This window comes from Lotus japonicus, chromosome 5 (genome assembly GCF_012489685.1).
Source record: "Lotus japonicus ecotype B-129 chromosome 5, LjGifu_v1.2".
In the NCBI taxonomy this organism is placed as follows: domain Eukaryota; kingdom Viridiplantae; phylum Streptophyta; class Magnoliopsida; order Fabales; family Fabaceae; genus Lotus; species Lotus japonicus.
This window is the reverse complement of record NC_080045.1, coordinates 11,972,516-12,116,694: the sequence shown is the minus strand read 5'-3', so window position 1 is coordinate 12,116,694 and position 144,179 is coordinate 11,972,516. Positions and strand designations below refer to the sequence as shown.

The 144,179-nt window shown below is 37.2% G+C and overlaps 8 protein-coding genes across 21 annotated transcripts; 3 read left to right on the top strand and 5 right to left on the bottom strand.

Annotated features, from left to right (window-relative positions):
* Positions 1–32,676: 32,676 nt before the first annotated feature.
* On the bottom strand, positions 32,677–34,374 carry LOC130720048 (copper transport protein ATX1-like). The gene is made up of 3 exons (XM_057570631.1): positions 34,219–34,374; positions 33,494–33,569; positions 32,677–33,228 (listed from the first exon to the last, which is right to left on the bottom strand). Exons 1-3 carry the CDS (start codon positions 34,228–34,230, stop codon positions 32,906–32,908), a joined length of 411 nt encoding a protein of 136 aa, XP_057426614.1. The 5' UTR covers positions 34,231–34,374; the 3' UTR covers positions 32,677–32,905.
* Positions 34,375–36,460: 2,086 nt separating this feature from the next.
* On the bottom strand, positions 36,461–41,168 carry LOC130717853 (zinc finger CCCH domain-containing protein 11). The gene is made up of 8 exons (XM_057568230.1): positions 40,793–41,168; positions 40,515–40,599; positions 40,267–40,410; positions 40,093–40,181; positions 39,698–39,886; positions 39,488–39,618; positions 39,183–39,276; positions 36,461–36,924 (listed from the first exon to the last, which is right to left on the bottom strand). The coding sequence occupies exons 1-8, from the start codon at positions 40,955–40,957 to the stop codon at positions 36,775–36,777; spliced, it is 1,047 nt and encodes a 348-aa protein (XP_057424213.1). The 5' UTR covers positions 40,958–41,168; the 3' UTR covers positions 36,461–36,774.
* A 16,122-nt stretch (positions 41,169–57,290) lies between these two features.
* On the bottom strand, positions 57,291–58,936 carry LOC130720790 (DNA topoisomerase 6 subunit A-like). The gene is made up of 2 exons (XM_057571488.1): positions 58,330–58,936; positions 57,291–58,208 (listed from the first exon to the last, which is right to left on the bottom strand). The coding sequence occupies exons 1-2, from the start codon at positions 58,849–58,851 to the stop codon at positions 57,462–57,464; spliced, it is 1,269 nt and encodes a 422-aa protein (XP_057427471.1). The 5' UTR covers positions 58,852–58,936; the 3' UTR covers positions 57,291–57,461.
* Positions 58,937–60,324: 1,388 nt separating this feature from the next.
* Positions 60,325–61,724, top strand: LOC130719077 (protein MAIN-LIKE 1-like). Its single transcript, XM_057569720.1, has 4 exons — positions 60,325–60,777; positions 60,870–61,376; positions 61,464–61,557; positions 61,702–61,724. Exons 1-4 carry the CDS (start codon positions 60,325–60,327, stop codon positions 61,722–61,724), a joined length of 1,077 nt encoding a protein of 358 aa, XP_057425703.1.
* Positions 61,725–62,598: 874 nt separating this feature from the next.
* On the bottom strand, positions 62,599–64,281 carry LOC130719076 (uncharacterized). Its single transcript, XM_057569719.1, has 3 exons — positions 64,259–64,281; positions 62,857–64,174; positions 62,599–62,775 (listed from the first exon to the last, which is right to left on the bottom strand). Exons 1-3 carry the CDS (start codon positions 64,279–64,281, stop codon positions 62,599–62,601), a joined length of 1,518 nt encoding a protein of 505 aa, XP_057425702.1.
* Positions 64,282–71,602: 7,321 nt separating this feature from the next.
* LOC130717247 (probable adenylate kinase 1, chloroplastic) lies at positions 71,603–75,238 on the top strand. Its single transcript, XM_057567411.1, has 4 exons — positions 71,603–72,005; positions 73,391–73,531; positions 74,428–74,700; positions 74,919–75,238. The coding sequence occupies exons 1-4, from the start codon at positions 71,706–71,708 to the stop codon at positions 75,060–75,062; spliced, it is 858 nt and encodes a 285-aa protein (XP_057423394.1). The 5' UTR covers positions 71,603–71,705; the 3' UTR covers positions 75,063–75,238.
* A 3,647-nt stretch (positions 75,239–78,885) lies between these two features.
* LOC130717246 (two-component response regulator-like APRR7) lies at positions 78,886–88,224 on the top strand. Of its 9 annotated transcripts, none has more exons than XM_057567410.1 (10): positions 78,886–79,137; positions 79,233–79,357; positions 79,524–79,989; positions 81,546–81,707; positions 81,818–81,951; positions 82,453–82,632; positions 85,042–85,222; positions 86,035–86,389; positions 86,482–87,286; positions 87,883–88,224. In XM_057567410.1, the coding sequence occupies exons 3-10, from the start codon at positions 79,641–79,643 to the stop codon at positions 87,988–87,990; spliced, it is 2,274 nt and encodes a 757-aa protein (XP_057423393.1). In that variant the 5' UTR covers positions 78,886–79,137; positions 79,233–79,357; positions 79,524–79,640; the 3' UTR covers positions 87,991–88,224. The 9 variants fall into 9 exon arrangements, with proteins under 9 accessions (XP_057423393.1, XP_057423392.1, XP_057423390.1 ...); XM_057567409.1 differs by having other exon boundaries at positions 78,889–79,137; positions 79,239–79,301; positions 79,573–79,989; positions 86,023–86,389; XM_057567407.1 differs by having other exon boundaries at positions 78,889–79,137; positions 79,239–79,357; positions 79,573–79,989; positions 86,023–86,389.
* Positions 88,225–88,972: 748 nt separating this feature from the next.
* Positions 88,973–98,629, bottom strand: LOC130717245 (uncharacterized). 6 transcript variants are annotated; one of them, XM_057567399.1, is made up of 18 exons: positions 98,211–98,625; positions 97,875–97,944; positions 96,819–97,616; positions 96,579–96,725; positions 96,353–96,466; positions 95,917–95,975; positions 95,239–95,305; positions 95,039–95,090; positions 94,852–94,944; positions 94,664–94,747; positions 94,127–94,545; positions 93,102–93,163; positions 92,613–92,682; positions 91,706–91,786; positions 91,471–91,572; positions 90,422–90,546; positions 89,691–89,754; positions 88,973–89,379 (listed from the first exon to the last, which is right to left on the bottom strand). In XM_057567399.1, exons 1-18 carry the CDS (start codon positions 98,255–98,257, stop codon positions 89,290–89,292), a joined length of 2,544 nt encoding a protein of 847 aa, XP_057423382.1. In that variant the 5' UTR covers positions 98,258–98,625; the 3' UTR covers positions 88,973–89,289. The 6 variants fall into 6 exon arrangements, 2 of the variants coding, with proteins under 2 accessions (XP_057423382.1, XP_057423383.1); XM_057567400.1 differs by lacking the exons at positions 88,973–89,379; positions 89,691–89,754 and having other exon boundaries at positions 90,431–90,562; positions 98,211–98,628; XR_009012280.1 differs by lacking the exons at positions 88,973–89,379; positions 89,691–89,754 and having other exon boundaries at positions 90,509–90,546; positions 91,668–91,786; positions 98,211–98,628.
* Between the last annotated feature and the right edge of the window lie 45,550 nt (positions 98,630–144,179).

Genomic DNA, 144,179 nt, shown 5'->3' with positions numbered 1-144,179 from the left:
GTAGAGTTGTAAACCAAATCATCGCCGATTTCTTAAAAGTTGATGGCAACATTTTGCACTTCAACGCGTCTGATGCGCCTACAATGACCATTTTCGTGTTGAAATACACTAAATGGTCCTTTGGATCTGAATCGCCATAGTAAGAGTCGAGTTTCAATGTCTTTAAATTGTCTGGGACGGCAGTGTTCGCTATTTCCTCTGTAAAAGGTTGAAAGTCCACCACCGTCTCAGCCATTCTTCGATCGCCCTCTCGTAAACCCTGAGTCTGATTGATATCAGTAAGTTGATTCTGTAACTGTTGATTATGTTGACGAAGTTCATTGAGATCGTCCATGATCCGCTGAAGAACATCGGGAGGAACATCATTTTGTTGAACATGATTCCTCTCTCCGTTCGCCCCGGATCGAGTCACCATTGCGGTGAAAATTGAAGCCTAGGAAAGTATCCAGGGCCCCACGGTGGGCGTCAATGTTCCGGTATGGAACCGCAGACTAAGGCTAACCAATATCGAGAGTAAGCGAGAGTAAACAAAGCGAATAAAATGCGTGAAAAATGATAGGCCCTGCCGCTTGGGCGGTCCTTCTTTATTTATAGTTGGGTTTTGATCCGGCTGGATCATGGGTTACCCGGCCCATTTAATACATGATTCGGTCAGCCTAAGTAATATACATATTGATCAGCCCATACCAGACCAGTTATGGCAACGATGGCTAAGATACATTTCCTTGTGATCGTAGAACTATAGAATGATGGCGATGCAATATGTGACTTGCTAGCACTGGTGGGCTTTGGGGGTTGGCAAAATCTGAGTAGTGTTTTGGAAGAGTGTGAGTTAGGATTTACATTTTTACTCTTTTTTATATTAATTCAATCCTAACCACTCATCTAAAGAATATTTCCAAACTAATACATCTAATAATTTTTTTTAATACATTAAAAAGTTAAATTGTACCCTCAGGAACATTCCCCTTTTCAACTCATAATCTTCAGCTCTTGCCACTTAAGCTATTTTTCAAGTACAATATGGTTTTGATAGTTATGATTTGATTCGCAAATAAAATATTTTGTCAACTAGCATTTAAATTTCTTAAAATTTTTTTCTTTTCAAAAAGAACAATTTGGGGATGCACTTTGTAATGGAGGCTGGATGTGATAGAGCGCGTTGTAGAGAAATCACAGACGGAGCATATGGTGACGGAGGAGAAAAGTAGAGGGTCCACGTGGTTCGGCAATTCCTCCGGTCCACTAGTTTTGGGAACCACCACGACACGCCGTTGTTCCTGTTTGTGGTCAGCATTAAGATACTTCTTATTTTTCTGTTATCCATTTTCTAAGCCATTTTTTGTCTCCTAAACAGAAGGCCACGTGGAACCATGCCCATCCACTTGTGAATTTTGATACTCATGGACCTAATTTGGTTGGGTTGCTGACTTTTTTTCTTTTATATCCACTATATACCTCCAAATTGCTTCAATAAAGTAAGAATATACGAGGTAAAGTAAAGTAAATTATTATTAATAGTGATTACTTTTTTTTATAAGCCAATTAATTTTAACATTTTAAAAAAATAACTCAATTAATTGTGTGAGGATTTATTTTATTTAATAAAGAGCAAAATTCTTAATATAGGTCCTTTACCGACATTTATGCTTTGTTTATTAGAGAAGAGAGAGATAGAAAAGAGAAAGTAGAGAAAAGAGAAGATGAGTAGAGAGATAAAGTATATTTATATGTTGTTTGATATGATAAAAAGAGATAAAGACGAGAAAAAATGAGATGTATAATAAATAAAAGAAAAAGAGAATATTATTTTTTATGAAAAAACAATTTTATTAAGTGTAATCGATTTATGGCGGTTAGCTAACCACATAACTGGCGATTTATAGCCACCAATAATAAGGATAAGTTAGTAAAAAAAAGCAAGTTAGTGCCCTATCTCTTCGCGATTTGAGGAGACTACTAAAACTAAAAGTGTGTCTGCCCCACACTTCCAAACTCTCTTTGCGTTATATTATTTTGTTCTAAACGTGAGTGGTTGGGTATTTCTCCACAAATTCTCTCTTCGACATCTCTCCCTCCCCAAACAATTTTGTACCAAACGAGTTGTTAAAGTTTTCAAAATTTTAAATAGGCCCCTTGATTGTGAGGCCTTTCCACCGAAAACCTATCGTCACCACCGAATTCGTCTCCTATCATCGTTTCAACTATCGTCGAGGCCCATCTTATCCCTTCCACTTCCAGCCACTGCATCTCCAATGGTGATTGTGGATTTGTTTCGATGGGGGTGGTAGTAGAGTTGGCGAATATGCTTTGATGGTGGTACGACGATTCACGTTGATGCAAGTACGTTTGGGTGTGGAGATTGGTTTTGAGACCAAGGTTTGAATGATGCCTTGGGGGTGGGTTTGAGATCTCTACGACATTCTCTTTGCCCTTTCACCTCGCTTTAAACCCTATTGAACCATGTCTTATCGTGAAATCACTCTACAATGACCTAAATCCCAAAAGCAATATAATTTTTCCTCCCCAAAATTCAAATATGCAACTAGAGGGAGAGAAAAAATTACTAGATAGAAAGATGAGATTATGAGAGGGAGAATGAAACACAATAGAAGATGAGTAACACGAATTAAGAGGTTGATTCGATCACCCCCAATTGTTGACGTGACATCATGGACGCAATTCTAGTCCGCAATGGTGTGATGATTTGGAGCCCTCCTACTGTGACAGTAAGTTCTAGGCTTAGGTTTGATGGTCGAGAAGCTTAGAGATGGAGAAGGAAAAATTGAGGCTTAAAGGGTGTCTCAATGGAGGAAATGAAATAAATATGGTGAAGAGGTTACGTAGTGATTGTTGGTTGGTTGAAGATTAGGTTCCTGCGGTAAATGGATTGAGGTTTCGTGGCTGAAACAATGGAGGTGGTCAACAAAGAATATCACTACTATGTAAACAAATAATTTTAAAGTAAGCATTCAAAATCTCCAAGATAATTAAAAAAAAGACCTCCATATTCCGCTCACTCGTTTTCAGTTCGAAAATGGGTTTAAGTGAATGATACTTCTTATTCCTTCCCGCCTAGCCTGGTATGTCCTGGATGCCCTACCAGGGAATCCTGGGGATTCATGATAGTGCGGATAAAATGCCTCTTAGGTGCGATGGTATGTAAGAGATGAATAACGAAGGTCAAGGTCTTATCATGGATGTTATTAGGTGAAGGAGACAAATAATGAGTGGCTGAAGGTAGTGCTGGTTATGGCGACACGGGTGGAGGTGGTAGTGATTATGGAGACACGTGTGAAGGCGCCACAAGGAACTCATCTAAAATTTTGAAAACTTTTAAATGGATGCTAAAGCCGTAAATTAACCCCCGAGTGTACGCTAGTATAGCGTAAAACACTTATCCGAGTGCTTCACATGACTCTCCTCAAATAGAATGAACAAACTATTGCATCTCACAAAAGGAACAAACTATTATAAAGTTAGGGACGACCTTTTCCATTTGAAACTTCTCAAAGTATTGATGGTATTAGTCGTCTGAAATTTCAAACGGTTGGAAATGTCAGTACGTCATAAACGAGCACAACTGTTGAAATTTTTTTCTAGCGAGCCCATTACTGACAGATCATGAGTGGGTTGTAAATAGTCGATAGCAACGATTTTTTATCATTACCGGAGGTTGTTAATCGTTGGTAAATTACGAATTTCTTGTAGTGCCCATGTCCACCATGTTTCTCGTGAATCTTGGCCTCCTCCAACATCAATCATCAGAAGCTCTAGTTTGAACCTCGTAACCACGAAAGTGTGCGTCGTATCGTCTCCTCCTTCATCGACCAAACACAACACCTTCACCTTTAGAACCATCGTCAGAAGCTCTCGCCACCACCGTTGCGAGATTCGCTACAAAAACTTCCCCTTTTCCAATTCTCTTTCCTCTTCTTTCTTCTTTCCCCTCTTTCTTGTGCGTTGTTTCACTCATTGTTCTCTTAAACTGACTTCTTTCTATTTTCGTTATTCTAGAAGTTTCATTAGGATTAGGTCTTAGTTTTTTAATGTTATTGCAACTACTTTATCCACCCTCTATATATTAAATTTGAGTACTCAAGATTTTATAAAGTCACATCATCACCTATTTCTCATGAAGTCACGTGACATAAACTTTCATGTTAAATAAAATTCAAATCAATATCAATTTTTATTTAAATATATTCAATCAAAGCATATCAATAAATTTTTAATAAACATTAAATTTTTCTCTCAAGGTATCCCAATGACCGACAATCATGAGACTAATGTCGTCGAGACTCGGGGATCACATTTAGTAGGTAGATCTCTCCCAACAAATTTTTCTCCATACACGCTGTCAAACGCAGTGTCACGGGTGCGTGTCAAAGTATTTTGCTTTGAATGCAGTACAAGGTGTTGAGCACTAGGATCGATCTTAGAGGACTTGATCGAGTATTAATTGAGATTAGAGTAAAAAAAAATCAAATAAAAAGGGGATTGGTTGATTTGATTGCAAGTAAACAACAGATAAAAGAAAAGCGTTAACCCTCAGATTATAACATTCAAGTGCAACAAACCTTCATCGTTTATAAAAGATTAATTCAGCTTTTCAACAAGCCTTTGAGTTGAACCCAAACTTTCAAGCCTTTGAGTTCTGATTCTCGAACTGTTCTTAACATGATAGTTGTAGGGCTTCACGTTAACTTTCCAGAGACATATTATTCGCCCTATTCGGATCACTCTAGCTCTAGGTTTAACATGTTCTAGCAAAAGAGTCATAGAAGCTAAAAAGAAAGAATTAAGCACTTTTCTATGAATAATCCAAAGTAAGCACTAATGGTCAAAACATGGATAAGTCATAATAATTAAGCACAAAAATTTATATAATGAAGTTTAGAAAGGCACACATAAAGTGCATCAATCATGCGCTTATCACACGCCGCCCAACTATCTACAAATTGTGTTGGACCTTGTTGGTCAACATTTAAGTTTATTCAATTAATCTAAATGATTGTTCAAAAAAAATAATCTAACTGATTAGTATTAATTATATTTTTAAATAATTATTAAATTTCATATTTAAATTTCTTCCATTGATTAACATTAAACAAAATAAGATATTTATAAATGATTATTAAACTAAATCTCTATCAGTAACATTAATTTTTAAATAACTCAAATAAAATGTGAAATTATTTATATATTATGATTCAATTTTTATATCAAAAACTTAAAATACTTGTACTTACTAGTTTTGTTAAAAAAAAGTAAAAGGAAACATAATAAATGATCCTTTTTTTGGACAACGATCCTCGTGCCACCATTTTTTTCTCTTCCGGTCTGGGCTCTTTAGCCCACTTTATTTTAAGTAGTATATGATGCAATCAAAAGAATAGATTCTGGATTGAAAAAAAAAAAGGTTGGTTCCTGTGAATAATTTTGTAATGGACATATATGTTGTTTGTCTCAGTTAGGAAAAGCTGAGTTTTCTCGGTGAGGTTAGCTCCTGTCTCTTTAATGCTACCCTAATCATCTTGTAAGTATAAATCGGGAAATGTAGTCTAACCTTTGTATCTGGCCTTGGGCCTCTCTTTGGGTTTTAGCCCTACTGCTGAATGACATTTGATCCGTTGACAAAAAAAAAAAACGTTGTTAACTCTCATTTAGGGCACCCAAGTTCTATAACATGACATGTTGACGAACACACTGTCGCGGGTGCGTGTCAAAGTATTTTTGCTTTGAATGCAGTACAAGGTGTTGAACACCAGGATCGTTCTCACAAGGACTTGATGAATTATTAATTGATATTAGAGTAAAACAAAAGCAAATAAAAGGGGGTTTTGATTGATTTTATAGAAGGTAACAAAACAATAATTAAAGAGATAGACAGAATAAAGAAAACGTTAGTCATCGGATTATAACATTCAAGTGCAACAAACCTTCATTGGTTACAAAAGATTAATTCTTCCTTATTGTTTCCCTAATTCGTGAGAGTTGATTAACTAAGCAAAAATCAATTCACAGTTTCCTAAACTAAGCGATTAAGAAACAGTTACGAACTAACATGAACTAAGCGAACATGCATCAACTCTTATTTCTAAAACTACGGAATTAAGCAAACCCTAGATCAGAAATAGAGATGAAGAGAATTAATAAAGAAGAAATTTGCATTAAGAACAGAACCTCAAGTTTGCAAACACAAGAATATTAAAAATCCTAAGACTAACTATGGAGTTTAGCAACTCATACTAGAAAAGATGGAGAGAGATATTAGGAGAAGGTGGAGGAGGTGATGGTGAGATGTGGTGAGGTGGTGTGGTGGTGGTGGTGGTCTAACAAAAGCCTAAACTCACTTATTTATACTAATAAATAAACTTGTTAATCAAGTAACAATCTTTGTTATCTAAATCTTTTCTAAATCTTCACAAAATCGGGCCCACATAAAGGAGTAAGTTGCTGAACAATCAGGCATTCGCGGGTCCTACAAGAAGTCTGAATCTTCAATTGAGGTAAACATGAGAGTTGTAGCTCTTTAAGTCAGCTTCGCGGGCCTTCAATCGGTTCTAATTCGAAGTTCTGTAGCCCAAGATATGATCATTTTAGTGCTGACTGTTCCAGACTCGCAGGATTAGCGACAGCAACTTTGCAAGGCCATTTTGACCATGTTAGAGGCTTGTTCTTCAATTGTGCTGAACATGAAAGTTGTAGGGCTTCGCGTTAGCTTTCCAACGACATATTATGGGCCTTATTTCGATATTGCTAGCTCCATATTCAATCTGTTCTAGCAAAACAGTCATAGAAACTAAAAGTGTAGAATTAAGCTCTTTTCCATGAATAATCCAAATAAACACTAATGGTCAAAACATGACTAAGTCATAACAATTAAGCACAAAAATGTATATAATGAAGCTTCGAAAGACACACGTAAAGTTTATCAATTATGCGCTTATCAAATACCCCCACACTTAACCTTTTGCACTCCTGGGCAAAACTTAACTTCAAAGAAGATTCAGAAAATCAATTATGATAACAAGTACTTCTTAAAACATAAAAACTTAGCTCACACTTATCTTTGAGAGGTAGAAATTCAGATTTATGAGCAAGAAAACAACCACTTCATTTTCCACAAAGATTAGACAAATTAGATTTCATCACCTACATTCCAAGCCAACAAGAAATTTCAAATTGAACATCAAAGTTGGATGCAAGTGTTATACTCTCTACTCTCAAGTGTTTGGGCTTGTGTTTAATCATGCTTAAGCAACTCTCATCATCTCATGAAAACATGCATCTATCATAGGCTTGACAAGATTCTAACACACCAATTAAATTGAACAAATGCATACAAAGATCAAAGGACTTTTGAAGGTTGTAATGAGGCTAAGGTCAAGGAAGGATTTATGAAAGATATTCAGAGTTAAAACATTAGGAAAAATAAGAGCAATGGGGAAAAATTCAAATTAAACTTACTCACAACCCCAAGAATTAACACATTCTTTCTTTTACAACTTCATTTTTTCAACTTCCGCTTCCTTTTCTTTCTTTAGTACCTTCCTTCACTTTGTAACTTCTCTTTTTTTCTTTCTTTTTCTTTTTTGACATTTGCATATTTTTCTTTTTTTTTCTTTCAACTTCTTTTCAGCTTGCTTACAATTTATCCTCAAGGAAGACACCTCTTTTGAGCAACTTAGACCATGCATTCAAATAAATCACCCCCGCACTTGTTGAATACTCATTCCCAAGTCAATTCCAAAGCTCTTACATTTCCTAAGGTAAGGTATCATCATTGTTTTTCACTTAGGCTTGTAATGAGCTACAAAAGAATGGAGATATTAGGCTCAAAGGGGCTAAAACAAAGGTTAAAACATGCAAGGTCAGCTTTTTAGGCCAATAGCTTATTGAAAAAGAATGCCTAATCACTTCAAAGTATGAAAATGAACAACAATTTGAGTCAGAATCAAGTCAAGTTCTGCAGTGCATATAAACATGAAGAAATCACACAAGATAAAAAAGAGCATCATGGCATAGATATTACCATTCAAGTGTTTGGTCCAAATCTCACAAGGTAGTCTCACATGGCAAGCATATAACACAATGAATCCAACAAATCAATTTTCAATGCAATTAATGATGGACTCAAAATGCAAGCAACTTCATCCAAAAGAGACATGAAACTTAACAGAAAAGTGGTTACATTGCTCACAAACTCAGCATCTCTAAAACTCATTGAAAAAGTGTGAACTCTTTTATTGAAAACAATAAAAACAAAGCAAGTAAATTGAAATTGCAAACTATCCTAACTGAGGTTCTACTACTCCTAAATAAGATTCCCACCCCCACACTTAAATCACACATTGTCCTCAATGTGAGGCACAAATAATCAAATAAATTAGACAAGTGTAATAAAAGAGAAAGGTTAGGAAAAACCAGGGATCAAGGGAGCTGGCGAGGCATGAAACCTGGTAATGCTCTGAATCTGCTATCACCTGGGTCCGGTGGAGGCCTTGCATTAAGAGGAAGCTCATAGTCTTGAGGCACAACAGCAACAATCCACAAGTCAGGTGGCTTTGGAGGGATCTCATCTGCAACAATCTTAACAAACTCAAACTGTTCTCTAGCACCTTCAGCATGACTCATGACAATGTTCAGTTTGAGTGAAAACTTTGTTTGAGCATGTGTACCACCTGAAATAAGAGTAAATGAAAAATCAGTGCATTCAACAATCAACTCTTTATCTGGAGGCTTCGGTAGAGGTTTCAAAAAGTATTCCTCCATGGAAATTGGCTCCTTGCAATCAACAGATTCTCCAATAAACACAACTTTTTCAAAAATGTCTAGATTAATTAAAAGCGGCTTGTGTGGAAAAATTGCTAATTTAGATCCACATTCTACATCCATCTTCTTAACTTCATCCCTTGCAAAACACTTCTTGAAATCATCCAACAACTTATTTTCTTCTTCACCAGGGTACATCTTCTCACTCTCATAAGTTCTATGTGGAAGAGGGAGATGTATTTCTTGTTGGTTGGCTTCATCATTAGAATCTGCAAAATCAAAACATGTTGGACTATCAACACTAGTATCAAAAGAAACATTGACTTCAAGCTCACTAACATCACTAGAACCATTAGTGTTAGCATCAAGATGAGTATCAACACAAGGATTAACTTCATCATCAATCTCCGCATCAACTTCATGTTGCAATGTGGGAGCGTGTGCAACTAGCTCGTTAACTGGAGCTTGTGAATTCGCAATATCTTGCAGGTGTTGATTAGCATTTGCATTGAGATTTGCAGACATTTGGTTCAACATGTCTTGAATTTCTTGCAATATGGAAGGTTCCTCGTGTCGAGGTTGTTGAAACTGGGCTTGGTTTGCTTCATATTGCTTTGAAAGGTCTTCCAAAAATTGGGGTGGATCATTCCAAGGTTGATGGAATTCCTCTTGTGAATGATGTGGATTATGAAAAGGATATTGAAATTCCTCTTGCTGGTAGTAGCATGGTGGTGCATAAATAGGCTGTTGGAATTGCCCTTGTGGATGATAGCAAGGTGGGTCACACCAAATATTTTCAAAATTCTCTTGTGGATAACATTGAGGTGACTCAAACTGTTGTTGATGGCTCTTGAGCAACATTTGTATAACAGAAAATTGTATCTCGTCGAGTTTGGCTTCTAGCTCATCAAGTTTAGCTTCCATCACTGCAAAAGCTCCACAAACCAACACTTGGTTCAGTTTTTTTTTTCACCACAACGGAAAAAAAAACAAAAAAAAAGTTAGTGGAAAAGAAAAACAAACAAAAAAAACGTTAGTAAAAAAAAAGAATAATAAAAGAAAAAAAAGAGTTAGTGAAAAAAAAACGTTTGAACGAAACCTGAAACAATAAAAAAAAAGTTAGTAAAAAAAATCTAGTAATAATAAGAAGAAGAATAATAAAGAAGGGAAAGAAGATAGAAAAATAGCAAAATAAAATAAAAGAGAGAAAAGATAGAGATATAAGAATAGAAGATACTGATATAAAAATAGAAGATAGGAAAGAGAATTAGAAGATATGAGATAGAGATAAAAGATATGAGATAGATATATAAGATATAGATACAAAATAAAAACACAAGCTTCAATCTAATAAATCAAATCAAATCTAATCTAATCTACTAGTATATACGGTCTTTTTTTCTGTTTTTTATTTTTTCAATAGAAACAAAAATTAATAGAATAAAAAAAATACTCTAAAAACAATCAATAATCATCGAAGTCCCCGGCAACAGCGCCAATTTGACGAACGCACTGTCGCGGGTGCGTGTCAAAGTATTTTTGCTTTGAATGCAGTACAAGGTGTTGAACACCAGGATCGTTCTCACAAGGACTTGATGAATTATTAATTGATATTAGAGTAAAACAAAAGCAAATAAAAGGGGGTTTTGATTGATTTTATAGAAGGTAACAAAACAATAATTAAAGAGATAGACAGAATAGAGAAAACGTTAGTCATCGGATTATAACATTCAAGTGCAACAAACCTTCATTGGTTACAAAAGATTAATTCTTCCTTATTGTTTCCCTAATTCGTGAGAGTTGATTAACTAAGCAAAAATCAATTCACAGTTTCCTAAACTAAGCGATTAAGAAACAGTTACGAACTAACATGAACTAAGCGAACATGCATCAACTCTTATTTCTAAAACTACGGAATTAAGCAAACCCTAGATCAGAAATAGAGATGAAGAGAATTAATAAAGAAGAAATTTGCATTAAGAACAGAACCTCAAGTTTGCAAACACAAGAATATTAAAAATCCTAAGACTAACTATGGAGTTTAGCAACTCATACTAGAAAAGATGGAGAGAGATATTAGGAGAAGGTGGAGGAGGTGATGGTGAGATGTGGTGAGGTGGTGTGGTGGTGGTGGTGGTCTAACAAAAGCCTAAACTCACTTATTTATACTAATAAATAAACTTGTTAATCAAGTAACAATCTTTGTTATCTAAATCTTTTCTAAATCTTCACAAAATCGGGCCCACATAAAGGAGTAAGTTGCTGAACAATCAGACATTCGCGGGTCCCATAAGAAGTCTGAATCTTCAATTGAGGTAAACATGAGAGTTGTAGCTCTTTAGGTCAGCTTCGCGGGCCTTCAATCGGATCCTAATTCGAAGTTCTGTAGCCCAAGATATGATCATTTTAGTGCAGACTGTTCCAGACTCGCAGGATTAGCGACAGCAACTTTGCAAGGCCATTTTGACCATGTTAGAGGCTTGTTCTTCAATTGTGCTGAACATGAAAGTTGTAGGGCTTCGCGTTAGCTTTCCAACGACATATTATGGGCCTTATTTCGATATTGCTAGCTCCATATTCAATCTGTTCTAGCAAAACAGTCATAGAAACTAAAAGTGTAGAATTAAGCTCTTTTCCATGAATAATCCAAATAAACACTAATGGTCAAAACATGGCTAAGTCATAACAATTAAGCACAAAAATGTATATAATGAAGCTTCGAAAGACACACGTAAAGTTTATCAATTATGCGCTTATCACATGTTCTAAATTCTTTAAAAATGAATTTCTTTAGACAAGATTAATTTTTAAAATTACTCCTTTGAAGGTTTAATTTGGGTGTAAACCCTTCTTAATTGAAGTTGTACACCGGTAAAGTGCACATGGGCTAGGTAGATTCAACGAACTCGTCCGATCCAATCCAATTCAATGGAAAAATTCGGGATCGATCTTATTACAATACAAATCATCTTCGGACCGGATATTGGTTTTAATAATAATTCACTCAACTCAACCCGAAATTCAAACATATAATAATAATAGATTATTTAATATATATATTTAATAATTTTACCTAACCTACATGTAAAATTCAAAACCGTAATTTTATTTTACTGTTTTACTTTTCACTTCTTTACTCTTTCTTCAATCACAATATTCCTTCTTCTCCAAGTCCAACAACGTCGCCCCTCACTTCTGTTGTCGTACTTGTTTTTCATGGTATTTGACTATTTGTCATTTATGTGGTACTCTTTTATGCTGTCCAGTATAAATTTTTGTGTCTTTTTAATACTATTTGGTACCTTAACATATTTACCAAATTTTTTCTTATTTTTTTGTGAATTTTCAATATTTTTTTTCATCATTTCAGATTTATTATTATTTTAATATTGCGAACCAATCAACCCGCCCAAACCAACTTGAACATCGTCGGATTGGGTTGGTTCGGGTCCAAAGGTGAAAATTCGCAAAATTCAAATCAACACAACCCAAACAGTTTTAATTAGCCTGGATCATGATTAGGGTAAAAATCCACCCAATCGAACATGTGCGCAGGTACACCACGACATATCATAAACTCTTTAAAATTAAATATTTTCAATAAAATTTAAATCTTGATTTACTAAGAGCCCTCAAATGAGGTTGCTTAGAGTGAGTTCTTATTTTAAGAACAATTGTTTAATTTGTGTGCTTATTGGAGGATGCCTGCAGGGGTTGTCTGTTGCTTAAATTTAAGCAACGATTGCTTCTGCAAACAACCTTCTTTAACCTGGTTCTTAAATAAAAAATAGAACTTTCTCATTCATGTTACAGCTAGTTCATTAAGTATATGTGGTATTGTGAGACTCAACCAAAAATAAAATAAGAACCTTAGTTGGAACAAGATCAACATCAATAACTCATGAATCGCTTATATCCTATGTGACATCTTAGACCAACAAAATAGTGATAACTAACTTATATGAATTATGCATTGGAGATGTTCGACTTTTTTACAAGGCTAGTGTAGTTTTAAATTTTTTTTACCAAACTAGTGCAACTTTTCATTTAATCACCAAAATAGTGTAAATCGCCACTTCAAGTGGCGATATCTCTCTTTTTTTTTATGAAATCGTCACTAACAGTGGCGACACCTTATTTATATTTTTTTTTTACTTTCTTTATTAGTGACGGAATCGTATCCGTCACAAAATCCTAATATTTAATATAAAAGGTATTAGTGACGGAATGTGAAGAAAGATAGCATCCGTCAAAACGTTTCTAGCGACGGAATTCGTTTTACGACGAAATATATTTCGTCTCAAAATCTTAGTGAATAATGAAAAAGAATTTAGCGGCGGAAATTGAAGTGTACATACTTCCGTCACAAAATTTTTAGCGACGGATTTTGTGACGGACAACTTTCCGTCACTAATAAACAAAGTCAAAAAAAAATATGGTGTCGCCACTGCTAGTGACGATTTCATAAAAAAAAAAGATATCGCCACTTCAAGTGGCGATTTACACTATTTTAGTAATTAAATCAAAAGTTGCACTAGTTTGGTAAATTTATTTAAAACTTGCACTAGTCATGTAAAAAAGTCGAGATGTTCATAAGGGGTTTAATTTGGGTTTCACACCCTTTCTTAATCCAATTTTGGCCACCCAAGTAAAAATTAAAATAATTCAAAATATCTTTTCTCAAAGATTAAAAATTTAACAACACATTTTTTTCACGACTATATGACTTTGATTTGGGCAAGACTCGTGACTTGTGGCATTTTCTAACTACTACACCTTACAAAAATATAATTCATTTATATACGCGCAACTTGTGAGTTGTGATGGTTTGAGATACAAATAATTTTAAACCGCCACAATTATGTTTTAATTACACTTTTCTTTTAACCTACACAATTTATGGAGGTGAAAAGATCTCCAAATTAAACTGTGTATCGCCGAATATGGTCAACCGGCGCAACCCATATGTTAATTGCTTATGATGTTGATACAAAAAAGACAGAAAATCTAATCTAAATAGTATATAAAAGAGAACCTAAAAGATGGCAAGTTTTAACACTTGGCAAGCATTGAAGGAGGTTTCAGCAATTTTTGCATGATTAAAAAAAATCAAAAAGAAAATCTTATTACCACTTTTGGAAACTTGGGAGTGGCATCTTTGTTAATTGTTTTTTTTATCTAAGGGTAACCATGTAATAGCACCTGCAATTTATTTTATTTTAGAAATATTTTTATCCTTAAATTTGACTAACATTCATTATTGATTCACATTAATTATCCACTACCTACTTCTAAACCAATCACTATTTAACAACTTAAACCATTTAAAAAATTTGTTCAAAGATTTAAACAACCTTTATAGCTCACCTAATTTATTCATATTTCATTTATTCATATTTCATTTTCTTTAATCAATTTTATACCTTACATTAATAACTACTTAAATTTTGCTCCCACTACCAATTTCTTGACCAATCATATTTTTTCTTAAAAACAATTTAAATCATTATTATCTTCCTTTTATAAACCACCTCCTTCATTCACCAAAGAAAATTAAACATCATTTCTCTTTTTAAAATCATTATTTAAAACACAATTTATCTCTCTTTTCAAAGTTTCATTTAAAACACAATTGATCTAAGTCCACCCTGCATTATACCTTTTGTGTATGACCTTTCACTTTTTCGAGACCATTGTTTTGTTTTTGGTAAAATTTGAGACCATCCTTTTTTTATTGAAATGTTGAGACCATCCTTTAACATATTGATTTATTTAAAAAAATATTGGAAGTCTTAAACGACCAAAGCATGGGAAATAGGAGATTAATTAAGGCTTTAGACTATCAAAACATGCTTCCATTATTCTTCTTGAAAAATATTGGGAACCCACAAGCCTTTAACAAATCCAATTTCCCAACTACCCACTAATTTTTCTTGCATCAGGGATTCAGGTTTGAATCTATGCTTATATCTACTATATAATTGTGAAATCTAGGGCACCAACATAGGCGTGGAATCTGTGCTTATCCATTGCGAATACTGAGGTATCCTTTTGTTGTTTTTTCTCTTATTATTCCGCTGAATTTTTGTATTTAATTTGGATGATAGGAATTAACTCGGTGATGATGGGGTTGTTGACATATAATTTTTTTTTCTTCAATTGGTGTGTTTGCTTGATGATAATTTGAGGAATGGTTTATCTTTTTCTAAATTTAACAATCACTATGCGCCAATTTGTGTTTGATTGATTATGGGGTTGTTCATGTAGGTCAAAGTCGCTAGAAAAATTCCAAACACTAGCAAGTTTCATGGAAAGTTCGAAAGCATCAAAGCCCAAAGGAGACCTCCAAACCTGTTGTACCCAAGGTTGTTAATACAACATGCTATTCTCCATTTCTTTTTAGATTTCTGATATGAAGATGCCCCTACACTACGTTGGTGGATTTATTTACTTTTTAGTTTGCTAATGATAATAGTTTTTATTAGCTTTTTTTTATAATTGTATGACTCTTATGAAGAAGATTTTTTATACCAGGAAGGAAAATTGTGTGTCTTTCACTTTATCTGGCTGATTTTCACTGTTTTTTTTTATCATTCTTCAATTGATACTACTATCTTCCTGAAAGCTGAAGGGTTCTCTATTCTTTGATTGTATTTTCAATTCCTCTGTTTTGCGATACAGGAACTAAGTCCCAGTGGTTGATGGGATGAAAGATGATCGCCGGTGCCCATTGGTTTTACAAACTGAATCCCTAATCTCTGAGGTTAGTTCATTCTCAAGATAGAAACAATTATTCAATCTATTATTCGTAAATAAAGGATGTTTATTGTTCTCCATATATTAAACTTGCTGCTATTAATCTGGAATAATATATTTTCCTTAATTTTAGCTTGCTGACTTTTTCTAATTTCTTTTTTATTATCAATGAAGATTTTCTGTTGATCTCCCTGCACATAACAATGCCCATGAAGTCAATCCTGCAAATGGTGCTAAGGTTAACCCAAATGATCAAAATAAGAGTGATGAAGAATAGTGGAAATGCTCTCACAAATAATTTAGAAGTAGTCTTCAAATTAAGAATAATCTTATGTTTAATCAGATCCTTTTGTACTTCTTTTTCCATTGAGTGATGAGTTTTTTTTATATGATAAGTTTTTTTTATTTGAGTGAATAATAATGAAAGTCATTTTTATCTCATGGCAGGTTTTACTATTTGCAAGAAGTTTATTCATATTTGTATTGTACTTGAAAGGGCTTACTTGATTAATGTAATTTTATTTAAGGGTAAGCAAGTAATAGCTCACCTAATTTATTTTAGTTTTGAATTATTTTATGCATTAAAAAACTATTATTAATGACTAATTCAAATTGGACTCCCACTAATATTTTGTTGGTCAATCATATTTTTTCAGCTGATTATTTTCAACCATGTATTTATCTATAATTAAAACCACCTCATCAATACCCAATCATACTTAAGCATTGTGAGTGCTCTTTTAAACCTCATAAATTCCTTTATGATTCTTTTTTTCTTTTTACTTCCATTCCCTTGACTACCTCCCTATCTTCTAATTTCCTATTGTTGAAAAACAAATACAAAAATATTGCCTCCCAATCTGACCAGTTAAAAAAAGGAGAAATAAATAGCTTATCATTTTGTAATGTTTCATGTGCACAATTGCCTTGAAATAAATCCGGAGGCATTAATTCTCTATATTCTCAAAACGTATTTAATTATAAGTATTTAATTTTTTTGGATAATTTTTTATTCCCAAAATTCAGAGACATTAATTCACCTATTATATTTGATTGGTTAATTTTGCCACCCCTCTTATAGCATTCTCCTATAAATAACTCAAGAATTTTTAGGTTCTATTACCATTGAAAGAGAAGATGATCTTGAATATTAGAGCTTTTGAAAGCTGAGAATTTTTCTGTTGGAAGTAGAGATCATGCAATCCGGCATGCTATTAAAAGAAATATGACATAAAGGCTATAAATAACTTAATTTCTATAGGTATAGCTCCTTAAAAGTATGACATAAAGGGAATAGAAAATGTTAACATGATATAGACTATACTTATTTTTAGGGGCTCATTGACGTTATTAATGTGTATTATAAATTTTTAATTGAGCAGTCGAATTTATGAATTGGAAATGTTGAAAGATTAAATTGTTCATTTTCAAGGATGTTTATGTTTTGACCAGAAAGAACTTTTAATCATTATTATTGCTGTCAAGAATTTATAAGGATATATCTTCTTTTGCTAATTCAGATGGTGGAGTTATAATCTAAATACAATATAAAAGAGAACCTATAAGAAGGAAACTTTTGACACATGTCAAGCATTGGAGCACCTTTCACCTATTTTCTCAAGAATTAAATAAATCAAAAAGAAAAACTTATTTCTACTTATGGAAACTTCAAAGTGGTACTTTTGATAATTGGAATTAAGTTGAGGGTAGCCAGGTAATAAGCCATCTTATTTATTTATATTTTGAATTATTTTAATCAGTTTAATTGCTCCTATTAATGACTACCTAAAATTTGATTCCCACTACCCATTTATTGACCAATCAAATTTTTTCTGAAAAACAATTTAAACTATTATTTTGACTAAAAAAAAACCACCTCAATGATGCCCAACCAAATTTAAATGTGATCAAGTCCTATTTGAATGTTTCAAAAAAAAAGTTCCATTTTCTACTTAATTCAATGTATCAGATTCAAATGAAATTAAACTAGCCAATGAAATTCAATGTATCCTTCAACTTGAATTTATGTGGCACGTTTAAAAGTAATAGACTAAAAAATTGAATGTATTCATCATTGGAAAGACAAAGCATAATAAATACCCACTTTTGATATTCTCAAGCTCATCTAGCATCTTACTTCCATCCCAATTCTACTATATAATTGCGAAATCTGAAGGCAATCTTCACACCATTCTTATCCCAACCCTTTACTCATGATTTTTTGTTCACATGGTGATGCTTATCATGATTGTTTTTTTTCTTCTTTTCAGAGTGAGGCTTAACAACCAAGGGCGAGGCCACGAGGATTCATATATATGATAATGAACCTGAATGTTTGCATGCGTTTTTACTTGCTTCTGGTTGTATATCGTAGCATTTCTCTTATTTTTCTTATTTATGTTACTCCTTCTCATCCTTATACTCCCTCCGGTCCTATTTATAAGCATGAAAGAGAAGAAAAATCTTGGTCCTTTTTATAAGAACCAAATGAAAGTTTGAGCTATATTAATTATTTTTTTCCAATGATGCCCTTATTAATTCTAACTTGTAAAATGTGTCTCATTAATTATTCTCTCTCTTTCTCACTTTCCAACACTAATAACAAAGGGTAATTTTGGAAGTTTATTTTGATTCAAGACAAATTTAATGCATTTTATCTAGTTTAACTACATTTCTTAAACTATGTGAATTTTTTTTTGTTGCTTATAAATAGGACCGGAGGGAGTATCTGATTAGTTGCAATTTACTGAGAAATTCCTTGATTCGTTTGGCTATAGAAGTTGAGACGTTAGTAAGATACTATTGTGTTCTACTCCTGTAATTCTCTTTAGTTTTGATGATCATTCTCAATTTTGCATTTAGCATAATGATGGCAGGGTGATAAAGAAAAAAGCAAGGTGATACTGTAGTATTAGAAGTTTTAAACTGAAAAATATTATTAAGAGTAGTGCATTAAGTGATCCAACTTTAGTTTGCTTCTTTTCTACAGATTAATAATGCCAGAGTTGAAAGGAAGCAATTTTTTTAACACTTTTCTGCTAGACTTTTTCCAAACATTGTCACAAAAAGAAGGGTTTCAATAGGTTGAAGGTTGAAGGTTGACGGGATGAAAGATGATCGCCGGTGCCCAGTGGTTTTACAAACTGAATCCATCATCTTTAAGGTTAGTTCATTCTCAAGATAGAAACAATCATTCAATCTGCTATTCGTAAATTAAGGGTGTTTATTGTTTTCCATATATTAAGCTTGCTGCTATTAATCTGGAATAATATCTTCTCCTTAATTTTAGCTTGCTGATCTTTTTCTAATTTCTTTTTGATTATCAATGTAGATTGTCTGCTAATCTCCCTGCACATAACAATGCCCATGAAGTCAATCCTGCAAATGCTGCTAAGGACAACCCAAATGATCAAAATAAGAGTGATGAAGAATAGTGGAAATGATCTCACAAATAATTTAGAAGTAGTCTTCAAATTAAGAATAAACCTATGTTTAATAAGAGCCTTTTTTATTTCTTTTTTCATTGAGTGATGAGTTTTTTTTATATGATAAGTTTTTTTTTTATTTGAATGAATAATAATGAAAGTCATTTTTATCTCATGACACGTTACCTATTTGCCTGAAGTTGTGTTCTTATTTGTATTGTACTTGAAAGTGACTCACTTGATAATTGTACGTAATTTTAGTTAAGGGTAAGCAAGTAATAGCTCACCTAATTTATTTTAATTTTAATTTATTTTATGCACTAAAAAAACAACTATTAATGACTAATTCAAATTGGAATCCCACTAATATTTTGTTGGCCAATCATATTTTTTTCAGTTGATTATTTTCAACCATGTATTTATCTATAATTAAAACCACTTCATCAATAGTCAATCATATTTAGGCATTGTGAGTGCTCTTTTAAACCTCATAAATTCCTTTTTGATTCTTTTTTGTTTTTACTTCCATTCCCTTGACTACCTCCCTATCTTCTAATTTCCTATTGTTGAAAAACAAATACAAAAATATTGCCTCCCAATCTGACCAGTTAAAAAAAGGAGAAATAAATAGCTTATCATTTTGTAATGTTTCATGTGCACAGTTGCCTTGAAAAAAAATTCCAGAGGCATTAATTCTTTATATTCCAAAACGTATTTAATTTTTTGTATTCAATTTTTTTTGGATAATTTTGTATTTCCATAATCCAGAGGCATTAATTCACCTATTATATTTGATTGGTTAATTTTGTCACCCCCTCTTATAGCATTCTCCTATAAATAACTCAAGAACTTTTAGGTGCTATTACCATTGAAAGAGAAGATGATCTTGAATTATAGAGCTTTTAAAATATGAGAACTTTTCTGTTGGAGGTAGAGATCATGCAGTTCGGCAGGCTATTAAAAGAAATATTTTTATCCTAATAAACTTTTTGTACCTTTCTATGGGTATGGCTCCTTAAAAGTATGTCATATGGAGAATAGAAAATGTTAACATAATATAGACTATACTTATTTTTAGGGGCTTATTGAAGTTATTAATGGGTAGTAGATATTTTTAATTAAGTAGTCGAATTTATGAATTTGAAATGTTGAAAGATTAAATTGTTTATTTTCAAGAATGTTCCTATTTTGACCAGAAAGAAATTTTAATTATTATTATTGCTGTCAAGAATTTATAAGGAAATATCTCCTTTTGCTAATTCAGATTGTAAAGTTATAATTAAATATGTTTAGAAGTAAAAATATATAAAACTATGATAAATATGTCGTACTATTTTCCACGGTATCTATCAGTCATTTTCGATAAAATTGTCTACATAAGTTTATGCCATTTTTAGACCTTTTAAATGATTTTAAGAGAATATATATAGAAGCAATCTAAATCTAAATACAATATAAAAGATAACCTGTAAGAAGGAAACTTTTGACACTTGGCAAGCAATGAAGTACCTTTCAGCCTATTTTCCAAGATTAAAATAAATCAAAAATAAAATATTATTTCTACTTATGGAAACTTGAGAGTGGCTCACTTGAAAATTGTAATTTTAGTTAAGGGTAAGCAAGTAATAGCTCATCTAATTTATTTTAGTTTTGAATTATTTTATGCACTAAAAAAATCTACTATTCATGACTAATTCAAATTTGTCTCCCACTACCAAAATATGAACCAATCATATTTTTCTTAAAAACAAATTAAATTATTATTATCTTCCTTTTAGAAACCACCTCCTTGATTCACTAATTAAAACTAAATGTAAATTACTCTTTTCAAATCATTATTTAAAACCCAATTTATCTCTCTCTCTTTTTCAAAATCTCATTTAAAACTTAATTTATCTAATTTCACGCTGCACTATACCTTTTGTACCTGACCTTTCAATTCTTCGAGACTATTGTTGAACATATTGAATTTTTTTTTAAAAAAAATTGGAAGTTTTAAAAGGGCCAAGCATTGGTAATATAGGAGATTAATTAGTCAAGGCTTTGCTAATAATTATTTTTGATCATTTGTTTTTAAAATTTTAATAATAATAGTAGAAATTATGATAGTTGCTCTAGAAGATGGGAATTAGGGTCATAACTCATAGGGAAGTGGGAAAGAGAGGTACATGATAGTGAATGTAATTAGATTTTCACTTGGATGAACCATTAAACAGGAAAAAATTATTTGACTAGAGAAGATAGAAAAGGGAGGAGAGGACTGCAATTGTATTTTACTTAAAAATTGTGCATAGCTCCAGGCTGTTTCTTTGGCTAAATGTAATTAGATTTTTATTTGCATTTAATACTTCTATTTTCCCTAGGTAATGCGCACAGCTTGGACAGGTTTGACATGATTTGATAACGTGAAGAGCTGCTTTGAAACTACATCAAGGAAACTCGATGATTTCTTCAACGAAATAGTAGAAGGAAGGAAGAGCTTTTGGACATATGCAGTCATAGGGAGAAATAATTTTGGATAAAGAAAATGAACTAGAAAAAAAATGTTAAAAAATGAAGCATTGTCATCTCTATTTTAATGCATTAATCTTCAATGATGCATGTTTTTTGTTAAGGCTTTCTTTAAGTGTTTTATATAAACTTGAGAAAGAAATTTTAAGAGTTCTCTTGCTTTAAAGAAAACATGAATATGTAGAGGTTGGTGACTTCAATAAAAAGAAACATCTTTCTATCCGAAGGGAAGCATTCTCTATCTACCAGTTTTTGAAACATGATAAAGAAGGATGACAAAACATACAAAGAATACTATGTAGTATTTGGTTAAGGTGCTGCTTTGTCAATCATTTATATTTAGAGGCTAAAACATGCCTTTTCATTATTCCTATGTATCAGAAAATTAATATAATATATCTCAGTTCATTAAGAATAGGGTTAAGGGTCATATTAGTTCCTGTATTTGTAAAAGTGTTTAATTTTGGTACCTTAGTAAAAAAATAACGATTAGTGGCAGTTTTTTTTACAGTTACTGGCGGTTTTTTTACTGAGGGACCAAAATCGATCGTTTTTACAAACACATAGACTAATATGGCCTTTAACCCTTAAAAATATATCCATGTAGAGAATTGGTGCATTTATCATGATTCAGTTAGTTCTACATATCTATAAGTTACATAGTAAATAAAATATATATAAAAATATGAATTTTTGATACTAAATATTTTTTTAAGAATAAAATGATGTATTAATCACATCTATCTTTGAGAACAAAGATTAAAAAAGTTACAAAGTTTTTCAATTAAATTATATTAATAGAATATTGTTTGTATACGAATGTATTGATACATTAATCAGCTGGCAAAATATTTATGGTAACCTAAATACTAACTTTTTTATTAATTTCAAATAAACTTCTTAAAAATTAAAATTTGATAGTTTTGTAACTATTTCAGCATAAAAAATTAGGAATAATTATTTTGATTTTTAAATATTATTATATTATTATATAATATTCTAATCTTATTAATTTTCACTTTTTAAAATTTCTTCCAGTTTTGACCGGAAAGAACTTTTAATTATTATTGCTACCAAGAATTTATAAATAAATATCTTCTTTTTCTAATTCAGATGGTGGAGTTCTAATTAAATATTTTTAGAAGTAAAAAATATATAAATCTATGATAAATATGTCGTGCTATTTTCCACAGTATCTATCAGCCATTTCCGATAAAATTTTCTGCATAAGTTTATGTTATATGCTATTTTTAGAATCTTTAAATCATTTTAAGGGAATATATAATTTAATTGTGAAAATTGGGAAGACAGTGGGAAGAATATTTTCAGTTATATTATTTATGTTTAAGTTACATATTAAAAAACTCATACGGGGAGAAACATTTTGCATCAAAATGATTTCAAGTTGAAACTTAGAAAATGTTTTGTTATAATTTTAGTACTTTTCTCATAACTTTTAAATAATTTAAGAGTAGATATACATAAGAGTTATAATTTGATTGTGAATATAGGGCTCCCACGGGGATATAGAGAAAAATAAACATATTTACTATATATTTATTAATTATATAGTAAAAAGCTCCTACATGAGGAACATTTTGCATGAAAGTACTTTCAAGTTGAAACTAATAGAAAATGTTTTGTTATAATTTAGTAATTTTCTCATACTTTTTAAATAATTTAAGAGTAAATATACATAAGTATTTTTATTTGATTGGGAATATAGGGCTCCCACGAAGAATTAGAGAAGAATAAACATATTTAGTCTATATTTATTAATTATATAGTAAAAAGCTCCCGCATGAGGATCAATTTGCATGGAAATACTTTTAAGTTGAAACTAATATAAAATGTTTTAATACAATTTTAGTAAATTTTCCATACTTTTTAAATAATTTAGGAGTATATATACAGAAGCATTATAATTTGACTGTGGTAAAAGGGCTCCCACGAGGGATTAGAGAAGAATTAACATATTTAGTCTATATTTATTAATTATATAGTACAAAGTTCCTACATGATGAACATTTTGCATGAAAATACTTTAAATTGAAACTAATAGAAAATGTTTTAATAAAATTTTAGTACTTTTTACGAAACCATTTTAATTTGATTGTGAAAACATAAATTCCACGGGAAAGAACATTTATTTTAAAATATTTTCAAGTTGAAAATAACAAACAATATAATTTTATAATTTTTTTCATAAGTTTAGATGTTTAGAATAAATGAACATATATAGCTTATATTTTTTATGTTTAAGTTTTATGATGAGAAAGTAAAATAAATTATTGACTCGCTAAATTCAAGTTTTCTAAGCATCAAATCAGCATAAAAATCTTACAACATAGATTAATACAGCACAAGTTGGTTGTTGGAATAACTTATACATGAGAGAGAGAGAGAGAGAGAGAGAGAGAGAGAGAGAGAGAGAGAGAGAGAGAGAGAGAGAGAGAGAGAGAGAGAGAGAGAGAGAGAGAGAGAGAGAGAGAGAGAGAGAGAGAGAGAGAGAGAGAGAGAACAATTTGTCATACAATTTATTATATTATTATATCATAAACAAATTAATCAAATAAAAAATAATATTTACATTTACTTTTCATTTATACAAAATAAATAATTTTATATATTAAAAGCAAATTATTATATACTTGGAAATATGTCCCCCGGTATACATACTAGTTTTATATGTTCACCAAATAATTTAAAAAGTAATATCATTCCCCTAAGTGAATTTAATTCAGTTGAAACAAACGTGACATGAGACATGAGGTGAAGCCACGAATAAGAACATTGTGTGTCCTACGCACTAGACAGTCGACATTGCCTCGTGCATTTTTGTCTTGCACAGTAAATTTGTTTTATCTCTTTTTTGACACGTATTTTTTTTATTTTATATTTTAAGATTGCTTCTTTATTTACTTACTTTTTCTTTCTAATGTTTTCTTTTTAATCATATACATCATACATTATAACTTTCATTTATCTCAGCTTCTTATTTTTTTTTATTACTCTTAGCAGTGGAAATGAATTGTGAACACATCTTTAATTATCCTATTGTTTTAGCCAACATTCTCCAAGCACACGAACACTTTCTTTAACGCACAAATACGGATAGAACTTTTATGCATGCCAAACTTAGCAAGGAAAGGACATAGATCCGAAAGAGGCCTTAGGAGTTGAGAACAATGATACATATGAGACATGTCTTAGGATTATGAATACATAATTCCATTATCTCACTGTATCTTATCTTCTATGAAATTACAGAAATAATGCCCTACCGAGCCATCACTTGAATCTATCTCCTTTTATAAAGGTTAGATGTATGATTTTTGCCAATATCTTGTCATCATACAATTTAGCGGTAATATTTTAACTGTCATTATTGATGTTTGTAGCGACTAAAAATTGCTAAAAAATTATGTGTTGCTTGGAAGTTGGATGTATGATCATATATCATTACTCATGAAATTATTATGACTCAAGGTTCATGGCAAACGACGACCGAGTCTAGGAATATTGAAAATCCAATTGTTCAGCAGAGCTTTATAAGTTCTATCTGATCCTTTGTTTCATGTGTGTAGTGTATTAATTCATACCCAAACCAATGAACCTGTACCTATAATCCCTATCACACCTTTTCCACACTTTTGTGCCCCTTCACCAAAAGACAGTTAGGCTTGTCTGGCCTTTCTGAACTAGGTGACGCAATTTTGCCTCTATCATGGTATACACAAAAAAGGTCCCTAGTCCATACATTGGTTAAGAATTTCTTCATCTTTAAGCTTGTCTGGTCATTAGTGTGTTGTTTCATCTTGTCTTATGGTGTCATAATCAGACTGTTATCCAAAATAGTAAGAGGTTGTCTATATGTTTTGCATCACTTGACTTCAATTAATTCAAAGTCCCGATTAGAATGTGGCGAAAAAAAGCTACATTAATATAAAATAATAATTGTTAGTTTTGAATTTGAATCACTAAAATATAAATATATTTCTAATTTTAAGATGAGATGCAACAATTTCGGTTGGTCAAAATGACCAATACTCACCCAAATGTGTGTAACTAAATAAATATTATGTTGATTGGTTGAGGACTAAGACAAAAAAATCTCGTCCAAGAACAACTAAGCGGACACAACCAACTTAATTAATAAGATAATACAATGTTATTCAGAAATAACCACATTTCAAACATCTTTCACTATAAGACTTCATGAAGGCTCTACACAATAAGAATTAATGACGACCATCGAGTGATCGAATCTATTAATACATTTTTGATTGTTCAAATAAACATACATTACTCATTTTGCTAAGACATTGTTCTTCTGTGATATGGAGATTCTCTCTTCATACTCACATACTGACTTAAGTACCAGTGTCTTTCCAAGTATTTCTCCCATCAAGTAAACGCTGACCCGTCGTGTAGAAAGAACCTTGCTGAATCATGCACCACTACTATAGAGACATAAATTCTACCAATCCAAATTTATGAAGAACACCAAAAAATTATGAATCAACTATCTGAAAGTAAGTTGTTTCTTTGTTGGGTAAAAGAATATATTAAAAAAATTATATTATATTTCTAAAAGAGTTTATGATAATGGACATGCGTGCCAACCTTCTGGTGAAATTCAATACTTTTATTAAATATAGGAGGAACAACAAGAATTAAAATTTACACCATTTAATCATAGAAACTATAGTATCACATCATAAACTATAATATCACATCATGGACAGTAATGTGTTGTTCACCATTAATTCCACCTCCACATTAGGAGGTAGTGAAGAAGTGAGAGAGAAATAAGTGATATAATATTTGATGTGACATGAAATGTAGAGAGATATTAGAAGAAAAAAAATGTGTAAAAATGAAATGAAAGAGAAGTTAGGTATTGAGGTGTGTATGAATCATTAACCCATGATGAATCAAACATAAATTATCAGGTAAAGAATATGAATAACTTTATCTTTTATTTCAAACTTATCTTATACTAGTAGCTCGTGATCATTTTGCATTAACTTGTGATTTGAAAATTCCATACATTGATATGGAAAAAGATGTCTTCACACTCCATACACACACACACACACAGAATGATATAAGAAGAAGAGCGAGAGAAATTAATGATAAAATGTGTGATGCAATAAAAAAAAAAGAGAATGAGAATGAGATAAAAAAGAAAGTTAAGTGTGAATGAACCAAAACTCTTATAATATCTCTTATGTTAATCAATATTTGGTGTCTTGAATTCTTGATGCTCACTATCATGTATCCAATTATGGTAGACTATTTTCCTTGTCTTTGAAAGATAAGAACCCACCAATCATTTTTTCTTGTGTACAATGTTGTGTAAACACCTAAAGTAAAAAAAGAAAATAAAAAATAAGTAATTGGTGTGTTATACGATATAATAGGATAAGAACTAAGAAGTGAAAGATTTAGAGAAAATGATGTATGTATGGAGGTATCTATCCTGTTTTATAATTTTATTTTTCTATCCCTAGTGTGTTGTTATTCAACAATAAAAACAGAGTGATAAAATTTGACAAAACTTGAAGTATCAATCCTCAACCATAAAGCAGAGTAATACAATTTTCATACCTCAGTATCCATGACCATATCAATCTCAATATAACCTTACACATTTCTGTCTTTTTCTTCCTTTCTTTTATCCTATCTTTATGATCAATAATTCCCATTTTTAATTTCTTCTTTTTACACTTTTAAGAGCCGCGGACACTTTTTGTCTTATAAATATGCCCCATGTATACCTTTGTTCCACTCAAACACTTAACAGAGTTTTGCTATCTCTTCCTCTATTTGTCTCTACTGGCTTGCATAAACTATCTCCTGCTTCAATTCTCCTGTGCATTCTGAAAATGCCAAGAACTAAAGAAAATGCTGAATCTTCTAAGAACGTTAGGCTTCCTCCAAAACGAGGCCAGATCAAAGTTAAAATAATGAACGAGATTGTCAGAGTGGTAGAAGAAGCAGGAAGAGCAATGTGCAACAAGGAAAAGGTGGCAGACGAGTCTCAACCACATGATTCTTCAAGTCATGGTTAAGTTCAAAGTCATTAGCATTTATGCTTCTTGGATTAACTACCTACTGTCTACATAATAATAATTCCAACTATGTCTCTGGATTTTTCAATAAATGTATTATCAACTCTGTTACATCTCTGCAGCACATACCTCTGTAAATTTTGTTACCTAATTTCCCTGTCTCTCTCTCTTCTAAGTGATGCATAATAACTCTCACTCAGTTAGTTGGCATGTAAGCCTCACAGCGTGCCATGTAGTTTGAAAGTATGAAAATGAGAAAATAACACATTTTAGTATACATTTTGTTCACAAAAATGTCTTAAAGTGTGTTATTTTTTGGTTTTCATAATTTATCTCCTCTTATTTTTAAAGTTACTTTATAATATCCCCTGCTACACTTCTTTTGGATTTTGTTCTGCATGGGGTACTTACTTAATGTTGTTGGAAACAAATGTAACTGAGTATTCCGAATTTCACAGATATATCAAGGGACATTAATCGACATCAGACAGTGCATATATTAGGACACTTTTTTTTTCTCTCTAACCTTCTTTTCCGATCACATCATATCATATATCATATTTATCACTTATATTTTTTCTCTTTTATCTTTTTCTAGTGGTTTACACTCAAATGGTGTTCACAAAACATTGTCCAACAAGTGATATGTTTGACGGAAAAGGTTTCCTTAAAAAGGATATAACATATGTAGTGTTCAACTAGAATGATTATGAACTAATGGGTGATTGGTTTATGTGTTACGGATATAACATATTCAATTAGAATAAATGTGCATAATTATTAGTGACGAATAAATGAACTAATGATTATGAACTATTGTTTTTTTGCATTTGACACAACTTTTTTTGCCATTACTGCTTATAAATATCTGTTACAATACTTTCGTCACAATTAAACTCAAGATTAGTGACATTTAATAATGTCATCACTAATGTATTAGTGACTTAAGTACTTGTCGTGACTAATGATGAATGTAAATTTTTTCACAAGATACTCATAATGACGATTTTTTATGTTTTTAATGATGAAAATGATCATCACTAAAAGCATTATTTCTTGCATTGCTCGCCATGCAAAACTGCCGCCACCACCAACGTCACACTCTCCACCACCATTATAAAAAATAAAAAGTAATATGCATTTTTAATCAAGGAGAAATTTTGATAACATATTTGATTTTTATACTATTTATTATTCAATATACTCCACTAAACATAGAGCTCTCTTAATTTAAATGATTTGATAAGTTATACCGTGTATAATTGAATGGTAGATATATAGTATCAAATTTTTATTGAGCCTTTATCATATGACAATAATGGTTTTAAACTGCCTCCAAATTTGTTCCTTTTGTTTTGATTGAGTTGAAACGTGAAAAACTTGAACTCAGTACACTAATTTATCAATCGAACACTCGTGCGCTTATGCATACCCGGATGATAGATGTCTACATACCCGGATGATAGATGTCTACATAGAAAAAATAATTTCTGTAAGCGTACTGAAAGAACATGTCTTTGTAAGACAAAACATCACAAAAGAACATGTCTTTGGTTTCTCAAATGGCATGCAACATCCAACATGTAAAATGACATTTCTGGATATCCATTCAATTCAGAATGATTATACATAGATAAAAAACATCTCTGGGGTCACTGTGGGCCTCTTGGGAAGGGTGTTGCAAAAAAATGATATGTTCACTAATTATTTTTGAAAAATATATCATCTGTTCCAGTTTATGTGCTCTTAGACAGTTGCTATTTCTTAATTAAAAAAATCTAGTTCAAATAGCTAATTAACAAATTTGGCCAGAGCATTATATATATAATATCTAAGTCCTCAAATTATTATTGGATAGAGGATTAGTGGGGTGGGCGGATAGTGCTAGTAAAAGGATGAACTGAGTAAATCAAAACTCATAACATGTTTGATTTCTTCTTAGGAAGTCCCAAAATTACGTTTGGATAAAAACTACTGAGAGGACTTCAATTTTATCCAATCCTGTCACTTTAATCCAAATTGGTACGTGATTTTGAATCTTCACATTCACATTATTAAATTTGTATAAAGTCGTCTCTTAAAGATGGAAACCCTCTTTTATCCCTTCACCTTTGTATTTATTGCCTTCAAAATTAAGCTTAGGAAATTAATTCAGGCCGCCGACAGAGGCTTATAGTCTAGCTTATATCAGGCTCAGGCTCATACCAGAACAAATTAATAAATAGACAATACAAGAATTTTTCAAAGCCCTATATAGGATCTATTTGGTATGACTCGATAGTATTAGACCTTATAGTATTATATTTGATAGAATAAGGTCTAATAAATATTTAATACCGTACAACATTGGTCATACAATGTATAATCCAGAGAGAGAGACATCTCTTGTTATTACTGCCTTTCTTACTACTTGGACATGGTCGTTTAGGTCTCGAAAAGTGTGAAAAATTAGCTAGAGCAACAAGTGTTGTACCGAAACATATTTCAAAAGTCATATAGTTTAAATTAGTACAATAATTTGTTTAGTTACTATCAGAGTTAATAATATATATTGGCGAGGCATTTTGAAGTCGTAATGTGATGTAGGATTTTTTGTGTGTGTCAAATACGGTGTACGATTTTGGCGAGAGATCAAAGCAAGACGCAGTGCGACGGTGAGCATCGAGAGAGACGATGATTGTTAGTAACTCAAGGACACAACTCTTAAGTTGGACGACGAAGCAACGACGAGCACGATGAAAGAAAAGATAGATGAGCGACGTAAGGCTTTGGCGTGTTTTGGTGATCATTCTTGGTCTGTGGAGTTTCACAATGCGATGTTGGAGGTATTTCCTCGTGTTCATTTCGATCATAATTCTCTTCTACTTCGGTGTGGGGGGTCCTTTTCATTCAGTTGGTCCTAGACCTTTCCGCTTCGAAGCTAGTTTGATGCTTCATGCAGCATATGAGGACGTGGTAAGGTTGGCGTGGTCAGATCATGGTTCTTTCTCTCGCAAGTTGTTATCTTTTAAGGATGGTTCCCTTTCTTTTAATCTGATGTTTTTGGTAATATTGTCAGGCATAGGCGGATGTACCGCCTGGCCATCCTGGGCCTGTGCCCAGGCTCTGGCCAAAAAAAAAAAAATTCTTTGGTCCAGATCATAATTTAGGTCCAAAAAATAAAATAAAAAAGGGCAAATGTAAAGGTAAGGGAAAAATTCAGGGACTACTTCATAAATGTGCCCAGGCTTCCCAAAATTTCTGGTTCCGCCACTGTTGTCAGGAAACGTAGTCTTGAGGCTCAGATAAGTGGGATCCGGCGGGTGATGGATAGAGTGGATTTATTGTCTCTTTCAATTCTACATAATGATATTCAGTGTGAGCTTGAGCTAGAGTACACTTCTTGAGGAAAAGGTTGTGTGGTTCCAACTTCCAATCCCGAGAGAATTTTATTTGATTTAGGCATCAAAATTCCAGCTTTCTTTCATACCCAAACGATTTTTCATTCTTTGCAGTTGCCCCGGGGGGAGTGGTCTCTCGATGACACTGTTCTATTGGCGTAGGATCTTAAGTTTTTTCAGAATTTTTTATGCAATAGAGAGCAAGAGGTTCCTATTTTCTGGATTCCTTTTATTGGCCACGACTTAGTGAGGATACTGTGCGAATGTTGGCTTCTCCGGTGTCTAAGAAGGAAGTTTGGAAGACTCTACTTATTAGAAATTAGGAGGTATATACTCAACTACAAAAACTAGCTCAAGAGTTGAGGTTTGCACTACCATTTATAAGCACTTGATTGGCCACATCTCTAGCTTTTTTTCCATGGTCTCATATAAGATTCCGGGGCTCGATCGTTTCTAGGCAGTTTTCTTAAAAATTTATTGGCATATTGTGAGTGAGACATTGCTCGTCCCTCTTTCTAAACATGCATATACTTACATAAATTAATTACCTGCTTTGTTTCAATTATAAAAGACTATGTTAGCAAATAACCCAAGAACAGCTACTGTCATAATCATAAATTTATAATATTTCAAATTATTATGAACAGAAGGTTTTTTTTTCACTAGTTAGTTTTAGCAATTAAACCATAGAGTATATAGTTATGTCCATTTGGAGACCACAGTCAAATCAAATATTGACAATCGGAACTCAGTAGTACAAGCAAATAGTAATCTAACAAACACTCCAACCCCTAGATAAATAGACATGTAGTTCAAAACTTCATTATCAGAAACCTGTGCAGCTTTACAATGACATTTAGTAAATAAAAAATGATGAACTGTTATTGTCACTACTCACTAGGTTAAAAAGACAATATATATCATCCAATGGAAGAGGCGAAGAGCTAATGTGGTTGCCTCTTCCAATTTGCATATGACAAGATGACAGGTACCTAAATTATGGTACTACAATCAAAATAGGGCCAAGAATGGATTGAATAGAATTGAGCAAGGTCAAAAAGTTCATGCATTTGGTAACTTGAAACATGTTGGGAATTGGGAAACAGAATCAAAGAAAATAAAGGTTAATTGCACAAACAAATTTCACAGAAACTAACAGTGAAGATGATCCAAAAAATTTGTTCTTTCTGATTTTTCCTAGGATTTCGCTGATCAAATATTGTGGACTAATCAATTTGAACAGTCATAAAAGCTACAATGCTTGCACTATGTTTGGCTGCTGAGAAATCTAATTTGCTGAAAATATTGCTAACAAGCTAATCAAACATTTCTTTGAAACCAAAGGCACAACTTATTCGGTTAATTATCAGCTAATTCATATCAATCAGAGGAATGTCGAACTCATCGACCTCTAGACTCAAGCAAAATAAGTAGAAAAAACAAAAGAAGATAGTAAGAAAATGCTTGAAATGGAGCTAGGGTTCAGTTTTCCATGAAGTCACGATCTCACGAGAGCGAATTTGTGAGAGTTCTTGAGCTTCCATGGAGAAAATGCTTGAAGTTGAGCTAGGGTTGCAATGGTGACTCGCGAAAGTGTAAACAAAACTTTATTGTTGAAGAACCCACCGGATACACACTTTTTAACACAATGTTCATTTTTTATAGAACTTCTACTCAATTTATACAAGACAATTAAGTGAATTAACTCATCATTGTTGAGAACCCCCTTGTATGGCTCAGGCTCACTAATTTGCATATTGTTCATCAATGATTTTCATTGAACAGTTCATAAGCTCATATTGAGACACATTATCCAAAAGGAAGTAGGAAGAGTGACTAGTGGAATACTACATTAAAGCATACATGGATGATGGAACAGTGTAAGGCACAAGTAATTGTAACTTAGATACCAGTAGCAAAACACACCAAATATATCAAATATACTTATATCAATAGAAATAAACCATAAATGTTTGCTTTAAGCAACAGTAGTTGCAGTTTCTGAAGGCTTGATTTCAGGCTCAGCTGAGGCAAGAGTTGCAGTTTCAACTGCAGGCTTGTTTTCAGGCTCATCTGAGACAACAGCTGCAGTTTCTGAAGGCTTGTTTTCAAGGTCAGGAGTGGCGGTTTCTGAAGGCTGCTTTTGAGTCTCAGCTGCTTGTGTTGCTGCTGGTGCTTCATCTTCCCAGAATGCAGTCTTCTTTCCAGATTTGGAGACAGTTTCCAGAACATCCTCTGGCTTTACATTTCCTTTCACAGTCACCTTCTGTTCCTTTAAATCAATGTTAAATGATTCTACACCTGTGAATCAACAGAGGAACACATTATTAATTTTACAAAGGAAATCCATGGCAAAAGCTTTTCAGAATCAACAGAAGAAAAAAAAAAACCAAAAACTCAAGGTAATTAGAATTAGAAAGTGAAACACACAGGCAGCATAGCATGTATTGATATATTGATAAAATAGACAGAAAGAAAAAGAAAGGAAATACTAATGAAAAAGATCAGTGCTCAAGATATTTCATTGTTACAATAACTAATTATGTTGATATTGAATTCAAAATACCTTCCATTTTTTCCAAGACCCTATTCACTGCTCCGGCGCAGCCTTGACATGACATGCGAACTTTGAGGACAACGGTCTGTATTAATCAGAGAATTCAGATCAAAATAGAAACATAAAGAAACACATTCATTCTTTGAATCAGTTTAAAAAAGGAAAGAAACTGAAGATAAGAATAATCTGTTTCACCATTCATAGATCCAATTGAACACATTAATTTCCTACAAAACTAAATACAAATCTAAACTCTAGCTTTTCATACAAGCAATGCAACCAATTTCTAATATCAGGCTAAGCTTTGGAACACAATCAATGGAGTGAAAGATGGATGGTGAAAACTAAATGCATATACACCAAGCAATTATATTGAAAGCAGAGCACTTCAATTGTGTAGTCTTAACAAGTCATGATCTGCAACTTCAATTGTGTAGTCTTAGCAAATGTTGGAACCTTTCTCTAAGCTATTTCAAATTCAAACCCCAAGAATTACTATTTCAACTTCTCAGGATTCCAACAAGAAACCATTCAAAATCCTAGCTTTAAAAAAAACACCATGAAGAAATTATGATATTTCAAGTTAAAAACTCATCAAATTAAAACTAGATCAAGACAAAACAAATTGGAAAATAATCGTGGATCAAAACACATAATAAAAAAGACACACAATCACAATGATCAAGCACATGAAAACTAAAAATCATAAGAGAATAAGAAGATGGGTTTAGCACCTGGGAAGACATGTTTATGGTATTCAAATTGAATTGTTGATGGAATGAAGAGTTGTGGTGATGGGGTGGTGAATTTATAACCAAACCAACAATGAAAGTGAGTGTGTGGTACAACTTTCAGATACACGGGTTCCAAACGCAAGTTATATTCTTGTGGGCCATTGTAGATTGGGAATTATTTTAGTCAGATTTTGTCTAGATTTATATTACTACTAACCTTGTTTAAGTTATTTTTAGCTATTAGGAACTCTTTAATATAAGGATTTGATTTCTATGCAGTAAAAGTCTAAAATAATACAATAGTATTTATACGGTGATAACATTTTTTAGGTACATTAACTTTTTGAGAGACAATGCTGTATACGTAAGGGATAAGATAATGGATGACAGTGAAATCAATGGCATCAACTTTACTTTCTATTAGTAGTGGAAACTTGTGATGTTCTCAAGCCAAGTTAAATCCCGTTCAGGCTTTTGAAGAATAATGGCGTCAACTTTACTTTCTATTTAGTAGTGGAAACCTGTGTTGTGATCATGCTCTCAAATCAACTTATGTATGCAGTACAAATATCAAATACTGGTCTCCAATGCTACCTACCTTTTCAAGCAAAAAAATGGGTTGTACAACTTGTACTTCATAGTTGAACTACTAACCTAACAGCAATTGTAGTACAAATAAACTACAAGTACGAGTGTGGTGGAGTTACGACTCACGAACCAACCAAGTATCATGAAGCTAGCTATGAATGAATGCCATTTTAAATAAAAAATGCATTTGAAAGAATTTCAGCTAGGATCTTAGTTGTAAATTAATTCTTCTTTTTTCTTTGATTCATATATATGGAGAAGTCAATGTGGTTGGTGATCCACCGGATTGTATCTGCTCTTATATTTTATCGGACATTCTACCAATTATGCCAATTATTTTCTGATGCAAGTTAACTATTCAAAAAAAATATATTGTCATTTCCTATTTTAGACATACATACATTTAATTTAAATCAAAATTTGATAATTCAAAAATATTCCAAATCCACAAATAGATAACTTAGTAACAAACTTAAACTTTGTTGTAGAACCTCAAGCATAATACATAAGTGCTCTAAATGTGAGATAAAATCAGGAATGTAAATGAGAATGTCATCAAAGAAAACTAAGAATAATTGTCTAAGATAAGGTTTATTACGATATTATGAGGATTATAAAATTTGAGTACCCTAGAATTTTTGAACGATGTATAATATACAAGAATCCTAAATCATAGATTAATATTCTTACCCTATTAAGACTCAAAAGAACCGTCCTTATCTCCCAACTGAGAATAGTGATTCCCATTAGCTAAGTTTCTCCATTCCTCATTAATGGTGCTTTCGAGCTGAAAAAGTGCTAGTATCCCTCAACACTCTATTTCCAACATATTTATTGATTTGTTGAAAATCATGCGAGACCCACTTCAAATATGTGGCTCACTTCTAATTTATGAGTCTTACATAAATTTCAACCAATAAAATCAGAATATCGAAGTGAAGGTTACTAACACTTCTCTTTCAAGGTTCCTAGCCGTGTGTATCATTTCGCATATACTAGTTGGCCTAATGGTTTGAGTGTATCTTTACACGAGTGCTATTTGACTTATTGGTTGGATGAAGATCTCCTTTAGACGTGAGGGATTCTTCAAGTTGGTCGACAAATGTTATGATGTAATAGTTGGGCTGTAAAGATTATCTAGCCCATTCGACGGAAAAAGAACAGGATTCCTCAAATATCTAGGCCATTCCACGGAAAAAGAACATCTAGTCCAAACTTTAATGCATGGTCGGTGAGTATGAAAAAGCATTTGTTAAGATGTCTACCAGCTTAACGTGATCTCTAAGCCTCAAGGGATTAATCTCATGCCTGCTAGCTGAGTGTATACCTCAAGAAAAAAATGAGATGATCACCAATGGAGTTCAGGGGGAAGCCAGGGGAAGCCCGGTCTTCAGCTCTCACATGGGAAGGGTCCGACCATTTGATCCACATTGTACGCGGTCTTACCTTATTTTTTTGCCCAAAATGTTGTTTCAATGACTTGAACTTGTGCCCCTAATGGAGCCTCCTTCCTAAATTATTCATGTTTCTTGTGCAAAAGAATTTGTGGTACATAGCAAAACGCACCCCAGGGATATCTCACAGTAAGAGACCACTTGTTGCGTTGATGGCTTCCAGAAAATCACAAACATACAAAAACAACATAGAAGATACCTTTTCAAAATAGGTATAACTCAAGAATAAAATCAGATACAGTCCGCACAAGTTTACCATGCTCAAACACAAATAAAAAAGAGTCAATTGTAAGTGCAATGAGACCTAAGTACAGAAAAGTGGATCGTACCACAAACTGTCATCTAATAGGTACCAAATGAGATGCAGCAAATAGTGATTTCATTATCATCATCAAAGGCTTCATTCAAAAAACTTCCTTGGAAGCTAGGGGAGCGAGTGGCTACAGGCAAATGCTCATGTTCAACAGAGGTATAAAAATATCACATTCTAATTTCAGGATTAAGCTTCAGCTCCTTATTCCTTTATTTGGATTGATGTCTTGGATAAGCTTGCTTCCAGTTCATTCAGCTCATCAAGGTCCAATTCATCATCATCGTCATCAGGATCAGGAACTTCAGCATCAGCACCAGCTGCTGCCGAGGAGCTAGGACCTTCTTCAGCAGCCTAAGCAAATATTAAAAAAAACAACAACAAAATGTTCGGTCAATGTGAAACAAAGATGACTGTTTGCAATAAGATGAGAACTAGGTCTAGAAGCCACTACAGTTCCTTCAAAATATAATAAAATAACTACTGCCCGTCTAATGGTGAAGAAAGAAAACTTCAAACTGTCTAGAATTCATATATTCATGGCAGAGCTACAGACTACAACCTAGATGCAAGCATCAATGAAGGCAGAATACTTACTTGAGAACCTCTACCGCTTTATTATTTTTGGAAAGTCAGTTACAGATATATTAGATACCATGTTAATGTGCTTAGAAACAAGAGAAAGTTGTAAACTGAATGTGAAACAAAATCTTCTTGGATAATTTGGCAATTTTAACTATGATTATGAATTGGAAGACCTATTTTCCAAATCGTATATAAATTGAATCTTTTATATATCAAAAGATACATTATACCGAAAAATCAAGTCGTAAATTCGAACATAAGTTGATATATGATATATCATACAATAAATCCAAAGTAATTCAAGATCCAAGTCATAAATCAAAATGAGAAGAAAAATAGTGGGTGGCTGCACAACCTTCAAGTGTTCAATCCCTCAAACAAATATCAATAAGATGACAAATGCAAATTACTTTCCCACTCCCTATACCTATATCTACTATATAATCAAAATCTGATTGAAGGCAAAAGTTAAACCTGTAAATAGTTCAATTTATAATCATTATAAATTCCTAAGTAATTCATTTTATTTGTACATAGAGTAAAATAAATATAGTTTAAGATTATTAAATTTACATAGCTTAATCAAAGGTTATTATTGCAAAACGAAGGTATCATGGATGCACGTGAGACAACCAAAACAACGTGGAGACAACTTAGTGTCAACCAAAACATGACGAGAGCAATACTGAGAAGAAAAAAACAGAGTGGGGACAAACAGTGAGAAAACAACACCCTTTGTTAATGGCGATAGCTTCACTAGTGACAAATATGGAGCGAGGGACCAAATTAGGGTTTGTTTAGTATTGATTCAGACTTAGGCCTTTGAGAGAAGTATTATCAGCAGTTTCTTAACACCCATCCTTCAAAGCACATTGTCATTGCAATACATGCAATTTTGATAACCCTGATTCTAACCACCATACAGTTCAAGTGGGCATCCTTCGAAAAAATAATGAAAAAACCATACAGAAACTAAAAGACAACTTTCAAGAAGTCTACACAAGGCCCAGAGATGACATGTGTCATTAAACCTCCAGTGTCAGTGTCATGTGTGAACCCTGAATTACCATGCAAAATGTAGATAGTGTAGAGCTTGACCAAAAAGCCAAGCTGAAAAGAGGGGAGAGCCTCCACCTTAAATTGGGGTTTCACATCCACATCCATTTGATATGGGACACACACTTGCACATCAAAGCACCATGTTCTGCTACAGACCAACTTGGCCCTACTTATTTGACCCTCCAATTTCCCAAGGGGAATGCCAATGTTAACATTGAATACTTTAACTGGGAGGTGTTAACTAAAGGGCCCTTTTGTGATTTCAAGAAGGCAAAAAAAAAAAACATTGCCTTTCAGTTCAAATTTCAAACATAAGTTTGAAATGCTGTATCATAGACATGGATCAAGACAGAACATTAAAGTATCATCCGATTCATGAAACCAATACACCCAGAAGGAAAAAAGGCTTTTGTTGTTTTTAGTGCTTTTTTAATTCAAAAATATTTTAAAAACCTGTGTTTAATTGTTTTTTGAAAAGGAATTTTTTTTCAAAAGAAGCTACCTAGGTGCTTCTCTCATTGGCTACAAGAAAAAGAAAAGCTATAAAATGTTGTCATAAAAGCATTTTTTCAAAGTGTATCCAAACACACCCTAAATCCCAGATGATATTGAGTGGGGTGTGTATAAGGAACGGGGGATGGGCTACACCTTGATGTGTAATCCGAGTTCCAACAGACCCAGAGGCAATGTTGGACATACACAAGTGTATAAAACTTCAAAAACATGTCAGTATATTTATAACAGTTATAATATAAAATGGTGGTAGTTTCCGATGATTAGGCCATATAATTTTTGAGATTGCAACAGTAAAATGAGAAGAAAAGCTAACATTCCGGTAGTTGTGATCGTTCTGCAAACTTTATCGTGAATGGAAATCATCCAGCATCATTAGTCTATTCACCAGACTACTTCTCAACCATGAAATACACAATCAAATTATGAGGTGACAGACAAGAAGTAAAACTTACTTTCTGTTCAGTTTCAGGTTCTCTTTGGTACTGGTCATATGCTTCATCATCATCCACAAACAAGCTAGCATCTGACAAAAATAGCTCACGACCGCTGCATTGGAGGGGAAAACAATATAACATGGTTAGCGAAAATAAAAACAAGAGAAGAAGTATCGGCCTTTCTAACCACCTGTAATCAAAACACATTCAATAATATGCAGGTCCTTCCTCTTGTAGGATTTTTCCTTGAATAACAGGGTGGGGACTGGGGAGCATATATAAACTTCCAAATGAGAGTGATAGGGAACAGATAGTGGATATACCTCATTCGGTCATTCTTAGCCCTCTCTGCCTGTTGTGAAGCCAATTTAGCATCTCTCTCTTCTGTCTTCTTCTTCCTCCATTGAAAGAATAACTCAGTAGTCATAGGAGTTGTAGTGGCCACTTTGGCGCGCTAAATCATTATACATATTCTGTTAGATAACCTGATATTGTATTAAATGGTATAGCATCTTAAAAGGGGGAATATCCACCTGATTTTCAATCTCCTCTTCAATTGATATTTTTTCAGATTCTTCATCTAACAAAGCCTTCATTTGAGATTTTAAAACATATCCAGGAGGGAGTGCATGTCTATAGTGGCAATTCTTACCACCATTGGGACATTCCCAAAACCAACCATATTGCTTCTTCTCTACCGCATCCAAAAAGTATTTACAGACCTGAGCAGAACACACAAACAACAGACAGTGGTCATTTCCAGTTTCACAATGCCACAAACCAAATGTCAAACGCAATTTGAAAATAATGCAATATCATGAAACATCCAAAAGAAGCCCGCAATGATCAAAAACCAAAATGAACAATGAAAAAAGTAAAGGCAAATTATCAAGCAAATCAATCCCAACAAATCTACTATAAACCGTACTATGTCAGTTTGTTTGTTCTGATTAAACTCGTTTTTCTTTGACTCCACCACCTTCTCCAAGGTGGCTTGATCCCAATCCTCCATAGTGTCTGACAACATAAGAGCAAGGCAAAACCAAAAAGTTAGAAAAAAGAAAAGTGATTAGAACCAAAACACAAAACTTCGATGCAATACCCTCGTCATCACGCTGATCGCTGTATATGTCAATCTTTTCCCCTTTCCTCTGAACATTCAAATCATGAGAGAACTTGCACTTGAAGCCCTTGGCACACTGTCCCACTTTAAAAAACTCACATAATATGGACTTCGGATCAACACCTGACCAAATTCAAATACATTAGCATCCAGCAACACTGAATAAACCCATCAACGAAGAAAAAAAACACGAAACTTGAAGCTCCGAATAGCTAAAAAATGATTACCAACTGGCACTTTAGGCTGACTAACAGCGATTTTGAACAAATCATTTAGCTCCTTCTCCTTGGCCTTCTCCTCCTCCTTCTTTTTCTGTTATCATCATTACACAATGAGCACCAAATCTAGTTGAAAAAAATCCAACATTTCAGGGTATTACATACCCACCAATGAATTACTAACAATAATGAACAACCAAACTTACAGTACACAACAAAATGAAATTTTTAAGGGGATTAAACTAGAGAAACTATGATTCAGTGCAGGAATTCAAAAGGGGCATTACCTTGGCTTCGATTTTGGGATCGGTTTTGGGCTGCACGGATGACTTGAGATTCTGGACATATTTCTGAACCGCTTTGCTCTTGTTCTTGTTCTTGAGACCGAAGGTTTTGTCCTCCACAACCTTCTGCTTCTTCGCTACCTCAGCTTTTGATTGTTTAGGAGGCATCTTGTATCGGCATCAAATGAAAAATTGAAGTTGATATATTTCCAATGAAATTGAGGAACAATCGAATTGAGCGAAGATGTGAAGTTGTGGAGCAGTGCGATGAGGCTCCCTGCGGGGAAGAGGAAGAGGAAGAGGAAGAGGATGTTTTGGTTAGGTTAGGGTTTGGAGGTGGTACACACTGGGTTTGAGATTCGAGAAGCTTACGGAAAATTGAAGTTCCCGATCTACCCTTCAGGGTGCATTTCTATTTTCTAGTTCTGGACCTCTCTATAGAAAAAAGAAAATTAGCATCTTGGTTTTTCTAAGATAATTTTTTGGTTCATTTACTGTACACAAAAAAATGCTTGTGTAAAGTTACACAAACCTAACTTGACCTATTATGTTAGGTTACAACAAGTTAAATCATTTTTTTAAAAATAAATTAATTATTGAAAAAAAAAATCACATCCTCCTTAATATCTAATCTTTATTATCATCACTTACATCCTCTAACAATAACATCCAAAAAAAAAAAAAGTATTCATCATCAACACTCTTTTTTTAGTTAAAATAGAAATTAATGATAAACATGATGGATTTGAACCAGGAGGTAACTCAGTGCTTATCTCCCTTTTCACTTCAAAATCAACATCCGAGAAATTGAACAATATCACCCCCACCAGACCCCTGGCCTGTAATCGGCGTCAATCACTCCCACACCAACATCAATCAAATGCTTTCAAGCCAACCCCGAATGCGGCGCAATACGGGCGTGGGTTCCTTCATGGATGGCGATGGAGAGATCGGTGGGAACGAGGGCTTTCCCTCATGCTGGCACCTTCGTCTCGGCAGCGCTGGAGAGGTCGTAGCGGGCAGAGAGAGGGGAAGCTCTGGAAGATAAAACGACATTTTCGAAGAGCTTCCTCACTCGGAGCAAATGGGTTGAGACAACGCCGTTTGTGCTTGCCATTCTGGAAAATTTTGAAGCTCGGAGAAGAGAGGAAAAATAAAAAAGGTTTAATCTTTATTATCTCTTGTTTCTGGGTTTTGTCAAGTTCATGGCTCCCAGCAACGATTTTGTCATGGAAGAGGACCTGGAGCTGTGACTGGGCTTGAGCAAAGCAAGGAGGAACGATGGTGTGCCAAAGATTCAGATGCTGAGGCCAGATCTGAAGCTTTCTCTTCCGATCTGGTTGAAAAGCTTGAAGCTTTCACATTTTTTTTCTTATCTTTGATCTTCAATGTTGAAAAAGGGTCAGATCTGCAGAAAAATACATAACTTGGTGGTGGTTGGGGTGGTGGTGCGATGTGGGCTGGGGTTGGTGGTGGTGGTTCAATGTTGGTTTAGCGGTGGTGGTGTGGTCTGGGTTTTTGGGTGTTCTAATCTGAAAAATGTTGATTTAGAATGAAGATGATGAGTGAATATGAATTTCTGGGGTTAAGTTGAAAGAAGAAGATTAAGGATGGTGATGCCTATCAAAAAAAAAAATATGCTGATGACAGATTTAGACTTTTTTCTTTTATTTTTTATTTTTAACCTTATTTTAATTAAAAAAGGGTGACCTGCTAGTTAACTTGTGATAACAGGTCAACTTAGGTTTGTGCAACTTTACACAAGCATTTCTTTGTGTACAGTAAATGAACCCTTTTTTAAGATAATGTTAAAAGTAAATAATTTGCCAAAAGAATTGCAATTTAAAAACTATTTAGGTTGTTCTGGGAATGAACATTGAAGAGAGGCATAGTACCTAGAGGTAGAGGGATTGTGCCAAGAGAGAATGAGAGTGAGAGAGAGTCCTGAATTTCAAGTGTTATTTCATCAAATGAGCCAAAAGTCCCTTACAATTATAACTACCTCCTATTTATAGAGCTTGGGTACTACCTATTGGGCCAATTGGGCCTCCGAGATCAAGGCCCATCTGAAGGCCAGGGCCCCGCCTCAGCGCGGGATACATGCTGGGCGTTGCCCCTCTAGGGGCTCGCCCAGTCCACTAGTCCACAAGACACCGAGCTCGAGGTACGAGAGCTAAGGGTGTCTTTTAAATGCTGTTACATGTCTTATTGTACACCGGAATCTACACTGCCAACATGGCTTGAGAAAAGAGAAGTTAACTATATCGCCAACATGGCGTGAGCAAAAGGAAACTAGCATTTTCAGTTACCCAGTCCACTGACTTGACGAGCAAACCAAGCTGGCAAGTCCACAAGTCCGCAAGCGGCGAGAACGACTACTTTGTATTGGTGATAAGTTGGAGCAGGTGTATGATCGCTCGCCGGCGGGAAAGGTGGCAGGCATGGGTCATGTGCCGATCATTCAATCATTGACTGGCGGTGACCCCGGCGAGCGACTGAACTTCGTTGTTGGTGTCAATCGTCAGGCGATGGCGTTTGATCCTTATAGTGGCGAGGCTTTTCGCGCTTTCCCTTATTTTAAAACCCTTTCAAATTTCTACCTGCCTCACGTGGCTGCCCCACGTGATGTGTTGGTTACATCAATTTCCCTCTTTCTCCGGAACCGTCACTTCACCTTTCATAACCGTCCCATCGTGCGCAGTAACTCCCCTTTGCACGCGACCCATTTCCCCAAAACCATCATGACTTCCAACCTTCCACACGCGTCCAACACGCGTCACCCTTCCAGCTTCTCCCCTTCTCCTATAAAAACCCTTCTTCCCCACTGTCATCCCTTTCCGAGACCCCTCTTCACTTCCCTAATCGCTTACCAAACTCCTTCTGCCCACTTCCGCTCCGGAGCCGTCGCTTATCACCCTTTCCGCTACCCACTCTTCACATCCTACTCCGGTGAGTCCCACTGTCCTTATCTTTACATCGCACACATACTGATCTTTCCTTTTCTTTCACTTCACTGTCTTCTAAAAATGGCTTCAAACCCTACCTCCCCTAATCACTCTTCTTCCTCCTCCGAAAGCGACCCTGACTCCACCGCTGCCGGCGGCCTCCGTTTAGAGGTTCCGGAGATCCCAGCTCACCGACTAAAAACCTACGCCACTCTGCCCCTTCCAGTCCAAGTAGCCCCCAAACACGAGGCTATAGATCAACCTTCCATCTTCCAAGATAGCGATCCCATTGTACAATTCGTGAACTCCCTGGGTGGCTTGTCCAATGACGATGAGTTTAACGCCAAACTCAGGATCTGGGTTTGCAGTCCCGGGGATCGCCTCTGGCTTCACAAGCCAGATGGCGACGTAAAGAGATCCCATTTTTTCTTTGCGTACGAATACATGTTTAGCGAGCTTGGAATCAGGCTTCCTTTCTCGCCCTTTGTCCAAACCGTCCTCCGCGACATCAACGCGGCTCCCTGTCAACTCCACCCTAACGCCTGGGCCTTCATTCGATGTTTTGAAATCCTAAGCGCCGCTGTCGGCATCGCCCCATCCCCCACCAGTTTCTTCTACCTTTACGACGTCGACCCCAAGTCCATCAAAAACAAAGGATGGATTTCCTTGAAGGCCCGAGCCGGCCGGAAGTGTTTGCATCCCCACAAAAGTAACGCGAAGTCCTCCTTCGCACGAAAGTACTTCCGTGTGGCGGTTCATCCCGCCTACCCAGAGGCATTCACCCTCAGAGACGGGACCGCCCTCTTTCCTCTTTACTGGACAGAGAAGCCCAACGGGATCACCGATCCTTCAGAGGATTCCTTGTCCGCCAACGATCAAGCCTTTCTTAATCTCCTTGCCCCACTTCCCATCCTTGACTGCACAACAGTCCTTGAGGGCGCTGACCTCTCAAGAACTCCCAAATACTTAGGTTGCCCATAGCTCACTTTTATTATTGTCATTTCCTTTCTCAACTCCTATGTTATCACTGATCGTTTTTTTTTATTGTTACAGAAGATATGAATTTCACGAACGCCGAGCTCCTGAAGGCCCGCGAGAGGAGAATGGCTCGCTTTTCTCCAAAATTCAACACTGAGGGCGACGCGAAAAAACGGGGCGGTGCTGAGAACCAAGCCGAGAGCACCAAAGCTCCCAAGAGGAGAAGATTGACCAAAGCCTCCTCCGACGCCGGCACATCTAACCCTGGCGCTCAGCCCACCACTGCTGCTGCGCCTAAAGGCAAAAATGTCGCTGAAGCCTCTGTCGCCGCAGCTATCGAGCCAACCGCCGTACCAGCTTCTTCTCCTGCCGCCGCCGGTGCGACCGCTGCTGTTGCCGCTGAGTCCTCTATTGGCGCCACAGCCGCCCCCGCCGGCGTTAACGCCACAAAAGCTGCTGCGTCTTCCGACACTCCTATTGGAGATAAGGAAAAAGAAAATGAAACCCCAAAGTCTCCCCCTCGCCAAGATGCGCCTCCTAGCCCGCCCTCAACACATGATGCGGGCTCCATGCCTTCCCCGCCTCATCAAGGGGAAAAATCCTGTCCTGGCGCTGCCACTACCTCTGAAGCAGCTCAAATTGAACAAGCCCCTGCTCCTGAGGTCGGTTCTTCAAGCTATTATAATATGCTCCCCAACGTCATTGAACCCTCAGAATTCTTACTTGCTGGTCTCAACCGTGACGTTATAGAAAAAGAAGTTTTGAGTCGGGGCCTGAATGTCACCAAGGAGGAGACTCTTGCTTGCCTCCTACGCGCTGGGTGCATCTTTGCTCACACGTTTGAGAAGTTCAATGCCGCCAACGTTGAAGCTGAGCGGTTGAAGGCCGAAAGTGCTAAGCATCAAGAAGCCGCCGCTGCTTGGGAAAAGCGTTTCGACAAACTTGCGACGCAGGCAGGAAAAGACAAAGTCTATGCCGACAAGATGATTGGCACGGCGGGGATTAAAATCGGCGAGCTGGAGGATCAGCTGGCGCTGATGAAGGAAGAAGCAGATGAGCTTGATGCAAGCCTTCAAGCTTGCAAGAAGGAAAAAGAGCAAGCTGAGAAGGACTTGATCGCCCGAGGCGAGGCGCTGATTGCTAAGGAGTCAGAGCTTGCCATACTGTGCGCTGAGCTGGAGTTAGTGAAAAAGGCGTTGGCGGAGCAAGAGAAAAAGTCTGCGGAGTCCTTGGCCTTGGCGAAATCTGACATGGAGGCGGTGATGCAGGCTACGTCCGAGGAGATCAAGAAAGCGACCGAAACTCATGCTGAGGCCCTCGCCACGAAAGATGCTGAGATTGCTTCCCAACTAGCAAAGATCAAAAGTCTAGAGGACGAGCTGGCGACGGAGAAGGCCAAAGCCATTGAGGCGAGGGAACAAGCCGCTGACATCGCCCTTGACAACCGCGAGCGCGGTTTCTACCTCGCCAAAGATCAGGCCCAACATTTGTACCCGAACTTTGACTTTAGCGCCATGGGAGTAATGAAAGAGATAACCGCCGCAGGACTGGTTGGTCCCGACGATCCTCCCCTGATTGACCAAAACCTCTGGACAGCGACTGAAGAAGAAGAGGAAGAAGAAGAACAGGAGAAAGAAAACAATGAATAATGTAATTTTTAACATTACTTTTATCTTTTACTGTCACCTTGTAGTGTACTTTTCCGCCATTCGTCTATGTTTAAGCAACCCTTCGCCATAGCTTTTTATATCGCCGTTGGATATTTTGTAAGTCATATTGGAATGCTTTCGCCGTACACTACTCGCCTTCCCTCCTATTCATTCGCCGACCTTATATCTTGCGCTATTTTTCACGCGTCATATGATTGAATTACGCCTAACGATTTCGTGCCTTAATTTTAACTAGGACTTGTTGCTTGGTATTCCACCACCAAGACTTTAGACGTTTTTTCCCTAATAGGAAGAAACGGCCTCCATTCTCGAGGACTTCGCCCGGGGCTTTGCCCGCTCGGGGCTTACAATGCTTGGATCCCAATGGCCATTTGGGGGTCCCAAGACTTTTGCCTAGTTAACGGCGCTCGTCGTATTCTGGCGAGACTTACCCAGCACATCGTTTACGGGACCGGCGATCACGTCAGACTTTCCGGAGGGTGATTCCCAGGCGTCAAAGGCCATTTATGGAATCGCCACAACCTTCAGGGTTCCAGCAAGCCCCTTTGGGGATCAAGCTTGTCCCACTTAGTGATCGCCGTAATTCTTTATGTCGAGCGGCAATTCCGATCGTCAGGGAATCCCTGGAATTTTTTGGACACGAATTTCGTGAATTTTCGTTTTATTTTATTGATTTGTCGTTGCAGTACATTGGAGAATTTGAGAACACTTCGGAAAACCTTAAAGATATCTGGCTCCGGCGATTCCGCCTTGTTCACTTTCTCGCCTGCGATCAACTATAAAAGTAGCGCAAGCTCAAACCATTGAACGATCGAGGTAACCGCCTCCCATCAAGCTCTTCTAAGTGATAGGCCCCATTACCAAGAACTTTAATAATGCGGTAGGGCCCTTCCCAGTTGGGAGTAAGCTTGTTCCCCGGGGCTCCCGATCGCCACTTGAGGACCAGGTCGCCAACCTGCATATCTCGGACGCGAACCCTGCTGTTGAACTTTGCCGCCACGCGCTGCTTCATCGCTGTTTCCCGAATGTGCGCCTCGTCGCGCGTTTCCGACAAAAGGTCCAGCTCCACCGCCATGTTGGCCTGATTTTCCTCTTCAAAACCTGGTCGAGTCCGCCATGTAAAGTTGTCAATCTCCACCGGCAACATGGCATCTACCCCGTAGGTCATTCTAAAGGGGGTTTCCCTTGTAGTAGATTGCTCGGTGGTGTTGTACGACCACAGCACCGCCGGAAGTTCATCCAACCAAGCTCCCTTAGCCTCCGCGAGCCGTCGTCTTAGTCCTCGTAGGATTACCCTGTTTGCAGATTCCACCTGCCCGTTCGTCTGCGGATGCTCAACAGAGGCGAACCTCATCTGTATGCCCATTTCCTTGCAGAACTCCCTTGTTTGACTGCTTGAAAACTGGGTCCCATTGTCAGATACGATCGCCCTTGGGATCCCGAACCTGCAAACAATACGCTTCCAGTAGAAATTGACTATCTTTGCAGAAGTAATCTTGGCCAAGGGTTCAGCCTCAATCCACTTAGTGAAGTAGTCCACCGCCACCAATATAAACTTCATTTGTGCCCTGGCGGTCGGGAAAGGTCCAACTAAGTCCACACCCCACATGGCGAAAGGCCATGGGGCGCTCATCGTTACCAACTCTTTTGGCGGTGCCTTAGACAAATCCGCGAACACTTGACACTCCTTGCACTGCTTCACGAAGTCCATACAATCTTTCCTGAGGGTGGGCCAGTAAAAACCCGCCCTCAACACTTTGCAAGCCAAAGACCTTCCCCCGATGTGGCTCGCGCACACTCCTTCATGTACTTCAGACATTATCGCTTCGTACTTCTCTGGCGATACACATTTCAACAATGGCGTCGAGAAACCACGGCGATACAAGTGTCCGTCAATGAGAGTATAGTGACTCGCCTCCCGCTGCTGCTCCTTCGTGCATTGCTCCACTTCTGCCGGGTCCCCCGCCAAGATAGATATTATGGGATCCATCCATGTTCTCCCTCTGTTCACGCAGGCCATGAGCTCGCCTTCGATGCTTGGGTACGCCAGCGTTTCCTGAATCACACTTTTGTTATTGCCGGGCTTCCGCGTGCTTGCCAGTTTGGCTAGCGCGTCCGCCCGCTGATTTTCTGCCCGAGGAACGTACTCCACCACGACCTCTTGAAAGAGTGTCATCAAATACCGTACCCGCTCAAGGTAATTGATCAGATTAGGATCTTTGACCTGGAAAGTTCCCTTCACTTGATTCTCCACCAATTGTGAGTCCGTTCTTATCAACAAACTCCTGATCTTCACTTCCCGCGCCAACTTCAATCCGGCGATGAGAGCTTCATATTCTGCTTGGTTGTTCGTTGCTTTGAACTCGAATTTCAGGGATTGCTCCAACACTAGTTCCCCCGGCCCTTCTAACGTTACTCCCGCGCCGCTGCCACTACTATTGGAGGATCCATCCACGAAGAGAGTCCACTGAGTGTCCACTCTTTCAAACCGATCTGGAGTCAACTCGACCACAAAGTCAGCTAGTGACTGCGCACCAACCGTGCCCCGCTTATCGTATTGCAAACCATACTCTGACAATTCAACCGACCAGGCGACCAATCTACCTGATAAATCCGGTTTTTGTAATACTTGCCTCAAGGGCAAATCCGTCCGCACCTTCACGGGAAAACTCTGAAAATAAGGTCTCAACCGCCGGGCGGTGACGAGGACCGCCAGCGCCGCCTTCTCAATTTTCTGATATCTGACCTCCGCGCCCTGGAGTGTGTGACTAACAAAATAAACAATTCGATGCTCGCCATCTATCTCCTGCAACATCACAGAACTCAGAGCACTATCGCTCACAGCAAAATACAAATGCAGCGGGTGTCCCTGTATTGGTTTCGACAAGATCGGCGGTGACGATAGGAGTTCCTTGAGGCGAACGAAAGCTTCCTCACACTCCGCCGTCCACTCGAATGCGACATTCTTGCGAAGACACTTGAAAAAAGGAAAAGATCTGTCACCAGACTTGGGAAGAAACCGAGATAAAGCTGCTATTCGCCCCGTCAAACGTTGGACCTCTTTCACATTGGAAGGGCTTTTCATCTGCTGAATCGCCTTGCATTTTTCTGGGTTTATCTCGATTCCTCTGGATGTGATCATGAATCCCAAAAACTTGCCCCCCTGAACACCAAAAGAGCATTTCTCCGGATTGAGGCGCATACTGTGCTTCCTTATTTCGCCAAATGCTTCCTCCAGATCTTGATGATGGTCTAAACCTCGTACTGATTTAACAATCATGTCATCAACGTAAACCTCCATGTTTCTTCCCACCTGCCCAGCAAAAACCCTATCCATCAATCTTTGGTAGGTAGCCCCAGCGTTCTTTAGTCCAAACGGCATGGTGCGATAGCAATAATTGACACTGGCAGTCATAAAAGCCGTTTTGTCCTCGTCTGCCGGGTGCATGCGGATTTGATGATAGCCAGAATAAGCATCCATCAAGCTAAGCAGTTCGTTGCCCGAGGCACCATCAACAAGGCTATCGATGCTGGGAAGGGGATACGAATCTTTTGGACATGCTTTGTTTAAGTCTGTGTAATCTACACACATTCGCCATTTCCCGTTCGCCTTCTTCACCATTACGACGTTCGCCAACCACGTCGGATACTTCACTTCCCTGATGAACTCTGCCGCCAACAACTTGTCGACCTCCTGTTGCACCGCCTTCCCTTTGTCGCCACCCAAGCGCCTCCTAAGTTGTGAAACTGGCTTGACACTTGGATTCAATGCTAACCGATGGCATATGAAGTTTGGATCAATTCCAGGCATGTCTTTGCAGCTCCAAGCAAACAAGTCTAAGTTCTCCCCAAGCAGTTTTGTCAGGCGCGTCTCCTGCTCTTCCGTCAGTCTGGTCCCAATCTTCAAAGTGCGATCGCCAAACTTTAGCGCCTTCGTTTCCTCAATTGGCGTGGGCCTATTTACTCGCCCCTCGCCCCGGGGATCAAGATTTTCATCCGAAGCTTCGATTTCATAACATCTATGACCAACCAACGCACTCTTCTTGCCGTACAAGTTAAGGCAATTATTGTAACACTCCCTCGCCATCTTCTGGTCCACCTTCAGCTTTCCCACCTTTCCACTGCTTAGCGGATACTTGACCGCCAAGTGGGCTGTCGAAATTACAGCACAAAGGCGATTCAATGTATTTCGCCCAATGATGACATTGTAGGATGCTACCACCTGGAGAACCAGATACCTTACCTTCAAAACCCTAGCACACTCGTCTTCCCCAAATATTGTGTCTAGATCAATGTATCCCCGCACCATTACTTGCTCCCCCGCGAAACCTACCAAGGTTCCCGCGTATGGAGTTAGATCATTGTCAGTTAGTCCCAACTTGTCAAATGCATCACCATAGATAATATCAGCCGAACTACCCTGATCCAGGAGTACCCTTCCAACGTTGAAACTGTTCATCCTTAACTGCACCACAATCGGGTCGTCCTTATGAGGCTTTATCCCCTCAAAGTCCGCCATCGAGATTGTTATGTCAGGGTGTACGAATCCAAAAGCGATCTCATGAACGGAATTAACGGCACGAACATGGCGCTTACGCGCCGCGTGAGTGTCGCCACCGCCGCCAAATCCCCCGGCGATGGTGTTGATGGTCCCGACGGGCGGTCCTGAGTGTTGAGCGAACGTGTCATCAGCCCCTTTTGTGGCGATAGCCGCTGATTCTTGCTTTTTCTTGCCCTTAGTGTCCGCTCGCTCCTCCTCCCGCTTGTGCGCTTTGTTTTGATCGCCACCATTGCGCCACTAGCCTTGACGATTTCCTTGATATCCCGCCCGAATCAACTTATCAATCTCCCGCTGCAAAGTCCAACAGTCATCCGTATCATGCCCGGCGGACCGGTGGAACTCGCACCACTTCTTGGGATTGGCGTCCCGTGGCTGATACTTTGGGGCCTCCGGCTCATCCACTAGATTTGCGTCGCTTGCCCCTCGGAGCATATCCGATACATCTGTGTTCATCACCATATCAGTTTCCTCCCGCTGGCGATGAGACTTAGATTGCCAAGGCCGACGTTGTTCATAATCATCGCGCCGTGGATACAACTGTTCCATGGTCGGTTTGAATACCGACTTCCCCTTACCTGGCCTCTGCTGTTTGCCATCCCCCTTATCTTCGCTGCTCCTATCTTTTTTCACGCGCTTGGGCGACGTGTCGCCCTTTTCCAACTTCGCGCGCTTTCTTTTGAAAGCGTCGTCCTCCTCGTCGAGAATATAAGTGCTGGCACGAGCACGCATCTCTCCCATCGAGCGCGCCGGCTTACGTGTCAATTTGCTGTTCAACCCTCCCGGCAGCAAACCGTTTTTAAATGCTAAAGCACAAGCTCGAGGCTCCTCGTCCTCTACCTTTACCGACGCCGCGCTGTACCTTGCCATGTACTCTTTCAGTGACTCCCCTTCCTGCTGGCGAATATTGTATAGGTCATTGATCGTCACCGGCTGATTCTTATTTGCCGAGAATTGCACTAGAAACTTGGATGAGAAGTCTCTGAAATTTGAAATCGATCCACGCGGCAAAGTTGTGAACCACGCCATCACCGTCGATTTGAACGTCGATGGAAACATCCTGCACTTCACCGCATCTGACGCCGCAATTATCACCATCTTCGTATTAAAATACAGAAGATGATCTTTCGGATCGGAATCTCCGCTGTAAGAATCCAGAACTAACGTTTTCATGTTATCCGGAATCGCCACATTCTCAACATCTTCCGAGAACGGACGGAACTCAGCCACGGAATCTGCTTCTCTGCTTCCATCATCTCGCTGCTCGCGACGGTAGAAATCTAACTGAGCCTGTAGATGCTCATTCCGCTGCTGGATGTTGCCAATACTGCGCATCAAATGGCGCCATTGCTCCTGTGTCACCGCCGGCTATTGTTCCGGAGCAGGTGAATTCTCTGGTGAGCGCTCCAGAGATCCCACCTGTGAAGGCGATGGAGGAGGTGGTGGTGATGGAAGAGGAGAAGGCGACTGTACTCCTGTCGTTCGTACCGGAGAATCCAGGTCCACACGATGAGGCCGCCGAGGCGGCGAAATCCGCTGTCGCATTGGTGAATGATGCTGCCTCCTGCGTCGAGTCTCCATCCAAACCAGAAACGATGCAAACTCGATCGGAGAACCAACACTAGTCACAGAATCAAAATCAGAAAACCAGAGAATTGCCTAATCACAATCAGAGGTAACTTCATGCACAATCAATCCACGTGAATGGGAGTAGAAAGTTTACAGTCCCCACAGACGGCGCCAAAATGTTCTGGGAATGAACATTGAAGAGAGGCATAGTACCTAGAGGTAGAGGGATTGTGCCAAGAGAGAATGAGAGTGAGAGAGAGTCCTGAATTTCAAGTGTTATTTCATCAAATGAGCCAAAAGTCCCTTACAATTGATAACTACCTCCTATTTATAGAGCTTGGGTACTACCTATTGGGCCAATTGGGCCTCCGAGATCAAGGCCCATCTGAAGGCCAGGGCCCCGCCTCAGGGCGGGATACATGCTGGGCGTTGCCCCTCTAGGGGCTCGCCCAGTCCATAGGTGTCTTTTACTTTTATGTTTTTGTTTTAGTTAAAAAAAAATTATGTTTTGTTTTGAAGAAAAAGAGAATAGAAAAAAGATGAGTAGAGAGAAATAAAGTAGACTTTATAGATTGTTTGGTATGATTGAAAGAAAGAGAAAGAATAAGGTCACATGATTAGGGATGTCAATGGGTACGGGTGGACATGAGTAGTATATATCCACCACCCGCTCCACATGTAAAAATTTATACCAGCACCCGCTCCATACCCACATGGATATCCATTAAGTGGGTTTTAACCGGATTTTAAAATATTTGTAGATATTCATAGACACCCGACACAAATGAACATAAATGGATTCAGATATATTTGTTCAAAATAAAATTATATTAAAAATATAATTTAAGATTGGACTTTACAATCAATCAACGTGCTACCCTTTTTTAAGTCTAAGGGCTTCTTTTAACATTATCATTGTATAAGTTTACTTAAGAGAACTATAACTTAAACACGAATTCATTAGATACTAGACTTAATATACATCTGTGCATACATAAAATATATATTTTAGTATTTTATATATCAGGTGGGTATCCATGGGTATGGATACATCAATATACGTACCTACCACATTAATAAATGAATAGTAGAAATATCCATTAAATAAATCTGTGGATACCCGTGGGCACAAATAATTTTACCCATAGCGAGTTTTATCCACGGGTGTGGGTAATTTTGACATCCCTACACATGATACAAATTTCTAGTTGTCGAACAATGGTTAATTGGGAAGAAGAAGAAGAAGAAGAAGAAGAAGAAGAAGAAGAAGAAGAAGAAGAAGAAGAAGAAGAAGAAGAAGAAGAAGAAGAAGAAGAAGAAGGCACAACCTCCTTGTGAGCTTTTGTGCGTTTGGCATTTCTTTGTCCTTAGTTAGCTTCTGGCTAATTTTCTTTCTCTTTTGTAATTGGTTGGAGTACCCATAGTACTCCCTTTCAATATCAATTTTGGCTTAGCTTCATTTCTCGACAGATGAGCGCGTACCACAAAAAGCTGTTGACCTTATATGTCAATTCTCTTTTTCTTGCGTGAGTTCCAACGTACAAAATAAGTAGAGTTAATCTCTCTCGTGAATCTCTCTCTGTCTCATTTTATTCGCTAATAAATGAATTGTTAGGCAATGACATGGTGAGTAGGAGTGAGTGTGGGTATGACCGTATGAGTGCAATGATTGGTCACCATTAATGGCACTTGAATATGGGAGCTGGCGATGACATTTGAATTTGGGGCCACAAACGACGCTTCAATCTGGGCGCCAACCAGGGACGGATGCAAGTTGAGGCATGAGGGCAAGTGTCCTCACTTGATTTTGCAAAATATCATTAGAAAAATATTTGAGTAGTAAATGTATGTAGTTTTTTATGACCCCTTTGGTAAAAAAATGTCCTCACTTGTGTCCCACATTGCTAAATGTCCTCACTTGTGTCCCATATTGCTATATGCCCTCCCTTGAGTAGTAAAAGTATGTGATTTTTTATGCTCATTTAGTAAAAAGTGTTCTCACTTGTGTCTCTTTTGGTAAAAAATGTATTCACTTCTAATAGTATATGTTAATTTTTTTTATTACAAATTTATATTCATATATTGCCATCACAACATTAAATTTCTGGATCCGTCCCTGGCGCCAACACAAATGTTTCAATGTCTCATCAAGAGTGCATAATTGTGTTGCACTGACATTATTATTTCATCATTGGTCATCGGCACCATAATTCCATCTCACCCTCGATCTCTATCATTTTTCATTGGGGAAATGTTTTATATTACGAAGCTTACATGCCACGAAACCTAAGAAATCAATTCTCATTGTTTGTTGTCAAAAGCCCTCTCAATATGACTTTCATATATTGACTTCTTTAGAAAATCAAAGTGTTCAGCTGTGTTATCGTGTCTTTTGTCTCGTGTTGAGTATGATGACTCTTTTTATGCTCTCTTTTTCCATCACCTCCATTCAAACCTTGCATATGTTGATGATTTTAGTATCATCAATGGATTTTAGTAGTAATGTGATTTACTATAGCCGATGCGATTAGCGTTAAGCTCAAAAACGAGTTAGGGTAATGCGGAGTGCACGCTCGTTGAACCAACGTATAATTGACCGCGAATACAAAACGGGGTTCCAAGGGGCGGAGCCCCTGGCTGGAGTTTGGCCTCAGATTTGTGACACAGAAAACAAAACAGACATTCTCTCTACATTCCTAATATGTTATCTATTGCCAGAAACAGGTTGTTCTTCAAGAATTATCCCAACAAGGATTTCGTGAACCCAGGCAAGAATAGGGTCAAAATACATTGTTCGGAAAGTGTACGAACACGATTCTTCGAAGTTATCCAGAATTATCATACCCAAATTTCCAACACCATATTATTAACCATATCACCCTTGTCACATTTCTCATTACATTCATTAACACATTCCATATTCTCAACCCTGCCACCCTTATCAACATCCTTTTGATTTTCCTCGCCATTGATATCCCCACTTTCATCTAAAGAAATTACCTTAACCACACGCATAAGTTTCACCACCTTTGAGATCGCTCATGCTTCTTTTGGCTACCATCATGAACTACGTGTTTGTACTGAAGTTGTGTTGAGACTTGAGAGTAAAATACATTTTTATTAATGGGACAATTATGATGTTTGAAAAATGTGCATTGGAAAGCATACTAACCACTTTCAACTCACTTTCAAAGCTTAACCAAACACATTATACATACCCACATTTTCTCTATCTCCGACATTAGGCCCATTGGTTGTTTTCTCCCGCGCCTTCCTTAGTCCCAACAAGTGCATTAGCATACATTGCTATCAAAATCACATATGGAACATCTATCCGGTGGTCATAATAGAAGTGGATCTCACAATTAAACCTCCTAGAATGACGCATATATTCCTCACATCATCACCAACAACTAGTCATATCAATCCCTCTTGGTCCAGGAAGAGTGCCGGAGCTAGGTGAGAATTATGTACTATCTTTGTATTGTATCTGTGGGGAGCAACCGAGCAAGGTATCTCAAAGCTGCGACCACAACCCTATATTAGTTACAACTGGAAGCGCGTATTGGCTTGCTCCTGGACACACATTGTTGCAACAGCAAGGGGCCAGTCAAAGCCTTGTTAGAGGACACTGACCTTGGATAAGATATTTGTGGATATTTCCTTCAATATTCAAACAAGGTCTAGCATGCTCAAGTTTTAATCAAATTACTTAAATAAGGAGCGATGAGCCGATGACCAAGTCCCAGTATCAAATTTTAATATCACAACCGAGTATGCAAAAATCCGATAGGATTTATAGGATGCATACAACTATTTAGAAAAGGGACTTTCCTCTTACAAGAAGAGTACATAGCAAAGAAGAAAATAAAGGGGAAAAGCAAGCCTTCAAAAAGAAAGAAATGGATTCTTGAATCACTATGCAGAAATTCTTTCAAAACATCGACTTCTAATTTAGAGGAGACCAGAAATAAAATAATATTGAATGGAAATGATTTCTTTCTTACCACATATTCTAAAGCTCAAGTACAAATGTACAATTACTAGAGTAAAACTTTCCAAGCATAGCTAATCTATACTGGAAATACTTCCACTTATACAATCCGCACAAACTACTGTTTCACCAGGAATATGCGAATGATATATCCAGAATGTTTATATGATAAGTCATCACTCTTCTTCTTTTTCATGTGCAAAGCAGGACTAACCTCCAAAAGAACAAAAACTACTAGAGAACTCTACAGGGAGAAGAAACCTCTGCTGTATCATGATATTGAAGATAATTCATCATTCTTACCCGGGCAAAAAGATTCTGCTATCCTGCAGATTTTGAATTGTCAATAGCTTCCTTCCAGTAATTATTTCCAAAAGAACTACACCAAAGCTATAAACATATGATTTCAGTGTCAGTTAAGATGTCATCACATACTCAAGCACAATGTCATTGGGTCCCTGTAACCCTTGTTGATGCATGGGTGTTTTCCCTCACTGGGTCAAATTTAGCATAACTAAAATCTGATAGCTTTGTATGATGCTCTTCTGCACCAAGTAAAAATGTCAGAGCAATTTTTATCTCATATTTGACAGTTAGCTTTTCACTATATTTTTCCAAGTTGCACTAGCACACATTAGACACAATTGCTATAGCCTTACAGTGCTGTCAGTTTAGAATTATAAGCAAGACCAAGAAGCAATTTAAAAACACCCAGATTCTGGAATTGGTTAAAGTTGGTCAAGTTAGTCGAGCATTTACTGATCTAAGAGTAAGAAGAACACAGCAAGGCAAAATTATAAACTCAGTTTGAAAAAAAAAATACCATTAACATGATTTTTGAACAAAAGTTACTTAACAAATTTCCAATGGATGATAACTAGAAATTCATTACATTCCACTCTAAATGTAGCATCCTCAGCTGATAAGACACAGGAATAATCCTTCAACAGTACATTACTCATAGCCAATCCTTCTGCTGCAATTTCAAGGGCAAGTACACTTCAGAGAGATACTGAAAACCAAAGGTGCTCAAAGCCTGTATTTCAGCTTTCTGTTTAGTTTTGACCATCAAAGTTAATTCCTCAACCCAACCAGGATTCTTCTTGACAAAATCCTCCTCCAACATGTCCTTCCCAGTCTTAATATCCTGCTCGGTCATGGGCAACCTACACTGCTCAGGTATCTTGTACTTGTCCAAATCACTAGGCCTAACCCCAAGCCACTTTATATCAGGGGTGGTCAAGTGAGCACTGTCATAGGACATGTTCTTGGAACCACACCCATAAACCGATAAAATCTTCAACCCGTAAGGATCACTGTCCACAAGTGCCAGCACAGGCAGCTTCAGCTCCATCTTCATCTTCCTCAAGAACAGCCTCGTGGAAACATCAGGCTGCCCTTTGGCCGTCACAATGATACACGGGAACCGGTTGTAGAACCTGTCCTCAGCCAGCCTCATATAAGCAGCGTCCTTCTCCACCAAGAGAATGAACAAGGCATCACTTTGCATATCCCCAACTCGATCTATATTCGGCGGAATCGCTTTCCCTCCCATACCCATCTTAGTACAATCAATAACATCCCCATTATCACTGAAAATCAACCTTCCTACAACCACCCCTTTCTCCGCAGCAACAACATTAAGACTCGACCTAGTACACCCCAGCATGCACGAAACATCATCAAGTACGGTATCCGATTGAGTCTGAGATTCAATTCAACACCACAAGTGTTAGCTAACTTTCAATTAATCAATTAACAAATTGCAGTTCAAATTGCTAATTCTAATTCCAATTCGAGATTGTGAGGGTTTGATAGCAGCATACCTGGTCCTTGAAGAGCTTAACATCTGTGTAGAAGAGGTCACGCTTGGTGACATGAATCCCCTTGAGGCAGAGCTGGTGGATGAGCTCGAGGATGCGGGCGGTGATGGTGGATTTGCGGACGGTGGAGATGTTACCAAACGGGCGGAGGGAGGATTTATCCTTGAGGACGATGCGGTCGAGTTCAGGGACATAGAGCTGGTTGGCGGAGGAGCGGGAGGGGACATCGAAGGCGAAGCCGTTACCGGTGAGGATGGAGTGCGCGATCTTGCGGGCGAGAGACTCGATGTTGGATTGCACGGAGGAGAGGGAGAGGTCCGCCACCTCGCGGCAGCGGAAGGGGAGGGAGAGGTCTTGGAGGGTTAGGGTTTTGTCTGCGGCGGAAGAGGAGGATGAAGAAGCTGATGAGGAGGTTGAGAACTCCTTCAGGGTTTCCAGGATCACTGAGTCTGGTTTCAGCTTGTTCTTGAAGGGAAGAGAGTTCTCGGTTGGGTCGGTACGGCGGCGCTTTTTGCCGTCGGCCATGGATGTTTGCGGTGTGTGTGGGCGGGAAATGAATGCTACTGTTGATTTTGCGTTTTTGGGGAGGGGACTTTGATTTGGACCTGGATTCAAGCCCCTATGGGCTATGACCTATGTATATTAATTAGTATGAGACTATTCGCGTCTCCTATTTTGCTAAGCGAGTCATCCCCAAAACTGCAAAAAGACCAAAATACCCTTCAGTAATTTTAATTTAAAAAAAAAAACTACCTTATCTCTACAAACCCTCCCCCCTCTTTCAACCGTATAACCCCTCTTCCTCTCCAACCCAATTTCAAAATTTTCAACCCTCACAAAATCAAGTATCTCAAACCCACATTAACCCACAACCAAGTCAAGAAGAGGAAGAGAAAGGAGGACAACCAGTAAAAAGAAGAAGTTGAAGTAGAAGAGGAAGTAGGAGACCAAGTCAAGAAGGAGAAACCCACAAAATACAACAACAACCCATAACCCACAAGAAGAACAACAATGTAAGTTATTTCTTACAAGTTTTCGAGGCTTAGGTTGTATTTTGTGTCAAAATTCAGTCTCTCGATTTGATTATGCCATGGGAGGATGTTTCGTGACTTGCCCGCACTCTAAACCGCGGACAGGTTTTATGACTACCGCATGTTTAAGTGCGGTTAGTCTGTCAAATTTTTTATGCCTACCGCATGTTTAAGAGCGGTTAGCCTGTCAAATTTTTTTAATTCTCTCTGAATGTTTATAAATTCTTTTTTATGTTAACAAACTGTTGTTTATGTTAATAAACTGTTGTTTATGTTAATAAATTGTTGTGTACGAGTATAAATTTTTGTATTTTTAATTTTCAGGCCTCCTAGGAAAACTGCCTGTGTTGTTGGTCCTTCTGCTGAACCTACTGCTCCACGGGATCGTAGCTCCACTCATGCTTTTAACCGCAAACGGTCAGAAGAGGCTAATAGAGGAAGGGGTAGAGGAAGGGGTAGGAATGCTGAACAAGAGCCTGTTGTACAGGATCAGCAGGATGATGAGATTATGGCTGATCAGCAGGATGATGACACTGAGGCGGAGGAGACTAGTGGTGAGGAGGAGACTAGTGGTGAAGAGGAGGCTGAGGAGGATGTCGGTGCTGACATTGAGGCAGAGTTTGAGGAGGAGTCTGGTGATGAGGACGATGAGAACAGATTGTGGTATCAGGGAGGTCCGTTTGACCTTTGCTTGTTGACTAAGTATGGCGAACATATAGCTCGTGACATATGAAGGTCATACAAACGGCGAAATTATGAGACTAGAGGCGTGCTCAAGACCTATAATCATGGGAGGATGTGTCATCCTGTAGTTCATCATGCTCGGTACATAAGGGGTGCGGTGCATGATGCAGGTTTGCGGTGGGTGATGAAATGCACAAGCCCGAGTGTTGACCAGAGCATTATTTCTGCTTTTGTTGAGCGATGACATCCTGAGACGTCATCTTTCCACTTACCCTGGGGGGAAATGACGATCACACTTGAAGATGTCTCAGCATTACTCCACTTGCCTGTAGAGGGTGAGTTCTTCTCCTTTGGTAACCCGACTAGGGAAGAGGCGGCTCCTGCAGTTGCTCAGTTACTTGATGTGGACATTGAGCTTGTGATGGAGGAGTTTGATGCTTGTAGGGGTCCATCTCTTTGCTTTAGCTTTCTCCATGATATTGTGGAGAAACACGTAGCGGCCAACAATGAAGTTCCTGCATGCCGAGCTTACATGTTGCGGTTGATTGGCATGACCCTTTTCTGTGACAAGAGCAACACATATATTGGTGTTGTGTATTTGTCTCTGTTTGAAGATGTTGAGAATGCATCAAGGTGGAACTGGGGAGCTGCCACTTTGGCTTACTTGTATGGTCAGCTCTGGGAGGCCAGCAGGAACGGTGCTAAGTCTGTTGCTGGTTATTTATCTCTTCTGCAGGTATTATTATTTCTTTGTAATTATCGTTAAAACGTTTGTTGTCATTGTTTTTTAATAATTAGCATCATACTTTGGCATTTTCTCTTTTGCAGTCATGGGTGTTTGCTCACTTTCCCGGATCCTTGTTTGAGCGCAGGGACAACCCTGCCTACACGCCAGACAGGCCCGTTGCACTAACTTGGGAGGCGCTTCGAGGGACTACTGAGGTTGCGCAGAAGAGGATGAACCTGGACACGTTTCCGGCCAGTTCTGTGATTTGGAGACCTTATGTAGAGCATTATGCTCATTGGCCCTTCCCTCAGGTTGCCTTGTATAGGAGATTTATCAGGCATGCCGGGATGATATTCCCATACCTCCCAGATCGAGTCATCAGGCAGTTTGGCAGGATCCAGTATGTGCCAGATCCCCCACCATCGTCAGTTACGTGCCGGGAGTGTGATCGTCGATTTGCGCACTGGAATGATCACATTTGCCATCTGTCGGAAGAAGCTGCTTTCCCTTTTCAGACCACTGGCGAATACACTCCTTGGTATATCAAGGTCTCACACCCTTACATGGTCCCAGATGAGTACAAAGCCGACCGCTTCGCATTTCTAGAGGTACTGACACTTGTTTTCGCTATGTGGCTCACATTACGATTATGTGTATGCCTATGTGTATATTGACCTTATATATTGTCATTTCAGAGCCAGTTTGCGGAGCTTGCGTTGTACTCTGGCATTGCGGTTGATCCGACGACAGTTGGATCGCCCCCGCGCGGGTTCACCGATGTGGGATGCGGTGCACAATATGCATACCATCATCGAGGGAGCAGTGCACGGGAGGGGAAGAAAGATCAGGGGACGGGACTCAGGAGCTGGGCCTTCAAATTCTGGGCGCTAGATTTAGGAATCTTTGTACTTTTATATTTATTTTGTTGGATAGTGTTGTTTAATGTTGTTGGATAATTTCGGATCTTTTGTTATGTTTTGTTGGATAATGCAACTATGTGTGTTTGTTGGATAATTTCGGATCTTTTGTTATGTTTTGTTGGATAATTTGTTTAGCATCATACTTTCATGTTATATGAACCAAATGTTATGGTCAGAAATATAGCGAGATACATTCATGTTATATGAACCAAATGTTTTTCTGCCAAGAAATCACCTTCCTCACTTATAACTGCGGACAGGTTGAAAATTTAAACACATCCGCAGTTATAACTACGGGAAATTGGTGCTATTAAAGAGGCTTACAGTAACCTCTTACATAGGGCTCATAACCTACCGCAGTTATAAGTGCGGACAGGTTCAAAATTATAACACATCCGCAGTTATAACCACGGGAAATTGGTGCTATTAAAGAGGCTTACAGTAACCTTGTATAGATGCCTCATGTTTTATGAACCAACCGCTGTTATAACTGCGGACAGGTTGAAAATTTTAACACATCCGCAGGTATAACCACGGAAAATTGGAGCTATTAAAGAGGCTTACAGTAACCTCTTACAGATGCCTCATGACCTACCGCAGTTATAAGTGCGGACAGATTAAATTATAACACATCCGCAGTTATAACCACGGGAAATTGGTGCTATTAAATAGGCTTACAGTAACCTCTTACAAATGCCTCATGACCTACCGCAGTTATAAGTGCGGACAGGTTGAAAATTACTAGCAGTTATTACAGAGGCATGCACAGTCTAATTTCCTGTCAGTTATAACAATCCAGAGGCATCACAAGCTATTTAATGAGACGGTTATAAAGTTCAAAGTAATCATCCATTACACGCATATAAATTACAAGCAATTCGTTACAAAACAACTTAATGATCCAACATAATTAATCATCACTAAGGTCAATAATATCACTACATCCTCCATTTTTTTGTTTCAGATAAGCCGCGTATTCTTCAATGCGCTCTTTGTAAGGCTCTTCCCTTTTTTTTGCTTCCGGGTGACAGTTGTATGCCCACAAGTGAGCTGTGGTCGGCATTGGATGCCCTTCACGAAGAGTAACCTACAAACAAAGAAGAGTATAAGCATAAAAGTATAAGGTTTTACATATACGTATTATGAAGGATAAAGGATAAGGATTTACCCCAACGAAATGATCTTTATTGACAAGCACAATCGGCATGAATTTGTGTTCTTCCACTAGGTCCGTCTTTCCTTTTAACGGATAAAAAGTGTTGCATCCGATATTAGCAATAGTCAACACTATGAACTTATATTTTGTGGAAATAAGGTAGGCCATATTTGGTATCATCATCCACTTGTCTTCACCTACGGGCTTAGTATCCTTAACTGTTAGAGCTAAACGCATTTGGTTAACCTCGCTGGCTCCAAACATGTTGATGTACATATTAGCATCCGAATCAAGCTCTGTCAGAAGTTCCCTACGTATAAGTGGCCAATCGTCTTCTGCAAGACCCTTCAACGATGCAACACATCTATATCCACAGTGGCCATCTCCCTTTACATTTATAAAGTCAACAACGAATGGATGAAACTCATCAGGGATTTGTTTAAGGTAGCGCCGACGTAGGTAACTACTCACAGGCTTCTTATCCTTTGTACACACCATCCGGATCAGATGACTTTGTACCTTAGAAGCCTTAGGAGGCTTTTGAGATGGAAGCTTTGAAGCCTTAGAAGCCTTTTGAGACCTAACCTTTGGAACCTTTTGAGACTTAACATTTGGAGAAGGTTCCTGTAATGGTGTCGTGTTGCTATCACGCCACGAGCTCGGATACTCTTTGTCAATAGTCTCCCATCTACAAGGAATGCGCTTTGTAGAGGTCTCACCACATCCCTTGGCAAACTTCTTGGGCTTGTTAGTGGATCCCATTGGCCTACCCCTTGTTTTCTTCTTTGTTGGAGCGCACATAGAAGTCGTTTCTGGATAAGTAATCATTCTAAGGCTCTCAATGATCGACATTCTAACTCCGTGCGAAGACTCCTCGAACTTGGTTCGTAATTTGTCAAATTCAGACTCAAAACTCAAACCCAATGTTGGATCCATGTCACGGTCCGAAGAATCCCAAGTCAATTTCCTCCAATGTGGATGAATTGCAAGTAATGAGACAGATTCAAACTTCATGAGCTCACAAGCACATGGTAGTCCATGGGTTCTCCTAAGTACACACTCACAGTATATACCACCAACCCCAATCCTGCCAATTTGAGTCTTCTCTTTAACAATAATGTGCAATGCCGCTCTAGATACAAACCCGCGCAAATGCTTATAGAACGGGTCATTCACAGAATGCTCTGTGATAAATATGCTGAGCTGGAAGGACTCCTTTATCTTGTCATGCTGCATGATAATAAGCTTGTTCATCGCAGTCCACGCAATGACCAAGTCACCCTTACTGTCGGACAATAGTTTCTTCAGCTTTGAATGTGCCCCCTCAACTCTACGCATGGTATAAACATGTAATCAAAAAACAGAAAACATTTCACAGTTGAAGTCAAAAAAGTGAAGGATAGCAACAAATTACCTGTTTGTTGTCGTGCACCCCATGTGCATACAAGTATCAATCTCAAACTTCACAAACTTGCTTCTCAAAGGCAACCAGTTAGTCTCAATGTAAGTCTATAGCTCACCGGTATTCGACATAGCACCCACAGCTTTATCATACTCAACCTCGTTGGCAGCATACATCAACCGATTCCATCTATCAGTAATGTCTTCACGCGTCTCAATGTCTTTCACAAGTTTCTTCATCTCGCCAGTTACACTCTTAAGTACATGAAACTGACATAAAAGACAGCGAGCTGCGGGAAAAACAGTTTCCAATGCTTCCATCAAAAATTGGTCTTTGTCTGTAACAAAGACCTTCGGCAGATTGTCCTCATTAATGATCAAGTCTTTTAATCTATTCACAGCCCAAACAACCACATCCTTTTGCTCATTCTCCATGTACGCAAAAGCAATGGAGTATGTCAAATTTGTCGACGTAACCCCCACCATCTCAAGTAAAGGGATCTTGTACCTATTGGTCTTGTATGTACTATCCAGAATCACAACATGAGGAAACTCATTGAACAAGTGAATGGAATCAGGGTGTGCCCAAAACAAAGGTCTGACCACATTAGTACCACCCTGCACCCTAGACCAATGTGCGTATTTGTGTTCTTCCAACAACTTCATCAAGTGTTGCATCTCAGTCAACGATCCCCTCTTCGACCTGTTGTATGCTTGCTTCTCATTGTAAATCTGTTTAATTCTAGTCAAGTTGGTTGGGTTGTGTTTCCTTATAGCAATCAAAATATCACTGGCCTTGACCCTTTCTTCAATCATTTCTCCCACCATCGCCTTTTCCTCTGGATTTAGACGGCCAACATATGAGTGACCCTGCAAAACCTCAGCAGTGTCATGATTATGGATCCCACTATGCACAAGCACAGTCCACATTTTATCTTTATTACTACGCCTTGCCCTTAGCCTGAATGGACAATTACACTTCTTAGGTCCAGTCCGCTTTCGCTTTAACACCGATGTGGATGGTTTATATTTGCCGCCACGCTCACATCCTAATGTCATCACGGCCCTCCTTTTGTCAGATCCATAGTCCGACTTCTGAATAATAATAACATAGCCATGCTCTTTACCTACAGCTTTGGCCCAATTAACAAGAGCTTTGGAGGATTCAAAAGCCTACAACATTCAAAAACTCAATTAAGTATACATCGCATGACCTACACATAGTGTATAACTTGTTAAATTCAACAAAACTTACTTGGCTAGTGGTGAAAGCTTTTGTAAGATCCACAGAAGGCACAATCTCCATATTGGGCCTATTTACTTCCTCAGGTATCATTATGCTGCAATCAACAAAATAAGCTCAATCAATATAAAAATCTTTGTTCTGTCCGCACTTTAATATGCGGCAGCACATATTTGCCTTCCGCAGTTTAACTGGCGGACCTATTATTCCAACATATCACTTTCCGCACGTATGTTAGCGGGAAAATCAATTTTATTTAGGTAGTAGCAGTACCAGACCTTAACACGATTGAAATGACTAAGTTTTTCACTTCTGCTAACAAGTTAGCGGAAGGTATAAATTTAACACTTCCGCACGTATGTTAGCGGGAGCGTGTAATTTGTTTCATTACCGCAGTTTTAAGGGCGGGACTAACCATTTACGTCGGAAAGTCGCGAAATCGCGATGAAAGCTAAAAAATGCTGAAAAAAAGCTCGGAAAAAGGTAAAAACTTACATGGGTAAGCTTCTATTCTTGACTTGAGATCACCCAAAAGAACTTGGGAGTGGAGGAGTGGAGGATTAAGAGGAGGGTGAGGAGGAGGGTGAGGAGGAAGAAGGAGATGGTGTGTGGGAAGTAAAAATTAAATATTACCTTTTTATGTTTTTTTTACTAAGGGCAATGTTGGAATTTTTAAAAAAGGAGATGACGGACTTAGCAAAACGGGGAGGCGCAAATAGTCTCTGTTAATTAATGTACCCGAAGGATAGCTTAAGTGGTAAGAGCTAGGGACATAAGGGTGGGGTGGGATGAAGGGTGAAGGGTCTCGGGTTCAAACCCGGAGGAGGGATTAATTTACTAACATTTCTAACAGCTAACATTTGTCTATAAAAAAAAAATGTATACTAATTAATGTGCTCGATTAGAATTAAACATTTAAACTAATGAGTTTCTTAGGATAAAATAGAATTAAATTTATCTAACGTATATCGGATTTGTTTGGTTAAATGTCTGTCAAATTATGTAAAATTAGGAGTGAATAGTCGTTTTGGTTATTGAAATTGTGAGTGTCGATCACTTTCATAATTTGAGTTAGGAAAAAAGTTTGGAAGTATGTGAATTTGTAAATTGTCTGTCACATTAGTCATCTCTATCTTTTTTTTTTTGTTGATCAATGGTTAACTCTATTTCAAGTTTTTGCTTAGTTTTGACAATCAAAGTTAACTCCTCAACCAAACCAGGATTCTTCTTGACAAAATCCATCTCCAACACGTCCTTCAAAGTCTTAATATCATACTCGGTCATGCGCAACTTACACCCCTCAGGTAACTTGTACGTATCCAAATCACTAGGCCTAACCCCAAGCCACTTTACATCAAGGGTGGTCAAATGAGCATTGTCATTGGAGATTTTCTTCGAACCGCACCGATAAAACGATAAAAACTTAAACCCATAAGGATCACAATCCGTAAGCGCCAGCACAGGCAGCTTCAGCTCCATCTTCATCTTCATCAAAAAGAGCCTCATTACAACATCACGCTTCCCCATCGACGTCACGATTATACACGGAAACCGGTTGTAGACAATGTCTTGAACCAACCTAAAATAAGGACCAAACCTCTCCACTAAGAGAATGAACTGGGCATCACTCTGCATATCCCCAACTAGATATATAACCCGCCGAATTACTTTCCCTCCACCTGATTTTGCGCATTCAATCATATCCCCACCTTCATTGAAAATCAACCTACCAACAACACGCACGCTTCCTACAAGGAACGCAGAAGAGGTAGAAAACTCCTTCACGGTGTCGAGGATCACTGAGTCTGGCTTCAGCTCGTTCTTGAAGGGAAGCGTGTTTTCGCTTGGGTCGCGCAGGCGATGCTTCTTGTCGTCGTCCATGGAGGTGTGCAGTGTGTGTGGGCGGGAAAAGAATGCTTCGGCTAATTTTGCTTTTCTGTGGTGGGGACTTGATTTTGACATGGGTTCAGCTTGTATATATACTAATGTGCCCAAGTATGGATTTGTTAGGATTAAACAAACTTATGACTTATCTAATATAAATCTGGTTGGTTTGGTTCAAATATCAGTCAAAATATGTAAAGAAGCATCAGTGAATAGTCAGGTCCATCTGAATATGAGGTCAAGTGCCACATGATTGTTAATTTATTGTCTGGAATTGTGAATTTAGTGTCAGATTTGTCTACCTTTACCTTTTATCTTCCTCTCCCTTCACCTAGCTTGAAGATACACTTCACTTAATTGCTTTAGCTTGGTATCTTGCGCGCTTCTGGACTTGAAGTACGACATATGTGGATTGGAAGAGCCATGTTCATGGAACATAGGCGACGTCCGAGGAACATAGGTTGATGCAACTTAAAGACACATTTCATCTCAATACTTAAGGATTGGTGTCTTGCAGGCTTGTGGATCGAAATGAGTGACTTTGGTACGGATTGTAAAGTTCGAGCGTAGCACTTCATCATGAGTGACCTATTTTATCACGTGGATCACAAAAGAATGTTGGTAGCGTATAAATTTTGTATCAATCCTTAACTAGGCCCAACATACTTCCTCATATCTTGCACTTCTAGCCACATGCGGATGCCTTCCATGAAGTCTACCATGTTCTCTAAACACTAGCACATATACAAACACTTAGGATCATGACGTCTTATCATAACTCTTAAGAACTGTCATATCAACTAGTGAGTTTCTCTTCCCATGTTAATTGGCTGGCTCCAGTATCTCCATTTGACATGAAGCTCCTATATTAGTGGCGAGTGTTCCATTCTGACTTTCTCTTCAAGTATTGGATAGAAATATTACTTTCAGATTAGTTAATCATAGTAAAACTCCAAATATCCATGCAAAATATTCTTTTCTTGAAAGTAGAGATTTATTGTTATCAATAAAAAATTGCATTATCTCTTTTAGTACATGCTTTATTTATGAATTTTACCAAAGTAATGAATTTAGACTAACAACCTTCCACATTTCAAAGCCCAAATCTGCCAACGACTGCTTAACAATTGATGGACCGGCTAACGACTGATCGTCAATTGGTCTGTCGACTAACTATTGATTGACAGTCGATATATCGATTGACGAATGATTGACAACTGATCCATCGACTAGCGACAAATTGAAAGACGTATCTGGCCCAACCACCATATTTAGACAATTGAAATAGACTAATAAACCGTCGACACAATTCACTGAATTTTCTCTACTTTTGGGTACCTCAACTTCATACTAATATTTTAAAAATAAGTTAATAAAATTATTCTACACTATAAAAAAAATATTAGTTAAAAAAAAATTAGAGTGGAGGAATGGTGTTCCATTCAGGGCAGAGAAAATTACCAAACTCAAATAAGTGAATAACACTTACAGAAGACTTTTTCGGTTTTACCTTACTCCGATGCAGTGAAGGTTCGAACCCGGATGGCAATGGGTCTCGGACCCATAGAGTACCCGCAAAAAATACCCACTATGAGTAGGGTAAAAACCCGCTAGATGAGTATGTGGTTGGATATAGGTAATTACCTGCAAAAAGTATTGGGTATGGGTGCGGGTATGGGTACTATATAGTACCCATACCCGCACACACACATTATTATTATTATTATTATTATTATTATTATTATTATTATTATTATTATTATTTAGTATTATATGAACAAATTAACTTAAGCTATAACTTTCAAACTTACTTATTTTAAAAAATAGATGACTATTTAAAGTAATCATAATCATTGTTAATTTACTCCCACTTATTTTTAAAATTAGTAAGTTAATAACCTACAACTTTAGGACTATATTATAAATCCAAAATTAAAAATTAAGTTATATCTTTCTTGCTTATTCATTCTAAAAAAATATACTCTTAGTTGAATGATTTTATTTGTTACGTAGATAATCTTTTGTATTTATATTAGTGTTTTTTATTTAAAAAGTTAGTTGTATTTTTTATTTTCTATTAATAAAAATAGTGAAAAATATATTTTGATTAGCTAAATTGCGGGTAATGGGCACGGGTACGGGCATATAGGTACCCAGAGGGTACGGGGACGGGCATTCAAGTTGCTACCCACGCGGGTATGGGGACTGATGACCCGAGGTTTATTCTATGTTTATCGAGTCCTTCTTGTTTCTTTCTTTTCCTTTTTGAGTCCTTTATTGAGTTTTAAGTCAAGTTGAGTCCCTTTTTATTTCATAATTGTATCTGCATTAATTTATGTGTTTTTAATCAATTTATTTAGTCTTTTTATTAGTTTAGTTAGAGAGTAATTCCTATGGTCAGTTTTGAGCTGAAGTTCTTTGAATTCATGAGTGTTGATTGCACATTGGGGGTTTTCTTTGCTGAATTGAATGAAAGGATGGTGAATTATCATGATTAATGACATGTTCCAATGAGTTACATTGTTGTTTTGATGGTTTCTTGAGATTCTTTTCAGGTTTGATAGGTTTTTGATGGCTAATGATGATGGTTGAAAGCTAAGTTAAGAGCCATGATGATATGAGAAGTGAGAGTTACAAAATTGAAGAAAAATCAGATGAACCACGCATGTGCGCCATGTATCTCACGCACATGCGTGAAGCTACTGTTTGAAAACCTTATGCCCACGCATGTGCGCCGTTTGATCCACGCACATGCGTGGTGGCAAAATCTGATGCTGCGAATTGTACAATTTTGAGCGTTTTGCCCACGCATGTGCGTGGAGGAGGCCAAGCACATGTGTGGATTACCGCTGGAAACTCTATAAATAGGGATTTTGTTTTTTCATTTAGGATCTTGGTAACTTTTTTGAACAAAACTTACAGGTTTAGGTTCTTGGAGCTTGTGGGAGGCTTCTTGGCACTCTTGTTTCAGGTTTTTGTTCTTTTAATTTGCATTATGAATTCCCTAGCCTTGCTTGGCTAGTTTTCTTTGTACTTTCGGTGAAGTGAACCTTAGCTTTGATTATGTTTTGAACTTTTGAGTTTCTTATATGAATAAAGTTTTCTTTCTATGTATCTTTTCTCTGTTTCAATATTCTCTTGAATGCATGCAAGTGTTTGGCTTTCTGCTTGCACAACGGTAGTTGGTAAGGATTAAAGGACCATAGGATTAGATTGATTTGTTTACTACCACTTAGGTATAAGGGTGGGAACTTATTGTGTTGGCCTGAACATAGAAGCTTCATTCTTCAATTGAATTGACTAGGTACTAAGGCATTAGGCTTAGCAACTGAAATTGAATGATTTACTTGATTAAGATATTAACAAGTAAAGGTAAAGGCTATAGCATCATAGAAGGAGTTCTAAAGTTCATATAAAGATTTGGTTGTAAGAAACATAATTGGACTAAGTGAAACTTTGACCAATGCACTTCTTTGTCTGAATTGATTATAGCTTTTGATTACAGTGTTTTGCACAAAACAAAACTCAAACTTATATTATTTTTCTTTTTACATTCTAAACACTAAACTCTAAGAAGCAATTGATGAACAACTATCCATGTGGTTCAACAATCTTTTGTATTACTTCGATCAATCCGTACACTTGCGGAATTGCTATCAAGTTTTTGGCGCCATTGCCGGGGACATCACCATAGAAATGTTCCTAAGAGTTCATATATGAATTAGTTTGTGAGTAACATAACTGAATTAGGTGAAACTTTACCCAGGGTACCGTTTTCTCATAAGTTTTACAAGATTCTTGTTTATGCTTTTGTTACAATTGCTTTCATCACAACAAACTTTAAACTATATTTATTTTTCTTTTCCATTTCAAACATTAATCTCCAAGATCAAATTAACAAACAACTATCCCTGTGGTTCGACAATCTTTTGTATTACTTCGATCAATCCGTACACTTGCGGAATTGCTATCAGGGACGGGTACAGGTAATTTTTTAAAACGTGGGTATGAGGATGAGTACTATAGTACCATACCCAGACCCTACCCATTGCCATCCCTAAAACCCACAACCTGTCATACTTCACTAAACCAACATCCAGTCATGCTTCACTAATCATTGAATTCTGGCACGTGAAACTCGTTATTTAGATTTATAATATAAAATTTATTCAAGTTAACGTGTATGCCTATATGACCTCAACTTAGATGAAATTAACTTTTAATAAGGCACATATTAGCATATTTAGAAAGTACTTATACAACTTGAATAAATTCAGACACCGAACAATTAACAGAATAATCACCGATCCTGTTTCTCGCTTCTGCAAATCCCATGGCGGCCGTGACCCGCCTCGCGAAGCGCTCGTCCTCCGTCTCCTCCCTCATCTCCAGGAGACGCTTCTCCTCCGAAGTCAACTCTCACGACCCGCCGCACAACGCCGCGCCCTTCCGACTAGTCCGGCCGCGTGAAGACCCGAGTAACAGCCATGTCCGGTGGGTCTTCCTGGGCTGCCCCGGCGTTGGCAAAGGCACCTACGCCAGCCGCCTCTCTAACCTCCTCCACGTCCCTCACATCGCCACCGGCGATCTCGTCCGTGAAGAGCTCACCTCCTCTGGCCCCCTTTCCACCGAGGTTTTCTTCTTCCTCCTATCTTCGCCTCAGAACCTTCAATTTTTTCTTCCCTTTCTGTACTCTGTTGTTCACTTTGAATTAGATTAGTTAATTTCCAATTCAATTATGAGTATAATTGTTACTTTTGTTTATGAAATTATGTGAATTGTAGCATTGGTTTGAGAATCATTCTATATGTTTCATATAAAAATTTGTAGTTGCAGTCTTGCAGATGTTAATTTATTTGGTGGGGGTCTGAATAAGTGGAATTCAGAATCAGATAACTCCATGCCTATCGTTATCTGACTTTAGCATAGCAACTACTTGTTAGTCTTTTGTCATTTTTCTAACAGGCTTTTGGAATTGGACCACCCAAGTGCCCTCCATAGTGGCTATAATAAATTATGTTTATTATAAACTATATTGTCCCGCGTTGAGATGGCGGCGGAGCTAGATTATCATGAAGGCCACTGCTTAGGGGGACCCATAAGTTTGAGGAATTAAAATAAAAAATGCATGTAAACTTGTAAAGTATCAAGTTTTTCAAAGATATGGGGAACTTGTAGTCTTGTGGAAAAAGGTTGTGAGATCGATGTGTTTAGGTAGGTAGAAAGGTCTTCAATTTGGCCACGTAGGAAGAACTTGGAAATCTGAATTCTTCAGGTTTTGTTAGATATTCCTCACTGAGTCACTTGTATAAAAAAAGCTGTTTCTGACATGCTAGTTGTTTTGATTTGTTTCAGCGAACTAATTGTTCGAATGGAATAGCATAATGCATCTTAATTTAATTTAAACCTCAGATTGGAAATGTGTGCTTCTGAGTTTGGACGCACTTAAAATAGTTTGGTATTTCCTTTTTTTTTTGCTTTGATTGGATGTAAACTTCTTTTACAACAGTATGCTATTTGTTACATGACTAACAACTCTTGCGATGTTCTTGTTATCTGTTAGTTGCTAACTTCTGTTAAAAACATGCACAAGTTAAAATTGAGATTTGTTTGCTGACAATACCTTAAGCACTCTAATTATAAATATTCTTGCATTCTCTTGATGGATGCTGTAGTATTAATCTGTAATGTGCAGTTTATTAGTTAATCTTTAAATTTGGAAGATGAAAGCTTTGTGTAATTTTCATCAAACCAAAATAGTGAAATGAATCTTGATTGCTTCTCATTTTTATTTTTCCAATTGTATGTGATTAAGGTGTTGAATGTTATGCTATTCTTGATCTCTTAAAGATCAGCTTGACTGAAAATACATTGAGCTTTGACTAGATCACTGTATCCGTATTTCAATGTCATATGGTGTGGCATAACTGTTGCCTCTTTATTGGGATACTATATTAATTTTATGTCCATTTCATTATCACATCTACTTTCTGATTTGTTATTTTTGGTGTCTTACAGTTATCAGAAATTGTAAAGCAAGGTCAATTGGTGTCAGATGAAATTATTATAAGTTTATTGTCAAAGAGACTTGCTGCTGGAGAAGCGAAAGGTGAATTGGGATTTATTCTCGATGGTTTTCCTCGAACAATAAAGCAAGCAGTGAGTATCTTCTATTTGGAAAAATGTGTTTCATTATAGGTACTCCCCTGTATTTTGATTGGAAAATCTTTTACATGAGCACAGGGAAAAAATATTGATAATGGATTATGAAACACTAGAATTAACTCAACACTAGAAACTATCATATGAGGTGAGTGAGAGTTACCCAAGCCTTTATAAGCTCTACTTTAGTCACGCATCCAGTCAATGTGAGATCTCAACCAACCCCTTCATGCCCAAGACTGAGCATCTGAAGCATGGATATTATAGGACTTCTTTTTTATTGCACTAAGGAAGCTCTGGGGCAAGTAATAGGAAAGTTGCGAGGTCAAATAGTTTGCACCGTAAAGTCCGTAGGACCATGTATTTTTTTACAGCAGTGGGTGGCCCAATAATGAGTTTAGGATAGGCTTTACAGATGAGAGAATATTATATATAATAAGTGTAATAAATACAATGATCAATAATTACCCATATTATCATAATTAGATAATAATATAATATATAACACAAAATCAACACCATATTACTTTATTTTTTGACAAATGTAGTTTCTAATGAAAAGTAAACGAAGAGATTTTGCAGATATGGATACTATGATGATTTTAGGCAACCTACCTTATGTAGGGCTATAGGCCCCTTTATTTTCCTACCTAATTAGCTACTACTTTTCATCATTTTTAAAAAAAATACTTTTCAAACCTTGAATAAGTATATTAAAGTCTCTCCGTGTATCTATTTTTTGCATCTCATCATGTATGTTTCCAGAACCTAGATAAATATTGTCCCCTTCATCCCTATTATGTACTAGAGTTGCAACGATTGTATAGCATTCTTACTTCTCGTAAAAGCAGTTTATAATAAAAGGATTTTTACATTGCATTTCTTGTGTTCAGGAAATACTAGAAGGGGTAACTGACATTGACTTGGTTATTAATCTGAGGCTCCGAGAAGATGTACTGCTTGAAAAATGCCTTGGTAGAAGAATTTGCAATCAGTGTGGGGGAAATTTTAATGTTGCTTCCATTAACATCAAGGCTGAGAATGGGAACCCCGAAATTGTCATGGCTCCACTTCTTCCTCCTACGGATTGTATGTCAAAGCTCACTACTCGATCAGATGATACTGAAGCAGTGGTCAAAGAAAGGCTTCGAATATACAGAGAAATGGTATTGCGGCACTATATTCTTATTAATATTCCTATTCCTATCATTATTATTCTGAGTAGACTTAAGGAAGACTGGCTGCTTGAGTGGATTTGAAGTTGCATGTGTGTGTGTGTGTGTGTATATATATATCTTTAATATGGGGAATTGGGGATTATGAAAGGTCTGGGTGAAGTTGCATAAAAAGTTTCTTTGTAATTGGTTTTCTGTCATGTTTTCAGAGTCAGCCTGTGGAGGAGTTTTATCGCAGTAGAGGAAGATTATTGGAGTTTAACCTGCCTGGGGGAATCCCAGAATCTTGGCCAAAGTTGCTACATGCTCTTAATCTTGATAACTACGAGGACAAGCGCATTGCCACAGCTTAAGGACATAATGTTGTACCATAGCAGTTAGTATTTCATTCTTTGCATGCATATATTGCATGCTTGGCAATTTTGCAGGTAAGAAAACCAAAGAAAAGGATTCATAATATTATTTCGGACCAATAACTATATTGTGAATTTTTGTAATATAAAATTGATAGTGTTGAGTTTGCTCTTCATTTTAATTTGTTTATAATTTATATGGGAGGGATTCCGGTCTTTTAATATTATTTCGAAGTGAGTTTATCACAACATTGCTACATATTTGGTTGCTTACTAATATGCTTTGAAACTTGAAAGCTCTGGTGCTTCATTACTGTGTTGTTATGTTGTAACTTAAATACAAATGAACTATTTTTGTTACATCATCACAAGCCTGAAATTTAGGGAATCTTTTACTGAAATAAGTTTCATGATGATTCACTTGCAAATCACAATACTTATCAATGACTCCTTTAATACGCTTGTTGCTTTGATAATATTTTTGTAGTTGCAATATGAGTAGAGCAAGGATTCTCTATTAGTGGCAGCAGAAGAACTTATCTCTCTGGTTGGATTTTGTTTTCCTTCAAGATTAATTTGGTTTAATTATAGAAAAATGCTAGCAACATTCTCTTTTCAACACTACTTGAACACTTTCTCTTGGATTGATTGATATTCATGTGGAGTCCATTAAAAAAATGGGTCTCACCTCCAATTTAGTGGGACCCACATGAATTTCAATAAATCAAAGAGAGTGCATTGAAAAAGTGTTAAAGTGAGTGTTGGTATGACAATTCACTAATCATTGGTTGTGTGATGTGAGGATTTTCCTGACTGCTTTTTTTTTGGTCAATTCCTGACTGCTTGTGTTTGGATTTTAAAATGACAGTTCAGTGTTAATGGGCCTGATTGGGCTTAGTCTGACTTAGGACTGTTTTAGTTAGCAATAAGGGTTAGCATTTTATATGACATTTCAATGTTAATGGGCCTGATGGGCTTAGTCTGACTTAGGGCTGTTAGGGTTAGGTATATAAATAAGGGGATGTGAGATCAGAGGGAGGACGGCTGTTCAGTTTTTAGTTTTGGGAAATCAGAGCTTTGGCTCAGTTGTAAGGGTAAAGCCTTGAAGGAGATTACTCTCCTATTCCTCCTATTCTTTTCATTTAACAGTAGTTTCTTCAACCCTCATTTTCTGGTTCCTAACAGCAAGGAATCATAATCCTTGAAGTTTTGTAGCTAGGGGTTTTCTCCATTCAAACAGGCCAAGCTGGTTTGCTCAAGGAAGGTAAGCCAGTGAGTTTTGCTGCTAAAATCAAAGAGGACATCAACACATTTAAGATTGTCCATGATAATCACTTCTTTGTCAAAATTATTCTGTCTTCTTTTCCTGTCATTGCAGCTGGCCGAGCTGGTTGGCTTAAGGATTGCCAACCAGGAAGTTTTAACAGCTGCTAAAATAAAACACGGCGCAATACCAGCTCTTGACTGCTTAAGTTTGCGTGGTGCAAGATAGATTGCTGCCGTACATTTTTTGTTGTTTGACTTGCTTTTCATTCTAAAGTAACCCAGTCTGTTGTGTAAGATTTTCTACGTTGTTATATTTAATTTTATGGTTGCCTGTGCTAAGAGGATGGGTCTGAGCTGCATAATAACTAATAAGAAGACTAAAAATCGGTTAAAAAGTAATGAGATGATGAGATAATTTAATATTTTGCATTTAAATGGATAAAAGCAAGAAAGAGAATGAATACCCACTTTAGTCCCTGAAACATATAGTACCAATTGCATTCATTCCATAGCTATAATGCTTTTGAATCTATAAATTGTTGAGCCCAATACCTTAAAATTTTAGTGAAAGTCTGAAAGATGTGGTGTCTTTCTTTATGTGGTTACTTTTATTCCAATATGGTGTAAAAAATATATGTCTCTTCTTATGCTATAATAGTGAATGACAGTTTCACACCATAACAATTAGTATTAGAGTAGAAAAGAGACAATTTTTAGCTTGGTCTTTTTTAACTTCTTCATTTTGTGATTCTTCATCTGAGAAACCATAAATTTGTCAGTAGCTGAGGGATATCATGGTCTTCTTCTCATGGTTACTAAAGATCCCAACGCTTCGAGATGAGTAGTCATTCTTGTAGGAAACGGTCAGCCCATTATGTATGATACATCTCCTTCCATTATGTTTTCTTTTAACTCACAAATCACTTAATAATAAGAGCTCTGACACTAGTTGTTATGATATGAGGATATCCCTCACTATTATAGCGTTAGAGGATACATGAAATTTTTTGTATACGCCACATCGGAAGATGAATAAACTATATTAGTGAAAGACACTATATATTTCACTCAAACTTCTAAGGTATTAAGTGTATGAATCATTTCACTTATATACTACTTAACACTTTATTTTTCATGCGACGCGAGTGTTAGTTCAAATATATATGGGTCTAAGGTAGTTGTGTGGGCTAGCTGATGGAAAACCAACGTAACGATTCCCTAATGAAATGATTACTCGAGGAAGAGACTCTACTCTGTTCCTCAATACAGGCTTCTAAGCCACTTCAGAAATCTCAATGATTGTTATTGAGAGATTCATGACGAAGTAGGACTAACTAATTAAGAGAACAACTAAAATGCATTAATAAAGGCTTAAAACGACTGGATATAAGGCCGAAAGCCATAAAATTGTACATAGAGTAATGTGTTGAAAAACTAAAGGCATGAAAGTAAACGATAAAGGTAAAATACATGAAATTTGTATTTATTGTGTGAGTTATGTTTTTACAAATGTCCTCCCCTATTATAGGGAGTAAATCGACTAACTAAAACTGTTGAGAAACACTTAACCACTAACCTACGTTCTGCTTCTTGCAAGTACTGATAAACCATGAGGTGCTAGAACTCTATCTCTCTTAGTCAGCATGAAAGCTTTGGTTAAGTTGTTCTTCCTCACTTTAGCTAGTTCATATGTGGAAAACCACCCTTCCTATTATTAAGGAACTGACCCCATGCCTATTATGCCGATGCAAATATTCTATAAGCCCCAAAAGATCTTCTTCTTTTTTGTCCAAGTCTCTGAATTTGTCCACGAATCTTGCCCAAATCTATGCTGGCTTTTACCTACCCACTTCAACAAGTTACATCAACAACTAATCTCCTGTCCTCGACTACTTCTGTAAAGGCTGGTTCATAGGTTATAGCTAGACTGTCTCTTTGACTATTCAAAGTAGTCGTTATGTTTTTTAGGTGCTAACAACTCACACTTAAGAATTCTCAACAATCTTCCTTCAAGCGTAATCCCTTTAGTGGATTACAACTAATTCTACAGCCACTAGTTAAGACCTGATTAATTCTTTCAAATTTCAAGAATTAATGTCACTGACAACCAATATAGAAAGGGGTTACCATTAGCAATTTGAATATTTTGGGAATCTTTCCAAAATATTTCATGGCTGAAGAACTTGTATCTTTGAATCTAAAACAAGGATCCTAAAAATGGAAAAAAGAAAGGAACACTTATTTGGTTATGTGAATTGTGAACCACAAAAGTCCATTACCAAAAATAGTATCTTTCGTCCATCACTCATCAAGATTCAAGGTTATCATTGTCATTTCCGATGTAACCCAAACTACATGAACCATGGACATTCCTCCAGGTGTACGTCTCCAAATCAAATCTTCAAGATCTTCTCGATTCCCATAAGCACCCTGCTTTAGATTCACCCACGTCAGCATCCACCCTGGAAATATCTTCCTCCAGCGTGGCAGTTCTGGAACATTCCACGCCTCCACTTCGTCCACGTCACCAACCTTGCCCCTCGCACTCCGCACCCACTCAATATCTTTCTCTTCTCCCCCGACATTATCTCCTTCCTTCCTTCACCTTGGTCAATCTCTTTTCACTCCCATTCAATTTCAAAATTGTTCTTCAATTTTCTCAATTCTCAACTATTTTTCTGAGAAATTTATTTATCTCAATTCAATTTTAGCTTTGAAATTCACTGCAATTATTGTTCTTATGATGATGTAATCCTAAAAATGATTTAATAATGGCTCGCTAATGGCGATTAATCAAGCTTCTGAACTGGTAATTAACCCTCCTCTAATTCATTAATTTCTTGCTCTGAAATCTTAATTATTAGTTAATTACCTTGTTTCTATTTCTAATCCTTTTTTTTCTAGTGTCAGCTGATTAGCATAGAGAAAACGATGCACCATTTCTGGTTCTGGATATTCTTGTTTAGAGAAAAGGTACCGTTACACCTCTGACGATTCTTCTTCGCATGAATAACTGTTTTCAATTCTCGGTAAGTTTTCAGTTAAGCTCAATTAGGGTTTTGAAGATATAGGGATTAGTCTCTTTTCACTAGATCCATGCTTAGATTAGATATATTTGATTTTCAGTTCTGGATATTTTTTTGTCTTATTTGCATAGGTCTGTTTTTTTTTTTTTTTTTTTTTTTTTTTTTGAAGTTGATATCTAGTGAATTGCTGCAATTGCGTGTGGTTGGGGTTTTTGAAGATTGTAGCATGTGGTGTTTTACTCTTGATGGCGACGGGTTGTGAATATTGTGAGCTTGGGCATTTTTGATGACAAGGGGTGGTCAGATGAGTGTTGATGGCGACAGTAAAGAGGCGAGTAATCAGCGTTTACGAGATGGGAAGAAGAAGACCTCGGATGAAGGAGTTGCGGGTGAGGGACGAGGTTTGTGTGAGGGTGATGAAGTGAAATGTAATGGAGTGGCGGAAGAAGTTAAGGTTGGACAAGGGGGGAATGTGGAATCCTCTTCTGTCCAGCAGCCCATGCCCCAGCTACAGCCTCAAGGGGTATGTTGGGAGAGGTTTTTACATATTAGATCTCTTAAGGTCTTGCTTGTGGAGTATGATGACTGTACTCGCTTTATTGTCACTGCACTGCTTCGCAATTGTAGTTATGAAGGTTAGTTGTTATATGTTTTTTATTGAATCCCTTCCATAATTAGTGCTTGTAGTTGTATGATTTGATGAAACAAGAGAAATAAAAATCTCTCTGAACCGTGTCTTCAAATTATTGCTTGTAGTTATATTAATAAATGCATAACATTGCCACGGAGATCATTGAGTATTTAACCTTCCTTTACATGTGTGATGAATTTAATAAGCAAAGTTATGAAGATGCTTAGGATAATGCAACCCTGAGAGCTAAGGGAATTACTCCCTCCATTCCAAAATATAAGTTGTTTTAGCATTTGTACTATGTTCCAAAATATATTATGTTGTTTTGCAAATCCAAAGCATTTTTTCTCACTTTCTTCCTTCTATACCCTCATTTAATATTATATCTCTTACCTACTACCTTCAATTTTCACCTATCACAACTCTCACTATGCACTTAACCAATAATCACATTTCTCTCTTCTTAATAGAACTCAACTTTAATTAGGAGTATTTCAGTCAAAATATTTATCAAATGATGAGTTCTTAATAGCCGCGCATAACCGTAAACAACTTATATTTTGGAACGGAGGGAGTAGTAACTAGTCTGTCTTTCCTTGTGATGTAGATTGTCAGACTATGATATTTCCTCATACTGTAATTCAATACTTACTGTAGGCTTGTTCTTAGGATGTATCATATTGTTAAAAGCAGTGAAGGCCTTTGTATATTAGGTTGTTGTACTCCTTGTTGAAGTACATGCTTGCTGTCTTTCTGTTCTGTTTCTATGTTAGGCATTCACTTCTAGTTCTAGGTTAGATTTCTTGCTCTAGGGCACACTGAATTTGCAATCTTTCTTTGTTTCATGCTAAGTTGGTCTACTAATTAGCTGGCTTTTACTATTTTTGTTTAATCACTGTGTGAGAAGTGGCAAAGGCTGCTTTTTTCATGATTTTGTGATCAAACATCAAGAAATCATAATTTACATGTTGAATCCTTTGTTCCTCAGTGATCTATAATCTATAATTATAATGGGGATGTGTTATGGTTATGAATTGATACGAACCTTGGGAAAACCATACCGTAGAAACTAGCGGGTTTAGTTGGAGAAGCCAAGGTTTTATAGACCCCACACTAGAATCCCATAATTCCAATGTGGGACCCAAGTCCCATACTTTGCAATTGGATCCTAACATGAATATGTAAACTCAAAGATAAAGAGGAAGTAATACAATTCATAATTTTCAGCTAAAAAGCTGTGTTTTTAACATTTATATGTTAAAAATTTGTAAAAAAAATGGTAGGAAAACACTATCCAATACATTCTTTGTTATGGTCTGAAATTCATGTATTTTCCACCACTTAGGGTGTGGGTCCCACCAAATGGAGAGTGGGAGTCACAATTTATTGGTATTCACATGACCTTCATCCAAAAACAGTGTTAGAGTGTATGTTTCTAGAATTGGTCAATATATTAACTTTATGAGCAAGTATTTTACTCACGACATCAGGATAATTGTTTTATTTAAAGAGTATAATATTGTTGTACCCATGATCTTAGTTGTGTGTGTATTTTTTCAGTTATTGAAGCGGCAAATGGATTGCAAGCTTGGAAGATATTGGAGGATTTGACCAATCATATTGATCTTATTTTAACTGAGGTAGCAATGCCTGGCTTATCCGGCATTGGTCTTCTATACAAGATTATGAGCCATAAAACACGGAAAAATATTCCTATAATTAGTAAGTTTCCAAGTGCTTATAGATCATTTGTTGGAAGCATTTTTTTTTTGTCATCACATACTTTTAAAGAGCTACTTTTTTCTATGGCTTCTGATGGGATTGGTGTGCAGTGATGTCATCCCATGACTCTATGGGTTTAGTCTTTAAGTGTTTGTCAAAGGGTGCTGTTGACTTTCTAGTTAAACCCATACGGAAGAATGAGCTTAAAAACCTCTGGCAGCATGTTTGGAGGAGATGTCATAGTGTAAGATGACTTAAATTTTCTTTCCTGATTTTACACTTCCTAATTTATTTTTCTGTCCAATACATTTCTATATATTAAAAAAAGTATAGGGATATTAGTATTCTGTTGCCTTTATTTGAAAGAGCTTATTTGAGCTTATCTTATAGCATAAACACTTATGCAAGTATTTTGAGCTTATTTTCATTAGCTGCTCAATTTAGCTTATGGATAAGCGCTTATATCTACCTATAGCCTATTTTGAGCTTATTTCAATAAACTTCTTAATTTAGCGTATGAAGAAGAGCTTATGCAAAAAGTGCTTATTGCTATAAGCGCTTAATTAAGTTGGCTACCCAAACACACATGGAGACGTGGCATTATTTTAAGATTAGTTTCTATGTGAGAACCACCAATTTTTTATAATGCGGATAGAATTTTGCTCCTTGTAAATGACTCATTAGGAATCATGCTTAAAATAATTTTCTTGATATAACTTAACTCATTTCGTTTCTTTCCCCTCAGTCTAGTGGGAGTGGCAGTGAAAGTGGCACACAAACTCAGAAGTCTATAAAATCAAAGAGTCTTGAGAAGTCTGATAATAATTCTGGAAGCAATGACGAGGATGATAATGGAAGCACAGACTTGAACAATGGGGATGGCTTGAATAATGGGGATGGAAGTGACAATGGTAGCGGTACTCAGGTATAACTTTTATATTTGTGATATTTTGCTGGAAGAGCTCGAGTGCATGGACTAAACAGGCCTTAACCTCAAAATTGGGTTTGGTGGATGTCTTTTTTATATTCTGTTTTGTATGTTAGTTCATACATTCTAAAATTTTATAGAGACACGCTTTATCATATGACAATTAGTTGGATTCTAGCCAGATCTTTCGTAGCCGGCTAGCTGCCCCTCCCACTAACTGCTTTATCCTCTTATGTTTTTTTCCTTTTTTTGTCAATATAATATGCTAGGCATAGAAAAAAGATCTAACTGAGAAGCGTTCTCACTAGGCTGGACTACATAGTAAGAAGGCACGGTTATGAAAACCAGCAAGGAAGGATATCAACAAAAAAAAGTCTCTCTCCTCTAATTATATTTTACCTTTAAACAGTCAAAGATGGTTCAGAAAGTGTTTTGTGAACACTATGCTACTCGTAAACCACCTGAGGATTGGATCCAGAAATAATTTAAAGAGGGATTGAAAATGCTTGAGCTAAGATTTTATAAATAATTATGATAAATGAGCTAGAGAGGATCTGACTTGTCAACTGAACCAACCAAGGCCACTTCACGGTTCGGTTTGTTCGTTCAATCATGGCCGAGAGAGTAATAAATAATCAAATATATATTTTAATATTATATAAATATTAACATCTTAATAAATTAATTCAACTCAAATTGAAAAGCATAATATGTTTTATTAAATGTATAGAAAACTAATAATTAAAAGATAGCAACACTATAAGTTTATAAACATATTTATGTTATATAAATTTATTTAAGTATATCTTCATAGTATGTCATATTAAATATTTCGAGTTGGACCATTCTCTGCCAAAATGACAAATTCAAGTGGAGAGTTAGAGATTATAACATGGAAAAGGAATTCACGAATGAGCGCGTTTCCCTTGCCATAACCTGATTGCTGCAGTGCATTTCTATTTGGCAAGAAAGTCTTCCCTATCAGGCAAAATTCAGATGAAAAGTCACCCTATTATCTCGAGACAGCTCGCCGGAAAAAAAAACACAATGAATATAGTCTGAGTTTGTGTAGTAGCTTATGTGATGCTGAAGACTTAGGCAAAAGATGAAGGGTCTTGGACCCAAAGCTGAAATATTTGAGCTAGTAGAAATATTATTGGGGGTAGCATCCTTGCCCCCTCATACGACTGAGTATCCAAGTAAGTGTAAACTAAAAAATATCACTCAGCTTCCATTTTATCAGAAAAATGGTCATGAACACCAAAGATGAATGGAAAAAACAGAAAATATTACTCAGCTCCCAAAGCTGTAAACCCTAGTCTAAGGCTGAAAAGATTCCCAAATAATGCAGATTACCCCCTCCCTCAACAACCTCTCTTAAAGTTCTTTTTACCTTGCTTTTGAGTGGTTTTAGACTTTTAGTTGCATGGTTTTGTTAAAGATCTATGACCTTCATTGCTATTATGAATATTTTATGAATCTTAAGTAATATTTATCATTTCACTAGTACTTATATGTATATTGTATACATTTTATAAAGGTTATATACAAAATTTCAGTGTAGCCACCCTCCCGCTATAGCACTTTTGGGGCCAGCCGCTATCCAGGATGGATAGCTATGATCTCAAATGAGAATAGGTGGTTACATTATACATACTAAGGCTCTCCTATTAAGGAAACAATTTGAAAGAATAAAATCTGTACAAATCTCCTTATATCAGTTATACTTATACATATCACATGAATATAGAAATAAATATCTCATGATATTATCATGATATTACAACACTAAGTTTAACAATAAGAAATATATACAATGGAGAGACCACAGGTGTGTCCACCCTTCCATTGGTACTAATCTGATGTATACGGCGATGAAATTAACCACACTGAAATTATATTCTAAGATGAAAATTTGCAATTGTGTAAGTATCAGGTTCTCTCTTTTATATCATGTAGAAATGGTTCACTTTGATAGCTTCACATCTTTTATAACCAATGAACCCAAACATTCTGATGTGGGAAGTTTTTATTTCTCAAATTGGCACGTTCTAGAACAAATTGTGGGTTAAGTAAGATGAATGGCTCAACCTGTTTGAATAATTTACTTCAATCATAGGTGGTTCATGACGTTGCTGTTGTCTGACTAGAATGAAATGTAATTATCACTTTCTAGTTTTTGAAAATGTAAAGGACTAGAAGCCTAAATATTTTAATATGTCACCCATTAATACATCAAATACATCAAATATTTCAAAAAGGAAGCTAACAGTTTAACAGCAAACACCACAACAAGCCATCAGTACACTGGTTAAAACTAACTAGTAAGTATTGTCATAAAGAGGCCGTGTTCAAATTCCGGTACCAAAAGCTACATGTCAATTTTGTCATATTCTCCTGCTGCAGAGTTCCTGGACCAAACGAGCTGTAGAAGTGGACAGTCCTAAACCAGTCTCCGAGTGGGATAAAATAACTGAGGGCCCTGATAGCACATGTGCTCAAGTGGTTCACTCCAATGCTGAAATATGTGAGGACAAGATGGTTCCTATGGCCACAAAAGAGTATCCAGAGCAGGAGGAACAACATGGTAAGACTAAGTGCACTGATCTTCCTTTCACTGCATTAACTCTTTCTTACTCAAGAATCACCCATATAGCATGTGTGATGCTTAATGTAAGAATATGGTGTGTTTGATGAACCTTTTTATTGTATTAAGTGTATTGGTCATCTCGCTGTACAATGAACATGAAATCATGTCAGAACATAAGTTTGTTTGGTCTTTGAAATTTTCAAACCAATTCTTGCATAGCATTGAGTCATTGACTTACTATTTCATTATCATGTTACTCTGCTTTTTGGTTTTCTGTTAGGGGTTTTATTTTGGCATCACGTGATTCTTGAAAATATATTTAGATTTTTGGTGTATTTCAGATGAACTTTTAACTGTTTTGATCCATTGAGTCAAGACTTGACAAAGCAAAAATCATGACTTTGTTTTGTTAACCTAGTACTGTAAGGACAATAATTCGGAGTGCTCTTTCCTATGCTTATGTTAAATTCCTAAATTAAAAATGCTTCATCCATGCTTGAATGTTTATTTTGCTCCTATACTTGTTCAATTTCTTATGGTTGACCATTTAAAAATGCTTCAACTTCTTGTGGTTCACACCTGCTGATCTCATTCCATTAATGTCTAATCCCAATCCTAAAGTGTGGGCGACCAACTAATCACATGCATTTTTGTACTTGCGTGCATATGCATATTATATCTATTTGTTTCGGATGATGTATTGTATTTCATTCTTTACTGTGGACATTGTCATAGAGATGATAGTATACTCAGTAGAGATATTGACGTGATTGTCAACTATATGAATGGGGTTCCAGTCAAAACTGCAGGTTCAAAACATAGCAATGCCCTTGATGTAGCCCCCCCTAAATTCAATGAGCAAATTTATAGAGGACAACTGGATCTTAATTGTGAGAATCAGTCTAGCAAGCTAAGGTGCAAAGGTCTTTCATTGTCTGATGCCATTACTAGCACTTCTGATTCTCAGATGCATGGCGCAAAATTTGAAGCCCTAAATAGAAGACCCAAGTCCTCAGACATTGAAAATAAAGGTACTAATGATGATGAAGAATTTCCATCTCTTGAGCTCAGTTTAAAGAGGCTAAGAGGAGTTAATGATGCTGGGATTACAATTCAAGACGAACGGATTGTTTTAAGACGTTCTGATCAATCTGCTTTCTCAAGGTATGATGATATGGTGTCATTATTTTGTATTGTTTTGAAATAATTTTATGATTGATAACTGTATAATTGCTAAATGTCTTCTCCTGCTACAGATACAATGCAGCCTCTAATACTAAGAAGTCTCCCACCGGATGTGTTGGAAGCAATTCACCTCATAATAATAGCTTAGAAATCACGAAGAAAGATTCATCTCGTGACATTCAATCCCATTCTAGCGGCAATCCTCCTAATCAGAACTCAAATGTCGCCAGCAATAACATCGATATGGGTTCCACTACTAATAATGCTTTTACTAAATCTGCAGTTAAAAGTGAGCCAGGAGTGGCATCAGAAACTAAATGTTTGTACCAAACATCTGCTTTCCAGCCTCTAAAGAACAACCTTATTTGTGCCTCTCAACGAGTTATCGTACATAATACTGAAGATACAACAACACCAATGGTGGCACCGCTTAAAGTAGATACTCATAAGGATTCTGCAACTCAGGACTTCCATTTCCGTCATGAAAACCATAACTGTATTGCTAATAGCGTACAGCACCAGCTGCCACCTGATCATGATGCTGAATCTTTAAAGAAAATGGCTGTTACTGCTCCGCATTGTGGGTCATCAAATGTGGTAGTTGAAGGTAATATTGGAAATTGCAGTATCAATAGAAGTGGTTCAGGAAGCAACAATGGAAGCAATGGACCAAATGGGAGTAGCAAAGCAGCTAATGCTGGGGGGACAAACGTAGGAAGCAACAATGGACTCACTGGGAATAGTGGCAGTGGTGATGCTAGTGGGAGTGGAAGTGCCAACAGAGTAGATCAAAACAAGGCTTCTCAAAGGCAGGCAGCCCTAACTAAATTTCGCCAGAAGAGAAAGGAGAGAGAGGAGAGATGCTTTCATAAAAAGGTAAATGACCACAAAGTATATAATGAGTTATTTAAATCTTTTACTATGATATTGATAGGTACTGAAAATTATAGGTCTATAATGGAGTGGAGACTACCTCCTTCACCCAGATATCATCCTCTGTAAATACATAATACCTCTGTAAATACATAATACTTAGGAAAAAGGCAGAAAAAAGAAATTGAAAAATAACAATCGGGTCCTGCGATGCACATGAACTTGAATGAAAGGGAAGAAAGATGAATATTCTTTTCTAATGAAAAATATATAAGGATGCCGATGATTACAATATATATAGGCTACATCTAATCTTCCTAATTAAGGGAGTACAAGGAGTTAATATCTAATAAAATGTGTACAAATCAAATCTATTATAATTAGGCATGGAAATCAAAAACTGATAAATGTATGTCAATAGGAAATTCAGCATTTTAAAGCAGGACCAGTTGTGCATATGAGTGATACATATGATCTGATTGTGGGAAGGGATGCATGCGTGAGAGTGGATCAGACTAATCCTCTACAAATTCTAGTGAATCTCTTGTTATCTTTTGTCATAATGCAGTATGTAGCTAATTCTATGATTTCTGTTATAGGTTCGATATCAGAGCAGAAAGAGATTAGCTGAACAACGACCTCGATTCCGCGGACAATTTGTTCGACAGTCCTCAAACGAAAATGCAAGTGGGGCAACAGATAGCTGATTCAGAGCATTTGAAACAGAGGCTTTGAAATGGAGATATGTGGAAAAAGATGGAGAAGCCTTCATGTAATTTTGGAATTTTGCTGTCTCTCTCTCTCTATTGTGCTAATGTATAAAGGACTTGTTATTCCAACAACTTGTTCATTTGGAAGCTGAATTAATCTAATGTTGTGAGATTGTTATGCTGATTGGATGCTTAGAACACTTGAATTTAGCGACTCAATAATTTCTTTTACTTTCTCATCGATTCATAGTACTGGAAGAATCAATGTGTGGTTCTTTTATCAATTGGTTACTTCTTGTGTGACTAGATCATGATCCAGCAAAAAACAGGTCGAATTAAATATGTTAAGCCAAATCTAACCAGCACGAAGAATCTACCATGATATTTAGTTAAAAATCACTGCATATGTTTAGGGTGGGGCTTTGCTTGGGGTTTGTTTTGCGATGTTTATTTTGGTTCTTGGGGTTTTCCTTCGCTTTTTGGTGGTCTACTCTCTTTTTGTTGTAGTAGACCAGCTGTGCTTGTTTTCTCTCTTTGAGAGCCTTGTTCTCTAGCCTTTTGGTTATATATTCTTTTGCTTTCTAAAAAAAGTAACAAAAATAAAGATTGACCGAATGAGCCTCGAGAGCGTCTAAATGCTGAAGCTAGAGCTTACATTAGTGGGTTTGTTGGCATTGAAAGAATATTTGAGGGATTGTTAGCATTGAAATATTATTTGTTCTAAAGTAACTTTATGGAAAAAGACAAAATATGCATAATTAAAAAATTGTGCACAAAATCGCTTGGAGGCTATGGATGTACTCTTATACTCTTATACTCTTGTTGTCATAGAGCGTTGTGAGCAATTGTGCACAACATCGCTTGGAGGCTATGGATGTACTGGGGTTGCATGGTGTGTATGATTGTATAAAACTAGTACAGAACTTAATCCATGCCATAACAAATGGAGGGCATTCATGTGACGGGAACACATTACGGCTGTGTAATCATGCCATGTTACCAACGACGGCGTAGGAGACAGTATATACCTTCTACAGCTAATTATCTATCAACATAAGAATCAATTCCGGTTTTAATTTAGTGAAGTGGATAGAGAAAAAAAAATGAGGGAAATAAATCTACCCGTTTTGGAATTTGATGATGATACAAATGGATTCTTACCCTAAATTTCAGTCAACTATCTGACATAAGGAAAATTTAGCACTGATTATCAGAAAACAGCTAACAGCTCCTTAGTTGACAGAAGAGCACCATCTTGGGAGGTTCCAGACTTCTAGAGGCACTGCTCTGCATGTTCTATTTACCTTGTTCTTGGTTATTGGATTCTTTTCTCGGAGTGACACTGTCGGGCAAACTTTCGTTGGATTCCTCAGCATTAGGTTTTCCCTGTTTCATAGGAAGTGAAGGGTTACAAACAATAATAATGAGCTTCTAGCTGCAGAAAATGGCAAAGTCCAATCAAAAGTGACATGTTATACAATTTCTATAACACCTCCACGCCAAACAGTAGATACAGTTTTTGGTTCAAATAATGCAGTGAGTTGAATTTTTTAATGTCAAAGAATTGCCAGTTAAGCTGACACACCATCTAACGGTGAACTCTTCTGAATTCAATTTAGCAATCCATAATTGTAATCACATGTCCTCTGCTTGAGTACTAGTCATTGGGAGAAGGGTGGACATGGAGAAGATTTTACCTTGTTTCTGTCACGCCAGCCAAGTCCAAAACTAAGTAGGCCAATCTTCCGTGAGGGACCAGCCCTACAAAAATACCTCAGTGAAAATTGATTCAAAAGAATGTCATCCCTAACAACATACGGATGTGGAACATCTCACATCAAATGCAACACGCTCTTTATGTTAACATCCCTTCCCCACAAATCTATTGATTGCATCTTTGGAAACTCGTTCGAAAACCACGATGAAGGAAAAATCATGGTGGACAAATGCATGACACACATTTTATATTATTAAGATCCTTCAAGAAATATATATCTGGCTACATATATATATATATATATATATATATATATATATATCTGACTAACATCAAACTTAAACCCTCTTTATAAACAATATTAGAAAGATTCCCATGTTAGGGTCAAAATTATATTGGCTAATCTTCTTTCCAATAGAGTTTGTTGATAGTTGTAATTAGTTCAAGCCTTTCAATGAAGCCTAGCTGCTTAATTGCTATTCAGTTTCATCAAGGAACCTCAACTATTAAGACTATTTCTCAACAATAAAAAATTCGAGCATTTCATGAATCAGTGTTTAATTGGCGAGACACATACACGGAATTACAGAGGTCTTTAGATATTAGGTTCCAAGAACTTGCAAAGGGGAATTATGAAGAAAATAACAAATTATTTGGACTAGAAGAGGAGAAAGTTTCACGCATAATCTAAAATGTTTTAAAAAATTGTACCGTGGTGAAGAAAGTGCTTTGGATTGACCAGATTCGTATGAAAGGGTAGCCTCCAACATACTTTCTGCCATAACAACCCGCTTTTGCATCTCAGCGATTGATGCCATGGCCTTCTCATACTTATCCTGCATATTCATTATACTGGAAATAGATATAAGCATGCCTACTAAGATCCTAATAGTTAGACCAGCGTGATTGCTTCTTTCTGTGTGTATTCGGATAAAAACAGAGAAAGTGGAATTTTTTAATATCAGTATTTTGGGACACAAATAATCCAGTCCCCCCCCCCCCCCAATAAAAAAATAAGAAGAGAAGAAAACCTTCATCCACAACACATTGTAGTACATTCATCCAAAAGAATATGGGCAAATTGAACTCACATCTCCTGAGATTTATCATGATTGCCCTGATCTCCCGTCTATTTTGTGAAATGCACTGACACCCCCTCATTCGTATATCATTTAAAATAATAGAGGGGTGCTAAGTGTTATAATGATAAATCTAAGGGGAAGTCGGTGCAATAATAATAAACATCAGGGAAGGTTAGTGCAATGATCCCAATAAAATAAGGGTGATTAGTGTCTTGTTAAATAATAGAGGGGAGGTGAGTGCTACAATGATAAACCTCAAAGGGAGTTCATGTAATTTGCCAAGTACAAATAGAAATAGAAGATGTAACAGCAAATGTTGAGTAATTTACAGTTATTTTAGTTCTCAACTTCCCATGCTTGCATCCATTCTATCAAGCAAAAGCATCAATAGGGACATTGCTTACATAGTTGCACGGAAAACATATATAAGAGTACCCAAACCAGATATCGAACTTTAGAAAAATATATATAAGGCCTCCAGTTTTCCACTAGGATACTTTCCCAATATCATCACGATTAAGAAAATGAAGTTAATGTTGTAAATCTTTATATTTTATTTGGAAAAAATTGAGTTGATATTCTAAGCACATTTCCATACAGGAATTTTATTCTAGTTGGCGGTATACTGTAAAAACCAATGGCCAGAGTCACAGTGGTATATGAAGGGGGAGAGGTTACCTGAAGCACGTGAACTTCATATTTCTGAGCTGCAAGCTCGTGTTCTGCTCTTCTGCGAGCATCTTCAGTAACTTTTTGGTCCTGCTCTAGCCGCATTAGGACCTGTGGATGAAGAAGACTTAAAAAAATTCTATACAACATATATAGAAATTTTTCTCAACTTCTATTTACTTATTCATTTTTGCATATAAGCTTACAGAAATAGACACTGGAGAAAACAGGTGCACACTAGAACCTGCAGCATTGCAGCTTCTTGTTCTTTCTTATCAGCAAGGGCTTGTTGTAATTCAGCTACCTCCTGCTCCAATTGCTCAACCTGCACGATCACAAACATATTTGAAATAGCTTTCCTAGTGGTTGTCTCTTATAGGGTTAACTAAAAATCCTCTCCTGTGATTGAATGATATGTACATCAAGCTTATTTATATTGATTATATTAATAAATACCCTAGGCATGGGTTCAGTAGTATCATGGCAAATCCAAGATATATCATGAGTTACATTAACCCTAAAAATAGGTGGATAAGGTTAGAGTGTAGTTATCTAAGTTAAAAAAATTTCACCTTATTCTTTCTGAATTCTAAAGCAAAATGCAAATTGACATGAAAGTGAGTTCATATCAAGACACTATCAAGGGTAAAGTACAGAACACATTTTATAGTTATAATTTGATCCAAGGGTATCTATTAAAAAATAAGCAGCTATGCTTTATGTCATTGGATCATATGCAATAGGGACGAAGAAGGGGCTTGCATACCAGGAGCCGCAGCAGTTAATTTAAAATAAGCACAGTACAATTTGATATGCTAAAAGCTTCAAATATATCAACAACCAAGCCAAATATAACTAGATGGAGTTAACTACATCGATCAAGCAATGCCATGGGGCACTATAAAAAATTAAGTTTTCAATAAATCCATCTGCAGTTTTGCAATGGTTTCTCATCAAGTATTTTTAGTCTTATTCTACCTTTCTTAATCAGACTATCTTCCATTTAAACCGCTTGACATTTATAGAAAAATGAGGTCGGGGGAGGGGGGGGATTGACTTCCATTAGTAGAAACTTAATAAACCCAAATACCCAAAGAAAAATCCGTAGAAAAAAAAAACAGAAAGATAAATCCTCCAAATGTTGGATATACCCTTGCACTCAATTGCAGACGATTATCTTCCTTCACCATCTCCATTAAAGCTGTTTCTAGCTCCTCAGCTCTGTCCAAGGTTTGAAATACGAGCATGGAAATGAATTAATTGTCTTCGTAAGCTAACAATAGAATCTCACAATACTGAATTGAATATATACTGTTTTCATATTAATAAAGCAACATGGGGAATGGAAGGGGGAAGATAGAAATAGCACATCAAAAGTGCTAAAGGTAATGCATTATATAGATTTGAACACTTTGATTTACAATGAAGCAGACCTGAACATAAATACAGTAAAACATTCAAAATATTCACAATTTTATACTCTAGCGACTTCACACAATTTGAAATTCCTTCATGACCTTAATTTATACTCTAGCAATTTCTCGCAATTTTATAAGTAGCAGGCTGAAGAAAAAATCAATTTGTCTTAAATTCTAAGAATTGTTTCGAGAATTAGAATATGAAAACTGTAAGATAATAACCTGAGTATAGCAGATCGTTTATCCTCCAGCAATCTGCATAATTCAACCTTCAACCAAACCACCTGCACAGAAGCTATTAATGATCATTTTATGGTGGATCCTTGGTGCACCCATTATTCTAGTAAAAAGTTGAAATTCAACATAAGGTAGGTGAGCTTGTGCATTGTCCACGCTTGTGTTGTAAGGGGTGTGTCAGAAATATAATATAAAAATAATTCGTGTGTTCACCCAATAGCTTAAGCTTTTGGTATAGTTAGTTCATGACAATTTGTTAGGTACACATATAGTAATTCTATATACTAATTTGTTATCTTTTTCAAGAAAATTAAAGAAACACTTAAAGAAACGCATGCGTGTCTCCCTACAAGGCAAGAATTTTTATAAATCATTGTAATCATATTAAGTTTGCATCTGACTGTGGTGGCACAAGAAATTAAATATATAATGCTATTTATACTCCGAGATAGACAAGAGACATAATGAATTTAGGGTCTAATCTGCAAAGCATTGGAAAATTATTAATCTTCAAAAGTAAAATTTTCTGATGCATAAGATCTAATTCTGTTTTAAAGGGCAGACACAGAAATATAAAATCAACAGATAAAACACCACTGAAGATCCAGCATGTTTCAGAGAAAACAATTTAACATCATCCTACTCTAGCTCCTTTTAAATATTTTAAGTGTATCTGAGTGAAATGGAATACAATATACCATAGGCTGGGAAAGTCATAACATGAAAGCAACGACTGTAAAAAAAGTTGAACTTAAGTAATCAAGCATGTTATGAACTGGAGCAAATTACTCATGTATTTCAGATTCAGTGTCTAACGTCACATTGTAAATAGGGCAAACACCTTTTACCACCGCACTATCAAGTTAACCTTTAGGATGGAGAAAAATAAAAAAAGACATCTTTGAAGGCATTTAACATACTAAGGTTGATAAACTACAATCTACTTCACAAACATTGCCATATTTTTTGGTGATGGAGGACGAAGTGGGATGTTGAAGAGGGGAAGCAACCTGTTCCTGGAGATCAGGTAGGGAATCCACTTCTGAATCAACATTAAGGCTATTGAGAAGTTCATCTAGACCAGAGGAACGGGACTCGAGCTGCACATTCTTATCAGTTACCATATCACCTCCTTCAGTGGTTTTTTTTTCGTCTACCAATGACTCTGGGCCATGCTTGAAACTATACAATTTAGATGCAAGCCCTTTGGAATCCTTCCAAACTCGTCCTTTCCTTGACCTTTCTTCTATAACATCTAATACGGACTGTCGGTGTTTATCTCTCAGTTCCTGCAACCTTGCCTCAGTCACAGCCAGATAACCCATACAAGCAGTAAAGACAAGCTGACTGCTATCAAATGTTGAGCCAGCAAGTGATTGCAATAGAGTAATTGCATCACCTGCATCTGTTGTTGTCACTAATGCAGGACCTAATATAAGAGATGAAAGTTTTATATAATTTAAATGATCTGAACAGTAGCATAGTTTACTTAACTACTTACATAGACTACTTTGCAGAGATTAGATTCAACAAAAAAAACTCAATACCATATAATTCCATTAGAGCCAGCGCTGTTCGAAATAGCATAACACGGTTCCCTTGAAATAGTATCACATCCCAAACTCGAAGAACTGAGATGGACAAATAGAGCATAATGTAACATATTGAAGAATATACCAAACTCAACCAAAGATGTAATATTTAAGAAGAAAAAAACGCTCCAAATAAATCCCACCGCTTTCCCATGGAATCATGTTCACAAAGATTGATAGAAACCAAGGTCCAGATATCCATGCCACCTGCACTCCCAAGTAATCCAGATGATTAACTGCACCAACAACATCAATGGAATAAAAAAAACTACCCAAACTAATACATAGAGACATTTTAAGTTACTAAAGAGAAAAGATATAAATACGAACCAAGTTTAGGAAATCTTTCACGCATTAATTCCTCAAAAACAAGCTGGTCCACCTGACAAATTAAAAGCTTCTGTGAGTCTGTTACTGGCAAAGAGAATTACATGTCAGTAAATACTATAATTATCAGACATGCAATTCTGACACAGGAATCAGGATAAAAAATGTTTTTCCCCCTTTTTTAAGAAAAAGTTGATCCACACCTGGGATTCTATCATTTCCTCCGTATAATAGCCTTCAAAATAATCATCAATAATTCCAACAAATGCCCTGAGATATTCCAATAAAAGTGGGATTATATGAACCTAAGACAAATCAAGTACTTTGATAGAAGACCTCCACTGAAGACGGTTTAAATTAGAAGAATAAGCAGGGAAGTGGGAGATTATAGCTCTAAAGGCAATAATAACTGTAACACAAGTTACACAACGACATTCTTAACTGTTAGATCTTCTGATTACAGTTAGTTAGCAAGCAATTATAGGGAGAAGGTAGTTATAGAAAGCTGGGAAAATAAGAATTCAAGGTTATCTCGTATTTTGCGAAACATTTCTAAGGAGAGTCGCCAGGTCTTTCCAACACCTGGATACCAACACCAGTGCTGTATTGACATTAGTACAAAACAAGGGATTCAGTTCAACAATGTTATTTTGTTGTATTTTTTTGCCACATCCTTCTGATACAGCTCTAATATGTTGTGTTGTGTACAAAACAATAGAAAGAAGCAGTCATGAATAGATAACATTTTTATAAGATTGAGTTTCCATTATTATTAGTTACCAAAAGGTAAAAGTGAAGAAGGTTTTTCCTTGGAACAACTATTGTCTGTGCTGAAAAGAGGGACTGACAAGGGGACTATGAGACAAGCTTCCCAAACCTACCAAAAGGCATTTTCTTCTGGCATAAGAAGCAGCAATAAACCAGCAAAGAAATTCATTGCCTGCATGTATTTCGATAACAAAACTTAGATAAAGAATATGATGATAATGACAATAATAGAAATTACCAGCAGTTAAGAGACTAATACCACTACGGCCACCAAAACAAGACTCACACAAACAGGCGCACACACACTGTTAGGGTTCTAAATATTAGGCAAATTAATAGTTGGCCTGCCCTGCGATTGGGCCTGTATGACAACTTTGGTTTTCCCAATGGCACACAATATTTCAGTTTATTTTAACCCTTTCAAGGAATAAACTTGTTTGGACAGGGATGGAAATTCTATGAGCAAATTTTTTTTCATGAAGCTTAAATTTTAGGAAGTAGTAGCTGAATCAGTATTCACCAAAAACGATTCTTTTAGTCTCCAGTTACCTGACAGTACCCAACAGAGGGATTATGTCGAGCATATGCTAGAAGTACACGCCTCAAGGAATTCCTGCCATTTTCGTCCAAAGCAGGGTGACCTGGGAAAGTTCGTGGTATGTCCTGAGAAAAGAAAGTGTGGTTTAGTCTAAGGAGAGAGCCAACTTGCAATATAAAGAAAAAGATGCAGCACCTACAAATCAAAATAAAGTCCAAGGCGCATTCAGCTAATGACCTTCTCAATCTGCTTTCTCCATTTCCCTGCTGCTCCAGACATAACATCTTTCCCCTTGATTTCACAATCGTTTGATTCTTGAGTTAACAGATCATCATAGTAGCTCTCCACCCTCCGTGTCTTCACACCTACGAACGCTTGCCAGACCTATAACAAAAATATTGTAGTGTGGGGAAGGCTGCAGTACTTTTTTCCCAACCAAACTAGGAATGTAAGTGAATTAGGAAGTATTGATTTTACCTCCCCTCTAAGGTCCTTTGGGACTCCTCCCTGAACAAGGGACTCCAGTTCTGGTATGTCTTGATCTATCAAGGCATTTTCTTCCCTTGAGCCACTGATACCACCATCTAGTGTAGCATTGGTCAATACCTCTTCCTGAATATTCTCATCATGAACCCCTTCTAAAGGTTCTGATTCTTCTATAGATGAAAGATGTTCATTACTACCATTTATCTTTTCACATTTCATATTATTTCCCTTCTTGACACGAGAACTCAATATTTCCTCAATGGCAGTAAGAGATGATCTGATTTCAGCCCAGCATTTAACCTTACAGGTCTGTTTTTGTTCTGAATGGTATAGTTCTTCTCCAGAAAGATTTCCTGTTACACTATTAGAAGCAGACTTCTTGTTACTTGAGTCATCCCCTTCACTAGCCCTCCCCGGACTAGTACCCTCTTTTATCTCAGTATCTCCAGAAGATGTCCTGACACTTGAGTCACATCCGTTGTCAACCTTATTTAGAATTGTCTCTTCTATTCCCTCATTACCTTCAGAAGTCTTGCTGCCACTTGAATCTTCTCCCTCACTAACCCTGACCGCATCAGTCTCTTTTTTTACATCCTCGCCTTCAGAAGAATTCCTGCTACTTGAATCATCCCCATTACTTAGCCTATGTAGATTTACCTCTTCTTTCACCTCGTTACTTTCAGCCTTCAATGTTTCTGTATATTTGATCTCAGGAGAACTTGGTTGAGTTGGTTTGGCTACCTGATTAAGAAAACTCCTCCATTTATCTGATCTTTCATCCTCCTCCTCCTGATATGATGAATATGTCAGTTTAGGGCTGATCTTACACTGAATTTGGGCTAATTATTGGTAAAACCAGTTCATAGAATTGCAAAGGATAACATAATTTATTTAGCTCCATTTTTTGTTGCATCAAAAGGCTAAAATATAATAAAATGAGTGTATTTATGCCCCAAAAAACTGTTTATACCGGTACTTTAATAAGGAATTGAAATATTGAACCCGGATCAGCAAAAACAGAAAACCAAACTGAAGTGTACTAGATACCTTGTAGATTAAAGCATACTCTCTGTATCTTTGCGCGTACTGAGGCCTTAATGCAAATCCATAAGAATCTCTGTTGACACAAACAAACATGTAATCATTGCTCATATTTGACAAAAAGAAGCCACATTCCATCATTTGGCAATTTCTAAAACCAAATATAGACAATAAAACAACAAATAAATCCAAATTTCCACCCGGATGAAGAAATCGAATCAAAGCACACCAAATAAGCGGCAAAATGGATTCACTGCAAAGCAGGGTTTTAAGTTGCGGTCCGCGTGGCCTGGATAACATAATTTATTCAGGCGCTTAGCTTCAACATATATGATGTGTTACCTGGAATCAACCTCCAACGAACGCTTACTCAATAAGGACAACAACATACTTGAACAACAGTTGTTACAGTTCTACAGCCCATAGCTTTCTCACTCTAAAAACCAAACTCACGGTGCATCAAAGCATCATCACGCACATTACACCGATTCTAATAATCACATTACATTTTCCAAGTTTACAGTGTTTGTGTGTTGTGTTGTTTCAGTTAGTGTGAAGTGTAACTGGTACAAGCGAAGAAACGCTCCAAATTGGACTGGATCCGAGAAAAGAAAGGGTTGAAGGACGCGTGGAAATGGCGACGAATCATACGCATGCAGATGCAATGCAATGTATACCTTTTGGGCTCGAAATTGTGGAGGAGATTGAAAAAGTCCGGCATGTGAAAGGATCACGGAGTTTCTTTCGGAGAAGATCAGAAGAATCACAGTCAAAAGGTAACAAACTCAATCTTCAGTCTTTCACTCTCTCGCTCAGTGGCGGAGCCAGGATTTTTATGAAGTCTGGGCAAAGTTATACGTAAGTCTAACTGCTCACACCTGCCGTTTGTTCCAAGGTTTTAAATTACGGTTGCGGTTGCGGGCATTACGTTGTTGCAGCGTGAATAGCCTGTTGCAATGACAAATATGCCGCATTCTCAATTAAATATCTAACCCAAACATATAGGTACAAATCCATACCTATCAGGTTCGTCATACGCTCCGGTGTGTGGTACGAGTACGCGATTTATAAAGTATTCGGTACAAAGGAGGTATACAGAGTCAGTTGTACATATAATTTGATTTTAACTTTAGAGATGTCGTAGAGTCTTATCACATTAAAAAATTATATACTTGAGAAAAATTGAAATCAATATCATCTTTTATCAATATTAAATATATTAAATCTGATCAAAAGTTAACAATGCGATAAGAATGGAGCAGATTAGTAAAAGGCTTGCAGAGAAAAGCATATATCCATCAATTCATCATCACGTTCTAGCAAGTGACGCTCTTCTCTTGCAGAGCTTGAGCCAAAATATTAAGGTAGCCATAAACATAAATAGAATGGTGGTTTAGAGTATGGTTTGCTCCCAATTCCCTTTCTATCATTATACTTGTAATATTCGTACTCCACACAAAAGAATTTAAACATTCCTTCTCATAATATGTAATATCATATTTATAAGAACACACCCACACAATGCATTTTTTTTTTACTGTGCATATATATTTTTGTCAAATTTTTTTCCGTATATGTATATCATTTACTCACAAAATGTATGTATAATAATAATATCAATTGTGACATTAAAAAAAATATATCAACTGTGGCCTTGAAATACGCTACTGGGCCGTAAAAATGGCCAAGGGCCTTAATGTTTTTTTAAAAAAAATTCAAAACCCTAAATACTTAGTCTTATCCTTTTTCTTACTCCATCTTCTCGTGCGCTATGCTTCTTCTTCCAGCGTACTCTTCCTGTTTTCTGCCATTTCTGAAAATTCACCCACAGCACAAATATCTCCCCATGGCTCTTCTTCCTGGCGCTCTCTCTCCCCATGGCTCTTCTGAAAATTTTGCCCCTTTTATTTTTTTTTTGGAGCCCAAAACATGATCTAATCTAAAGAAAAAAACAAAATTTTTGGCCAGAGCCTGGGCACATGCCCAGGGTGGCCGGGCGGTGCATCCGCCTCTGCTCTCGCTCCTTGCACCTCGCGCGCTGCTGGTTTTTCTCCGACTTGTGTTTCTACTCCCCACGTGTTGCATTCTAGGTGTAAGACAAGTGTCCTCCTTCCGAGACAATCCTGTTTGAGTTGGAAACATCCACATCATATGGTGGAGGTAACTTGCCCGGGGGGATTTTCTCCATTCACAAGACTCAAACCCGAGACCTTGCTTAAGAAGGATCAAGTATGTACCACTTGAACCAACCAACCGTTGGTATTTCCACCGCATCTTTGAGATGTTGACAAAAAAATTATTCTTTAACATATCCTTATTATCTATATATATATATATATGTAAAGCACACTTGTGTTTTTACATGCAATTAATATATTAAACCATAAAAGCTCACATACCTTTATATTAAATATATTAAAAAATAAAATTTAATAAACTAAAAACTGAAAAAAAAATTGTATTATAAAAACATATTCAACTACTTATATTAAATAACAACATTCATAAACTTAAAATTGACTTGAGCTTTGCATTTGACAAATTTAAAAAATCAAAATAAAAAACAAAATAATATTTATTAATAAATAATTTAGATAAAATACTTTTAAAATAAAAAACTTTCTATCAATATATATTTATCTATATTGTACTTGGGGCTCTTATTTCCTAAACCCTAAACCCTAAACCCTATATATATATATATATATTTGGTTTTTCCAAAAAAAAAAATCTATCTATCTATATCTATATCTATATCTATATATATATATATATATATAAGTTTCTCACGAACATGACAATATAGACTTACTGCCACACAGGGACTTACTGCCTTCAACGCCTCCGCTGCAGAGATGATCATAAGTCTGAGTAGTAATAATCCTAGAAGGTTTTCAAAAGAGCTTTCATTTTAGTTTAGTTCAAAGTGTACTACCAGTCCAGATCCCGACCATAGTGCTTAATTATATAAGAACAGAACAGAGAAATAACTTATATCTAACATATTTAGCATGTTCATACTTCCCCATCAGGCTCTGATACCAAGAGGGGGTCGGAAGCAGAAGGAGGGGGATGAGAAGAGGATTAAGAGAAGTAGGACGCCACCACGGAGGGGCTTCTTGCAGAAAAATAGATTGCAGAAATTAAAAACAGGAGGCTCAGCCTTCCATAAACAGAAAAATAAAACTTGAACAATTAAAACAGGAGGCTCAGCCTTCCATAAACAGAAAAATAAAACTTGAACAAGATATATATTACATAAACATAGATTACAAAACTGAAACTTAAAAACTGAAAAACTGAAACTTAAAAACAGAAAAGATTGAAAGAAAGGAAAACTGAAGGAGAACTTACAGAAGGAATTCTCTCAGTGTTTCTCTCTCTAAACTCTCTATCTAAGCTCTACCAAACTCTGATTAACAAGGTTCAGAATGAGCCTATTTAAAGAAAAGATTGGACACTGTTTGAATAGTTCCGATAGACGGTACTATTTGACTGGCACTATTTGCTACAGTAAAAAGTCAATTTTACTGTTGCTACAGTACAAAAATTGAATTATTACAGAACAAAATGATTACAAGACGACAAACTTAGCAGAAGTCATCATCATCTGATTCTGTGGTTTGGACAAAATCTGACGACCCAAGAGAGGATGGCTCGGAGACTTTGTGTTGAGGGGCCTTTGAAGATGAGGCCTGCTCAATTGGCTCCTTCAATAATTGGAGAGCAGATTGAAGATTTCTTAGCAAGTCTTCTTCTGTTGAAGCTCCTGCAAGGGCCGCTGTGATGTGGGCCTTTTGATTTAGCAAGAGGCTGGTTTGCGGACTTGCATGCTTGAGATATTTCTGATTGGTTTTGAACCATTGGCTCACATTTTCTTTGTGGGCTTTTGTCGCATCAAAGATTTTCCACCATTTGATGAGAGCCTGTTTGTAAAGGATTGGTTGGGTTTTGGTCTTAAGACCATAACGCCAAGAGAACACCCAAGAGAGGGAAAAGATTGTAAAAAAGTTTAAACAATCTGGATAATTGTTCAACTCTTTGTTCCAGTGTTTAATGAAGTGATTGTATCCCTCAAGAACATCAGAGGGGAAAATTTCAGCTGTAGGTCCAAAGAAGCTCCACCATGAATGAAACCAATTTGGAAAAGAATATTTGTTGGTCCATTTAAAATAAATGAGCCAAGAATGTTTGAAACTTTTGTTTTGCAGACCAAGGATTATATTATCCCAAGCCCTGATATAGTCCTAATAATTAAAACCAACTGGGTCGAAATTCTGGGAGAACTTTTTGTAACTGTGTGGATTTGGTCCAAAGTCCTTGGGACGAAGGACACGGAGGATTTGTAGTGTAGAATGGGTAATTAGGGAATTATCATTTTTATCCCTAAAATGTTTGATTTCCACACTGTTTGTGTCAACCAAAATAAACTCATAGAATCTTTGGTTTTTGATTGGGTGAGTGGGATCAAGATGACTTGGGAAGAGCTTGGTACCAATTTTATTGGCCAGGTTAACTCCTCCAGAATTGTCCCACCATTCTGGTTCGATGAAGGTTTGGAATTTCATATCTGCTTTAGCCAAGTAACCTGAATTTGGGCTAGGTCGGGCAACTGGGCTAGGTTGGGCAACAACAACAGGTTTTTTCCCATCATAAGTTGCTAAGCTTCTGGTTCTATCAATAAAAGCTTGGAGGGATTGAATTTCTTGGTCATCATCTTTGTCGGCGATGCTGGCCCAAGATTTATTTGGAAGTTTGGTGAGGCCTTGAGGTATTTCATCTAAGCCTGCTTGTTTGAAGGCAAGGAGTGTTGGGATGGATAAAGCATAATCTGCTTTAGTTTGTTTTGGTTGGGAAGATTGGGTCTGAGCAGTGGGCTCAATTTTTTGGACAGTGGGTCCAGTTTGGTGAGCAGTGGGCTCAGATAAGATTAAAGGATCAGAGATTACAATACCTTTATTCCTTTCTCTGCTTTTGCCTCTTCCTCGTGAGGAGGAGGAGGAGGGGCCTCTGGAGGCCATGTTAGGTTCTTCCCTGCAAATATTCACGAGTAAGAAAATCAGGGAGAGAATTGTTAGATCCTTTTATATATTCAATATCGAAGTCAAAAACGCTTAAAATAGCTTGCCATCTGGCAAAGATATGTTTTTAAGCTAAGTTTTTGACATCTTTTTGTAAGATTTCTTTCGCAGATTTGCAGTCCACACGGACTAAGAATTTTTGATTAATCAAATCAGATTGAAATTTTGAAATAGATAAAACGATTGCTAAAACTTCTTTTTTGACAGTAGAATAATTCTGCTGAGCAGGATTCCAATGTTTTGAAGTAAAAGCAATAATTTGTTCCTTGTCAAAAACCTTTTGTTTCAAAATACCACCAAAGCCAATATCAGAGGCATCAGTTTCAATAATTTTGAAAGCTTGAGGATTAGGGAGATAAAGACAAGGGAGATTCTTGACAAGAAGTTTGATTTGTTTGACCAAATTGGTATGAATATCGGACCAAGGTGGAGGATCCTTCTTGAGTCTATCATGAAGGGGTTTGATTATGGTACTGAGTTGAGGACAGAAGTCCGCAACATAATTGAGATAACCCAGGAATCTTTGTAGTTGGGTTTTGTCAATGATTTGATCAGGGAATTTATCCGTGAACTCGATGGCTCTATTGATAGGAATGATGGTTCCTTGGTGGATGTTGTGACCAAGGAATCTGATTTTGGTTTGGAACAAACTGACTTTTGTCTTGGATACAGCCAAGCCATTCCTTTTGATTACAGAGATGAACGTATTGAGATGTTTGAAATGTTGATCTAAAGTTTGGGAAAAGATTAGAACATCGTCAATGTAGACAATAGTGAATTTGGAATAAAGATTGAAGATTTCGTTCATAATCCTTTGGAATTCAGATGGGGCGTTCTTTAGCCCAAAAGGCATAACGTTCCACTCATACTGCCCAAAAGGAACAGTAAAAGCAGTTTTATACCTATCCTTCTCTTGCAATTGGATTTGCCAGAATCCAGATTTCATGTCGAATTTTGAAAAGACTTTAGCATCATGCAGTCTGGCTAAGAGATCTTTCTTGTTGGGGATAGGATATCTAATCCAACAAAGGGCTTGATTGAGAGGTTTGTAGTTAATAACCAGCCTAGGGGTTCCCCGTTCTATCTCAGCTTGTTTGTTGACATAGAAGGCTGCACAGGACCAAGGGCTCTTACTCCTGCGAATAAGTTTCTTTTCAAGGAGATCATTGATTTCCTTTTGGCAGAAATGAAGAAGTTCTTCATTCATTTGAATAGGCCTAGCCTTGGTTGGAATCTGTTTGTCTGAAAAATCTTTTTCATAAGGAAGTTCCACCATATGGCTCCTCCTTTCCCAAAAAGCGCTGGGTAGATCAGAACAGATGTTAGATTGAATATTTTCCAAAATATTCTCAATCCTTGATTTAACAGAAGGTTGTTGCAATTGATCCTCAATGGTTCTGTAAGAGATTTCTTCCTTGAGGAAGTTGATCTGCTTCTCCTTGTAGGATATGACGTTCAAAGTCTTATCTATGGGAGGTTCAGAGAATTTGAACAAGATAGGCTGTCCAAGATGCTGAACAGTGATGCCGTTTTCGTCAGTATTATAGGGGAAGAGCTTCTTAATGAAAGGGGTCCTTATAATGATTTTTTGACTCAAATTTCTGACTAACAGAAATGGAGTTTCGATTTCAAGACTACCATTTTTGATGATAGCTGAGGGGATTTTATACTTGATCTTTAGTCTAGATCCTTCAGCAGCGCTGAGCTTCTCAGTAGTTTTCTCAAAATATCTGGTGGGAATGAGTCCCTCCGAGATACAACTGGAATCTGCCCCTGTGTCAAAGAGGGCAGGGATTTCGAGAATAAAATCTCCTATGAGGATTTTGACATGGATGAAGAATTTCTGAATGGTGACCTGGTTAATATTTTCCAGAAAGTCTTCGCAATTGTTGTTAGGAGCAGGATTGGAATCAGGTACAGAAGAATCATCTTCCTCATAATTTCTAGTCAGTTTTTCCAAGATAAGCTGCTGACTATTTTGGATTTGTTTGAGACTTTTAACCTCAGTCTTGAGGGAATTGACTTCAGATTGAAGGTCTTGGATAGTGACGGGTTTGACCGTAGATTTCTCAAGACGCTTGAAAGTATCTCTAAGATTGAATTTATTGGTGGTTATAGGACTTTTGGGAGGCCTATCTTCAAGAGTAGATCTAAGGCGTTCCAAATAGATTTTCTTTTCCTCAGGATCAGGGATAGAATTAATGGCCCTGAAGAGAAGATCTTGTTCATTGGTCAAAGTGTTGATGGACAAGGTATTGACGGAGGATGATGATTGAGAATCATCATTCTGAATTTGATTTAGGTCTTCAGAGACCTCAGAATCCGAAGGATTAGATTCTTCTTCATCAGAAGTTTGAATGAGGAGATTGTTGATCTTGTCCTCGATCTCAGGTTCAAGATGAAGCTCAGAGATTCTCCTTTTGAGTCTGCAATATCTGCTAATATGGCCCGGCTTGATACCAAGAGGGGGTCGGAAGCAGAAGGAGGGGGATGAGAAGAGGATTAAGAGAAGTAGGACGCCACCACGGAGGGGCTTCTTGCAGAAAAATAGATTGCAGAAATTAAAAACAGGAATTAAAACAGGAGGCTCAGCCTTCCATAAACAGAAAAATAAAACTTGAACAATTAAAACAGGAGGCTCAGCCTTCCATAAACAGAAAAATAAAACTTGAACAAGATATATATTACATAAACTTAGATTACAAAACTGAAACTTAAAAACTGAAAAACTGAAACTTAAAAACAGAAAAGATTGAAAGAAAGGAAAACTGAAGGAGAACTTACAGAAGGAATTCTCTCAGTGTTTCTCTCTCTAAACTCTCTATCTAAGCTCTACCAAACTCCGATTAACAAGGTTCAGAATGAGCCTATTTAAAGAAAAAGATTGGACACTGTTTGAATAGTTCCGGTTGAATAGTTCCGGTAGACGGTACTATTTGACTGGCGCTATTTGCTACAGTAAAAAGTCAATTTTACTGTTGCTACAGTACAAAAATTGAATTATTACAGAATAAAATGATTACAAGACGACAAACTTAGCAGAAGTCATCATCATCTGATTCTGTGGTTTGGACAAAATCTGACGACCCAAGAGAGGATGGCTCGGAGACTTTGTGTTGAGGGGCCTTTGAAGATGAGGCCTGCTCAATTGGCTCCTTCAATAATTGGAGAGCAGATTGAAGATTTCTTAGCAAGTCTTCTTCTGTTGAAGCTCCTGCAAGGGCCGCTGTGATGTGGGCCTTTTGATTTAGCAAGAGGCTGGTTTGCGGACTTGCATGCTTGAGATATTTCTGGTTGTTTTTGAACCATTGAATTACTTTATCCTTGTGAGCTTTGGAAGCATCAAAAGCCTTCCACCACTTGATAAGGGCATGTTTGTTGAGAATTGGTTGGGGTTTGGCTTTAAGACCGTACCTCCAAGAGAATACCCAAGAAAGGGAAAAGATTGTATAAAAGTTTAAACAATCAGGATAATTGTTAAACTCTTTGTCCCAATGTTTCAGGAAAAGATTGTATCCCTCCAGAACTTCAGGGGGAAAGATTTCAGTAGTTGGACCAAAGAAGCTCCACCAGGAATGGAACCAAATTGGAAAGGAATATTTGTTGGTCCATTTGAAGTAAATGAGCCAAGAATGCTTGAAATTTTGGTTTTGCAGGCCAAGGATTGTAAATTCCCAAGCTTTGATGTAATCCCAATAATTAAAACCTATAGGGTCAAAATTCTGGGAAAATTTTCTGTAGGTGTTTGGATTGGGTCCAAAGTCAGTGGGACGAAGGACACGGAGAATTTGGAGTGTGGAGTGGGTAATTAGGGAGTTGTCATTTTTATCCCTAAAATGCTTAATATCCACACTGTTTGTATCAACCAAGATAAACTCATAGAATCTCTGGGTTTTGTTTGGGTGGATTGGATCAAGATAACCAGGGAAAAGTCTAGTACCAATTTTATTGGCGAGGTTCCCTCCTGAATGGTCCCACCATTCTGGTTCAATCAAGGTTTGGAATTTGGAGATAGTTTTGGTCAAATATTCCGATTTTGGGTTAGATTGGGTAACTGGGCTAGATTAGGCAACAACAACAGGTTTCTTTCCATCATGAGTTGCTAAGCTTTTTGTTCTTTCAATAAAAGATTGGAGGGATTGGAGATCTAGGTCATCATCTTTATCAGCGATGCTGGCCCAAGATTTATTTGGTAAATTGATGAGTCCCTGAGGAACATTATCCAGGCCTGCTTGTTTGAAGGCAAGGAGAGTTGGAATTGATAAAGCATAATCAGCTTTGGTTTGTTTTGGTTGTGAAGATTGGTTTTGAGCAGTGGGCTCAGATTTTTGGACAGTGGGTCCAGATTGATGGGCAGTGGGCCCAGATAAGATTAAAGAGTCAGAGATTATAATACCTTTGCTCTTTTCTTTGTTTCTTCCTCTTCCTCGGGAGGAGGAGGATCCTCCTCTGGAGGACATCTTATGATCTTCCCTGCAAATATTCACGAGTGAGGAAATCAGGGAGAGAATTGTTAGATCCTTTTATATATTCAATATCGAAGTCAAAAACGCTTAAAATAGCTTGCCATCTGGCAAAAATATGTTTTGAAGCTAAGTTTTTGACATCTTTTTGTAAGATTTCTTTCGCAGATTTGCAGTCTACACGGACTAAGAATTTTTGATTAATCAAATCAGATTGAAAATTTGAAATAGATAAAACGATTGCTAAAACTTCTTTTTTGACAGTAGAATAATTCTGTTGAGCAGGATTCCAATGTTTTGAAGTAAAAGCAATAATTTGTTCCTTGTCAAAAACCTTTTGTTTCAAAATACCACCAAAGCCAATATCAGAGGCATCAGTTTCAATAATTTTGAAAGCTTGAGGATTAGGGAGATAAAGACAAGGGAGATTCTTGACACGAAGTTTGATTTGTTTGACCACATTGGTATGAATATCGGACCAAGGTGGAGGATCCTTCTTGAGTCTATCATGAAGGGGTTTGATTATGGTACTGAGTTGAGGACAGAAGTCCGCAACATAATTGAGACAACCCAGGAATCTTTGTAGTTGGGTTTTGTCAATGATTTGATCAGGGAATTTATCCGTGAACTCGATGGCTCTATTGATAGGAATGATGGTTCCTTGGTGGATGTTGTGACCAAGGAATCTGATTTTGGTTTGGAACAAACTGACCTTTGTCTTGGATACAGCCAAGCCATTCCTTTTGATTACAGAGATGAACGTATTGAGATGTTTGAAATGTTGATCTAAAGTTTGGGAAAAGATTAGAACATCGTCAATGTAGACAATAGTGAATTTGGAATAAGGATTGAAGATTTCGTTCATAATCCTTTGGAATTCAGATGGGGCGTTCTTTAGCCCAAAAGGCATAACGTTCCACTCATACTGCCCAAAAGGAACAGTAAAAGCAGTTTTATACCTATCCTTCTCTTGCAATTGGATTTGCCAGAATCCAGATTTCATGTCGAATTTTGAAAAGACCTTAGCATCATGCAGTCTGGCTAAGAGATCTTTCTTGTTGGGGATAGGATATCTAATCCAACAAAGGGCTTGATTGAGAGGTTTGTAGTTAATAACCAGCCTAGGGGTTCCCCGTTCTATCTCAGCTTGTTTGTTGACATAGAAGGCTGCACAGGACCAAGGGCTCTTACTCCTGCGAATAAGTTTCTTTTCAAGGAGATCATTGATTTCCTTTTGGCAGAAATGAAGAAGTTCTTCATTCATTTGAATAGGCCTAGCCTTGGTTGGAATCTGTTTGTCTGAAAAATCTTTTTCATAAGGAAGTTCCACCATATGGCTCTTCCTTTCCCAAAAGGCGTTGGGTAGATCAGAACAGATGTTAGATTGAATATCTTCCAAAATATTCTCAATCCTTGATTTGACAGAAGGTTGTTGTAATTGAACCTCAATGGTTTTGTAAGAGATTTCTTCCTTGAGGAAGTTAATCTGCTTCTCCTTGTAGGATATGACATTCAAAGTCTTTTCTATGGGGGGTTCAGAGAATTTGAATAAAATCGGTTGTCCAAGGTGCTAGACAGTAATGCCATCTACGTCAGTATTATAGGGGAAGAGCTTCTTAATGAAAGGGGTCCTTATAATGATTTTTTGACTCAAATTTCTGACTAACAGAAATGGAGTTTCGATTTCAAGACTACCATTTTTGATGATAGCTGAGGGGATTTTATACTTGATTTTTAGTCTAGATCCTTCGGCAGCGCTGAGCTTCTCAGTTGTTTTCTCAAAATATCTGGTGGGAATGAGTCCCTCCGAAATACAACTGGAATCTGCCCCTGTGTCAAAGAGGGCAGGGATTTCGAGAATAAAATCTCCTATGAGGATTTTGACATGGATGAAGAATTTTTGAATGGTGACCTGGTTAATATTTTCCAGAAAGTCCTCGCAGTTGTCGTTAGGAGCTGGATTGGAATCAGGTACAGAAGAATCATCTTCCTCATAATTTCTAGTTATTTTCTCCAAAATAAGCTGCTGACTGCTTTGGATTTGTTTGAGGCTTTTAACCTCAGTCTTAAGGGAATTGACTTCAGATTGGAGGTCTTGAATAGTGACGGGCTTGACCGTAGATTTCTCAAGACGCTTGAAAGTATCCCTAAGATTGAATTTATTAGTGGTTATAGGACTTTTGGGAGGCCTATCTTCAAGAGTAGACCTGAGGCGTTCCAAATAGATTTTCTTTTCCTCAGGATCAGGGATAGAACTAATGGCCCTGAAGAGTAGATCTTGTTCATTGGTCAAAGTGTTGATAGACAAGGTATTGACGGAGAATGATGATTGAGAATCATCATTCTGAATTTGATTTAGGTCTTCAGAGACCTCATAATCCGAAGGATTAGATTCTTCTTCATCAGAAGTTTGAATGAGAAGATTGTTGATCTTGTCTTCGATCTCAGGTTCAAGATGAAGCTCAGAGATTCTCTTTTTGAGTCTACAATACCTGCTAATATGGTCCGGCTTGCCGCAGTTGTAGCAGGTAACATCTTTTCCTTGAGAGGGTCTAGTCTCAGGAGGGTTCTTTGGAATTTGCGAAGGTTTTAATCTAGGCTTGGGTTTCCTATGATCATTCCTGCTAGATCTCTTTCTCCATTGTTGTTTGGGAGGAGGATCTTGCTTTCTGGGTTTAGGTTTCTTGGGACAACCTTGAATACCAAATTGTTCGCAGAAAGTACCCAAATCCCTGCGATTCTGAGACTTCTCCTTAGTGAGTTGCTGTTGGATTTTGTCGTCCTGACAGATTTTGAGAGCAACTCTTTGAATGATAGCTATGAGCTGTCCATAACTAAGGGTATGATAAGGGATTTCTCCCCCCGGATTTTGGCTTCTAAGTTTCTCACGAACTTTGTCGCCAAAAGACTTAGGAAGACCGGCCAGGAATTTCTCTTTCCAGAAAGCTTGTTGGCTGTCTTCTCGGGTGTAAACCCTGGTCAGGAAGGTATCCTTATACCACCTGAAATCACCCAAAGATTTGCACTTAAGATTGGACAAAAGATCACCAGATCTGTCCTTGATGAGGGAAGGATCTCCAACAAAATGTTGGGCTATGGTAAAGATTAAGGAGTTGACAGCATCAGAGATGAATTTGCCATCTTCCATGATAGGATTACCTTCTTCATCCGTCTTGACAGCAGTTAAGATCTGATCCTTCTCGTCTTGAGTGAGATAATTATCCCACAAACCTTTGAGCTGGCCACAGAAACCAGCAACCAAGACTTCAACGATAAGAGATTCAGGACAATTGTTGGCGGTAACATAGGCAGTGGCTACCATTGTCATATTTTGGAGGATTTTGGTGATGCCATACTCGTTTTCACCATCAATATTCCATTCATAGACATTGTTGGCACTGAAGCTTTTGAAGTTTGAAGATTCTTCTAAAAGAAGATCAGGAGCAGTAGCTCGAGGATAGTAGAGCTTGGTTTCTTTTCTCCACTGATTCTTAGAATTGTGAATGACAGTATTGACCGGAATACTTTTGATAGATTGAACGTCAGACTTCATAGATTGAATATCAGAATCAGACTCAACCTTACCATCTTCAATATTATTTAAAGAAGTAGAGGTATTACGAGTAGAAGTACGAGTTTTAGGAGGAGGAGGAGCAGTAATAGTGGGATTAGAAACTGCTTCCGGAGTAGGTTCCGGAGTCTCAGGAGGTTCCGGAGTCTCAGGAATAACTTGTTTGAGAAGCTGAAGTTGCTCTACCACCTTTTGGAGGAGCTCATTGTCAGATTCCTTTTTTGCTCGAAGAGTTTGAGCCGAGTGTCTGGAACGGCTACTGATTTGAAAGGGTTTGAAAAGAGGTTTTTCAAGTTGGCATCCTTTAGGGATATCAAGATTAGAAGAGGAAGGTTCAATCTTGACCTTTTCTTTTCCTTTCCTGGAAGAGGAATCCTGCACTTGGGATTCTCCAAGAATTTGAAGATACTTATTGGTATAATTGGATTGTTCCATGAGGACTTTGATGTCTTTACCAGTGACATCACCTTCTTCTTTCCTAGTCTTGAAGGGAGAAGCTAGGACAGGTGTAGATTGAGCTCCTTTAAGAAGGAAAGGAGTTTTAGGTGGCAGGTTAGAAAGGGTTTCTTTTCCATCCTTATGCTGCCATTTAACCATGTCAATTTGGAAGGGGTAAGATTTCCAATTCTTGTTGGCATAATCTTGAAACCATTCAAAAAAGAAGATGTTTTGCTGGGTTTTCTCAAGGAACCCATAGAATTTTTCTTGGATCTTCTTTCTCTTTTCACCCTGATACTTTGCAAAGAACCATTTTCTTTGCTGAGTCCATCGGTCAGAGTAGAAATCTGCCTTGATACTTCCTTTGTCGATGACGAATTCAGTAGTGATTGCTCCAATGAAATCAGAAGTTTCTCCAGGGGTTTCTAGAGAAGAATACGTTGGAGATAAGGTGGATTGATGTTCTTCATCACCCTTGTCATAGGTAGTCTTGACAGGAGTGGTATTGACATATCCAGCCAAATGGATAGTAGATCCGTCATGAGAGAGGGAAGGTCGAGCGCTAGACTCGGGTTGGTTCCTTCTAGTCATAGAAAAAGACCTTCTGGACATGGCAGATTGGAAATCAGAGGATGTCCTAATAGATCTAGGGATGGAGAAAGAATTTCTTCTATCAAAGATGAGATCTACTTGGCCAGATTGGTGTTGGACAATTTCACGAAACTCAGGAGTTTCAACAGGTTGGGCTGGAGTAGCCTTTTCCAAAGACCATTTCTCTGGAAGGGTGATATCACTCCATTGGATGGTTTTGGGAACAATAACGTTTGCCTTATCATAATCTGTAAGGAAAAGAGTTGTTTCTCCAGATTTCTCACAATTGGTTCGCAAGAAATAAGATTTGATAGAGTTCATTACCTTGTATTGAACCCTGTAGATTAAGGAGATGGGAATGGAATCCTCCTTCATATCAAGGCCGTGAAGCTTGATATTTAGGAAGAGGACATCAAGGATGTTTTTATCTTCCAGACTAACAGTTAGATCTGGGAAGCAATTGAAAAAGATTGGTCCATTACTAAGGCTAGTTTCAACCGTTCCTAAGAGGGAGTCATGGAATTGATTATGTCTAACATCCCTAAGACAAAGGAGTACAGCGATGTCAAGAGATTTCCTGGTTAGGGGTTTAAGACCAACTTGAACACTACCTATATGAAGATAGTTGAAGTTCTTGCTGATATGTTCTTTGATGCTTTTCTCGGAAAGCAGATGGATTTCTTCATCATCAGATCTGAGCTTGTAGGTTTGCTCAACGGTTTTGATAATGAAATCTGATCGTTTGAAAAAGGATCCGTTTGGTTTGTAGATCTCAGCATGAGAAATTTTTGGAATTTCCCAGTTGTCAAGATCTTGATTGATATCTTCAAAATGAATTTCTTCTTTGAAGACAGATTTGGATAATTGATTGGATTGATGAGGATGATCGATAGAAGAAGAAGAGGGTTGGGAAGATCTGAAAGAAAGCTTAGAAGAGAAAGAGCGAAGCATCAAGAAAGATAGATCTTCCTCACCCGTAAGTATCATCGCCATCACCTGGTTCTATAGAAACAGATAAATAAATTAGAAATATAAGTTAGATTCTGCGTTGTTCTTAATAGTTGAGCAGTATAGATCTGGATCAGACTTAAGCCACCACAAAAAGAAACTAAACAAGGACATTAAAAATATTCAGAACTTAATAACATGTCTGTAGTATGGCCAATATAGACTTACTGCCACACAGGGACTTACTGCCTTCAACGCCTCCGCTGCAGAGATGATCATAAGTCTGAATAGTAATAATCCTAGAAGGTTTTCAAAAGAGCTTTCATTTTAGTTTAGTTCAAAGTGTACTACCAGTCCAGATCCCGACCATAGTGCTTAATTATATAAGAACAGAACAGAGAAATAACTTATATCTAACATATTTAGCATGTTCCTACTTCCCCATCAGGCTCTGATACCAAGAGGGGGTCGGAAATGAATTTCTTCTTTGAAGACAGATTTGAATAATTGATTGGATTGATGAGGATGATCGATAGAAGAAGAAGAGGGTTGGGAAGATCTGAAAGAAAGCTTAGAAGAGAAAGAGCGAAGCATCAAGAAAGATAGATCTTCCTCACCCGTAAGTATCATCGCCATCACCCAAATGATTTCCAATCCGCCATGTCTAGAAGATCTTTTTCTATGACTAGAAGGAACCAGCCTGAGTCTAGTGCTCGACCTTCCCTCTCTCATGACGGATCTACTATCCATTTGGCTGGATATGTCAATACCACTCCTGTCAAGACTACCTATGACAAGGGTGATGAAGAACATCAATCCACCTTATCTCCAACGTATTCTTCTCTAGAAACCCCTGGAGAAACTTCTGATTTCATTGGAGCAATCACTACTGAATTCGTCATCGACAAAGAAAGTATCAAGGCAGATTTCTACTCTGACCGATGGACTCAGCAAAGAAAATGGTTCCTTGCAAAGTATCAGGGTGAAAAGAGAAAGAAGATCCAAGAAAAATTCTATGGGTTCCTTGAGAAAACCCAGCAAAACATCTTCCTTTTTGAATGGTTTCAAGATTATGCCAACAAGAATTGGAAATCTTACCCCTTCCAAATTGACATGGTTAAATGGCAGCATAAGGATGGAAAAGAAACCCTTTCTAACCTGCCGCCTAAAACTCCTTTCCTTCTTAAAGGAGCTCAATCTACACATGTCCTAGTTTCTCCCTTCAAGACTAGGAAAGAAGAAGGTGATGTCACTGGTAAAGACATCAAAGACCTCATGGAACAATCCAATTATACCAATAAGTATCTTCAAATTCTTGGAGAATCCCAAGTGCAGGATTCCTCTTCCAGGAAAGGAAAAGAAAAGGTCAAGATTGAACCTTCCTCTTCTAATCTTGATATCCCTAAAGGATGTCAACTTGAAAAACCTCTTTTCAAACCTTTTCAAATCAGTAGCCGTTCCAGACACTCGGCTCAAACTCTTCGAGCAAAAAAGGAATCTGACAATGAGCTCCTCCAAAAGGTGGTAGAGCAACTTCAGCTTCTCAAACAAGTTATTCCTGAGACACCGGAACCTCCTGAGACTCCGGAACCTACTCCGGAAGCAGTTTCTAATCCCACTATTACTGCTCCTCCTCCTCCAAAGACTCGTACTTCTACTCGTAATACCTCTACTTCTTTAAATAATATTGAAGATGGTAAGGTTGAGTCTGATTCTGATATTCAATCTATGAAGTCTGACGTTCAATCTATCAAAAGTATTCCGGTCAATACTGTCATTCACAATTCTAAGAATCAGTGGAGAAAAGAAACCAAGCTCTACTATCCTAGAGCTACTGCTCCTGATCTTCTTTTAGAAGAATCTTCAAACTTCAAAAGCTTCAGTGCCAACAATGTCTATGAATGGAATATTGATGGTGAAAACGAGTATGGCATCACCAAAATCCTCCAAAATATGACTATGGTAGCCACTGCCTATGTTACCGCCAACAATTGTCCTGAATCTCTTATCGTTGAAGTCTTAGTTGCTGGTTTCTGTGGCCAGCTCAAAGGTTGGTAGGATAATTATCTCACTCAAGACGAGAAGGATCAGATCTTGACCGCTGTCAAGACTGATGAAGAAGGTAATCCTATCATGGAAGATGGCAAATTCATCTCTGATGCTGTCAACTCCTTAATCTTTACCATAGCCCAACACTTTGTTGGAGATCCTTCCCTCATCAAGGACAGATCTGGTGATCTTTTGTCCAATCTTAAGTGCAAATCTTTGGGTGATTTCAGATGGTATAAGGATACCTTCCTGACCAGGGTTTACACCCGTGAAGACAGCCAACAAGCCTTCTGGAAAGAGAAATTCCTGGCCGGTCTTCCTAAATCTTTTGGCGACAAAGTTCGTGAGAAACTTAGAAGCCAAAATCCGGGGGGAGAAATCCCATATCACACCCTTAGTTATGGACAGCTCATAGCTATCATTCAAAGAGTTGCTCTCAAAATCTGTCAGGATGACAAAATCCAACAGCAACTCACTAAGGAGAAGTCTCAGAATCGCAGGGATTTGGGTACTTTCTGCGAACAATTCGGAATTCAAGGTTGTCCCAAGAAACCTAAACCCAGAAAGCATGATCCTCCTCCCAAACAACAATGGAGAAAGAGATCTAGCAGGAATGATCATAGGAAACCCAAGCCTAGATCAAAGCCCCAATCTTCGCAAATTCCAAAGAACACTCCTGAGACTAGACCCTCTCAAGGGAAAGATGTTACCTGCTACAACTGCGGCAAGCCGGGCCATATTAGCAGGTATTGCAGACTCAAAAGGAGAATCTCTGAGCTTCATCTTGAACCTGAGATCGAGGACAAGATCAACAATCTCCTCATTCAAACTTCTGATGAAGAAGAATCTAATCCTTCGGATTCTGAGGTCTCTGAAGACCTAAATCAAATTCAGAATGATGATTCTCAATCATCATCCTCCGTCAATACCTTGTCCATCAACACTTTGACCAATGAACAAGATCTTCTCTTCAGGGCCATTAGTTCTATCCCTGATCCTGAGGAAAAGAAAATCTATTTGGAACGCCTCAGGTCTACTCTTGAAGATAGGCCTCCCAAAAGTCCTATAACCACTAATAAATTCAATCTTAGGGATACTTTCAAGCGTCTTGAGAAATCTACGGTCAAGCCCGTCACTATTCAAGACCTCCAATCTGAAGTCAATTCCCTCAAGACTGAGGTTAAAAGTCTCAAACAAATCCAAAATAGTCAGCAGCTTATCTTGGAAAAACTTACTAGAAATTATGAGGAAGATGATTCTTCTGTACCTGATTCCAATCCTGCTCCTAACAACAATTGCGAAGACTTTCTGGAAAATATTAATCAGGTCACCATTCAGAAATTCTTCATCCATGTCAAAATCCTCATAAGAGATTTTATTCTCGAAATCCCTGCCCTCTTTGACACAGGGGCAGATTCCAGTTGTATCTCGGAGGGACTCATTCCCACCAGATATTTTGAGAAAACTACTGAGAAGCTCAGCGCTGCTGAAGGATCTAGACTAAAGATCAAGTATAAAATCCCCTCAGCTATCATCAAAAATGGTAGTCTTAAAATCGAAACTTCATTTCTGTTAGTCAGAAATTTGAGTCAAAAAATCATTATAGGGACCCCTTTCATTAAGAAGCTCTTCCCCTATAATACTGACGAAAACGGCATCACTGTTCAGCATCTTGGACAGCCTATCTTGTTCAAATTCTATGAACCTCCCATCGATAAGACTTTGAACGTCATATCCTACAAGGAGAAGCAGATCAACTTCCTCAAGGAAGAAATCTCTTACAGAACCATTGAGGATCAATTGCAACAACCTTCTGTTAAATCAAGGATTGAGAATATTTTGGAAAATATTCAATCCAGCATCTGTTCTGATCTACCCAACGCTTTTTGGGAAAGGAGGAGCCATATGGTGGAACTTCCTTATGAAAAAGATTTTTCAGACAAACAGATTCCAACCAAGGCTAGGCCTATTCAAATGAATGAAGAACTTCTTCATTTCTGCCAAAAGGAAATCAATGATCTCCTTGAAAAGAAACTTATTCGCAGGAGTAAGAGCCCTTGGTCCTGTGCAGCCTTCTATGTCAACAAACAAGCTGAGATAGAACGGGGAACCCCTAGGCTGGTTATTAACTACAAACCTCTCAATCAAGCCCTTTGTTGGATTAGATATCCTATCCCCAACAAGAAAGATCTCTTAGCCAGACTGCATGATGCTAAGGTCTTTTCAAAATTCGACATGAAATCTGGATTCTGGCAAATCCAATTGCAAGAGAAGGATAGGTATAAAACTGCTTTTACTGTTCCTTTTGGGCAGTATGAGTGGAACGTTATGCCTTTTGGGCTAAAGAACGCCCCATCTGAATTCCAAAGGATTATGAACGAAATCTTCAATCCTTATTCCAAATTCACTATTGTCTACATTGACGATGTTCTAATCTTTTCCCAAACTTTAGATCAACATTTCAAACATCTCAATACGTTCATCTCTGTAATCAAAAGGAATGGCTTGGCTGTATCCAAGACAAAGGTCAGTTTGTTCCAAACCAAAATCAGATTCCTTGGTCACAATATCCACCAAGGAACCATCATTCCTATCAATAGAGCCATCGAGTTCACGGATAAATTCCCTGATCAAATCATTGACAAAACCCAACTACAAAGATTCCTGGGTTGTCTCAATTATGTTGCGGACTTCTGTCCTCAACTCAGTACCATAATCAAACCCCTTCATGATAGACTCAAGAAGGATCCTCCACCTTGGTCCGATATTCATACCAATGTGGTCAAACAAATCAAACTTCGTGTCAAGAATCTCCCTTGTCTTTATCTCCCTAATCCTCAAGCTTTCAAAATTATTGAAACTGATGCCTCTGATATTGGCTTTGGTGGTATTTTGAAACAAAAGGTTTTTGACAAGGAACAAATTATTGCTTTTACTTCAAAACATTGGAATCCTGCTCAGCAGAATTATTCTACTGTCAAAAAAGAAGTTTTAGCAATCGTTTTATCTATTTCAAAATTTCAATCTGATTTGATTAATCAAAAATTCTTAGTCCGTGTGGACTGCAAATCTGCGAAAGAAATCTTACAAAAAGATGTCAAAAACTTAGCTTCAAAACATATCTTTGCCAGATGGCAAGCTATTTTAAGCGTTTTTGACTTCGATATTGAATATATAAAAGGATCTAACAATTCTCTCCCTGATTTTCTTACTCGTGAATATTTGTAGGGAAGAACCTAACATGGCCTCCAGAGGCCCCTCCTCCTCCTCCTCACGAGGAAGAGGCAAAAGCAGAGAAAGGAATAAAGGTATTGTAATCTCTGATCCTTTAATCTTATCTGAGCCCACTGCTCACCAAACTGGACCCACTGTCCAAAAAATTGAGCCCACTGCTCAGACCCAATCTTCCCAACCAAAACAAACTAAAGCAGATTATGCTTTATCCATCCCAACACTCCTTGCCTTCAAACAAGCAGGCTTAGATGAAATACCTCAAGGCCTCACCAAACTTCCAAATAAATCTTGGGCCAGCATCGCCGACAAAGATGATGACCAAGAAATTCAATCCCTCCAAGCTTTTATTGATAGAACCAGAAGCTTAGCAACTTATGATGGGAAAAAACCTGTTGTTGTTGCCCAACCTAGCCCAGTTGCCCGACCTAGCCCAAATTCAGGTTACTTGGCTAAAGCAGATATGAAATTCCAAACCTTCATCGAACCAGAATGGTGGGACAATTCTGGAGGAGTTAACCTGGCCAATAAAATTGGTACCAAGCTCTTCCCAAGTCATCTTGATCCCACTCACCCAATCAAAAACCAAAGATTCTATGAGTTTATTTTGGTTGACACAAACAGTGTGGAAATCAAACATTTTAGGGATAAAAATGATAATTCCCTAATTACCCATTCTACACTACAAATCCTCCGTGTCCTTCGTCCCAAGGACTTTGGACCAAATCCACACAGTTACAAAAGTTCTCCCAGAATTTCGACCCAGTTGGTTTTAATTATTGGGACTATATCAGGGCTTGGGATAATATAATCCTTGGTCTGCAAAACAAAAGTTTCAAACATTCTTGGCTCATTTATTTTAAATGGACCAACAAATATTCTTTTCCAAATTGGTTTCATTCATGGTGGAGCTTCTTTGGACCTACAGCTGAAATTTTCCCCTCTGATGTTCTTGAGGGATACAATCACTTCATTAAACACTGGAACAAAGAGTTGAACAATTATCCAGATTGTTTAAACTTTTTTACAATCTTTTCCCTCTCTTGGGTGTTCTCTTGGCGTTATGGTCTTAAGACCAAAACCCAACCAATCCTTTACAAACAGGCTCTCATCAAATGGTGGAAAATCTTTGATGCGACAAAAGCCCACAAAGAAAATGTGAGCCAATGGTTCAAAACCAATCAGAAATATCTCAAACATGCAAGTCCGCAAACCAGCCTCTTGCTAAATCAAAAGGCCCACATCACAGCGGCCCTTGCAGGAGCTTCAACAGAAGAAGACTTGCTAAGAAATCTTCAATCTGCTCTCCAATTATTGAAGGAGCCAATTGAGCAGGCCTCATCTTCAAAGGCCCCTCAACACAAAGTCTCCGAGCCATCCTCTCTTGGGTCGTCAGATTTTGTCCAAACCACAGAATCAGATGATGATGACTTCTGCTAAGTTTGTCGTCTTGTAATCATTTTGTTCTGTAATAATTCAATTTTTGTACTGTAGCAACAGTAAAATTGACTTTTTACTGTAGCAAATAGTGCCAGTCAAATAGTACCGTCTACCGGAACTATTCAACCGGAACTATTCAAACAGTGTCCAATCTTTTCTTTAAATAGGCTCATTCTGAACCTTGTTAATCAGAGTTTGGTAGAGCTTAGATAGAGAGTTTAGAGAGAGAAACACTGAGAGAATTCCTTCTGTAAGTTCTCCTTCAGTTTTCCTTTCTTTCAATCTTTTCTGTTTTTAAGTTTCAGTTTTTCAGTTTTTAAGTTTCAGTTTTGTAATCTATGTTTATGTAATATATATCTTGTTCAAGTTTTATTTTTCTGTTTATGGAAGGCTAAGCCTCCTGTTTTAATTGTTCAAGTTTTATTTTTCTGTTTATGGAAGGCTGAGCCTCCTGTTTTAATTCCTGTTTTTAATTTCTGCAATCTATTTTTCTGCAAGAAGCCCCTCCGTGGTGACGTCCTACTTCTCTTAATCCTCTTCTCATCCCCCTCCTTCTGCTTCCGACCCCCTCTTGGTATCAGTGTCTCAGGAATAACTTGTTTGAGAAGCTGAAGTTGCTCTACCACCTTTTGGAGGAGCTCATTGTCAGATTCCTTTTTTGCTCGAAGAGTTTGAGCCGAGTGTCTGGAACGGCTACTGATTTAAAAAGGTTTGAAAAGAGGTTTTTCAAGTTGACATCCTTTAGGGATATCAAGATTAGAAGAGGAAGGTTCAATCTTGACCTTTTCTTTTCCTTTCCTGGAAGAGGAATCCTGCACTTGGGATTCTCCAAGAATTTGAAGATACTTATTGGTATAATTGGATTGTTCCATGAGGTTCACTTGAGCTATAAGTATTAAATGCATTAATGATTAAACAATGAAGTTTAACAATTTTCTATTTAACTTTCAATATACATCCATTTATTATTAATTATGAATAAGTAATGGTTAAACTTTTCAATTTCTCATATTTTAAATTAAATATTAATATTATTTTAATTTTAATTATTCATTACAAATGAGGGAAATTTTAAAGTAATAATAATTGAAATTGACTAACTTTACATTAATAACTATATTAGATAGTTAATATTAATCATTTATACTTCTTTCTAATTGTAAAGCTTTCTAATTTGTTATGTATTAAAATTAAAATTAAAATTAGTTGGAGTAGGGGGATGAGAGAAGGCAGAAATGGAGGCTATGGCAGGGAGGCTCCGTCGTGGTGGCAGCGACCATGGAGTCACCCGACAAGGAATTTCGCACGGCGTAGGGAAGAGGAGCAAACAGGGCGACGACGTGGAAATTCTTTCTGGGGTTCCAAACGACCTTCAAACCAGAATTTGGGACAACAACGTTATGGAGGTGCTCGTGCTGGACAATGGCAACAAAATGGAGCTTCTAGGAATTATTCAGAAAGAGGGATCCGGAGAGATAGATCAGGGAGGTTTCAATCGCATTGGCAGCCATCACCAAATTATCAAGGGGGTGCTACAAAATCCAGGCAACAGCAAGGTACCCGTCTTCAGACAAGAAGCAATGGGACTCAGAGATCCAGATCCAATCAGTTAAAGGAGTCCTTCTCGGTTTTTGTGGATGGTTTGGGAGAGAGGATGACACTACAGAAATTAAGAGCAATCTTTGAGAAGGCAGGGAGGCTTCGGCATGTGTTTATTCAACAGAAGAAGAAATATCAACGGCGCTTTCGCTTTGGATTCTTGCGCTATTACAGTGATGCTGAGGCATGGAAGGCGATTCGCATGTTCCATGGCATGTGGTTAGACGGTAATTATCTTGTGGTTCAGAAAGCGAAGATTCAACGACCATCTTCCTCACCTGCGGTTCCTTCATCAGGGACACATAATTTTGAAGCCAAACGAAAGGTGTGGAGACCAAAAACACAACAGCAGAAGAATGAACAAGGTTTGCCAGAAGAGAATAAGGTTACTTCGTTTCAGGCACAAGGTGCTGCTTTCCAGTCTGACGAGTGCTAGCTACGTCTCGCAGCGTCTGATGTGGATGAAAAATGGGTCCAGAGATGTGCTAGGGCACGCACACTGCTGTCTATGCCTGTGGAAGACTTACAGGAACAATTCAGCCAGATTGGTTTGTTTAACTTTCGCTTAATCCCGCTTGGTGCAGATGAAGTGCTTTTGGAATTTGAAAAGAAGGAAGAAATGGAAAAGACAATTGCAGAGTGCAGTTTTTTCTTAGAGCAAAAGTTGTACGATATTAAGCCTTGCAATGTCTTTTCTTTTGGCATCGTACAACATGTCTGGAATCGTCTATGGCAGGTTCCGTTGGGTTTATGGACTGAATCGTTTTTCTCTTCTGTTGGAAATAGGCTAGGGACCTATGTTATGTCTGATTCCGCTACCTGTTTGCGCCATAGAGCTGATTTTGCTCGCATTTTGGTACGTATGCATCATCCAATTCTACACAGTTTTACCATGTCGGTTGATGTTAGCGGAACGTCGTGCATAGTTCTGGTTGAGAAGGATCTGGTAGCGTATGACTATGGGACAGTAGAGGTCATGCCGTCGACGCCAGTCAAAATCTACAACTCAGAGGATGATGAGAGCTATGATGACGGGAGTTTGGGGGATGTCGGTAGAGAGGATGGTGCGGGTTTGTTGGATGTGCAAAACCCTCATGAAAAAGATTACGAATCTGCAGTTGATGATTCAGATGAGGAAGACGAGGTTTACAGGGATGGCGTGATGGAAGGTTTACAATTTTGTGGCGGTTCAGCGTCGGAGGGAGGGATGGCGGCTATGTGCGTGGTGCTGCCGGAGGGGGAAAATTTTCCGGTGAAGGAGGAGATGCCAGCGGCAGTTGCAGAGATGATCAAGGCGTCAGTTATGGGTGAGGGAGTTGAGAAGAATTCGAATTCAAATGATTCAGGAAATATTCAAACCTTGGAAGCCATCAAGTCAGGGGAGGAACAGAAGGAACATTTACAGGTACTCATTGACTCTAGTTATACGTTAGAGGAGATTAAGGAGTGGAGGAATAAGTTAAAAGCTGAAGATATTTGTTTTAATGGGAATCAAATCTTAGATAAATATATTCAAAATCAAGATAAAGGATTTGCAGTTACTGGTTATTCTTTTAATGCTCAGGATCTGATTCAGAAATCAAATATTTGTTGGCCTTTCAAACCACAAAACTGGGGCCCGCAGAAATTAACTCAGTTAAATGGGGTTGGGGTCTGTTTGCCTAGCATCACAACTCAACAAAAAGGGTTTTTGGGTATTGAGAAAACTTCAGCATCGTTGCCAGCTTCTGAGATGCGTGGCATTACAGACGTTTTTGTTCACACGTCTCCGCACCAAATAATTCGACAACACGCATCTCCTTCTGCTACTGTGCGTCTCGCCTCTTCTCCGGCGTCGCCATCCCCAACGTGCTTCCCTCTCACGTGTTCCCCTGGCCCTCATGCTTCTGTTGATCTGGTGACTCCGGCAGTAAAGAACTCGCAAAACACAAAGTCCACCACGAAGAGTTCTCAGCGAGGGCGACCCAAGGGAAGTAAAAATAAGCCTCAACCTCTTCCGGTCGATTTTTTAGAGCCTGTACAGGGGGAAGATGGAGTGTCAACTAGGGCTCAGAGAACTTGGCTACTTGGTAAACAATTGGGTTTGAAACCGCGAGGGTCGGAAGCGTTGATGCTTCGTGGTTTAGAGGCTCAAATTCGTCAAAACCATCCCCATCTCAACTAATATGGTTCTCATTCGGAGGAGGAGTGTTGATGTTATTTTGATGTTGTTTTGCTGTCAGTGTTTACTTGGTTGTTTGTTGCTGATTTATGTTGTTGCCCGATTGTTAAGCTTCGAAAAGAAGTAGATTGTAGAGAGGTTAACCATGTCTACAGGGAGGAAGCCTCGCAGATTGGAGGTGCTATGAGGATTGGCTGGAAATGAGTTTGTACCCTGCGAAGGAGGTGTTAATTAATATAGTCTTTGGGTACCATTCATGATCTAATGGTGATGAGGTGTTGGTCGCGAACAATAATATTGGCTTCTCATAGGGTTGTGCTCTTTTTCCTTGCTTGGTTTTTTCCCACTGGGTTTTTCCTTGCAGGGTTTTAATGAGGCATTCCTATGAGTCGTTTTTTATGCCAACCAGTGATGCCTGGGGTTTAGGTCACCTGGTGTGTTGGGTGCTATGGATTTGGGGATAATGATGTTCATACTGGGGTCTTTTGACATTTTCATTCTTCATGCTCATGAGGGGACTGTCCTCATAAGTCCTTTATATCTTTCAATAATATTTTCATCTTAAGCTTTCAAAAAAAAATTAAAATTAGTTTAATAATAATGATTCATCATAAGTTGAGGATTTTTAAAAAAATAATAAATAAAACTTATTACTATTTTTTACACTACCTACTAAAATGTAAAAGTTACTTTGAACCTTTGAATTACAATTTTCCTTTGTATTAAATAATTAAATTAAAACATTAAAAATGAATAAAATTGCCTAAGTTTAGCTATTCAACTACCTACTAAAATGTACAACTCAATTGAAATTTTGGTATAAATACACCATAAACAAAAAAAAAAAACCTTTGTATTATATACATTAAACTAAACTAAAAACTTATCAATAAAATTTTCAAATCAATTAGTTGTTCAACTACCAACTAATATTCGTGTTTGTTGTATAAGGAAGAATAGAACATGACAAATGACCCCTGAAACATAACACTTTAGTTCTCTAAAAAATGGTGAAAAAATAAACGAACCTAGACACTCAAATAAACAAAAACTTCACTTTTATTTGAGGTAGGAAAGTTGATACGAGTTAATATAATAATTTAATAAAATATTTAATTAGATACAAAATATTTCAAAAAAAAATATTAGTCACAATCATTTGTTTTTTAATTTAATTATCATAAAAAAATTTATTAAATAATTAAGCAGTAAAATTTTCCTACGTTTGTATTAATATAAAGGAAGCAACAACAAATTTCTCTGTAATTAATATATTAATAATAAAATTAAATATTTTCAAAAGTAATTCAACTACCTAAATTGAATAATAGTATTCATTCTTTTAGAAAATGGAAATATATTAGATAAAAAGATATCTTGAGAACACCCTCTCTCAAGTGAGGTAAACAGAAACGGAAATGAACATAACAAAGAAATTGAAATGAAAAGAAACAGAGCAGTCTAAAAATCATAAGAAAGCAAGCTGCTTAGAAGCTACAAAACATACGAAACCTACACCAGGAAAGCAGGAAACAAAAGTAGCTTGAAAAGAACATAAAAAAGCCACCAAGGACAAGGTGCACAAGCCAAGAGAACTCAGCAAGGGAGAGCCGGAGAGATAGCCGTGAGATAGGAGTAAAGAGAATCTCCTCCAAGCAGCTGTAAACATAAAAATTGACTTGAATTTTGCATAAGGGAAAAATAACAAAAATTAAACTTGATTAATGACAAAATAATGTTATCAATAAATAATTTAGATAATACTTAATCTATTTAATTTATATTTTATTATAGTTGAACAAATGAAATTACTTTATTTTTCTCGATTTTAACATGTGTAAACCTGTTTGGGAAATTGTGATTGCCCTTCCCAAAAAATGACTTTCTCAATAAAAAGTATAAAAAAATGGTAAAACAACTTTTTTGATGGTATTAAAAACTTATTGCTTAATTTTTTTTCAAATGGATTGTATTATGTTTCACATTATTAAATAAATAATTAATTAATTTTATAAAATGATCTAATGCTGATTATTAAATATTAGTAATTAAATTTAAGTAATATTAATTATTTACAAAGAGAACTCCAATACTATTGAAAAGTCTTTTTTTTGAAATTATTGAAATGTTGAACACAATTATTATTTTTATTTTAAAATAATAACTATTTTAATATTTATGTAATAATTTAAAGAATAATCATTATTATATAATGTTAAAAAAACCCGTGCAACGCACGGGTATAATACCTAGTGTTATCTATTTCACGTTCTCAGTAATATTTAAGTTACTTCAGTTAAATACTATATTCACCATCGACTACTTGAAACATCTTGATAAATCGTGGAGAAGGTGAAGAGAGGTCTAGCACCCTAAGCATCAACGAACTCACATGATTGAGAAGCTGAAATCAGATTCAACATCTCATTTCTTCTACTTCTGATTTCTTCTTCCTTTGTTCACAGTCCTTCATTCACGTTCTTATACCATATTTATGGAATATGACATTTGTAAGTCACACTAGTTTCAATTGGGTTAACTTCAAAAACATGGGTTCACCGAAAGCAGAGTTTCGGTTGGGACATTTGGTAAATTAGAAACCCTAATTTAACGATTTGTATTGTTTACGAGTAGAAGCTTTGTTATTGTGATTGCGAATTTTGGGACTAATTTGGGTTTCTTGAAACTCTAATTCTAGGACTCTGGAAATTAAAACCCATAATTTCAAGAGTAGTTTACTGTGGGACTAATTGTGTAACGGTAACACCCCGATTTCCGGGTGTCACTTTAGTAACTCAAATAAAATAAAGCGGAAAAACACCGGTATTTTTTTTTCGTTTGTTTGTTTTCTTTTTGAAATAAGACACTTTAAAGATAGAGATACAACCCAAGACGCGATAAACATAAACTAATTTACAATATTATTACAGCCCTGATGTAACCCCAAAGTGTCACGAGTATCAGCAAGTGACAGAAAGTGAGCCCGAAGGCAGAATAAGTTCAAGTCCAGAAATCAAGTGAGAGGTTATAAGTACAGTTCTCCAAAACATGAGAGAGTCAGCCCTAAACAGCCTCCTCCAGACCTCCTAATGTCCGACTACTCTCTGTGATCCCAATGACAGAGAACCACACAAAAAGTAGTGTGTCGGGGACCTACCCTGCCCCAAATATAGACTCGACTAGTCAGAGCTATAACAATAGAACCTAACCTTGAAAGACTCTATACACCCATACCCTATACTTCTACCATCGACCCTCATCTGATCATGCATTCCGCCCGGATCCACGCTGAATGGTCTAGCAGTAGTCGTTACGCTCATGGTCCTCCCCGAGAGATGAATCATCTCGAACTAGCTGTCGAACGTCTGGCAGCAGGCCGACCGCACAAACACAAACATACAACCAAAGCTAAGGCGATAGGGTCAACTCACGGAATATAATATATATATATATATATATATATATATATATATATATATGCAAACAGCATGCGATAAGGGGATATATACAGGAGATTCAGCATGCGATAAGGAACATGTTAAATAAATTAGAAATATAAGTTATGTTATGTGTTGTTCTTAATAGTTGAGCAGTGTAGATCTGGATCAGACTTAAGCCACCACATATGAAAAACTAAACAAGGACTTTAAAAATATTCAGAGATAACATACCATATCTGTAGTATGACCCAAATATAGACTTACTGCCTCTCAAGGACTTACTGCCTTATGCCTCCGCTGCAGATATGATCCTATGTCTGAATAGTAATAATCCTTGAAGATCTCCGTGTAAGGTTTCATTTTAGTTTAGTTTTATGTGTACTACCAGTCTAGATCCGTTTCCATATTGCTTAATTATGTAAGAACAAAGCAGATAAACAACTTATCTCTAACTTAATTAACATGTTCCTACTTCCCCATCAGGCCCTGATACCAAGAGGGGTTCGGAAGCAGAAAAGGAGGGGGATGAAGAGGATTAAGAGAAGTAGGATGCCACCTTGCAGGGGCTTCTCACAAGAAAAATAAATATGCAGAAAGTAAATAAATAAATAAACAGGAGGCTCAGCCTTCCATTGACAGAAAATTGAAATAAATGAAAACTAGAATAAGATTGATATTACAGAAACAGATTGAAAACAGAAACCGAAAACAGAAACAGATTGAAAGAAATCAAATAGAGAGAGAAGAAGCTTACACACGCTCAGCTCTCTAAGTGTTTTCTATCTTGGTGTATCTAAACTCTACCTAACAAAGTTCAGAATAAGCCTATTTAAAAGAAAAATTGAACACTGTTTAAATAGTTCCGGTGACCGGTACTATTTGACGGGTACAATTTGCTACAGTAAAAAGTCTACTGTTGCTACAGTGAATTACAATAATTGAGATTGAATTATTACAAAACCAAATGATTACAAGACGACAAAACTCAGCAGAGGTCATCATCACTTGATTCTGGAGTCTCCAGGACAAAATCTGACCCGAAAGAAGATTGTGAGGAGATTTTCTGCTGGGGGGCCTTCGAGGATGAGGCCTGCTCCTTCGGCTCTTTCTCTTTCAATAATTGAAGAGCTGTTTGGAGATTTTTCAGCAAGTCTTCCTCCGTTGAAGCTCCTGCAAGGGCCGCTGTGATGTGGGCCTTTTGATTGAGCAAGAGACTGGATTGCGGACTGGCATGCTTGAGGCAATTTTGGTTGGACTTAAACCACTGATTTACATTCTCTTTGTAAGCTTTGGAAGCATAAAAAATCTTCCACCATTTGATAAGGGCTTGTTTAAAGAGAATTGGTTGGGTTTTAGTCTTAAGACCATAACGCCAGGAAAATACCCATGAGAGGGAAAAAATTGTATAAAAATTTAAACAATCAGGGTAATTGTTTAATTCTTTATTCCAATGTTTTAAAAAGTGGTTGTAACCCTCAAGAACTTCAGAGGGAAAGATTTCAATTGTAGGTCCAAAGAAATTCCACCAAGAATGAAACCAATTTGGAAAGGTGTATTTGTTGGTCCATTTGAAATAAATGAGCCAAGAATGTTTTAAATTTTTATTCTGCAAACCTAGGATTGTATTATCCCAGGCTCTAATGTAGTCCCAATAGTTAAAACCTACTGGGTCAAAATTCTGGGAAAATTTCTTGTAGCTGTTTGGATTGAGTCCAAAGTCAGTGGGACGAAGGACACGGAGAATTTGGAGTGTAGAATGAGTAATTAGGGAGTCATCAGATTTATCCCTAAAATGCTTAATTTCTACGCTGTTGGTATCTACAAGAATGAACTCATAGAATCTTTGGGTTTTATTTGGGTGAATGGGGTCAAGATGGTTAGGGAAGAGTTTAATACCAATTTTGTTGGCAAGGTTAACTCCTCCAGAGTTATCCCACCATTCTGGTTCAATGAGAGTTTGAAATCTGGAGATTGATTTGGTCAGGTAACCGGAATTCTGGTTAGGCTGACTGGATTGGGTAACAACAGGTTTTTTCCCGTAATGAGTTGCTAGATTTTTGGTTTTATCTATGATGGTTTGGAGAGATTGGAGATCTTGGTCATCATCTTCATCTGCGATGCTGACCCATGTCTTTTTTGGAAGTTTGATAAGTCCCTGAGGTACTTCATTCAAGCCTGAATGTTGGAGGGCAAGGAGTGTTTGAATGGGTAAAGCATAATCTGCTTTGGTTTGCTTTGGTTGAGGAGATTGGGTTTGAGAAGTAGGCTCAGATTGATGGGCAGTGGGCCCAGTTTTTTGGACAGTGGGTCCAGATTGATGGGCAGTGGGCCCAGATAAGATTAGGAAATCAGAAATTACAATACCTTTGTTTTTACTTGTACTCCTGCCTCTTCCCTGTGATGAGGAAGAGCCTCTGGAGGCCATTCTAAGATCTTCCCTGCAAATACTCACGAGTAAGGAAATCAGGAAGTGAATTTGAAGATCCTTTTATATATTCTATTTCAAAGTCAAAAACGCTTAAAATAGCTTGCCATCTGGCAAAGATATGTTTTGAAGCTAGGTTTTTGACATCTTTTTGCAAAATATCTTTAGCAGATTTACAGTCCACACGGACCAAGAATTTTTGATTAATCAAATCTGATTGAAATTTTGAAATAGATAAAACAATTGCTAAAACTTCCTTTTTAACAGTAGAATAATTCTGCTGAGCAGGGTTCCAATGTTTTGAAGTAAAAGCTATAATTTGTTCTTTGTCAAAGATTCTTTGTTTCAAAATACCGCCAAAGCCAATATCTGAAGCATCTGTTTCAACAATTTTGAAATCTTGAGGATTTGGGAGATAAAGACATGTGAGATTTTTGATACGCAGTTTGATCTGTTTGACCACATTGGTATGAATATCGGACCAAGGTGGAGGATCCTTCTTGAGTCTATCATGAAGGGGTTTGATTATAGTGCTGAGTTGGGGACAGAAATCAGCAACATAATTGAGACATCCCAAGAATCTTTGTAATTGGGTTTTGTCTATGATTTGATCAGGAAATTTGTCAGTGAACTCAATAGCTCTATTGATGGGGATGATTGTTCCTTGATGAATATTGTGACCAAGGAATCTGATTTTGGTTTGAAACAAACTGACTTTTGTTCTGGATACTGCCAGTCCATTCTTTTTGATGATGGAAATGAATGTATTAAGGTGCTTGAAATGTTGATCTATGGATTGAGAAAAGATCAGAACATCATCAATATAAACAATTGTGAATTTAGAATAAGGATTGAAAATTTCGTTCATGATTCTCTGAAATTCAGAAGGGGCATTTTTTAAACCAAAAGGCATAACATTCCACTCATATTGTCCGAAGGGGACAGTAAAAGCGGTTTTATACCTATCCTTCTCCTGTAACTGGATTTGCCAAAATCCAGACTTCATGTCAAATTTTGAAAATTTCTTAGCATCATGTAGCCTGGCTAAGAGATCCTTTTTATTTGGAATGAGATACCTAATCCAACAAAGAGCTTGATTGAGGGGTTTGTAGTTGATAACAAGCCTGGGGGTTCCTCGTTCTATCTCTGCCTGTTTGTTGACATAAAAGGCTGCGCAGGACCAGGGACTCTTGCTTCTACGAATCAATTTTTTTTGTAGAAGATCATTGATTTCTTTTTGGCAAAATTAAAGAAGTTCTTCATTCATTTGGATAGGTCTTGCTTTAGTTGGGATTTGTTTATCAGAAAAATCTTTTTCATAAGGAAGTTCAACCATATGGCTCTTCCTTTCCCAAAAAGCATTAGGCAAATCAGAACAAATGCTGGATTGAATGTTTTCTAAAATATTTTCAATCCTAGATTTGACAGAGGATTGTTGTAATTGGACTTCAATATTTTTATAAGAGATTTCATCTTTTAGGAAATTGATTTGCTTCTCCTTGTAAGATATAATATTCAGAGTCTTGACAAAGGGAGGTTTAGAAAATTTAAAAACAATAGGTTGTCCAAGATGCTGGACAGTGATGCCTCTTTCATCAGTGGTGTAAGGGAAGAGCTTTTTTATAAAAGGCGTCCCTATGATGACTTTGTTGTTTAAATTTCTGACTAACAGAAAGGAAGTTTCAATTTCAAGACTATTATTTTTTATAATAGCCGAGGGGATCTTATATTTGATTATTAGTTTAGAACCTTCAGCAACACTGAGTTTCTCAGTTGTTTTTTCAAAATATCTGGTGGGAATGAGTCCCTCAGAAATACAACTGGAATCAGCACCAGTGTCAAAAAGTGCTGGGGTTTCTAAAATAAAATCACCTATTATGATCTTAATATTGATATAAAATTTCTGAATGGTGACATAGTTAATAATTTCCAGAAAATCACCAACATTGTCGTTATTAGGAGGATTGGTAGTTGGTGAAGAACTTTCTTCTTCAGAATTTTCTTCAGTCAGTTTATCTAAGATAAGTTGCTGACTGGTTTGGATTTGTTTGAGGCTTTTAACCTCAGCCTTAAGGGTATGGACTTCAGATTGAAGGTCTTGAATAGTGACAGGCTTGATAGTAGATTTTTCAAGACGCTTGAAGGTATCTTTGAGATTAAATTTATTGGTAGTAATAGGACTTTTGGGAGGCCTATCTTCAAGAGTAAGTTTAAGTCATTCCAAATAGACTTTCTTCTTATCAGGATCTGGGATAGAATCGATGGCCCTGAAGAATAAGTCTTGCTTATTGGTCAAGACATTGATAGAAGATGATGATTGATCATCATCATTCTGGATTTGATTTAGGTCTTCAGAGACCTCAGAGTCCGAGGGGACAGATTCTTCTTCATCAGAAGTTTGAATGAGAAGATTATTGATCTTGTCTTCTATTTCAGGTTCAAGATGAAGCTCAGAGATTCTTCTTTTGAGTCTGCAATACCTGCTAATATGGCCTGACTTGCCACAGTTATAGCAGGTGACATCTTTTCCTTGAGAGGGTCTATTCTCAGGAGGGATTTTAGTAGTTTGTGTAGAATAGGGTTTAGATCTAGGTTTGTGCTTCCTATGATCATGATTTTTGCTAGATCTCTTGCTAGATCTCTTTTTCCACTGTTGTTTAGGAGGATCTTGTCTTTTAGGTTTAGGTTTCTTAGGGCAACCCTGAATACCAAACTGTTCGCAGAAGGTACCCAAATCCCTGCGATTCTGAGATTTCTCCTTGGTGAGTTGTTGTTGGATTTTGTCATCTTGACAGATTTTAAGAGCAACTCTTTGGATGATAGCTATGAGCTGGCCATAGCTAAGAGTTTGATAAGGGATTTCTCCCCCAGGATTTTGGCTTCTAAGTTTTTCACGAACTTTGTCGCCAAAAGATTTAGGAAGACCTGCCAAGAATTTCTCTTTCCAGAAGGCTTGTTGACTGTCTTCTCGGGTTTAGACTCTGGTCAAGAAGGTATCTTTATACCATCTGAAATCACCTAGAGATTTGCACTTGAGGTTAGACAGAAGATCACCGGATCTATCTTTGATGAGAGAAGGATCTCCAACAAAATGTTGGGCTATGGTAAAGATTAAGGAATTGACGGCATCAGAAATGAATTTGCCATCTTCAATAATGGGGTTACCTTCTTCATCAGTCTTGACAACAATCAAGATTTGATTCTTCTCATCTTTAGTGAGATAATTATCCCACCATCCTTTGAGTTGGCCACAGAAACCAGCAACCAAGATTTCGACAATAAGAGATTCAGGGCAATTGTTGAAGGTTTCATAAGCAGTGGCAACCATGGTCATGTTTTGGAGGATTTTGGTGATGCCATACTCGTTTTCACCATCAATATTCCATTCATAGACATTGTTGGCGCTAAAGCTTTTGAAATTAGAAGAATCCTTTTCTTCTAATAGAAGATCTGGAGCAGTGGCTCTAGGGTAATAGAGTTTGGTCTCCTTCCTCCACTGATTCTTGGAATTATGAACGACTGGGTTGACAGTAGGAATACTTTTAACAGATTGAACATCAGACTCTCCTTCTTCAATGTTGTTCAACGAAGAATTAGAGGCATTACGCGTAGAATTTCTACGGATTACAGGTTCAGGAGCTGCTATTGGAGGAACAGAAGCAGAGACTGCTACTAGGGTAGTAGCAGGAGATTCAGGAATCACTTGATTGAGAAGCTTAAGTTGCTCAACAACCTTTTGGAGAAGTTCATTATCAGATTCATTTTTGGCACGAAGAGACTGAGCTGAGTGCCTGGAACGGCTACTGATTTGAAAAGGTTTGAATAGAGGCTTTTCCAGTTGACATCCTTTAGGGATATCCGGAGTAGAGGAAGAGGAAGGTTCAATCTTGACTTTTCCTTTCCCAGAAGAAGAATCATGTGTTTGAGATTCTCCAAGAGTCTGAAGATATTTGTTGGTATAATTGGCTTGTTCCATTAGGTCTTTGATGTCCTTGCTGGTGACATCACCTTCTCCTTCTCTAGTTTTGAAGGGAGAAGCCAAGACAGGTGTAGATTGAGCTCCTTTAAGAAAGAAAGGAGTTTTAGGAGGTAGGTTTGAAAGAGTTTCTAAGTCACCCCTAAGCTGCCAACTAATGACGTCGACTTGGTAAGGGTAAGGGATTTTCTTCTTAATGGTATAAGCATGAAACCAGTCAAAGAAGAAGATATTTTGTTGAGCGAGTTCAAGGAACCCATAAAATTTATCTTGGATTTTCTTTCTCCTCTTACCTTGGTAATTGGCAAAGAACCATTCTCTTTGCTGAGTCCAACGATCAGAGTAGAAGTCTGCTCGGATGCTCTCTTTGTCAATGACAAATTCAGCAGTGATTGCTCCAATGAAATCAGACGTTTCTCCAGTGGTTTCTAGAGAAGAACACGTCGGAGACAAAGTGGATTGATGATCTTCATCACCCTTGTCATAGGTCGTCTTGACAGGGGTAGAACAAGATGAATAGTCGATCCATCATGCGAGAGAGAAGGAGTTCGCAAGAAATAAGATTTGATAGAGTTCATTACTTTGTATTGAACCCTATAGATTAAAGAGATCGGGACAGAATCATCCAGGCTGACCGTTAGGTCAGGGAAACAATTGAAAAAGATTGGTCCATTGCTCAGGCTGGTTTCTACCGTGCCTAAGAGGGAGTCATGGAAACGATTATGTCTAACATCCCTAAGAAAAAGAAGTACAACAATATCAAGAGACTTCCTAGTCATGGGTTTCAGACCTACTTGAACACTACCAATATGTAGATAGTTAAAATTTTTATTTATATTATCTTTGATGCTTTTTTCAGAAAGCAGATGGATTTCTATATCATCTGTTTTGAGTTTATAAGTTTGTTCAACAATTTTGATGATGAAATCTGATCTTTTGAAGAAAGATCCATTTGGTTTATAGATCTCAGTATGAGAAATTTTTGGAATTTCCCAGTTATCGAGATCTTGATTGATGTCTTCAAAATGAATTTCTTCTTTGAAAACATTTTTAGATTTTAATTCATTAGATTGATGATGATGATGATGATCTATGGAAGAAGAAGAGGGTTGGGAAGATTTGAAGGAAAGCTTGGAGGAAAAAGAGCGAAGCATCAGGAAAGACAAACCTTCCTTACTCGTAAGCATCATCGCCATCACCTGGTTCTATAGAAACAGATAAATAAATTAGAAATATAAGTTATGTTTTGTGTTGTTCTTAATAGTTGAGCAGTGTAGATCTGGATCAGACTTAAGCCACCACATATGAAAAACTAAACAAGGACTTTAAAAATATTGAGAGATAACATACCATATCTGTAGTATGGCCCAAATATAGACTTACTGCCTCTCAAGGACTTACTGCCTTATGCCTCCGCTGCAGATATGATCCTATGTCTGAATAGTAATAATCCTTGAAGATCTCCGTGTAAGGTTTCATTTTAGTTTAGTTTTATGTGTACTACCAGTCTAGATCCGTTTCCATATTGCTTAATTATGTAAGAACAAAGCAGATAAACAACTTATCTCTAACTTAATTAACATGTTCCTACTTCCCCATCAGGCTCTGATACCAAGAGGGGTTCGGAATAAGCCTACTGGAAGAATAAGCCTATTTAAAGGAAAAATTGAACACTGTTTAAATAGTTCCGGTTGAATAGTTCCGGTGGCCGGTACTATTTGATGGGTACTATTTACTACAGTAAAAAGTCTATTGTTGCTACAGTGAATTACAATAATTGAGATTGAATTATTACAAAACCAAATGAAAAATTAAATTATTACAAGATAACAATAATTCAATAAGCCATAGCACACGATTTCCAGTTAAGGTGCATGTATGTTTGAGATGCAATTCAATGATCCGGATAAGTCAATTGGGATGGGCACCATCGAGTCAGTTACCACTGGCCTAGTGTGTAACCTTTTCCGCTCGGGTGTCGCTTACAACCCATGCATAGTCGGGTCAATTCTAACCACCCTAGGTTGAACCATTTCCGCCCGCTATGTCGAAGATGCACTCTAGGTGTCTTCGATGAAGGTCGGTCTTGCGACCGTCCCAACCTTCGTGAAGCCGACCGAAGTCGTCCCAACTTCACCGAGGCCCGATCTTTCGATCGTCCCAAGCCCCGAATGTATGCATGATGCAATATGGTTAGCCAAACATCGAATCGTCCTCCCACGTACGTGTTTTAACTACAAATATCAATTTAAAAGTACCCGAAGGTCAAGTCGTCTTTGAGACTAGGCTGTGAAAAGTCGGACTACATATTGCACTCAGTGACATTTCCCTGGTCACTATGGTTCACCTCCGTGGCGACCATCAGGTTATTCAATAAGTGCAAGGAAGCACTTATTTTCCTTATTAGTTATGTTGACTTATCCCCTTGACGGTCAAGCTAACGACTCAAGGAGCGAGAAGGGTATCACCCACGCTCAGATGCTCAAGTCATGGCTTGTCGACTTATTCCCGTATTTCACAATCAGTTCCATTTTTCCTAAGTTCCCCTAAGGTCATTGTTAATTAATTAAAGCGTTTCGAGTTGAGTTAGTTCAATTATGAGGTTTATTGTCAAAATCTAAGTTTCATGAATTATCAAGTTCCATGCTCTAACTAATCAAAGTCCCCAAAACCCCCCCAAGTGTAAACCCCGGGAAAAGTCTAAGTATTTCAGGAAGGGCTAGATCTCAGACCTCTGGTCAGGACCTGCATAGGGTTATTATTTCAACCCGAATGATCAAATCGAATCAATTCAATTGTCCTACACTCCGCAATCGCGTCAAAGTGCACAATTCGATAACAATATCAATATCTTAAGCTATAAGAAGCAATATAATAATAATTCAGTGCGGAAATCATAAGACAGAAACCAGTAAACGGCCGAAAGCCTCTCAGAAAATGGAGACACACGTCTCATATCAGTTCACTCGGCCGAAGCCTCCAGAAAATATTTTCCAGTTCAAAGCGATAGACAATATTCAATGCAATCTTCAATATCAATCAATATTCAAGTCGAAGTTATCGACGCCTACAATACAAATAGCTAGTAAGTAAGTTGCCCTAACCTCGAGTTGTTCCAGTCTCGCGGTGCAGGTCACGCTCACAAGCTTGCTATGTCAACCCCAAAGTTTCCACAAACGAACCTTGGAACAAACAAAGCGAAAAGCAATCAAAACAAGTCAATTATTTTACAACAATACTAATTAACGATAGACAAAGCTTAAAAAGCTTCCGAGTACGACACTCTAACACGAATGGAAGAGTTTTTTGACACGTGAAACCAAACTAGAAAATTCTAATATTTACCTTTGCTCACTAAAACGCGCATAACTCGAACTACAGAACTCGGAATGACATGAAATCAAAGCCAAAATTTCGGCGACTCGAAGGGCTACAGTAAGCATAAGGCCAACCTTGCCCAGATTTGAGTTTCCTCACTGTCCTAACACAAATAGGTCTCGGCCACTCTCCAATTTAGCGTTTCGGCGCTTTTTCTTCGATCTAATTTAATTCCTAGGTAGTGTTAGGGTATAACTAGGGTAAATCAACGCTCGGAAAAATTTTAGAAATTGAATTGCACATAGGGGTAGTTTGGTCCAAAATTAAAGCTCAAAAACTCAAAGTTGAAACTTCGAAAAACAAAATTGATGGGGTCGTTCACAATGAAATTTATAGCAACTAATCCTAAGGGCACTAAGTCGACTTGTGGCTTTTTGAAGGTAAAGTCTCAATATGTGAGAAAAATGGGTTTTTATACCGTTTTTCAGATCTTTGGTGACTCGATCGAAATCGGCGTGCATCGGCGAGTGATTTAGCTTGTTGGGTAGTTATAGAAGGTAGTTCAAAAGAAAAATCGGGAAAATCGAACAATTTTACGAAAAGCTCGAAACTTTGAGCTCAGAAAGAGATAAAGAAACGCGACAAAAAGAACGATCAAAGGTAAGAAGTGAGTAGATTACCTCTGTGCCGTGAAGTAGAGACAAACAGCTCGAAGATCGGTCAAGAAACGGCGAAGTTCACCCTCTCCCTCTCTTCCTCCTAGCTCGCGGCCACACACATGAGAAATGGTGAGTTTTTTTTATTTTTTTTATTAATAGGAGAGTGAAATCGCGGGAAAATGAATATTTCGCGATTCCGATTTTTGCAGTACGTTCATCTGTGAATTCTAAGCGAGATTCCGGCGATAGAATTCAAGAACTCAAAACAAGTCTCTTGAATTTGAAGAAAACGATCCGAAAGCGGTGTGAGTTAAAATGCCTCGAAAAGCTACTTTTTGTTGTGAAAGTCGGATGACAAAACTTCGTTCTGAAGAAAGATTGGAAACGTCGAAAGAAAACTGGCAACGCGGATGGAAACTTTGTTAGAAGCTCCGAATAGAAAAAATCTGCGTTTGAATTTGGAGTTTTTAGAGGAAAGAATTTAGCGTCGTCAGACTTCCGAGAAGTGAAACCTATCGTGCGTACAGTCCAGAGTTCCGAAATGAAACGCTAGTCGAGGGAAAAATAAAGAGAACTTCTTATTTTTCCAAGGATTTAGAATTTCGCTTAAACAGTGCTTTAAGAGCGGAATTAGCCTATTTTGGACACTCTGCCATAAGGCGGGTGTGCAGACGACTCGTGCTAACTCCTAAAACGTCTATGGTACTATCCTCAACCAATTCCTGAACTTTCTTCTTCATTAAACTTTCCCAAACAGCAAACTCCTGTCGCGCTTACACCGATCCTACGCGTGAGTCGGAAAAATAATTATTTAATCCAGTTCCGAAATCTGGGTCTTACAGTAACCCTATTATGGATTGGGCCCTAATTTCACAAATGGGAAAATTTGGGACCGATTTGGTGAAATTGGAACACGTTATTTTAGAAATATAAACTACTAGCTAAATTGTTGGTTTGTTGAATTGTTTAGAATTGGAATTTGAATTCCTATTTGTTTATCTGAAATGCAATATTTTTGGTATGTTTTTACTTATGTGTAATTATATTGTCATACTATTGTGAGAAACTGTGATAGGAAGATCATGTCATCTCAATCGCATAGCTTCCCAAGAAGTTTTAGTTATGTTGAACAAGAAATGACGTGTAAATGTGGTGAAGTTGTTTCCTTCAGAACATCTTGTACAACATGGAACTGTGGACGTAGTTTCTATAATTGTCCATTTGGGGTAAGTTAGTTTACATGCTGAGTTATGCATGGACTAGTATATTTAGAGCTGGTGAGAAGCTTCAGAGGGGTTAGAAATGGAGAATTGGTGACAGTTTTCAGGCACAGGTGTGGACGGATAGCTGGCTCCCAAATGGAGCTCCGCTAATTTATCGTGAAGATTTGGTTGAGGAGCTTGAGATTAGGAGGGTCGCTGATTTAATTGACCAGCAACACAGAGTTTGGAGATGGGAGATGATTCCAGTTGTCTTCTTCCATTGGACAACGAGCATTATTTTGGCCTTGGAGAGTCATGGTGGGGATGTTCTTTAATGAGCTGCGATGTCGGATGGTTGCTACTCCTCCAGGTCTAGTTATCAGTTCTTACGACGCTTGGAGACTGACATTGTTCCTTCCTCATTTCGTCCACCTCCTTGTCTGTGGGTCTGTGGCGGAAATTCTATGTGAGCCCAGCATTGCCAAGGTGCAAAGAAGTGGCGTAGCGAACTATGATGGGTTATCTTCCTATCAAAGAGGCTTGTTGAAGAGGTGTGTGGACGTTGACCCCAATTGTACGTTCTGTGGTAGCCATAATGATACGATGGAACACCTTTTCCTTGCTTGCCCAATAGTTTCTAGAGTTTGGTTTGGGTATTTTCTTTCAAAGAGGTCGGACATATTTTCTTCGACAAATTTCGTGGTGGTTGTGTTGCTAGAGGGTGCTCAAGAGTTCACAACAACAGTCCAGACGCTAAACTACTCTATTTCGGAAGCGCGGAACTGTGTCATCTTCTTAAGAGGGGCCTTCGACAACACTGTAATGGTTTGCTGGGAAACAATGTTGGACATGCGAGCTCTTGTACCTGCTAATGTAGTGCGTTCTGGAACCGTTCTTCCCTCCATCTGGAAATGATCCGCGTTGGGGATCATCAAGATTAATTGTGATGTTGCAGTACGAGATTGGTTTGTGATTTCAGGATGGTGGCCTGCGATTGGAGAGGGGAGTTTATGGGTTCCGCTGTGTTTTTCCCATGTCGTGTGCTTTCTCCTCTGTTGGCGGAGGCATCTAGCCTGCATTGGGCCATGGCGTTGGTGCTCGAGTTTGGCTTTAGATTACTTTACTTCGAGACAGATTATCTTCATCTGTTTGAGTGTTGGCGAAAGAAATTCGAGGGGTTTTCTTATCTTGCATCTATTGTTAGTGACTGTCACAATATTGCTTTACCTTTTTATTATGTTTGTCTTTCTTTTATTAGATGCTCGGGTAACATGGTTATCGATTTTCTAGTGAGGAACGCTTCTACCCATGCTAGTTTGACATAGGTGGAGGAGGTTCCTCCCGTTGCGATCCATTTGGTGAACGTTAATGTATTGGCTTCAATGCCTCCTTGTTATTAATCCCAATGAGAGTTGCTTTAAAAAAAAAAAAACTAAACTGAACAAAGAGACAGGAACACTACTGCTATAAAAAAAAATATGCTCATAAGTTGAGCGTCCCAATATAGCAAAGTGATCAAAATTTGAAATGCAATGAAATAAAATAGTTGGTTACATTTATAATTTTGCCAGATTGTATTTGCTAATAATTAGCACGATAAACTATAATCTATAGTCTATCTATCTTCGATAATACAATCCTGATTCAATTGTAGGGAAGTTTTGACAAGTGTCTCTCAAAACTTTCGACACATTATTGATTAAAAAAAGTTCTAAATGAAATTATAGTGACTAAATATGGAAACTTTCAACTGGACGCACATAAAAGAAATTCGACCACCGAAAGACATGATAGAAATTCACTAGCTTCTACAATATAATCTAGGCTTTTATTGCGAAAAAATAATTTAAAATTGAAGAAAATCTCATTTGTATTATACGTAATAGTAGGTTATCATATCGTAATAACTGTTTTTTTTTTTCATGAAATGAGGCTATTGCCATTACTTCTTTTGAATTTTTTCTGCTTCAAGGATTATCTTTGCATGTTTGTGTGTAGTTACTATGTTACAACCATTGATTTTGCATGGTTATCAAGACTAACAACCACTTCTTTTCTTTTCCATCTGCAGCCTTACCTAATAAACATAACAAAAATAACACAAATTATGAAAATGTTCAAATATTAAAAAAATGAATGTCCCATGCAACGCACGGATTAAAATACTAGTGTATATATATACATCAAAGTTTGATAGTGAAAATATGTTGTACGGATATTAGACGATATTAGTGTGTGTGCGTGTGTGCGCGCACGCGTGTGTGTACATATGGAGCATTTCAAGTGAGAGCATGAGTTTTTATTTGAGAGTGAGAGGAGCAAAAACTATCCCTTAGATTTAAATTAGTTGTTCAGATTAAAGTTTTTTACAACCCTCACGTGTCTCTGTTTTAACGTGAGACTAAACCTCTGTGGTTCGTTCCACTGTTGTTACCTCCCTCCTACTGTGGCCTTCGTTCTTCTTCTACTCCTCTCCATCTCGTATTGTGCGGTTTCTCACCTCTGGTTTGGCACGTGATCCTGTGTTCTGTGTCACTGCTACTCCTCCGGTTGCGTACCGCCGTCATTGCGTTGTCTCCACTTATCTCCTATGTGTTAGTGATGCAGTAACCTGCATCAACTTCCTCATCTACCTCTCCATCTCTGTTACGTGCCCCTTGATGTCGCCTTTAATCAACAACCATCTTCCTCATCTTCTCCTATATCTCTGCGGCGTGATCTCTCTTTTATGTGCCTCTGCTACGTGCCATGTGCTGAAGAAATATCCCAGGTATGAAAGATTAAACTTGCACGTTACTTCTTCGGCTTTTTGTTTACATTTTTTTCTTTTTGATTCATCTGTTACTTATAATTTTTTAGACTACCTATTTGCTTACATTATTTCCTTTTAATTTTACCTTCAGTTGTTATTATTTCTCACTAATTTTTGTCTGCATAATTTTTACAGATATGGTATGGATATGGCATACTTGTTTCCTACCTATAATTACAATGAATCTTTGATGCTAAATTATGAATATTTTGCAAGTACTCTATGAATGAATCCTTAGTACATATTTTGCAAGTAGTTTATGAGATAAATTTTCATAGTAGACACGATCAGGCAGAGTTGGAGCCACTGGTGCAGGTCTGCAGGATTGCATAATGATTGCAGCTCATTTTCTTTTCTTTAAATTGCAACATGTCAAGCGAGAAGCCAATAAAGTAGCACATATTTTAGCTTCAATTGCAGTAGAATATCCAAACCAATGTTGGTGTGATAATTTTCCTTTCTAAATTCAAGCTGCGCTTTTAGCAGATGTATTCTCTATTGTTATCTAATGAAAGTTGCATTTTCCATCAAAAAAAAAAATTCATTTGTTTTCTAGTTGTTCATGGTTAAGTTTTGTATCTGAATAATTTAAGGTCATCATTTTGAACTTTTTCTAAACTTTGGAATTACGACAAATTTATTTAGTTATATTATTTTCAATCATTCTCTTGTTTTATTTTAAAGATGAGTTTAATCATATAAATTTCAAAGTCACATATTTGTGGGGTACTTGATTTGCAACTCTATATGAGTCCTATTTAAAAACTATTTATGTAATTTCATTTAAAAGAATTGTCAAAGAAGGCAAAAGAAGTTCTCTCTATTGCTTTTCCTATTTTCATTTTAGCTTATTCACTTTGTAGCCAAGATCAGGTAGTATAGTGAAAGAAGTGTTGCATAATGTATCATGTTTATCCAAAAAAAATTTAATCAATGACGGTCCTAGATAACATATATGTTAAGAATTACAAGTCCATATTTACAACTGCAAAATAGATAGCCATAGCAACCAAATTTCTCCAAAGCGAGAACTAACCAAGTCCTTGGAAAAAATTGATATGGATATGCGGGTTGCTGCTTTAGTTAATGGTGTCATTGGAACATTAGTTGAAGGAAGATTCTATCATCATCAACTCCGATTCTTAGTTCCCGGACAAACACAGCCTAGAACGTGCACATGTTATTCCAAAACGGCATGACCTCTTACCAAAATCAGAAGATATGGTCATAAACAAAGTGACGATATTTTCGGTCCTCACATCTTCCTATAACAAAATATGATCAAGCTCTAGATGTCGAGAGCTTAAACCTTAGAGAGCATATTTTTGAAAAAATTATTTCTTACATGTACTTGGGCGAAATTGTAAGGAAGATTTTGTTAAAGATGACTAAAGTGACTGACTTTTTTTTTTTTTTTTGGAGATATTGTTCTCCCAAGTTGAAAGTTCTTTTCATACTTAGGGAACATGACACAACTTCAGATATGAAAGTGGTTTCTCTAATACATCTCTAGCAACACACTTGTTTTATTAGTTATAAATGTGAGTTCTCACTTTTTGGGGAATGTAGCATGTTTTCAATGAAAATAAATCAGGACTAGATTGAGTGTATAAAAAAATATGTTTAAATTACACAATAAAGAAGAGCTCTCAGAGGGAGAATTTTTTTACATGAAAAATGCTTTAATGTTAAAACTAATAGAAAAATAATATAGCTCCATTATTTGTTTCATAACTTTTTAAATAATATTAGGAATAAAAATATGATAATTTAATAGTGAAAATATGTCATACGAGGATTAAAAAACATGAGTACGTACATGCGGTTATGTGTTGTTAGGTTCAATCCCATGAGCTTAACTATGATATTGGTTTAATACCCACTGTACTATCTACGGTTTCGATATGTTGAAATTTATGTATTAATTCATATATTTTGTGGTGTAAGTCGTATTTGGTATGGAACAATCTTTTTAAAAAATCAATAAATATTACATCAAACTCTTTCTTAAGTAGGTGAAACAATTCCTAACCAAGGTATGATACATTTCTAAATGACTGTGCAACGCACGAGCAAACAGACTAGTAGAAATAACAATAAAACGTGCAACTAAATTAATTTCTCATACTAAATAACAATAAATAATTTTGAATAAAATTAATTAATAAAAATTAATTCATATGATTAATTATATAAATAAAAAAATGCATTCAATAAAATGTTGTGAATTTTTGTATATGTCAATAAATACACATATATAGGTAGTAAACATGAATTATATGCTTGTCAGATAAACATTCATTATAAGCTTGTTATATAAGCATGCATGCATTATATGCATTGTAAGACTTTTTAGCTTTTAGAAATAATCTAGAAGTGTCTAGAGATATTTTTCATTTATATTTATAAATATGATAAATATATGTAAAAAATAATTTACATAATCTTAATACATTTTTATCAAATAACTATTAATAATTTGAATTGTGATTAAATAGTCTCAATGTTGAATATTTCATTTTTTTTAATTTGTATTTAGAAGTTGTTATTATTTATAAATTCATTAAAGGACTAAACATGAAAATTAACTTTTAAGGTTTTATATTTGAATGATATTTTCTAAATTAATGGGAATTTTTATCAAACGATATATAATTTATTGAAAATTATTATTATCAAGCTAGTTTAATATTTAACAATATAATTCAAAATGATTACATGTGTTCTTCTGATCTCAATGTCAAATCTCAAGTACAAAATGAGAAAACATTATCCTGGACAACAAATTCAAACTTAGAGCAACTCCAATACCAAATTCCTTATTTGGTTTCTTAACACCCTATTCAGCACTATTCTACACTATTTCTGTGGGCCCGTACTGCCACATCAGACTTAAGGAACTCCTAA

Bases quoted from the DNA above. Each gene is read 5' to 3' on its own strand.
- LOC130720048 (XM_057570631.1), bottom strand. The intron at 33,229-33,493 runs GTATTTTGAATT...GTTGATTCACAG, and splicing joins GGTCTTGGAAAAAATGGAAG to GTGTAGAATCATTTAACATT.
- LOC130717853 (XM_057568230.1), bottom strand. From the start codon at position 40,957: ATGCCTCCTAAACAATCAAAAGCTGAGGTAGCGAAGAAGCAGAAGGTT. The intron at 40,600-40,792 runs GTAATGCCCCTT...TGATGATAACAG, and splicing joins ATCCCAAAATCGAAGCCAAG to AAAAAGAAGGAGGAGGAGAA. The intron at 40,411-40,514 runs GTAATCATTTTT...GAATTTGGTCAG, and splicing joins TCAGCCTAAAGTGCCAGTTG to GTGTTGATCCGAAGTCCATA.
- LOC130720790 (XM_057571488.1), bottom strand. From the start codon at position 58,851: ATGGCCGACGGCAAAAAGCGCCGCCGTACCGACCCAACCGAGAACTCT. The intron at 58,209-58,329 runs GTATGCTGCTAT...ATTGAATCTCAG, and splicing joins TTAAGCTCTTCAAGGACCAG to ACTCAATCGGATACCGTACT.
- LOC130719077 (XM_057569720.1), top strand. From the start codon at position 60,325: ATGACGATCACACTTGAAGATGTCTCAGCATTACTCCACTTGCCTGTA. The intron at 60,778-60,869 runs GTATTATTATTT...TCTCTTTTGCAG, and splicing joins GTTATTTATCTCTTCTGCAG to TCATGGGTGTTTGCTCACTT. The intron at 61,377-61,463 runs GTACTGACACTT...TTGTCATTTCAG, and splicing joins ACCGCTTCGCATTTCTAGAG to AGCCAGTTTGCGGAGCTTGC.
- LOC130719076 (XM_057569719.1), bottom strand. From the start codon at position 64,281: ATGGGGTGCACGACAACAAACAG. The intron at 64,175-64,258 runs GTAATTTGTTGC...TACCATGCGTAG, and splicing joins GGGTGCACGACAACAAACAG to AGTTGAGGGGGCACATTCAA. The intron at 62,776-62,856 runs GTAAATCCTTAT...CTTTGTTTGTAG, and splicing joins ATAAAGATCATTTCGTTGGG to GTTACTCTTCGTGAAGGGCA.
- LOC130717247 (XM_057567411.1), top strand. From the start codon at position 71,706: ATGGCGGCCGTGACCCGCCTCGCGAAGCGCTCGTCCTCCGTCTCCTCC. The intron at 72,006-73,390 runs GTTTTCTTCTTC...GGTGTCTTACAG, and splicing joins CTGGCCCCCTTTCCACCGAG to TTATCAGAAATTGTAAAGCA. The intron at 74,701-74,918 runs GTATTGCGGCAC...TCATGTTTTCAG, and splicing joins TTCGAATATACAGAGAAATG to AGTCAGCCTGTGGAGGAGTT.
- LOC130717246 (XM_057567409.1), top strand. From the start codon at position 79,641: ATGACAAGGGGTGGTCAGATGAGTGTTGATGGCGACAGTAAAGAGGCG. The intron at 82,633-85,041 runs GTATAACTTTTA...CTCCTGCTGCAG, and splicing joins ACAATGGTAGCGGTACTCAG to AGTTCCTGGACCAAACGAGC. The intron at 86,390-86,481 runs GTATGATGATAT...CTCCTGCTACAG, and splicing joins GATCAATCTGCTTTCTCAAG to ATACAATGCAGCCTCTAATA.
- LOC130717245 (XM_057567399.1), bottom strand. From the start codon at position 98,257: ATGTTGTTGTCCTTATTGAGTAAGCGTTCGTTGGAGGTTGATTCCAG. The intron at 97,617-97,874 runs GTATCTAGTACA...TCATCATATCAG, and splicing joins AGTATGCTTTAATCTACAAG to GAGGAGGAGGATGAAAGATC. The intron at 94,748-94,851 runs GTGGGATTTATT...TGTCCATCTCAG, and splicing joins CATGATTCCATGGGAAAGCG to TTCTTCGAGTTTGGGATGTG.